The sequence below is a fragment of the Watersipora subatra genome, chromosome 6 (assembly GCF_963576615.1).
Source record: "Watersipora subatra chromosome 6, tzWatSuba1.1, whole genome shotgun sequence".
Lineage (NCBI taxonomy): Eukaryota > Metazoa > Bryozoa > Gymnolaemata > Cheilostomatida > Watersiporidae > Watersipora > Watersipora subatra.
In genome coordinates, this window is record NC_088713.1 from 1550481 (window position 1) to 1694659 (window position 144179).

General features: G+C 37.3%; 5 protein-coding genes and 1 long non-coding RNA gene across 8 annotated transcripts in view; 3 read left to right on the forward strand and 3 right to left on the reverse strand.

Moving 5' to 3' along the window:
- Window positions 1-15190: 15190 nt before the first annotated feature.
- On the reverse strand, window positions 15191-36631 carry LOC137398618 (uncharacterized). 3 transcript variants are annotated; one of them, XR_010978980.1, is made up of 10 exons: window positions 36493-36631; window positions 21797-21937; window positions 20063-20272; window positions 18922-19965; window positions 18720-18821; window positions 18085-18189; window positions 16877-17030; window positions 16474-16589; window positions 15833-15978; window positions 15191-15443 (listed from the first exon to the last, which is right to left on the reverse strand). XR_010978980.1 is itself a non-coding variant. In XM_068084784.1 (4 exons), the coding sequence occupies exons 2-4, from the start codon at window positions 21826-21828 to the stop codon at window positions 19695-19697; spliced, it is 507 nt and encodes a 168-aa protein (XP_067940885.1). In that variant the 5' UTR covers window positions 21829-21937; window positions 36493-36631; the 3' UTR covers window positions 19674-19694. The 3 variants fall into 3 exon arrangements, 2 of the variants coding, with proteins under 2 accessions (XP_067940885.1, XP_067940886.1); XM_068084784.1 differs by lacking the exons at window positions 15191-15443; window positions 15833-15978; window positions 16474-16589; ... (1 more) ...; window positions 18085-18189; window positions 18720-18821 and having other exon boundaries at window positions 19674-19965; window positions 21803-21937; XM_068084785.1 differs by lacking the exons at window positions 15191-15443; window positions 15833-15978; window positions 16474-16589; ... (2 more) ...; window positions 18720-18821; window positions 36493-36631 and adding an exon at window positions 36372-36439 and having other exon boundaries at window positions 19674-19965; window positions 21803-21937.
- Window positions 30533-33785, forward strand: LOC137398556 (uncharacterized). The gene is made up of 4 exons (XR_010978962.1): window positions 30533-30821; window positions 31149-31557; window positions 32204-32286; window positions 33480-33785. It is a non-coding gene; the product is annotated as an uncharacterized lncRNA (long non-coding RNA).
- Window positions 36632-36774: 143 nt separating the features above from the next.
- Window positions 36775-55821, forward strand: LOC137398849 (prostaglandin E synthase 2-like). The gene is made up of 9 exons (XM_068085022.1): window positions 36775-37128; window positions 38237-38356; window positions 41727-41819; window positions 46017-46119; window positions 46466-46562; window positions 49840-49930; window positions 50939-51060; window positions 51254-51371; window positions 54654-55821. Exons 1-9 carry the CDS (start codon window positions 36775-36777, stop codon window positions 54798-54800), a joined length of 1245 nt encoding a protein of 414 aa, XP_067941123.1. The 3' UTR covers window positions 54801-55821.
- Window positions 55822-55943: 122 nt separating this feature from the next.
- Window positions 55944-73431, reverse strand: LOC137398850 (uncharacterized). The gene is made up of 7 exons (XM_068085024.1): window positions 72782-73431; window positions 66087-66220; window positions 64867-64939; window positions 59779-59948; window positions 58785-58862; window positions 57413-57544; window positions 55944-56002 (listed from the first exon to the last, which is right to left on the reverse strand). The coding sequence occupies exons 1-7, from the start codon at window positions 73429-73431 to the stop codon at window positions 55944-55946; spliced, it is 1296 nt and encodes a 431-aa protein (XP_067941125.1).
- A 15527-nt stretch (window positions 73432-88958) lies between these two features.
- Window positions 88959-115591, forward strand: LOC137398471 (pancreatic lipase-related protein 2-like). Its single transcript, XM_068084591.1, has 10 exons — window positions 88959-89029; window positions 96435-96582; window positions 97838-98006; window positions 99609-99840; window positions 104324-104443; window positions 104854-104988; window positions 108902-109141; window positions 112059-112176; window positions 112471-112653; window positions 115486-115591. The coding sequence occupies exons 1-10, from the start codon at window positions 88984-88986 to the stop codon at window positions 115565-115567; spliced, it is 1473 nt and encodes a 490-aa protein (XP_067940692.1). The 5' UTR covers window positions 88959-88983; the 3' UTR covers window positions 115568-115591.
- A 2318-nt stretch (window positions 115592-117909) lies between these two features.
- LOC137397919 (nose resistant to fluoxetine protein 6-like) overlaps window positions 117910-144179 on the reverse strand; it is a 35722-nt gene continuing 9452 nt past the window's right edge. Inside the window, exons 4-14 of the mRNA XM_068083993.1 lie at window positions 140657-140898; window positions 135701-135892; window positions 132520-132721; window positions 132092-132257; window positions 130251-130330; window positions 128842-128961; window positions 128533-128668; window positions 126355-126544; window positions 124445-124587; window positions 119802-119949; window positions 117910-118532 (exon numbers count right to left, since the gene is read on the reverse strand). Coding sequence (XP_067940094.1) covers window positions 119812-119949; window positions 124445-124587; window positions 126355-126544; window positions 128533-128668; window positions 128842-128961; window positions 130251-130330; window positions 132092-132257; window positions 132520-132721; window positions 135701-135892; window positions 140657-140898 — 1609 coding nt within the window. The 3' untranslated portion in view covers window positions 117910-118532; window positions 119802-119811. The remainder of the gene's footprint in view (window positions 118533-119801; window positions 119950-124444; window positions 124588-126354; window positions 126545-128532; window positions 128669-128841; window positions 128962-130250; window positions 130331-132091; window positions 132258-132519; window positions 132722-135700; window positions 135893-140656; window positions 140899-144179) is intronic.

The following is a 144179-nucleotide window of genomic DNA, read 5'->3' on the forward strand; positions in this document are numbered from 1 at the left end:
TAATAGGCCTAATATTGTGGTAGCGCATAAGCTGACATCAAAAAAAGTGATCGTAAATATTGCTATCCCTGGTGATTTCTAAGTAGAAGTGTCGGAGAAAATCGAGAAATATCAAGACCTGGCATTGGTGGTAGCCAGAATGTAGAAAACACGGCAAAAGTCATGCCCATCATAGTAGGAGCTTTTGGTGCTAAACATTGGCTAACAGATTGTACGGGTCTACTAAGATTGATGTAAAAATATACTTGTTGTTACAGTAGACACCCTTGTTAGGATTGGTTAACACTCTTCGAAAGGTCCTATTTATCTTCGACCTAGTGGAACTAGGTGAATGACAGAAAACCATAGATATATATACCTATATATCTATGCAGAAAACAAATTCAGCCTTAGCAGTGAGGAAACCAATAATAATAATAACAACAATAACAATAATATTAATAAAGTAACTTATAAATAAGAGCAATCAAACATGCGCTTTATCTCAAAAGAGCTGCACAGATCTTAGCATTTCCTGTTTTATTTTAAGTACCTTGCTTGACTAGGAAACACTAGGAATAGTAACAAGATGAGGAATGTACTTATTCAAACAAAGCCTCATCTGGAACCTTGGTGATGCATGACTATGCCAAAGTTGAAAGGAAAACATTATGAAAGTTGTGCTGAGCCTCAAAACAAGCCTCCAAGGTACAAAACTTTTACCCGATTGTTCTGTTGTTATTAGCTCAAGTGAGAAACATATATAAACCATAAAAACTTGTTATATGGGCTTGCCGTAGCAGATTCACCCAGACTAAGGAGCACAGTTAGAGAGTCAGCTAATGACCAAACTGTGCCAGCTCTGGCATGTGGAAAAGATGCACACCGATCTTTACTATCCACAACTATCCACAAGCCAATGTAGTAGTAGAACGAAATAGCCGGCAGCTGGGTGACTCACATTAGTCACTACTGTTAAACCAAAGCTAAGAAGAATGGGATACCCTGTTCTCTAAACTAATGAGTGCGTACAGAGGCACGCCACACTTGACAACAAGGTGAGACAGTCAACCTACTGATGCTCGGCTGAGAGCTGTGCCTATCCGACTAGCTAGAATATGATCTTTTACCCACGAAGGCTCAGCCAATCCATGAGTGAATGAGCAGCTGGAAGATGTACATACAGCTCTAAAAAGCAGCTGAGAGCCAGGCAAGGAGAACAAACTCTTCTTCCCCTTTACACTCCTGAAGACTAAATGTGGCTAGGAAACAAATGATGAAAAAGAGAAGCTAATCCCGAGCTACATGCTAAATTAATTGGACATTACCAAATCATCAAACCTTTGCCAAACCACACGCGCCTGTTTGAAAATCAGGGAAAATTTTCTAATTAATATGAGAGTTGCCTAAAACCTCATACTTGCCCAAAGGAGCTTAAACAAGCTCCAGCTACCATCGAACCTTGCAGAGGCCCCAACTTGAAGAAGACCGGGCCAAAATCAAAGAAATGGAAATTGAGTTGGAGGCATAGCTGAAGTTGGCTAATCCAAAACCAGTAGGAAGCAAAAAATTCCACTTCCTAACCAAAGCAATGAAAATCAGCTGAAAGAACTTTGAAGAAAGCTAGAAAACAAATGACTCAGCCTTTCGAGACAGCTAGTCAGGTTCCTGAGTCTAAGGAGAATGGCACCAGAGGTTGTTTGGCATAACCCTCAGCCGGTTCGGGCCATTCTGCAGCTTAGCCAATATGAGGAGTGGGCATAGCTAACAACAATCAAAACCAAACCTTGGTAACCTTCACAGCAAAGAGATACAGAAACCAAAGACAGGCACTGAATGCAAAAGATGAGTAGGGCAAAGACATTCATTCTCGGAAGCTACTACGAGCAAGTACTGCCTACGACATTCAGTGGTATTTATCAACTGAACATTTTAAACGATTACTGCAAACCTGTTGCCAGCATTCAATAGAGTAGGGGTGCTGTTTATTTAAGGATATGCTAAGCTAGGTAGAGCCATTAGATACAGCAGAAAAGGAATGCTTGAGATACCTCTTAGACTCGAATGAAAAGCCTGTGGCTAGTGTCAGAATACACTCAGGCAGACTCACACAAGGCATCGAGGCCTTCCAACAATGCAGTAAAAAGAAAAAATTTTGCACAAGCTGCCCCCATAATTGGCTCTGTTTTTAAAACTGGAGAAAATTATGTAGATTCACGTCTGATTGGCGCTCAGACCTTTGTTGACTGACCGAAGACAGCCAAAATCTTGCGGTACAATGAAATACCAAAAATCACCAGCTAGCCGAGTGAAAGTAAGTCTTTGCCACTTGAGATTTATGAGACTCTCGACTGACTGAAGGACATCAAAAAGGCAGAGCTCACCGAAAGAGCTCGAGTCTTTTGTCTTACTGAGGCTGAGCCAACCAGGAGCCAACATCGACCCGTAGCTCGATAAGAATAAAAACACCAGTAATAGAGCTGAGCAGAGTGTCTGGGCAGCCGACTAAAAGAACTGTCATTACAACAGAGCGCTTTGTTAGCGAAGCAACTTAGACTAAAATTAATAAGGCCATGCAATACAAGCCTGGTACGTGTAGACTGTGCAGCATTGTCACTAGTATCAGGATATCCCGGCAAGATGTACTAAAGTACTTCGTCATTTCTATATGCCCCTGTCAATGGTAAAATGTGTCACACAATTATGTGATGTCACACTGAAGGAGGCATAGAAGTGGTGAGTGCTAAAGTACTGTATACCTCATCGACTAGGCAAAATGGAAAACTTTTCTGAGGGATAGGGAATAGCTGAACAACCTTCCAATGAAGCCATATACCCTATGCTGACTATGACGCGCTAGCCTTGCAAGAAGCCAGAAGTCTAACTTGCCAAGGTAGGCAGGCATGAGCCGAACAACACTTGCCAACTAAAGATACTGATCAAGTCACCAAAACCAAAGTCAACTTTGTGATCTAAAGTTACTTCTTCTCAACCAAGTTGGTTTGAGTGACTCAATGACTAAGCAAGCCAGTGTCTTAGTGATTCAGCGGAATCAGCAAATTAGCGACTCAGCAAGTCAGTCTGAGCAAATCTTTCAAGTGGCCAGATCAGCCCTGTGTACATCTCGGTGCTCAAGCTGCCTTGATGAGACATCACTCTGACAGGGCCAAAGTCAAGCGCCGAGCGGCTGATGCAATTTCTGGTTGTCTACCAACTGACCAACCACTCTGCTGACAATCCAAGGAATAAGTTTGGCATCTGGTAGAAAATAGCCGTTGTGCGCAAAAGTTGGCCTTACGAACTACTTCTTGGTCTGGGTCTAAAAAAGTGAAAGAGTAAGACCACGTCTTTGACAAGTCTGAGGTTTGATGCTTTAAGTACAGGGCCTAGCAGCAGACTTGAGTCGCGGCTGATCGCTCCTCCCAAGAGTGGGTGAGTCACCCAAAAAGCCTTTATTGGGGGGGTGGGGTGGGGGAGAGTGCCGTAAAGAAGAGACATGGGAAGACATCAAAGGCAGGACCAAATTGAGCACCTATTTGACTGACGACACAGCCTTTGTTAGTACTTCCACTGAATCAAAGGTCAGCTACAGATTCGATCATACAACTGAGGGTCGAGGCTTAACATTGAAAAAAAGTTATAAAAGGAGCACAGATGAGCAAAAAAAAGGAAGCAAAGCGCTTGGAAGACTCATATTGTGTAGATCATAATATGTTTTGCATATTTGACTGTAAAGATATGTTTGTATAATATATATTATTTAATTTGTACTCAAGTGGTCCGATTCTTGGGAAGCAAGTAAAAAAATAGATCGAGCCTTTTAAAATATCTCATATGTATGACCAAAATAAAAATAACAATGTTTAACATAAAATAAATACATGAAAAAGAACGAGCTGATGACAGTTGATAGTATCAAACAGAATTAAAATGACAAGACAACTCTAAATAACCAGGAATTGTAGTTCTACTACATTGTTGCACAAAAGTTCTCCCTCCTCTTAAACACCATGAGTAAATAGAACACAGGCTTTGTTGGTTAATTTTTTAATTTATAACAACTGAGGACACAATTAACTGTGTAGAGCTCCTTAGCAATGACTCACTGAAAATACATTTTAAACATTTGAGCTTGATTATAGCCTCCATCAGCAACTGCTAACATAGAAGCAAATGTCTGCAGGCCACAGATGGACTGTCCAGTCATCTTGTCATCAACTACCTCAGAAAAGAATGTCCTTAAAATAAACATGTCAAGCAAATAAGAAAGTTCGCAAAAAACTTAAATTAAAAGATTGCAACTAACTTTATATAAATTTAAAATTTTAAAATGTTCAGAACTTTTAAACAGTTTGTAAATGACAACACCAATTTGAAAAATACTTTACTTTTAAAATCTAATAACAGTTACAAGCTACACAATGAATACAACAGCTGGTTCATATTTAAAACCAAATTAATTAAACTACAAAAAATCTTTATATTAAACTCAGTAATAAAATGATTTATTAGAGTCTGTCAACATTATCTTTCTGTCACATCGTTAGTTTATTAATTTATTAATATTCTGGTATGATAAACAATTAGATAGTATTATGATACTAAAAAAAAACTGGTTTCATTTATTAAACAATTAATAACAATTTCCCTCTATCACAAGTTTAACATACCAAAAACTTCCCTAGATGACTGTTAGCACCACTAAAAAAATCACATTCTGTAAAAACTTAATTTTTAACATTTGTTCCTTAGAGTTCTATTACAAATTACCCACAAGTCTTTATACCTCAGTTATTACCAATACATATCTGCTATCAAAGGCAAGCTTACTGTTGGAAACATTGAATAAACTTTAGAGATTATAAAAATAGTTCGCCCATAGCAGTGTTCCACTAATTGCCACAGGAAGTTACTCAAGCCTAACACATGATTGGTTAAGTTTTGCCATATTATTAAGTTTTATTAGAGAGCAAACGTTTAGTAACTATAAATCACAGATAAGGCAAAATTGAATGCTTTTTTCTGACGCACCAAAATATTTGGCATATTTTCCCTCACGAAGAATAACTGTAAATACACCGAGCTGCTATTGTACCACATGAATATAGTCTAGCCTAAAACTCGCAAAACTACATATATAGTTTACATCAGATGAAATTAATAAATATGTATGAGTATTTATGAGAAAGTTTGAAACTTTATAAGCTCACAGCAATTATTAGAATTTTAGAAATTTAATTTCCCGGTCTCACACATTTTTGTCCAAACTTACACAAATGAAGATAAGATAACTCTTAGATATCTATATATCTAAATCTCAAACTTACACAAATGAAGATAAGATAACTCTAAGATATCTATATATCTAAATCTCAAACTTACACAAATGAAGATAAGATAACTCTTAGATATCTATATATCTAAATCTCAAACTTACACAAATGAAGATAACTCTTAGATATCTATATATCTAAATCTCAAACTTACACAAATGAAGATAAGATAACTCTTAGATATCTATATATCTAAATCTCAAACTTACACAAATGAAGATAAGATAACTCTTAGATATCTATATATCTAAATCTCAAACTTACACAAATGAAGATAAGATAACTCTTAGATATCTATATATCTAAATCTCAAACTTACACAAATGAAGATAAGATAACTCTTAGATATCTATATATCTAAATCTCAAATTTTGTCGGTCAGTGTGTCCAGCTATTGTATTAAACTTTAAAAAAGAAATATTCACTTTGTGCTGAATTTGATCTCAGAAACTCCCGTTTGTTAGGTGATAATTTTACCAATTGAGCTACATGAGATTCAACGGGTTCATTAGGCAATATGAGTCACTATTTTGGTTAAAGTACGCAGAGCACTGTGTAACGCAATGTCATTAAAGCTTGCTCTCACGGCTCTTATTAGTAAGTTTAGTAATACAGATACAGTTTACTCAACGTATTCATTGACAGTGTGCCAGGCTAATGACAAGTGGCAGGCAACTACATTATCTGCCACTGTTTACAAGCTGTCTTTAATGCCAGTGCAACGCCGGCCATTTGGCTAATTACCAATACAACAAAAAATATGTGCCATGCGCTGGTATAACCAACAATGTGCAAGAAAAATAACAAGTGTAAGGAATGTCTCTTTGTGTTATCAACTAAAAAATTGGCCCCATGGCAAGTTGGTTGCTACAAAGTTCTGGTGATATAATAACCAAAGTGCACACAGATTTGCACTGCAATTTTTCCCAAATGCAACAATTACTAGAAGAACAGCAGGGCACCTTAAATGTATATATTAGATGAAAAAAATGTAATCATGAAATATGAAAGACATCTTCAAGTCCTGATCTATTAAAGATTTGCATAGCACTCGTTCAAATTGGATAAACTCTTAACAGTATTAGTAAACTTGTGATCAACTGCAGTCATATTGGTTGAAGCCAATAACAGGTTATATACAAAGTGTTCCTTTTGTCACAGTTAAATCTTGCTAGGAGTAAGGAATATCTACGTACATAATCAATCAGTAAATGGTTGTTAGATTATGATTACTAGTAACTAACTCACCTGTTACAAGACCAGCAACCTGTATCCTCCTACTATCATATCAGCCTACAAGTATATACTTAGAGCCATAACAACAGACTCCACAGTACTCAGTCACCCTCACTGACCACTCAACTCTACTTGTTGTCATGGTAAACCTGGAGACTAGCAGTATCATACTCAGAGATGATTACAGAGCTACCATCAACAGCACACATGAATGTATTGCTTCCACCTAATAGAGTGCATGGAACATGCTTGAGTAGCTTGCCAGAGAGAGAATACAGAAGCCTCTTTTTGGTTTGATCAGCTACCACCAACCCATCTGGTACTATAGTCAGTGCATTCAAATACCCCTTATCACAGGTGACCTCCCACTGAGCTAACTTCATACCCAGCATATCATACATACAGACAGTATTAGGAAATGAGGCAACCGGAGCATAGACTTTATCCTTATATAAAATATTAAAGTATGCTTGTCCAGAGAAGCTATTAAGAAACTCGTTAATATTATACTATCTGTCTATTCTAGCTATGTTGTTGTTATCCATTCCGACAAATAAATATTCCTGTTGATGCAGAGGGAGAGAGAGTATGGAGGCAGCTTCAGTCTCAAGGTTAGTTATCTGATCATGGAGTGGTAGTATCAGGTCATCAGCATGAATTATGACATCATCAGCAGGTACTACCTCCTGTATATACAGACACTCTATACTGACAGACCTATAAGGTAAGGAAGCAACCTGAATAAGTACAACAACTCCTAAAATAATTTTTCAAAAGTTATTTTTTGATAAAAATTAGTGAGTTGAGGTGCAATTCTGTTAGTTACTAGAAGTATGTCCATTTTAATGATTGAAATGGCTTTCAACGATTATATTTGTATAAATTTAATTTGATTTTTAATAATAAAGCTGCATGTTAAAACTCGACTTTATTTTTTTAAAAGTAAGCTAATACAAAACTTAATAATATTTTTTGCAAAATATGGCTATATTTTGTTATAAACTGGCTATACAAACATAGTTTAGTAATTTTGTATTAAGACTTTTGACTAGCCTTTTTTACATACAGAGACCAATCATATCAGAGTAAAGGACTAATTCCAGCATACCAAACTCGTGTCAACCCGTCTGGTTTCACTTTCAATAAACATTTTTAACATTCTTTTATTTGTTGATGAATTTGTAGTATAATTACTAATTATTATCTTGAGTAATTTTGGTAGAATCTATTATGTTATTTCAAGGCTGATGTTTGTCGCTAGCACAACTTTGCAAGCTTTACACATGGCTTAAAGTTTTTCTTTATTTACTAAAAAAGCATGTTTTCAAATGGCTATGATTTAAATTTTTATTTTGATAAAAGTTATTTGGATGTAAATATTGACCAAATCAGCAGTACCGAAAAGATATTTCCCATCAAAAGACCCCGTAGCAAGCATTGAACAGCCAAAAAAGCTGATATGATTCAGAAAAAAAGGCCCTCAGACTGCACCATGCCAAGCAAATAACGCTAAAGAATTTTTATTTAAAAAACTTTGTAAAATAACAAAAGTCTTTGTTTGAAAGTTTTTATTTTGATATCTTCAAGTATTATAACATCGTTTGTTTATTCCAATTGGTTTTTTAATATATATTTTAGCATTTGATTGATTATTGTTATATAGCTTATAATTTTCAGATTTGTAACATACCATTTGATCAAGGCTCATAACCCCTTTTCTAATTCACATAGAAAGCCAATTTTGTCTACCAACTTTAGCAAACATTATTTGGTGCATTGAAAGTTAATACCACACAGTTAAACTTTACTTATTAAACTAGAAATTCCCCTGTCATACAGCCCACAACCAAAGTGATAATGGAAAAAAGGGTACTGCCGGTTGTTGAAAAAGTTGTCAGCAGGAATTGACAGAGTATTGTGTAAATGAGAGTTGTTCGAGATATAAAATAAATTTGAGGGAGCACGACTCCAAAAAGGTGCAACTAACGATTTATTTTGGAAGTAAAGTTTGGTTGAAACCAGGTGTATGAGTAATTGGTTGATTGTTAATATTACAGTTGTATTTGGTAGTGTAAAACAAATAGATATATTAAGGTGAACAAGTTCTATTTTAGAAGTGTAAGTATAGAAAAATGTTAGGAATGTTGTGAATGGAAAGTATATGGGGAATGTAAAGTTGTATATAAAGTAATAGAAATGGAATAATGGTATATGATATAGAATAATGTTGTAAATAGATTTATATATAAGTATATGTAAAGTATTTTGTATACGAAATAATAACAAAGGAAATATATAATAATAGAAATATAGAAAAGGAGACATATAAAGGGTTTAGGAAAAGTTCATATAGAAAATTATAGAAATAGTTTTGTTAGATAAGTGAAAGGTCACGCAGTCCAGTCTCCTCTCTTTTACATTGTAGGATACTTGTAATCTTACCTTCGAAACCTTTGGCAATTGGATAATACCATAAACTAGTGAAATGTGCACGTTTTTTTACTATCTGTCGCACGGCTTTATGGGCGTTTTTTTGGCTGGTCTTAATTTTGATTAAAAAGGCTTGTCACGCTTTAATGGCAACTTTAGGCTAAATGAATCTTTCTAGTTAGGTATTATCCGACCAGAAGGGTAAGTTTTAGGATATTGTCGACAATTTTCAAAGACTTGGTAACATAATTATTTAAATAGGTGTATAGGTGTTTTGTATCATTATTATACTAAAATGACTCCAAAAAAAAGCATTTAAATTTTTTTAATGGGATTTTGGTACAAGGGTTTGGGTATGGCTGTTGGTGAATACTTTTCGGGAGTTGTGTGCACATATCTATTTATCATAAAGCTCCAAAACACACTCGCATCGCTCGTGTCTGGTCGTGGGATAAAACTATGCGCTCAAATATAGAATAGTGAAAAATATAATAGATAGTTCTTTGATATAATAGATAGATATTTGTAGGCTAACAAAAAGCAAAAAATATTAACTTGTAAAGAAAACTTTTAGCTTGTTACTGAATATGCATTTAAAGATCTGCAACAAATTACATGCAAGTGCCACAGCTTTTTTGCATTCTAGTCCAATGTTTAAATTGCGCTACAAATTGGCTTGGTACTCTGGACAATTCTAAGTCATATGCCTGCAGTAGAGAAAATTTTAGGAATCGAAAAAAATTAATTTTCTGGAAATTTTCTCAATTACTGTATAATATATTGTATTCACGCTGATAGTAGTGCATTTTTAAACTAAAAATCCTCAGATACCAGCTTCCTTTTACACCGTACCTTCTTTCGAAAAATTCTTAAAAATTATTTTTGTAGTCTTTAGCCAGCTACAAAAAACTGAAAGTGTCACATTAACACCTTTCAATATAATTGCTTTACAATTTAATAATATAATTTGTTATAACTTGGCTTTGAACTATGCAAGAAATCAAATATAATTAGCAGAGAAAAAAATTTGATGAAGCCAAAACTTTGCAACAATTTATCGATAAAACCGGCGCATAAAACAGCTATTAAATTCTACAAATATAACCTTAGAACAAAAGGCTGGCCTGGCCTAATAGGAAGCCTCACCACCACCCGCGGACTCACCAATGTCCGCTCGCTTCCTGTGTCTACGAGACACATGAAACAATGATCGTTAAAAACAGCCCGAACAACTGGCATACGACTACTGCACATAGCCCTACCAGTTGCCCCAGACAATACCAAACTGTCCGACCGCACGCATGTACCAATGCGTGCTACTCCGTTTCCATCGAAGAGGACGCGCCGCCTCTGTCTGCGCCCTCCTCGTGAAAACCCAATCCACCACTGGCAGACCCGGCAGCTAAGTCATCGCGGGTTCGCTGTTTCGGACAGCTAGCGATGAGGTGCTCAGTGCTGCCACACCTAAAGCAACCTCTGTTGGCAGAAGCCTCTGACTTCTTTCCTGCGGCGCTCTTACGTCCGAGTCTGTTCTGTTGACAGGCTTTTACACGGTGATTTCCACCACACCGAAAACAGCCGGAACTGCTTCCCTGCTGCTTAGAAACAGCAGCGAGACCTCTTTTCGAGTCTCTACGTGAGCGAGCTTCCGCAGCTCTCCGCGAAACCAAGCGATATCGCACACAGGCCAGCAGACCCAAAATCGGCCGAGTATGCGTGTTCATGCGCAATGGCCCACTCGTAAACGGAAGATGGGAGCCCCTCGTAAAACTTGATTCTAAAGCCAAGATCATCTGAGGACATCCCCAGTCTCTTCCCGAATCACTCCAAACAATCCAAATAAACGTCAACTGTATCGCCAGCACCAAACTGGCAGTTGACAAACTGTCGCCATGCTTCCTGTCGAGGCATGGCATACTCGGCTACCAGTGCAGCCTTAACGACTTCCCAGCTGGAGGCCTCTCCCACCATCATACGGCTATATAGCCGGGCAGCCCCGCCTTGCAGCATATATGGGAGGAATTCCATCGGCGCAACTCTTTCCAGAGCACAGAGTCGCTCATAGTCAGCGATCCATGCAGACACCTCCACTGGCCCATCGCCGGTGAACCGGGGCAACTGCCGGCTCAGCCGATCCAAAATCGGCCCCCGAGCTTGATTGAGAATACTGGCCAAAACACCAGCATCTAACCGCATCGAAGCCGGTGCCTGTGCACCTACTCCTGAATGACCAGCATCAGCAGGCGCTGGTTTCCGGCCCTCCTGGCCCTCAGGGGGAGGACCAGTGCCCTCGCTCCCCGACTCCATACCCTCAGGTATGGCCACCAACTAAGTTGGCTACTCGGCTTCAAAAGCCCTGACCAAGGTCGAAATAGCTTGTTAGCAATATAACGAGGATACTTCTGCGCAGCACCAAGCTGCTCCGATGACACACCAACCTCCCCTTTGCCACCAGCCTTCACCACCACGGCGATACACGCCCACAGCAGAACGCTGTCACCGATCTCACGGCAGTACAAATCTGCCAACCCGTAGGCAACCAAATCAGCAGCCTCACTGCCACTCAATGGATCTCAACAGCGCAAATTGCTTGTCAGTAGAAGCACGGCAATACAGATGATCAGCTCACTTGCTCTCCACTGAGCCTTCTGCCAAGCATCTGTTTAACGCCTGCTTATATAGCGAGACCTGTTAGTCTCCCAGCTTTTCCTTGCTTTAAGCTGGTGCTTTTCGTGAAAAGCCAGCTTTTCCATAGCCCTGGCTTCCCAAGATAGCCAGCCCTTGCATTACCGGCTAATCACTGAAAAGCCTCGGATATTTACATAATATCCCACAATTTATGTTTGTAGAGAGGGTGTGAGGGCACCCCGGAAGGAAGCTTAAATGGGAGGTGTAGGGTATCGTGAAAACGGCATTGACCCTAACGGAAGGTCACAAAGTACTGGCGAAGCTGGTCAACAGCTGACGGAGATATCAGAAAGGCCTTCTTGTCTAGGACGGTGAGCTTGCTGGACGTGCTTGAGAAGCTGATACAATACTTCAACTATTAAAGGTATAGCTTAATGTTAAGCATATACTACACCAACCGAGTTCGTCGACGAAACACTTCAGATTAAACAAATTATTAGCGAGCACGATTCTAGCAGCTGTAGCAAGTAGTATAGTCCAAGACATGTATCGCGACACACAATAAAAGTACGAAAGCAATTCAACATAGAACACACGATGTAACTGTTTAAGTTGAGCTATTGTTGGTTAGCGAGCACGACTCTAGCAAATTTTAAGATACATGTAGTCCGAGAACATAATGCGACACGCAAGAAAGGTATTAAGAAAATTCACCATAGTAAATACGATGCGACCGACTTGATTGCGCTAAAAATGGCAACATTTTTTACCACAAAACTTTTGCTGCTAAAAAGGAAATCTAATTAAAAAACAAACAATTTGTAGCTATAGCGTCCAAACAATAAATACATACAGTAACGCAATCTAAGCAGTTGCATCGTGTGTACTATGTTGAATTGCACTTATACTATTATTGCGTGTAATTATACGTCTCTTGGACTATACTAATTGCAAAAGCTGCTGGAATCGTGCTCGCTAGCATGATTCTAGCAGCGCAGAATAATTCTGTGTGTTTCAATCATTTCGTGATTTCAGTTAGAACCAACGAAAAATTTGTTACGTGAATTTGTTACCTTTACTAACTTATTATTTGTCCATAAATCAACACGTTCAACCGAAACTTCACTAGTTTTGCTTCGGAGCATCTGGCCCAGCATTTATAGACTGCCAAATAATTAAAGTAAACAACAATGTAATGCCACGACATTGACAGCAAATCCGTTTCCAAGTCTGTGACTGACAGTGATTATTAAAGCCAATATCGGTCTATTTTCAGTACAAGAAAGGTAACCCTAAAAACCTAAGACGGCTGTCACTCTTCGCGGAGTAATCAGCAACGCTCCCAAACATCACTAATAAGTTTGTGAAGGTCGCTGGTTGAGCCATGCTTTTGGTTAGCAGTAGTTCAAACTGAGCAAGTTTCAGGTTTTTAACGCAACCCAGTGCCACCAGAATGGATATTTGTATTAAAATAACGAATGTGAAGAAAGAGGTTGTTTTGGTTACCAACTTGAAAAAGGTGAGAGTGATTTTAAAAGTGACGACAGTGATTTTAAAAGTGACGACAGTGATTTTAAAAGTGACTATTCTGACGACAACTTTGTGTGGTAGGACCCCCCACTGCAATTACAACGACGGCTATTGTGAATTAAACGATGGATCAATGCTTATGTGGGACCTGAACATAGTCGAAACATGTGAATACACTCAATGGTTCAACGAAGAAGGAGATTTTTTCGACGCACATTTTGTCTCCAATAAACGAGATTTAGCTCTAACATTTTATAACTCGAGACTGAATTCACATAAGGACTGTAACAACTCTAACGTTTCGCTTTCGGACCAAGGCCTTATAGTGAAATTTCTTACACCATTGACGAATGTCACAATTAACGATACGATAAAGGCAAGAGTATCAGCAGTGGGTCAAAGCGCTGCCTTCTTCAATACAATGCTACAGTCACTTGCCTGCCAGCCAACTAAGATGACTCAAGAACTATTTTGGTCAGCTTACTTCTACGCCTGCCACAATCTAGCTGAGACTTTACAGATAGTTACCATGCTATTAGGAGAACATCCATCACTCAGCGCAAGATATTTACTGGACAAGCCAAACGTTATTGCTACAGCAGGTCCGGGTTTCCTCCAAGTTTACCCTTGTACCATACTTAACTACAGTCAATATGAAGTGCTGCCAATAGAAGAGAATAATGGCACAGAATTTATTCCGATGAAGATCAAAATAGCCGGAACAGAAAAAATTGGATATTTTAATCCAAAAGACAATGTGATACACCTATACAGTCAACTGCAAGACAAAAAGAGGCACATTAATGATGCTGGAAGGTAAAATTTCTGAGTACTTTCCGAACGGAGCGATTTCGCCAATAAGGGAAGCCACCAAATTGAGCATTCCGGACATCAACCTCAGCCTCTACAAATACAAGAAACCATATTTAGCAGAGCCCATGTGTTAGGATGGTCAAACACAGACGATTACGGAGGACTGAATGAACTCCTATCTACCTTAGACAGACAGAAAAGAGCACTAAAGGCTATGGGAACCGTCACGAACCGCCATAACACCCTACATTACAACACCGTAGAAAGCAGAGAGAAACTATTTGGCTCATCACTATTCAGCTTTCGATTTGGAGAACACGTAGCCTCAGGTTACAAGCAATGGACGTTCGCTTGTAACATCGTTCTTACATTAATGGTTTTATCAACAGTCATCGGAGGAATCACAAAAGGATGCTTTGTGTACAGAGCAAAGAAGAGTGCAACGGTAAATGCTTTAGATGTGGAGACGGCACTGGAACTAACCGATATGCCAGGACGAGAAGACGAATCTGAAACAGAGTCCGGTGATGACCCATCCGCACCACCGGAGGACTCAGAAATCGAATTATCATCAGAAGACTTAAGCAGTGCACCTCCATCATATAAACCCTACGTACCCGAATCTCACGACCAGGAGCAACTGACAAAGAGCGTGAATGCTTGAGGGCATGGAATGAATACTTTTCGCAGGCATACAATATACAAACTCCCCGAAGACACTCCGAACAGGTTAACGGTGTTACCAACGCCTCAAGAGAAGATTGTAGAAGAGCCACAATAGATGTGAAGATCAACGGATTTATCTGCACGTCACTCTTCGACGCAGGAGCCACGATAAGCCTGATCAATACAAGACTTGCTCGCGAACTGAATCTACACTTACAACCAAGCGACCTGACAGCTACAGGCGTAACCAAAGACACTTTGCATATCATCGGACGATCAACAGTGATTTTGAACATCGGAGGCGAATGGATAGAAAAAATCGGTTTTACATAGCAGATGGTATCTCACATGAAGTAATTTTAGGAACAGATTTAATGAGCAAACTTGGCACAATTTTTGCTTATTTGAAGGAAACACTGACACTCTGAAAAGACTAATGATTGGCAGATCAGCCACCCGAGTTGACCAAGGGAAGATAATAATCCCTATTATCAACCCAATCAGCACACATTTTGAGCTGAAGAAAGTCACCGTGGTTGGAAATATAGAAAGCTTAGATGAAGACTCACGATTGCTCAGTGTGCCGACAACTCCTGCAGAACTGGAGAAGCTCCGCCCCTTTCCAAGTGACCAGCTAGATATCTCAAAGATGAATTTGACGGAAGAACAGTTCAACGAGTTGAGAGCTCGTGGACGAGTTTTCAGACATCGCTGGAGAAGGAATCACCGAGCTTGGACGAACATCAATAGTAGAGCACGTTGTTGAAACATTACCAGGTACCATGCCGATACGGAGCAAGCCATATAACATACCAGTAGGAGTGAGAGCTGAAATCAAACAACAGATCGATCAGATGCAAGAAAAAGATCTCATTTCGCCTAGCTCAGGCAAATGGGCATCCCCAGTCATTTTAGTACGGAAAAAAGATGGCAACTGGAGATTCTGTGTAGACTACCGCAAACTCAACGCTGCCACAGTGAAGCAGTCCATGGCCATTTCTTCAATCAACAGCGCAATAGAGATCATGCATGGGAAGACGTTTTTTAGCTTGATAGATTTGTGTTCAGGATTCTTTCAAGTTTCTCTACACAAAGACTCAAGGGAAAAATCAGGTTTCATAACTCCATTCGGATGCTACGAGTTTAATACCATGCCACAAGGAATGTCAGGCAGCCCAACTACTTTTACAATACTAGCATTGGCTATCATGGCGGACCTGATTAGCGAAGGCAGCAGCTGTGTCTATCTAGATGACTGGCTGATGACATCAAAGACTTTCGAAGAACACATCCAGCTACTGAGAACCGTATTCACCCGTCTTAGCTTTGCCGGAATGAAGTATAGACCATCGAAAAGCCAACTCTGCAAAAGAGAAATTTTGTATCTAGGACACATCGTATCAGAAGAAGGTATAGCAGTCACACCACACAACACGGAGAAGATAAATTCCCCACACCTAAGAATAAGGCAGAAGCTAAAAGATTGCTAGGACTGTTTGGCTACTACAGGACATTTATAAAAGGATTTTCAAAAACTGCTGCACCCATCATACAGCTGACAAGTAAAGACAAAGAGTTCGAATGGAACCCAGAATGCGAAGAAGCAATGCAAATTCTGAAGTCACGTATCACCACCGCCCCTATACTTAGCTTCTCAAACTTTGAAGAACCCTTCATCCTGACTACAGACGCATCGTCTACTAACATAGGAGCAGTACTATCACAAAGACAAGCCGACGGAAAAGAACACCCAATATCTTTCTACTCCAGAACATTGAATGAAGCCGAGAAGAAATGGGACTCATGTGAACAAGAGCTCTTCGCCATAGTAACAGCGGTTAAACACTACAGATCTTACCTGATGAATGTGCCTTTCAAGATCTTCACAGACAATGCGGCATGCACCTACATCCTGAAGGAGCCGGAGTTATCTCCACGCTTAGCCAGATGGGCTATCCAACGCTCAGACTACACCTTTGAAGTAGATCACAGGATAGGCAGTCAAAATAAAGTGGCAGACGCTTTATCAAGAGCGGTCACAGCCATTAACACAGATTCACTGTCATCAGCAATAGATATCGACATGAGAGAAGATCAGAAGAAAGATTTCTTTCTAGGACCTATTTGGAGATATCTCACAAAATCTAAATTTCCTCAAGACGCAGGAAAAGCAAGAAGAGAAATTGTTACAGACAGCGAAAATTTTGTGCTAAAAAAAGTTTTGTACCGAAAACAGGATGAGAAATTACTGCTTGCCATACCTGCAGTGCAGCGACCGTTTCTACTCTACGCTATCCATGACAGCTTAACAGCCATGCACCCAGGAGTGACGAAAACTTTGTTGAAGCTCAAGGAGAAGTATTGATTCCCAGCAATGTCACGAGAAGTGGAAGATTACATTCGACACTATAATTCCTGTCAACAAAGAAAGAGCCCGCATGTACCTACACGAGTACCACTTGGCACCCAGAGGGCTAAAGCACCATTTGAAGTCCTATCTGTCGACTTTCAAGGACCGCTAACAGAGAGCTCATGTGGAATGAAGCACATACTCGCTTTCACAGATCACTTCACAAAATGGACAGAGATAATACCCACTAAAGATCAACTAGCTACAACAGTTGCTAAAGTATACGTAGAACAGATATTGAGCTTCAAAGATTCTATTGAGCGACCGTGCTAAAAACTTCATGAGCGAAATGATCGCAGAAACTAACAGACTTCTAGGAGTGGAACACAGATTCACCAGCCCTTACAGACCACAGACAAACGGAAAGGTTGAGATTTACAACAAATCAATAGCAAACATGCTATCACACTTCGTAAACCCGAGCGACCATAAGGACTGGCCTCGGTACATACCATTTTGCCAACTCGCACACAACTCATCCAAGCACACTATTCTACAAGCCTCACCCAGCTCACTACTAATGTGCAGAGAGATGAGACTACCCTACGATTTAACGAAACCATCACCAGAACCAATCGAAGCGGACGACGGCACATACAAGTCAAAATTACACGAGAGGATGACAGCAGTTTGGGAAAAAGCTAGAGAGCTAATGAAAAGGGGGGAAAGCCAGACAGAAAAGCTACTACGATCAAAAGGCTACACCCAGTTCACTACAAGTAGGAGATTATGTCCTCTACTGTGACAAGAGAGGTTATAAGAAAAAGACATCAAAACTTATCAAGAGATGGAAAAACGCCTACGTTATTAAGAGCAGGACCGAGACTAACGCAACCATTCAGCCATTCGACCGCCCGGACCAACCAGCCATTACAGTACACCTTAACATGCTTAAGCCACACCTTGGACCACTGATTAGAGGAGAACACACAGACATCACTCTCGAATTAAACTCACCAGAAGGAACAGATAGTGAACAAGACGAAACGGAACAGGATGGAACTAAGGTACAAGAGAGCACTCCACAGGAAGATAACGAACAGTTTGATTCACACTTACTAGAAGATACGACGGAAAACGGCGAATCGTCGGCAAATAAAGTACGTTTCCAATTCCCAGGAGAAATAATAGAACCCGATGAAGAGCACCACTACGACAATTCACCTGAAACAGAAAATCAACCATTGACGACAGACATAAATCAAGATGACGTATATGAACCTGAAACATAATTCATGCAATCAACAGAAAATCATAGCCAAACCTTGCCACCTAGCTATGAACAGGAACGAAAGAAAGAGAGAGCTCACGGACTCCGAAGAAGCCCGAAGCCCAAGCGGATAGAAGATTTCGAATATTACGAATAGCTGTAGTTCTTACCTACATGATCGGAACAAGATTTTGGACTAAGACAAATTCTTCCTCAAGAATTAAACCCCAAGGATTATGATTAACAGAACAACAATAACAAAAAGTTCAACATATTTTATTTTTTCCTTCTATAACAACAAACAATAACAATGATAACGATCACCGCCACACCCCCCAAACAGAGAGACACCACGAGCCTGGGATCTAAAAGAAGACAATAACCACTACACGCTCGAGACAACCATTTAAAAAGAAAAATAATTTTTTTTGGAACTCAATTTCATTCACATGAGACCACAATTAAGACAAGTTTAATAACCTACCGACGACCACTGGGAGATCAGGCGTGACAGCTTCTCCCATTACGAAGTGAGAAGGTCACCCCGAGGATTGACGTAAGGTCGGATCAGTTGAAGCGTCAGGCACTACAAGGAACCAATAGTGACAAGAAGCATTAGCACTGGCATAAGGCACGACGGAATAAGAAAACGGACGAAAACAACAAAAGAAAAAATTCCCACTTACAAGTAGTCGGGACAGTGAGACGCGTTATGATGGTGCCCACTCCAGCCATAACCGTACCCCAGGTGTCCTCGCTGGTAACATCTGCCGTGGGTGCACTGGTTGTCAGGCCTATACATGCGCTAACCTTGCCGAAACAAGTGCACCTAGTGAGGTCACATGGCTAAAAAGATTCAATCCAAAAAATGTCCACCGGCACGAACTACCATCATCTAGTAATCACTCATACGCATATGATTAAAGAAATGAACTTACCGCTTCCGTGATGGGATAAGGCCAAACCAACGGCCAAAGTATAACCAAAAGAGACACAACCCTGTACATTTTTCTCCTTCAATTACACAAAGAAGAATGGAGGGAACAGGACTAAGAACTCGCCGAAGGACAGTATACTGATCATATGACACCAAACGGGCTCCGTCATTGGCCAATATCTTCCCACCAGTCAACCAGTAGCTCCACCCACTCTTCAAGACCAACGATTGCGCAAACCATTAAGCGACCTCCAGACAGGAATAGAACAACTACACGCTAACTACACCTAATACATCATCACACAGTCAAGCGTTGATTAACTAGATTCAAGGTCATCATGATTTATCACAAAATATCCCTGCTACGACTGACAAAATCAACGACACAATGATAATGACTAATTGACAACCATTATTTTCCTACACACCCCAACCTGACAGCCACAGCAGCTTCCTCCAGTAAACTACAAAGGACAGCCGATTAAAACACATACAAATAAGTTCAGCTATTTATAAGATTTATTACGCAAGGTATTGAGGTGCACAGTAGAGGAAGGAAGAGCTAAAAATAATAGAGGGACTGATTACACCCCGTTGGCACACTCGCACCAGAGGTCCTGGTGGGTAAAATTGCCAGTCGGTACAAAACCGAGCCCCGCGGACGCACCGCCTATAGCCTCTCCAGACCCAGGCCAGACACTGCGGCCCACACTCTGTCGGGTTTGTCGACCCCACCTCCTCCTCCTCCTCCGAGCTTTCCTCCCCTACCGGAAATGCCCTCGGAGCTGGTGGCCTGTAATGAAGACATGGAACTTCTGCATAACCACTGATTCGGATACAGAGGATGGCAAGAGGATACGGATATACATAAACACGCCATGAAGACCCACCTAGCTTGTTCCTCCAAGTGGCGGAGGAGCCTTTCTCCTCGCCCCGTGACACGCCTCATCATCCAGAATGACACCCCCATCCTAGCCATCGGCACAACCCGCTGCACCGGCCTAGACAGCCCCGATGAGGTGGCCTCGGTCTGTGTGCTGGCATACGAGGTGGAACGCCTTTGGGCACCCGGGAATTCTCTCTCGGTTATCTCACTGAGTCTACCCATATAGAACGCAGATTCATACATAATTGGTAAGTACCTTGACATAATAATAATGTCTGACTTTAATCTAAAGTTGCTCGCTTATGCTCTACCCAACTTACCTTCTCGCAAATGCTAATAACTCAGCTATTACAGCGTCAATAAATGTTCTACTTCCCATGTTTTCTGTAAATGCTGTTGAGAGCCTCCACTCTGTATTTATACCCTGCTGCCGCTATGGACTCTTTGCGAACACCCACGCTTTACCAGTAATTGTTATACACCAATTACCGCATACTAACACCTATATTTCCTTGACAGGTACACCGTGCCGTACGGTTTTATCAATCTCTGATAGTGGCTGATTGATTACCTAATTTGATTAAACACACCACGATTCATTCAACCTTGAGATGGGAGCTAAATTTAGCCCAAAAAGAATATAATAATGGTTGGCGTGTCTCACTCATGTAACGAAAATTGACTTTTGAATTTTTTAGGATAGACTTTATTGTGAAATAGGCACGGCACATACCAGAAAACGAACTCGTTTAAAACTATTAACTTCTATTGTGACTTTCTATTTTTAGGATAAGACAGGTTAGTGATGAAAGCATATGCTTGGACAATTTTTCTTTCTGTAGGTAGCTCAAGCAGTGGAAAGTGAAAATGTCTTACACGCAACTGAGTCATGCATGTTATAACATTTATTTTGTGATTTTAGAATTCTGAGAGGCACGCCAGTTTTTGCTATAATGTTATGTGAAGTTTCTAATTCAAGATTTAGCTTTCTTTCCTGACCATAAGACCAATGACTACCCGCCGCATACAACCACCCACACATACCGACATACGGGAGGACCCGTTTACTTTGCCAAGGGAGACGCAATACAAAAACCAGGACAATAATACGCGACACCGAAAGGACAATTGACACTCGCATATACCACAAGGCAAACTAACAACCATTTACTTTTACTACTAACATATACCTTATTGATCTGGAAAAAAATCCAAAAAAAATTTTTTTTCTTTTGTTCCACTTTTAACATCTTTATGTTTTTGGATTTTATTCATGGTTTTGGTTTTACGAATTATTATATAATTTTTTTTAATTAACGCGGGTACATGGGTTTTAAATATCGTTATTCTAACCACAACTTTATAACTTCATTTCATTTTATATATTCTGTTTATTTTACTACCGTTATGCCAACAGCAACGTTACCACGAAATGCCGACATGAGGACATATCGTTCTTTAACAACGGGAGAAATGTTGTATGGAAATACTTCGAAAACAAGATACCAGCAGGGAATGTAGCCAGACCGCAGTACAAGCATATAATTCGTACAAGCATCAAGACACCTAAAAGACATAAAAAGATTCTCTAATTGGAAATGTCAGAATTAGAAGACATCAATCTTGGAAACTGCTGAGTCAACACCGTCAACACCGCCTGCGGAGACCGCCAAGGAATTTGGGAGTAATTACATCTATCCACCCATCACCAAGCACTACCAAAAATAACTGAACTTACCCTCACCCTGAGCCGGTATTTTTCCATGACATGTCACAGCGCCAACGGAAGCAATATTATGCAATCCCAGTTTCAAGACACAGAGACAGCGCTCTTCAGATGACACGCTCGGAGACAGTGTTCCCTCCAGTAGACTTACTCCTACAACACAAAGATATAATACGAACATTACACGTACCCGTCCTCAGGCTATCCTGAATACATATAAAAGCGAACAATTTTGGTAGCTCATCCTCTTATGACAGTGACACTTGTAGACGTACAAGACGAGCTTAAGAGCCTATACAGCTGTTGGCGTAAGAGATTATTTTACTTAGCTTTTACTACTTGTTATCTATCTTATATTCTAGAATTTTGCTACTTGTGTATTAGGTTTTGGTTCATAAGAATAAAGTATAATTGATTGTCATAGTCCACCTCTAAAGGTGTAAACACACTAGGCGATTTTATCGCGAGCGTCATGAGGAGGGCGGAGATATCGCTAGCGTGCGCATAAACACACTTGAGCGATTCACTAGCAAGTGATATAATGGGCACGCCCACAAACTGCCAATAAAATTCCGTATCATTAGTTTCTTCGGAGTTGTTAATAAATGTAGGTCAGTCAATATGGCGCCGTCTAGGCGACGACGTAAACAACTTACGCATTTGTTATTAAACCTATCTCACTTTCACGGATTGTACACTGCCTACATTACAAGGAGACATAAGAAAAACGATTATTGCATTTTTAACTGTAATATTTTTCACATTTTTATACATATTTTATTTTGTAGAGGTTTTTTATATTTAAGCCTAATGTATTAAATATTTACCGTTCTCAAGATGGTCAACCTGTGCAACGATTGATTCCAAATGTTGGTTTTCAACTTGGATTTTTTGTAATTTTTGTTTGTTATGGTGCACATGACTGGGAGTGCTATTATTAAATTTATGAACAATTCAGTGCTCGTTCTGAAGATGTTTCAATATTAACAAAATAGCAAATTGTCGCTGCTGTACGTTGGTGAACATTGATAAGAAATAATTACCCGCCATAAAATTGCATTCTTGTAAAATCCAACCAATCGAAATGCATCTCGCTAGCGATAAAGTTGTGCAGAGAAAGTCTAGCGTTATCGCTCTGGATGAGCACGCTGGGTGAATTCTAGCGCAGATTAGCGCCACGCAGCGCGATATCGCTCTAAATATCGCCTAGTTTGTTTATACCTTAACATTCAACATAGCTAGTCTCACACTGAAGATCTAGGTCAAGTCCTACAATTGGGACTCCACACTGATATGTGCAAAATTAGTATACCTGATTAGCACATAGAAACAAAGGACTACAAATTATACATAGTAGGCTATAGCTAACGCAGTTACCCTTCCGAAACAAAAGCCACGATTCATGACTGGCATATCCTATGAACTAAGTATTACCATCTAATTATACATACTTCAACGGAACCAATGCTGATGTAAGAATGAATAATTTAACCTTGAAAGACACACAGCATTGTATCCCTTATGGCTCAAATAAGGGTAAAGACAGCCTACCAGTTTCTAGATACTGCCTCTGAGTGGTTGATTTTAGAATAAGAAATCTGCAGCTCCCAATCTCAGTGAGCTCCACAGACTTGAAGTTGGACAACACTCAGAGGTAGACGTACCGACGAGCCCTGCAACAAGTCGCAAGCCTAAGTACTTTGGTGAGTCAATGTGCTCTCTAGTTGTCTTTGATTTATAGCCTGTAAATACTTATCATAACTAATTAACGGGATAACTAGATAGAGCAACACTCTTGGTAAATCATAACAACAAGGCGGCTTGCCTAAACATAATAAACCACATTGGCATAGTTTAGATTGAAGTGGAACTTGTAGTCATTAATCATTGATGTTAGTGTGTTATTCGAGTAAAGCAAATTACTTAAATACACATACAACAATATTTAGAAATAACCTAATGGTTTGAAGTTCCAAAATATTATTATAAAAAAATTCCAAATTTAAATAATAAAAAACCTTCATTCTGAAGGAAGAATATTTCACTCACTAGCTTATAAATTTATCTAATCACCGACAAAATGCAGTCAAACTCGTACACTCAGTAGTGACACTGATCGACTCTCACTCACCCAGTGACTAGTGTAGTATCTGGATCTGGATGATGTTTAGTCCCTAGAGCCTCATGAGAAGCAAGAGAGGGACCCTCCGATCACTAGGTCTTTTTTTTGTTAGTCCGCTACAATCTCCCCAGTGCGGATCTCCCGAGATGTCCTGAGGATGAATCCCTGCAAAAACTGACCAGAGTCACAGGAGAGGGCGTTTAGATTGTTAGAACGTGTGGTCATGTAGTGAGTAGATGCGTTCATTTCGGTCAGTGTGTCATAGATGGATGGAAACGTATCTTCGTTTGATACGATATTAATGTACAAAGACAATCTCTGTTGCTGTCTTCTGTGTTTTAAAGACTTTAAGCCACACATGAATTTTTCTTCTGAGACGGACACCTCTCTGCTTTTAATATTTTTAATGAACCTCACAGCTTTATTTTGTATGCGTTCCAGCATGTCGGAATGCGTGGCTGTATGAGGGTCCCAGACCTCGGCTGCGTATTCAAGAACAGGTCGACACAGCTGCTTATAAGCAATCAATTTCACTGCGACTGGGGCATCACTAATAGTATTTTTTAACAATCCAAGGATGTGTGATGCTTTCATACAAATATATTCAATATGTGTTGTAAAGATTTGCCCAAAAATAGAGGCAATCTTCGTATTATTATGTAGGACCTGGTTCTTGGTGGTTGTCTTCTCTTGAGATGGTTGATAATTAGTTCGCGAAGGGATCAATCAACCAGTTATTTTATAAGGAAACCAAAACAAGGATAATTTATTAATTACACAAGGAAATAAGCACAAGTTTACAAGTTAATTAAAAAGTGAGACAATGGCTGATAAAACATGAAACTAAAACACAGTAGGTAACTACCTGGCTTCGAGAGAGAGCGTGAGTAGTAGAATAATACAAGTGTCCAAAAAGTAGAATAAAATAAGAGTATATGTGTCTCCAGAGGTTAATTCAACAAGCTGTGGATAACAATGAAGGGGCCGTATATATAGAAAGAGTGAGGCCACGCCTTGTTCGGATTAAAATGTTTGAGAAATAAGTAATACTAAAAATATATCCCGATGGTCACTGTGAAATAGCTTTATGGTTGCTTCAAACCATAAACTCGGAAAACGGAGAGCCAAGATGGGTAGAGTTAATCTACTTCGGTTAGATAAATTTTACATAGTCATGCAACCCTAGGCGGAGTATTTCTATGTTCATTTGGATCGTTAATAGATTGTCTTTAAAATGTCAGTTTGTTGGTGTAAGATGTATCTTCTGGTTGAGTAAAGCTGTATAGATGTTAGGATGAATGTCATGTTGAAATCTGTTTCGATCGTGGGAATTCGGATCCGTGGGAATTGGTCTGTGGGAACCTTACACCTCCCCCATCCGCCAGTCGAACGGCACGGGAGACGACTCCATAAAAGGACATGGCAGTTTGTATTGGATATATATATATACGTATATGGACAATCCAACGATCGTTGGTGATATAAAGTTTCTCTGGTACACTCAGGGGTGGCTGGTAAATAAGCGCAGGGCTGCATGACTCCCAATTCGTCCACAATCACGAACTCTACCCGGGTTGGTTATCCGTCCTCCAGAGCAGACTGCCAGGCTAAAATAAAATACACAAACTACAGGAGTAAAAGTTCTCACAAAGTCAAAGCAAAAGCTCTAACCAAATGTACGGAATACCAAAAAGAAAACCATATAAGAAGGAAAACCAAAAAAAAACATAGAAAGCCATAAAAAAAAACACAGAACCAACTTAGACAAACAAAGATTTCATCCATGCACCAATCCAATTCACGTTATTGGCGTACACTTGCCTTGTTAACCAACTGTCCTGGGGGTTGACCTTCATCTAGCCTCCAGTTTAGTGTCAGGCAGGCCAGGTAGATCTAGATAGCTGGGACAATGTAGACGATATAGGCAGTTTGGATAGTGTAGAAGGTTAAGATAGCTCGGATAGTGTAGATAATGTAGACAGCTGACGCAGTAGGCAACTTCCTGGTTCTCTGCGCCTAACAGTAATAAAAAAACAAACAGCAGCACAAGTGTTCCTTTCATATTTTTTTTTTTTTCATCTGGCAGGGTGGGTGACTTTGGCTGCTACCTCTAGCATTCCTCTTGCACGAGATATTGTCTACTCACTCATTTGGAGGGAGGCGGGTCAGAGACAATGGCTCTCATGACTTAGGAGCCTCCCTCAGTGGTAGAACAGGCCTCATAAGGTTATTGTAGGATAGATATATGGTGGCTATTGGCTGTGGTGGGCCGTAGGGCATCGACAATGTCTGCATGCGGTCTCAAAGTCCTATCTCAAGGACCTGTCTCCTCAAGGTCAACCAAGCGGGGAGGGGTAGGAACCTATAACTTAAACCATGTTTATGGCATGCGCATGGCCAAAGCCAGGCCTCTTCTTCCAAAAGGTACCCTGGTTAAATGTGTTTACGATTTGTTTAAAATTTAATCCGTTAAGAAAATTCATTCATAAAATTCATGCAATGCAACTGTGCTCAGCTTAATTCCAGTTTCAACTAAAAACATTATTACTACTCAAACCAACAATTCAAATTAATCTCAGTAAAGTATGCTGGATAGGCGCCACCCCCGTCGGTGGTTCGGCAGCAAGGTTTTGTCGCGTGTCCTCCTTTTGAAACTCGCATTCCCGTACCTGGGCCCTACCGGGGTGCCACATCTTCTTTGTCGTATGTAATACATTCTTTGCGAGAGGCATTCTGTCAGTCGTAAAGGAACCCTCCGACTTCCTGCAACGATACCTATCACCTCCCTACACCCACGCTACTGGGTCCTTACGGATACCCCCATTCACCACCTCATCAGGTTAGTACTGTTCCGAATATCCTACATGGGACAATGGATTACATAGTATAATATGAAGTATGAGGTCATAGAAAGTTGTTGTAGTGGCCCACCAGCTGGGTAAGCTGATGAGCATAACATAAGTGAACCAGATTAAATTAAAACACGGTCAGGCTGTGGCGATAACCTACTTGTACAGGGTACTCCATCGCGCTACAACATTGATTGGGTTAGAATAGTTAGTCAGGTTAATTACTAAGGAGTATTGCCAAAATCAACCAAGCGCGAACGTTCATACGCTCGCCTTATGAACTGAGGCGAGAGTGTAATAATAAATTTCATGTTTGACAGGTGCAGCCACATCAGGAATAATAAACACAGCGGCATCCTAGACAGACAAGGTTGCGCAAACAAAGCGCAAAAATCCATATCAAGGCACCACGAACGGCGGGCACAAAGAGAAACCAAGTATAAAGGGTAAACCAAGAGAGAACAAACAGCGAATAAAATATAAACAATCACAGAGCGGCAGGATTCGACCCCACGTACATAGTTCTACAGATTAAACCATCACCTCTTTTTGTGAAGCATTTTTGTAGCTTCTGATAAGTTTTTACAAGATACAATAAATCAGCATAGCTTTCTTCTATACCCATACTTGTGACTTATTACTCACAATAAAATTTATTTGCATGGGTAGCATTCGAGAATTCAAGGGTTATACATACAACAAGGGCAAGCAGGCGTAAGCCACGGTCACTGAGCGTGACGGCATAGCTACGAAGGGCATGAAATGTTAAATAGAAATTAGCTAACCAATAGGAAGGGACTACGCTATCGTACGCAATCTCAAAGTCAGTAAGTATACGCATAAATGATTATACACAAAAAAAACTAGAAGAAAAGAGAGTGTCACTGCGTATTGGACCGTAGGTTATAAGTATGGTTCCTGGGCTTAGGCTGAAGAGCGCGTGACTGGTTATTCACGTGCCCGTCTGAAAGAGTATTATCTACATGGCCATCTGGTGCAGGGATTAATGTTTTGGACTTGTAGGCAGGTTTAACAAATTGCGCAAGCGGAGAAGCAGCCCTTTTTAGGCGCTCTAAGTGGACAACAAACTCTACTCCGGTAGGATTACCGTCTACATTCATAGCTTTAACACGAGCATTTAATCCTCTCAAGCCAGTCAAGACATAAGGGCCGTGGAACTGAGACGTGAATTTCTTCACTTTCCCAGGTAGGGTGCGAGGGACTAAGACATAGACCGTATCTCCTACCACATATTTGTGTTGCCTAGCATGCATATCATGGTAGAATTTGTACGTGCGCTGAGCACTTTCAATATTGTCACTTGCCAAACGCCATGCTACAGCTAAGAATTCACGAGTGGTTTCGGCAACACTTTTATCCTCATTATAGGTTTCAGGCAAAGAGGCAGGCACACATAGATCAAAAGGAATGTCAATTTCCCTCCCGCACTGGAGGTAAGTGGGAGTAAAACCTGTACTGGCATGCTGGGTATTATTATAACTGTGAATGACAAAGGGGGTCAGCTTATCCCAGTCGTCCTGGCATGAGCTGACCATGGTTGCCATCAGATTACTGTAAGTGGAAAAGAAACGCTCAATGAGGCCATTAGTGGCCGGATGAAATGGGGTAGTCTCTTTCTTCTCAATTCCCAACAGGGAGGTCAGTTCCTTCATAACCCCGTTCACAAACTCGCCACCATTGTCGCTCAGCAGGACGCCTGGCATGCCTAGTGGCAATATCACGTGCTGAACCAAAGCCTCGGCCACTGTGGCCTTGGCCTTGTCAGGCACTGGTACTGCCACCACGTACTTTGTGAAGCAACACTGAAATGCCAGTATGTACCGATTGCCCTGCTGAGTGACAGGTAGTAGCCCAAGCATGTCTGTACTCACCCTAGCGAAGGGGCATTCGCATCCTAGTGGCTGGAGTGGGTACACCGGCTTGGAATGAGTTCTCTTTCTCTGATTGCAGAGTACACAGGCCTCCACGAAGGCAGCAACGGTCTGGTGCATTCCCAGCCAGTAGTATTTCTGGGCTAGCCGTCCGAGGGTGCGCTTCCTCCCAACATGGCAACCAAACAAACCGGAATGGTATGCCTGCAACACGTCAAGCTGCATGGAGTCAGGTACGCAAAGTAACGGGCGAGTGCTGCCGGCAGGATGGAAGTAGAGCACGTGGCCATGGACGGAGTACTTGTCGCGATGTAATTGGAGGTGTCGCTTCTGGGTCACATCCAGCTGATGTGGAATGGTCCCGCTTTGTAGGAGGCCGAGAATCTGTCCCAGGAAGTGGTCTTCTCTCTGTCTCCTACTAAAATCATCAACCTCAGTCGGAGACGCATTCAAATACAAAGCGGTAGCGTCCACGAACCTTTCAGTTGTGTAAATGGCTCTGGACAAGGCGTCGGGAACTACATGTGTCTTACCAGGTTTGTAAACTACCTTTAAGTTGTACTCCTGAAGTTTCAAAGAATACTTAGCCAGTCTAGAGTTCTTATGATTTGCTGTCATGAGCCACTGTAGGGGTGCATGATCCGTTACGACAGTAAGGGGGTAACCCAGCACAAGGTGCCTAAAATGAGTGCAAGCATCCACGATGGCCAAGCCTTCTCGCTCAAACGTGCTGTACCTCTGCTCAGTTTCGTTTAAACTTCTGCTATAGTATGCCACCGGATGCAACTTACCCTTGACATACTGGCACAACTGAGCCCCCAGTGCATAACCCGAGCTGTCAGTGTGTAAGAAAAAGGGGAGGCTGAAATTAGGAAAACGTAACACCAGAAACTCGACCAGTCTCGCCTTTAGGTAAGTAAATGCTTCTTCACACTCTTTAGACCACGTAAATGTTCTATCTTTCTTCAACAAGTCTATTAACGGTTGTGCCTTTTCACTATAGTTACTGATATATGCTCGATAAAAGTTTAACATGCCTAGTGCACGGCGTAAAGAGGGTAAATCATGAGGTGAGGGAAATCTTTGTATCTTTTCCACTAAGCCAGGGGCGGGTTTACTGCCTACTGACGTAAACACGTACCCTAGGTATTGCACTTCAGCTCGTGCCCAAACAGATTTCGCAGGGTTAATTTTCACTCCATACTGGATAAACTTGTCCAAAACATTGCCAATCCGCCTTTTATGCTCAGCATAATTCGGGGGTGAAAAGATTAAAATATCATCCAGAAAACATTGACATTCTACCCACAAAAGATTTCCCAGTATAACTGAGACAGCTCGTTGAAATACACTGGGTGCATTAGTCATGCCAAAGGGTAAACATCGGTACCTCCATACGTTGTTGTAGGTGACGAAGGCTGAGCGGTCTCTATCCTCCTCGCTGTCCAACTCCAATTGCCAATACGCCTTCTGGAGGTCGATGGTTGTGTACAGGCCCTGTCCGGATAGCATCTCCCGCACGGAGTCTTGATGGGGGAGGGGATGACACAGCTTCTTGGTGGCAGCGTTGATCGCCCGATAGTCTGTGCACAGTCGCCAAGCTCCTTCCTTCTTCTTCACTAATAGGACCGGGGATGCCCATGCTGACTGGTTTCCGGGCTCAATTAGACCTGCCTGTAACATTCTCTGAATTTCACGATCCAGCGGTTCTCGCTGCGAGACGGGCAAACGATAGGGAGCTTTCTTGATGGGTAAGGTGTCTCCCGTATCACATACCCTACCCGCTAACCCCGTGATTTTCCCTAAATCATAATCATGTGTGGCGAAAGCTCTTGATTTGGTGTGCAAGAACTTTCGCAAATCATGCTTTTCATTTTCAGTGAGAACCGATTTGGACAGGTCTACCTTAGACACCACATCCTCGAGAGGCGCCCCTGGAGGAGTCAAAATTGCCGGGTCCAATGTGCATTGGTCCAAAACAAACTCGGCAGGAAGGGCCTCCAACACCCCCAAAGGCGTGCCTCTGTACACCACCACATGGTTCTCACTGGTATTAACCACTCGGCACCCAAAGTGGCCCTCGGCTTGATTGACTGACCTTGAGAGGATCAAGTCCTCATGTAGATGTCTCGGTTCAAATAGGACGGTGACTTTCCCGCCAAATTCTGAGCAAGGTACTGTAAATTTTGAATCTGTCATAGGAGGGAAAACTAAGTCTGTGTGTAATGTGGCTAGTTGTTTACCGGTGTCCACCCTGTCGGTTGTTAATACATCAAGGTCACGAAGTGCACGCACCTGGTGAGGATTAAAACTAAGTCTGAGCCTTCCGGAGGTGTATTCAAACCCCACGTGACCAAACTTCTTAAGATTATCTACGCCTATAATAAGGTCGTAGGGACAACTGGCTAGTATCAAGAATAATCCTTTACATCTCACTTCCGGCTCAAACTGTAATGGTGCATACACTTCGCCTATTCCCTTGACTACATTACCTGTTACAGAGCGGATAGCCCTGCAACTGTTCCGTACCCACCTGGAGAGGCCGAGTTTGCTGCAGAGGTCCTGGGTCATGGTACTCACCTGGGCTCCAGTATCGATCAGGGCGTCCATCGGGGTCCCATTCACCTTCAAGCGGGTCAAGGACAGGTGTGAGGAGGAAGAGCCGCAGAGGAGGTCATGTACAGTCGGAGCGAACCTAGCCGACCGCCTGGGGCGGCTCCTCCTGGGTCTCCGAGTCGGACGAGGGAGCGTTCTTGACGGGTCGCCATCATGCAACTCACTGGTCGTTGAAGTATCCTTGCTGGAAGGAGGATAAGGCGGAGCCGTGAGAGCCATCTCAGCGGGGCCCTCCGCCTCAGCTGAGTCCTGGCGGATCTCCCCAGCGCCCTGCTGGTTGACCTGCACCGAGAGGTTAGTACTTGCTCCCGAGCCATTAGTGCCACCACCCCACATATAGTTATTTAGCCTCTGCTTGGGTTCCTTTAAAAGAGACTTACAGCGAGTACAAGTTCTAATTAACAGCCACAAGTTTTTTATCGTTACAATTATGCAACAAACAAAAATCCACAATTGTTTCAGGTCTACCTCTTTTAAATTTGTTAAGAAAGCAAAAGTTCCCTTTTTAACTATGGACCTGGCCATAGTTCCAGCCTGTTGCTGCGGGACGGCATGGACGTGGGAAGAGATGCCTAGATATTCGAGAACTGCTTTTTGCTTTGCATTTTCTCCCTGCAAGTCATTTAAGCTATATTTTTGTCCAAATTCCTTCCAGTCATGCAAGACAAGGTTATGAATGATGGTGCCATTAAGTGGGAAGGCTGTCGATGAGTAATTCAGAGAGACCAGATTTAGTGTGTCAGTTTTACCTATTTCTGTAAGTGTGCCGGTTTGGTGATGATAGAAATAAGCCTTATCGCTCAACACCACAGGTAATTCCACATCTAAGGCACAGTCATCTGAATGAGTGTTTCTGTTGAGTACGTGCGTGTGTGTATCCATGAATAGAGTCATGTTTTCGTCGTTAATTATGACTGTCATAGGGATTCTGTCACTGCAGGTGTCTGAGGCGATGATATGGTAATCGTCTACCGGCTCACATGGATAAGCCGTAATGAGATTTCCAGTCAGTCGCGCAAACAAGTAAGTTTGTTTAGTCAACAGTCTAGTAGCTAAGGTGGGGTTACCTGCTAATGAAGTGGTTAGTAGTTTGGTCGTAGTTTTCATGTATTGGCAAGTGGCAGCAAGGGCAGCTCGGAACATGGTAACTAGGTTATCTCTCATCCTCCACTCCACCGCTTGCAGGCGGGCATTCAGCTCCGAACTGACCACCAGACCCCCTTTAGTTGGCTCTGCCTCCCTTCGTCCTCTGGACTGGGGTCTCCTCACGGCGATCTGCTGGTCAGATATTTCGAGCTGTCCGCCACACTGCGCACTCATGGAGAAGGTGGTGTTTCGGGTGAATGTCAGTGCCAATTCACCATCTTCCGAGAGCCACGTATTAGCTTGCGCTTGTCCGTCCTATTTCCTCTGAAACAGAAAGTCACATGTTTCATTTTCGTCCGGGGTCCACATTAGGAAAGACCCGTCCCTAAGGTTACATGTACCTTGCTCGTAAATACAGTGTGACACTACCCCAACCACGCTCTCCATAACCTCGCCATCCCCATGTCTCTTTAAGACTAGGGTCTCGTAGAGGTAGGCGTTCGAGGCCGTGAAGGAGTAGGTCTGACAGCATTTAAAGCCGGATATGTACCTGATGTCAACCTTATTGTCGGTCTTGTAGACTCCATTTGCTTCAGTCATTGCTCCAAAGTCGCTCGTTTTTTGGTCTCTCATTCTTACACATGCGTCAAAGGTCACAGGCTGTGTTTTGTAGTCAATGGTCTTTTTCCTATTACCGCCTACAAAATTTGCGGAGGAAGTCACCAAGGTCTGTACTACTTTGCACACTATCGCGGTGGTCCGGTATTGGGCATGGTTCTGTCTATATAGCTCAATAGTCATGGGGGTTGGTTCAGGTATCTGGTCAGCAGAAGGTAGAACACAAGTTGGAGTCTCAGGTAGTCTAAACCGAGCAATTGGGTTCGACGTACGACAAATCATAGGGGTAGTGGCCGCACAAGTCGGTAGGCAAAGGAGTATCAGTATGGCATAAGTCCTTAAGAGTCTACCATTTAGTCTGTACATAATCCCTATCAATCCATTGGTCATCGTAATCAACACTGAACGGGAGTTGCTTCCCCTCTTAAGTTTTATGTATGTACGTGTCAGGCATGTCATGATCAGTATAAGTAGAGTCAGCATAAATGAGTATTGATGCTTACTTGTTGTAGGTGCGGAAGGAGGGTGTCCGGGTGCCTGCGTTGCTAGCAAGGCTTCCGTGCTAACCTTTACACCACCGACGCCACCCTCATCATTCGGCTCGGGCCGCAGGTCCACGACCTCAAGAAAACTGACATCAAACACAGCACAGTTGTTAGCGGTCCGAGCCCGCCCTGAACGCTGCCCATGCGGAGGTCGGGAGGGTCTAGCCCCCGGCCCGCGCATAGGAGCGCCCGGCGTGTTCGGGTTGCCAAAAGGAGGCGGGGGCCCAGGAACCATGGCCTCCCGAGGGGGGATAATACGCCGCCCCCTCAAAGTAGGAGTCCGGAGGTCGTACCTGGCGCGGATTCTCCCAATCAGGTTGGTAACCGCGAGGTGGCTCCTACTCCCTAGGAGAGTGATTAGTTAGCATACTGTTGGAAGGGTGTTGTCTCTCACCATGGTTAAGTTTTCGGGAAGGACATGTCTTACGGAAATGTTGCAAGCTACCACACTCAAAGCAACCCTTCTCCCTGCGGAGATTTTGACTCTCTGCTCTTTTAGGGGTGAATCTCCGATTCTGGGGTATATCAGCCATACCCATGCTATCGGACGATTCATACCCTTCACCCCGACCGCGCAGGGTGCCTATAGCCCTCTGCCCAGTCTCTACACTGCAAGCCATCTTGACTATCTTATCGATAGCCTTGTCAGAGACAGTTAATAGGTTTTTGCGAATGTTATCTACCAGGTTAAGCTTGAAATGCAAAGATACAAAGGGGTCTGACAACGGGGTCCCACTAGCAGTAACAACTTTCCTAAATCGTTCGTAATACTCCTTTACAGGCTCGCGGGGAAGTTGTTTGGTCATGGAAATCTCAAGAGCAGCTTGATCTGACCCTCTACTTGCCCCCAGCTTTATCTTCATCTCATTGCACAGCTCTTTGTAAGTAATATTTCTATCTTTCCGAATAATTTCGTCGTAGTATCCTTTTGGTATGCTCAATAGATAAAAACCCAATACTGCCGTTTTGCTTTTGTCTGGCACTCTATTGAAAATACAGCAGGTTTCAAATTTTGACAGGAATTCGGGCCAGGTCAGATCACCCGTCTCCCCCGCAAATCCCTTCAAGGCAAATTTCAACCAATCTCTGGGATTGCCCCCTGTGTCGTCAGACCTCTGGGTAATTTGCCGGGAGTTCCCAACACCAAAATCACCACCACCAACATGCATCAATTCCCCTTCACCAGTAACCCCAACACCACCAGACAAATTAGAACCTACTTCAGATGGCCCTCCTAGCTGCACATCCTCATCCTCCGATCCTTCGAGGCTTGTCAGGTTCTCCCGTCGGCGGGACCTCCCCATCGGTGACTCCTCCTGATCGGTGCGGTGCAGGTTGCGAACCTGCCTTACCCGCTCGCGGATATCCCTTGACGTCTCGGTCACGACCCCTGCCAAGGAGTCCACCAGCTCCTTTGCTCTCTGGCTGGTCCTCTCCTCTGACACCTGCAGGTCGGCCCTCAGCTCTGTCATCTGCTGTTCCTGTTGGGATGCGGCATGTTGCATCGCATCCCTAAGTGCTGTCATCATCTCCTCTCGAAAAGCCTGGATGCTCTCCACTACTGCCTGCTTTACTTGTTCCTCAGCCATTGTGTGTATTTACCGTTACTGGCTTATTAAGATATTCTAGTTAAGTATCTGAATTACTTTTTAAGCAAGTTAATTATCTATTCATTCAACTTATTAACCCAACAATTTATGTTACTACTAACCCAAATTCTATTTAACTCAAAGGAATATTATTATTCTATTTACTTTTGTTATTCCCGGGTTTCGGCACCAATGTAAAGATTTGCCCAAAAATAGAGGCAATCTTCGTATTATTATGTAGGACCTAGTTCTTGGTGGTTGTCTTCTCTTGAGATGGTTGATAATTAGTTCGCGAAGGAATCAATCAACCAGTTATTTTATAAGGAAACCAAAACAAGGATAATTTATTAATTACACAAGGAAATAAGCACAAGTTTACAAGTTAATTAAAAAGTGAGACAATGGCTGATAAAACATGAAACTAAAACACAGTAGGTAACTACCTGGCTTCGAGAGAGAGCGTGAGTAGTAGAATAATACAAGTGTCCAAAAAGTAGAATAAAATAAGAGTATATGTGTCTCCAGAGGTTAATTCAACAAGCTGTGGATAACAATGAAGGGGCCGTATATATAGAAAGAGTGAGGCCACGCCTTGTTCGGATTAAAATGTTTGAGAAATAAGTAATACTAAAAATATATCCCGATGGTCACTGTGAAATAGCTTTATGGTTGCTTCAAACCATAAACTCGGAAAACGGAGAGCCAAGATGGGTAGAGTTAATCTACTTCGGTTAGATAAATTTTACATAGTCATGCAACCCTAGGCGGAGTATTTCTATGTTCATTTGGATCGTTAATAGATTGTCTTTAAAATGTCAGTTTGTTGGTGTAAGATGTATCTTCTGGTTGAGTAAAGCTGTATAGATGTTAGGATGAATGTCATGTTGAAATCTGTTTCGATCGTGGGAATTCGGATCCGTGGGAATTGGTCTGTGGGAACCTTACAGTGTATTCCACTTGTTGTCTTTTGAAAGGTACACACCAAGGTATTTTACAGTGTCACATGTGATTAAAGGGGTGTTCCCGAGATGGTAATTTATGAGGTATTTGTCTGTAAGAGAGGTTTTCCCGAATGAAACAATAGTGCTCTTTTTGGCGTTAAATAACATACCATTGGACTGTCCCCATTGAAATAGGTTATCGAGGTCAGTTAGTTAGTTGCCACTAGTTAGTAGAACTAACTAGTGGCAGTACTAACTAGTAGTAACACAACTAGTAGTGGCCGTAGACTTGAGCAATAGTAATAGAACTAGTAGTACAAGTGACTCACTTGTGAAATGCCATGCCTTTTCCTTTACAAGTCCATTCTTGCGGTTTTTGCAGTTTATAGAATAGCAATAGCACTGTGCACCTACACCCTTTTCTCCCTTACATAAATTATTAGTAGTAACCTCAGTAGTCTGTTCCTTTAATTGAGCGGTGTATTCGTGATCTTCCATAGCTGTTAAATCTGAAATTAGATTTCTTTCTCGCATTGAACACGATGAAATTACTTCTAACGCTACCTGAAAATGGCGTCGGCCAGATTTCCGTACTCGCAAATGACCTCTGCCTTTTCAGGGGTTTTTAGTTCAATGGAGTTATCCGTTTCCGTAGTGCTAGGTTTTCTCAGCGATGTCTCCCGTCCAAGCTACACAATTGTAGACGGAGTGAAATAACATATCATATTAAATATGGCCGCGCCCGGTCTTGCCTGTGTTAGGAGCCTTTATTTAACTCATTGCAATAGCTTACTACGAACATTCACCTTCAGACATGTGCATTCTTCGGCTTTTCGAGACGTTAACAAGTCAAAGAATTTAAATAAATATTTGCTGTCGAATTTAACATTCGGCTCTGTCGGTATTTTCAGCATATATGTAGCAGTCAAGTTGAAACACGCAAGAACAGTTCACGCCTCAGTCGAATCACTCGGTAATGAACAAAACAAACCGTGTGCCAAACTCGATGTGTCTTCTAAGACCAGTAAAAGTTTGTCATCGGCTAAAGCTAATCCTTGGCACTTTGACAATTTGCCAAGCAAACAGGTATCTTAATCGCGTTACTTATTATTGTGGGTTATATCTGTGGGTTATTGTTGGGTTATATACAATCTTAAAGGTAGAGATAGTGTCAGCACCATCCGTTAAAAGCTAGGGTTACAATTGCTTGAATCCAGAAGAAGTCATAGAGTAGCTTTACTGATGAAGATCCTATCACATGAAAATAAGCACAATGTGCTAGCTTCTGCTTATGATGAGATTACTACTCGTTACCTCGTAGAATACATCATACTGGACCACCTAGGGGTGTAAGGGGTATGCCTCATATGATAAATTAGGTTTTGCTTATTTTAATTCAGTTTTCTGAGTAGTTAATATAATATTAATGTTTGTTTGGTGTCAGTACAGGTAGAGTTAACCTGTTATATGTTGGCTCGTCCCTTTGAGCTCCCGCACTGTCCGTGGTAGGAAGCTATTGTGGTATGTATTTTTATTTGTCTGTATGGAAGTGGGTTGTCCTTTGGATCTAGCTCTGGTTATCATGTCCTACTGACAGAAAGGATACTGCCATAATCACACGTGCTGCTGCCCGGGGTGAACCAACATCAATATATGCCGTGACTCGCCTCTTTCATAACAGTTTCTTACCCAAAACCGTTAGAGATTTAAGACTTAAATCTCAGACTGAAACATAACTCAGCCTAATGCTAGAATCCAGGTGAACCAGGGTATTAACCAAATTTTTACTTCTGAGGCACTTTCTCAAGGTCCCTGGGGCTAATTACAAGTGTACTATGACTATCGAGTAAGTATCGAGCAAGTATGTAGGCCTATTCTTGTTTTTCGTTCACCGATGGGGCGAATAAGTTGTGTTAAGGTGTTGCGGATTTTCAAGCAATCTTACCTGAAAAAAAATGATGTTTCAAGCATTTAGTGGAAGTTTATCTATAGTTTGGCTTTGCTCAATAATCCCAACCTAAATTATGAAAACTATGTTGTCAGTTTCAAGTGCTACTTGTCAGACCGCTTCTATGTAATAATATGCAAAGGCAACCAACAAAAAGTGATATTGCTGACCTATGACTATGGCAATTCGCAGAAGCTTCTAAAGGTGTACACTTATACTCTTAGATATGTCATTGGACTGTTGTAGATAAGACACGATAAGGAAAAGCCAGTCAATCTTACACTATATCAGTATGTGACCTGCCCTTTTTGCTGCAAGGTCCGAGCCTATCTAGACTACTACGGCATTAATTACAATATTGTAGAGGTAAGATTACTATTGTAGAGGTACAAATTACAATATTGTAGAGGTAAGATTACTATTGTAGAGGCATAAATTACAATATTGTAGAGGTAAGATTTCTCCACCCTTTGCCTTTTTAAGCAGCCCGTCGGTATCTAGTCGCTCCTTCGCTCAGATGCATTGGCCAATATCTATTTTGGCTCCATAGACTTCTCAAAGCATTTGTGATCAAACCATTTTATGTGAGTAATCAAATGACTCAAGGTTTTAACCCGTTTGGGTACCATTTTGGCATTACTGCACAAACACTCACCTGACCCGAGTGCCATATTCACATTTCTGCACAAACACTCACCTGACCCGAGTGCCATATTCACATTTCTGCACAAACACTCACCTGACCCGAGTGCCATATTCACATTTCTGCACAAACACTCACCTGACCCGAGTGCCATATTCACATTTCTGCACAAACACTCACCTGACCCGAGTACCATATTCACATTTCTGCACAAACACTCACCTGACCCGAGTGCCATATTCACATTTCTGCACAAACACTCACCTGACCCGAGTGCCATATTCACATTTCTGCACAAACACTCACCTGACCCGAGTACCATATTCACATTTCTGTACAAACACTCACCTGACCCTAGTACCATATTCACATTTCTGCACAAACACTCACCTGACCCGAGTGCCATATTCACATTTCTGCACAAACACTCACCTGACCCGAGTGCCATATTCACATTACTGCACAAACACTCACCTGACCCGAGTGCCATATTCACATTTCTGCACAAACACTCACTTGACCCGAGTACCATATTCACATTTCTGCACAAACACTCACCTGACCCGAGTACCATATTCACATTTCTGCAAATCTGCCGTTCAAAATCTATAAAACTCGATGAACTGGTGAATGAACATATTATATTATGTTTACAAAATATCTACAAAGTATCTACAAACCTGGTATATTTACGGTAGAAACATTTTTAGATTGTTTTTAGATAGGAAAGTTTTAAACAAGATGAGTATTTAATTAATAATATTAATTAATATTATTGAAAGAAAGAAATTGATAGAAATCGACAAAATTACATGTATTTCATCGTGATTTTTCAAAAGATATCTAAACATTTTATTTCAATTTTTTTTAATTCATGATAACGCTTTTAACCTAAGTTTCATCACACTATAAACATCTATTCATCTATAAAACATTAAAAGGAAACTATATTTATTTGTATTTGTTCAAATCTAACCAATAAGAAAACTATGTCTTGCAAAAAGTCAATGAACCGAGCGAAACTTTCCGTTTGTATCAATATGACTTACATTTTTTATGGTGTTTTCTGTCTAACATTGTTACGATGTATATTATTTTAAATCCGAAACCTTTCTTTGTTGGAGCACTCATTCAGTCAAACATGGATAACTCGAACTTCAAGGGACCGAGCAAAAGTGTTTGAATTATCAGAGCGTTCAAGTTATCAGAGCACTGTCACAAGTCCATATATTTACTTATTTATTAGTAGATACATGTACATATACAAACTATAATATAAATCAAAAGCACAAATGGCTTGTTTCAAATTAAATGCTTCTAATGTAAAGTTTAAAATGTTTTCATGAAAAAGTATAGAGATTTTTCTATCACTTGAGATTGGTTTGTTGTTTGAGGTTATGTTATTGCCAGGACGTTTTTCAGATTGACATTGGCAAAACTTGATCGTTGTTAAAATGCTCAAAAGAAAAGACATTTTTTTCTTTTGGGGTTTTACCCACGATCAATTTTGCCGTTTTTTCTTGAAGTTTATGCAGATTACCTTACTTTACCTGGCATTCGTTAAGAGCAACACTCCGAGGCAGTTCAATTAGAAGTTTTACGAGGTTTTACGGTACATTCTATATCACTCACGCTTTTTTAATAGATACTTATTGAATGTACACACGTATTCTGTGTTTAGGTCAAACGATGAATAGTTTTTTGTAGCTCAGACAACGTATACGTTTAATTACAAGAATTTTTAAGACGATTTAAACATTCAACATTCCGACGTTGATTCAACACGGAATCAACGTCGGAAAACTATTCATCACGGGCTAGCTGGGTTACGCCACGCACTCAAGGATTTTCGCCACGCACATACAAAACAAAAACAACATGCGATTTTTGTTTTGTATGTGTGTGGCGAAAATCCTTGCACGCGTGACCCGGCTAGCCCGTCATCGTATCGCAGTATAAATCAAATTTCACCAAACTTTTAGAAAAGTCGTTGACAAAAATATTTTGCCAATGGTGGTAATAACGACGCTTATGAATTACGAAAAGATGAAGTTTACCTCTATGGCTTTGAATAAAGTGATTTTCTAAAGCGATAACAACCGTTTCGGTAGCCGTTGGGCAAAAAACAGTTCGAATTAACAGTGTTGAGTTCGAGTTATCTATAGCAATTTATCATTACTTGGGAACGGACCAAAGGAAATGTTCGAATTAACCATGTGTTCGAGCTATCCGTGGACAGTTATCCATGTTTGACTGTATATAGTTTTGAAAAGAAGTGATGGTGGAACACGAGAGAATGAACTGTTTGCTCTTGATTTACTATAACGTTGAAGATAATTGTAATGAGTTGAAAGTTTTCATTTAATTTTACAGTGAAGGAAACAATATTTTATTCAACTAAATGATTTTATCAATTGTCGTTATAAGGATGAGCGTCCAAACACAGGTGCGGAATCTCAGGGTCAATCGATTGCTGTCCTCCGTAAACTAATGCTTATTTTAGGTCATAAACTGTTCTTGATATGCTCATTTTGAAATAAACATTTCATATCACTGATGGTTTCCGCTTCTACCCAAGGATGTTTATAAAATCTGTTTCAACTTGAACTGGTCATACAGCTGTTTTTCATGCTGTGTCCAAGTATTCATGTACATTGTAATCAATTGCAAGCAAACTGATGTTTCAAATATCCTGTAAATTGATGATTGTACATAAAAGGTACTGCTGCAGAATATGTTGTTAGCAACGGAACTTTGCGGATCATTACACAGGTACACTGCTCAACAGTATATATTTTACTATTTAGTTCTTTTTGACAGTGAAATGAATTAAACAGACCCACTATATTCTTGTAAAAATCTGTGCTCTAACATACTACAATTTCGATGTGACATACATTTTTCGTTTTTTTTGTCACACCGTGGTATTCTGACAGTTTTATTACGCTGTTTAAAAAAATATTAAATTTAGAATCTTATGGTACTGATTATTTTCAAGTTTTTAAAACATATGTCAGCAAGTATAGATACTAGTGTGAATATGATTGTAGTTCATGCAATCTTCCTTTAGATTACCTGTTTTATGTTTCGTAGGTTGATTCTATCAAACGCACCCAGACCAAGTGGACTTCCTATAGTAAAGTTCCCATACTGGTTTGTGATGGTGTCGGACCTGATGGCTTCTTGGTAAGGATATTACATAATATTGTAAGGGAAATCTGGAAAACTCATTCATGGCACACCACACAAATCTCAAACCAACTGCACAGTGGTAGTCAAATATATGCGTATGCACTTGTATATATGCAATATACAATGAAGCACGTATACAGAGGTGTAAAGGTTCTTTGTTTCCTGTGGACCTTCTTTCACAGATGACTTATTGGAGCACGCTCCACTTCCTTTTACTGTTTGCCAAGTCATATGGCGCCTTACAGTGCCTCGCGTTGCGCGTTCACAACTCGAGTTGTACAACTCGAGTTGCCGTGTTGCACAACTCGGCCTGGGTTCATGATTAACTCGAGTTGTGTTATACGCAAACACGGGTTTGTAAAAAAAGCAAAGTGAGTAACTGGGGTGTCTCATTTACAGAAATTTAACACGAATAATTTAAATATATATACACATTTAAATTATATAATTATATTGGCGATATTTGCGCATATCTATTTCTATAAATATAATGAGACAAAAAACAATTGTAGAATGTAAAAAGCAAACTAAAAACAATCTATTTGTGCAGTAGGCCACTTCTTTTTCAAATGTAAAGAGTTATCTCTCTAGAACCTGACAAGAAACTGAATGAACACCGAAAATGAACATAGAAATTATTTCAACGGCGTTTAATGATGCACCAAAATGAATTCCATATATAGAAAATATAGCAAGAAAAAATGAAATGATGAGATGTTCTCAAGCCGAGTTGTTGAACTCGAGTTGCTGTTAAAAGAACTCGGCCTGGATTTTTGATGAACTCGAGTTGTACAACTCGAGTTATATTTACAAACTCGAGTTGGTAATTTACAACTCGAGTTGTACAACACGAGTTGCAAACTCGGCGCAGTATAATTCGCTATTAGTTCTAGTTTTACAGTACATACATAGTTTAATTTCTATTAGCTAATGGGTGCCTACTGGCTTACCATTGTTAATATAACCAGATCTACGGTTATGCTACCGTAATACCAATATATTGCACCATACTTTTGAAAAGTCGTGTTGCGCGTTCACAACTCGAGTTGTGCAACTCGAGTTGTACAACTCGAGTTGTGAACGCGCAACGCGAGGCACTGTAAGGCGCCATAGAGTCAGGCTCTTTGCTTTGGTAGCTTGTCCGAGTCGAGAGCTGATTCAGACACGCTCTAGCCACACAGATCTAGGCTCCTACAGCGCACCCCTTCTCATTGGGAGCATCGTTCTGCAAATAAGAAATCATGAGGAATTTCTCACGCAAACTCATTTGTAACATTGTTCTATAGTTAGAACTTAGTGGGAGTGACAGGGGAGCCTCCTTTCCATGTAGAATGTTCTCCTTTAGCAGCCTCTTTGCAGTAGAATTAATGTTGTAAGCAGTGATGTCTTGCATGTCCTGGGCTGCTGTGTCCAATCATCGTTATATAGCGAAGCTGTCAGGTTATCTTTCTCTATCTCTCCCTCAGGTTCTGGCTAGTCAGTCACCACCCTACTTCATTCAGTGTTCTAGATGCCCGCCCGTGTCTGGGGTTAGGTCGAGGTGCCACTCTTTAGGATTGTCCGCCACCTTTGCTGACTGGTTGTTCTGCTCCTTTTGTCATCATTTAGGTTTGGGACACCATCTAGGTTCGGTGATCTCAGCCTCGCTTGGCCAGGAGCCAAAGATTTTGGTCGATATGCCAAATATACAACCCGCTCAGTGTCTGATGTTTCCATTGTTCAGCACTCTGAGGAAAACTGTGACAAAGTGCGACATTACAAGATGCCTTAAACGTCGATTGCTTGTGGTAAACTAGCAAATACCATGCTAATCCTTGCTGTCTTTCCATGTGGCCACTATGCCATCATCCGTCCGAGTAGACAAATACCAGATGGTTCGCACAATCCTTTTAGGCCAGCTCCGGTTAGCCGGTAGAGTGGGAAGTTGGGGCAGGCTCAAACCTCAACGTCTTGGCAAGTAGTGCCTTAAGCCGAAAAAGGAGGCTTTGGCTGCATAGCCATCAGCTCAACCTTTACTACAAAGGGTCACAGGGTAGCCTCTCTGTCCAGCAGTTTGCATCTGCTAACTCCTGGAACTGCCTGATGAAGTACTCAACCTTTTCCAGTTTCAGTGTACTGGAATGTTTTGAACATATGAGTCGGCATCTGAGGCCGAGACAGCATCATCCTTTCCAAGGCTTCGACTAACCGATTCGTTTTTTAAAGTGAGTTCACACTTCTGGTATGTCTGTAGGGTATCCTGCAGGGGTTTCCTCATGGGTCTTCAGAGGTCCTGCATGGATAACTGAGATGCCACTTTTAAGGCAGGAAGCGCTTGCGTCGTACCAACAATTAAGCGTTGCTGTTTTGCAGACAGAACTTACTCGACTACTGGACTGCCAATTTTTAGGCACTCCATGGTCGTATCCCCAAGCTTGTGCTGCTGTTTGTCAGGCATCTGGCCCGGACAATGGGCCGACAGACTCCCAACACTATATTCACAACCATTTCCTGGATTTAATCACAAGTTATTTCAATGATTCTATTCTCATCATTCTGTATTTTTGTACAAGTGAACCTAGGTGCTTGGTCAATCTTGCATGTAGTCTTCATGGACCATCAACTCACCGCCCTAACTACAATTGCATAGATTCTGGTGAAACTCACCATTCATCTTTCTAAGCAATTATTTAGTTTCTGCTCCTTTTCTAATGGCTAGTTTGAATTTTTATCATCCAGATCTGATGTGATTATGGATGGTAGCCATTCAGCTGATTCCTTTAAATAAATGTGATTTGTTCCATGCTTATTTATTTCAACTGGTATTCGAAAGTCATGTAAAGTGCAGAGTGGTATTAGAACATATGACAGGTATTTAAAAGTCAGACTAAGTTGCTGATAAAAAATAACAAGAACCAAAAGGTCAGTCAAATTATTCATATTATGTAAGCTGAGATAATATATAGCAATTATGAAGTAGAAGTATATATACTAGATGAAGGCCTGGCCTTGCAATGGTAATAAAAAAGTTTTTGTACAGAAAAATTACTTTTAATCAAGATATGCAAATTTACCATTCTAACTTTTAAATGAAGGTGCTTGTGTATTTCTGTGTATGTCCGGTCAATGCATAATTCAAAATTGTTATAAAAAATTAATTCTTATGCTACACACCCTTCATGATCCAAAACAGCTTATACGCAGTGGCAGGTAATGTGTTTACCATTGGCTAAGTATCTTTACCCAACGATTTTTTGTAACCTAAACTAGTCTAAATCTTTACTATAGTAAGAGCCGTGCTTAGGCTATAATTGCATTTATAATCGTTACTATGCCTCATGGTCTAGCATGCAATCATGATATTCAAGTGGGCTAGTAGGAACAAATAGTATTTTTAAAATCGCTTTAATTGTGCGTATTTCAACTGGTGTAATAAGTATGTGCACAATTATTCCATAGTATGGCAAATAGGCCATGTGGCGTAGTAGATAGCACGCCTGTCTGCAGAACCGGGGTCTGCGAGTACAATTTCATTACGAAGCAACTTTTCATTTTTAAAACTATCGCTCTAACTGGACTCATGAACAACATATCACAGGCAAACATTTATTTATATACTAGTTGAATGTCCGGCATTGCATGGGTAATAAAAGCTTAAAAGCAGTGGCAGATAATGTAGTTGCCTATCACATTGCCAATAGCTGATTTGGGTAAGCTACTATCCGTATTACTTAACTTACTAATAAGAGCCGTGAGAGCAAGCTTTAATGACATTGCGTAGCCCGTATTTTAACCGAGATAACAACTCAAATCGTCCAATGAATCCATTGCATCTTACGTAGCTCAATAGGTTAGGTTATCGCCTGATGAATGGGCGGTTCCGAGATCAAATCTGCAATATGGATTGGATTATTCATTACTAGATTTCAATCGCTATAGCTGGACAGACACCAAATAACAACAGATGACAAACTTTGAGATTTGTATAGATATAGATGGATAAATGAAGTCTAAATTTATGTATCACAACTGCTGTTCATCACTAATCAATATTTTCTTTCTTGCTGCGACGATCTTCATAATTTTAGCCGGCATCACACTGTACTGATGTCGTACTGTATTTTTTACTGCCACTTTAAACTTGAATGTAACTTCTCATACAGAGTGGACTTGCTGTTACGTTTAAGTCTCTTACTAAAAACCTTTTGGCAGGAAATGAATGACTCATCCATGATTATCAGTCTTCTTCAATCGCAACGACTCGGCAACGCTGACGCTGACCTGAACAAACTCCTCTCTTTCTATCCTGTCATAGGTATGTGCTGTTATTTCCTTTCTTCTATTATTCTGTCTTAGTCAACTTATTAGTTCTGCTCTCCACAAGCAAATTTCTCATCTTCCATTGTCAACAGTAGCCAGTAATATGAGATTAGAAGAGTTATCTGCTCTCCATAAGCAGATAACTCCTCTTCCGTTATCAACAGTAGCTAGTAGTACGAGATTAAGCGCTTATATCACTTTCACAGCTTTACGTTTCTAAGCTAACCAAGATTTCATCTTTTATATACTATTCAACTTACTAGGCTCATAGCGTTCATACCGGAACATTATTTCCTTTGGTAAATGTTACATCTTATTAAACTCCTACAGATTGTTTACAGTGTCTAAGTCAGGGCGAAAGACAGTATATGAGTACCCAAATAAGTACTTTCTGATGTACCAGGACGGAGCGGTTGACAGAGAAATGGCTGAGTTGAGGTGAGTAGATTTGGTTGTGTTAAGGTGAACCTTTGTAAACCTTTGTTTTTTGCCTTTATTTTCACCATTATTGTCCCTCCTTTTTCGGCACGCTTTATTAAAGGAAGCATTTGAATAAAGGGTGGCATTGGATTGTTCAAACACATCGTCAGAGTATTAGAAGATAAATTTATCCTGTCACGGGTGAATCGAATGTTGCCTATATTTTGCACTCTTCCGGATATGCAGAATTACCCTTTTTGAGTACAAGAAATTTTCTAACTTACGTCCAACTAGTCATAGATCTCTAAATAAATATGCATAGGAAAGCTGATACATGTCTCTACCAGTTTATATCTATTGCTTGCAATTAACCTGCAATGATCTTATGGCCTTCGTTGCGATTTGTAGGAGCTTTCAATTCTCAATTCATTCTTTGAAAGTATATGTCTATTTTATACTATACAGTCAAACATGGATAACTCGCCCACGGATAGCTCGAACACATGGTTAATTCGAACGGTTTCTTTTGTCCGTTCCCACGTAATGATAAGTTGCTATAGATGACTCGAACTCAACACTGTTAACTCGAACTGTTTTTTTGCCCAACGGCTACCGAAACGGTTGTTATCGCTTTAGAAAATCACTTTATTCAAAGCCATAGAGGTAAACCTCATCTTTTCGTAATTCATTAGCGTCGTTATTACCACTATCGGCAAAATATTTTTGTCAACCACTTTTCTAAAGGTTTGGTGAAATTTGATTTATACCAAACATCCGCTTAGCGATCGCCCTTCGGAAGCAAGGAAAGTGGTATTCGTTAAGAGCAACACTCCGAGGCAGTTCAATTAGAAGTTTTACGAGGTTTTACGGTACATTGTATATCACTCTATCACTCACGCTTTTTGAATGGATACTTATTGAACGTACAAGTATTCTGTGTTTAGGTCAAACGATGAATAGCATGGGCTAGCCAGGTCACGCACGCAAGGATTTTCGCCACGCACATACAAAACGAAAACAATTGTTGTTTTTGTTTTGTATGTGCGTGGTGAAAATCCTTGAGTGCGTGACCCGGCTAGCCCTTGATGAATAGTTTTCCGACGTTGATTCTGTGTTGAATCAACGTCGGAATGTTGAATGTTTAAAACGTCTTAAAAATTGTTGTAATCAAACGTATACGTTGTCTTAGCTAAAAAAAACTATTCATCGTTTGACCTAAACACAGAATACGTGTGTACATTCAATAAGTTTCCATTCAAAAAGCGTGAATGATATACAATGTACCGTAAAACCTCGTAAAACTTCTAATTGAACTGCCTCAGAGTGTTGCTCTTAACGAATCCCAGGTAAAGTGAGGTAATCTTTGCATAAACGTCAAGAAAAATCGGCAAAATTGATCGTGGGTAAAACGCTCAAAAGAAAAAGATCACTTTTCTTTTGAGCATTTCAACAACGATCAAGTTTTGCCAATGTCAATCTAAAAAATGTCCTGGCAATAACATTACCTCAAACAACAAACCAATCTCAAGTGATAGAAAAATCTCTATAGTTTTTGATAAAAACGTTTTAAACTTTACATTAAAAGCATTTAATTTAAAACAAGCCATTTGTGCTTTTGATTTATATTATAGTTTGTATATGTACATGTATCTACTAATAAATAAGTAAATACATGGACTTGTGACAGTGCTCTGATAACTTGAACGCTCTGATAATTCGAACACTTGCTCGGTCCCGTGAAGCTCGAGTTATCCATGTTTGACTGTATTTAACAAGGTTGCATAAAAGCTCATTGCGCAAGTTATATAATGATCTATCAAATGCTACGCATAGTTATTCAAGAACAAATGACATAAAAATCATATTTACATTCACAAACAAAACTTAACATTTTTTTAAAACAAAATTATTAGCATCGTTTGCTCAACCTGATCGTTTGCATTCTGATTGCTGCTTTTGTTGGGAACCATTTCATCTTCTTCTGGCTGTTGAAGACCGTCCACAGTGTCTTCTGACCTCAACTCCTCTTCTGCACTGCTGAGCTAGTCAAAATTAGCATCCGAACAAATTTATAGCAGAGCAACGCTTTTACTCGACGCATTTTAAAATGTACACTTCTCGTTCAAATAAAGAGAAACCACGTGTAATCAAAATAGCCTCAGAATTTTAGCCTCAAAATATGTTATAGCACAGATTCCATCATAAATGCAACAACTTTTTTCTCATACATCAAAGTATCAAGACTGGGTTAAACAAGGAACTACTATCAGCCTAATACGGTTACTAATTATTTCTCTGGTGTTGCATTCAAAGTTGTAATAAAAAAACCGTAGCGACTTCGAGTTGAAAAACTGACTTCGATTCGAACAGAAGCGACAAACGAATTGTTAATTATGTAATCGAGTCATTATTAGGCTTTGTAGACACTTTTGACTGATCATTCGCTATTTGTAAAGTGGGTTTGTAAAGATCAAGAATGTCAAATAGTGGCGATCAAATAGACATGCTGTTAATTAAAGGGTGACGCTCTATTTTCAACCCTTTTTCCATAGTAGCGCTCCAATAGAGGTGGCATTCAAATAGAGGTTTTACGGTAGTATGTATTTTGGTTTAGCATTATTAAGTTTATCTCTTTGTTTGCGGTCCGTAGGAGCAACTCTACTCAGCTTGGAAACGCTTATTTATTTGTAAACAGCACCCTGTCGAGATTCATGCTTCAATACTTGAAGGGTGACTTGCAGCAAAACTCACATTACAGTTATTTGGTATCACAAGATTCACCATGTCTTACCTTGCTGTGTTGTGAGTGCAAAATATGTGGAAATGTGATTACAAGCTCTTAAAAGCTCAAAAACGAACAGTTAATCGCAGCCATCACGAAAACGTCGTAGATTGAAAAATGGAAACGAAATGGAAAAGTAACATGGTGTAAAAGCTGTGGCGTTGGACTCTGCCGAAAGGAATGCTTCCAAGCAGTCCACGCATAGACTATTGTATTTTGTTTTAGTTTTTTGTAGTAGTACATATGTAAATGGATGTTATGTACATATGTAAAAAAAATTTTAGTCTGAGCTATTTATATTCATTCATAAAGTACCGATTTTCTTAAATTTTCAAAAAATATTACACGAGTGTCGGTTGTTTTTGCGGCGCTCTTACTTGGCCAAATGGTTAATATTGTGAATCTATGGGCTAGTTTGTCTTCGTACCTTATATTTTAGAACTCTTTTATATCTATGTGTAGTCTAGGTTTGTCTACCCTATAAACTATTCTCACTAAAATTGGTGTTTTTAGGGAGGAGAGAGAGTGGAGAAGCTGGGTTGACAACAATCTCGTGCATGTCCTCAGTCCTAATGCTTATCGGACACTTTCCGAGTCATTCGAAGTGAGTCGTTCATTGTTTGCAGCAATCAAATCAACATCTTCAATCTAGCCTTTACGGTACTTTTGGTTGAGATGCAAATGAGTCGATAGGACTATAATCACTTAATACTCACATTTGGGGATAACTTTGGAAGTTCTTGCGTAGGTTCTAGTAAAGAAAAGTATGTAATCACCGAGTTGTTAGCGGATAAGGGAATTTATGGTGATGCATCTTTAGAAGTTGTCACTCGAGTTCTTTGTTACTAGTTCAGAGTTTTTAAGTAACGATCACCAAGTGCTTCCTTTATAACAAACATATTTGGTACATGGTAAAAGTGTTTATCATTAGATTTATTTAGGGTCATTGATGTAGTAACTACCATGTTGGTTATGTTGAAAACAGTAAAATGGTCAATAAATTCTATTTTTAACCTCATGTTTACTTGTGGGTTTTGTGGTTATCTTTTACTCCAATCATTATGTCAAACACACCCTTTAGGGAATCATTGTGTCATACCCTATAAGGAACTATTGTGTCATACATACCCTCTAGGGAATCATTGTGTCATACACTCTAGAGAATCATTGTGTCATACACTCTAGAGAATCATTGTGTCATAAATACCCTCTAGGGAATCCTTGTATCATACATACCCTCTAGGGAATCCTTGTATCATACATACCCTCTAGGGAACTATTGTCATACATACCCTCTAGGGAATCATTGTGTCATACATACACACTAGGGAATCAGTGTGTCATACATACCCTCTAGGAAGTCTGTTGAATTTTCGATCATTGTGAATTAATTTGTTCTTAGTCGACTTCTTTATTTTTTCATGTCGACAGTTCAATTCAGAGTGAGATGTTCACCAAAATCTTTTGTTGATTCCAAATTTCAAATGTGGATTGCATTGATGTCTACATGATTCATGAGATTCGATATTATTCACTCCTGCCTTAGACATATAGCGACTATGAGCATGCATTATTGTATGTTGAATAGCATTGACCTCTTACTCTGTTACAGTCATTTCACTGGTTCTCTGAGGCAGGAGACTGGGAGAAGTCAATGACCAGTTTTTCTAGATACACGTGCATCTATCTTGGAGCTCTCGTCATGTGGGCCATCGGAGGTCGTCTTAAGCGAAGGTCTCTTCTTTACTCATTTTAATTTCTGTATGTTAATGATAATCCTACTCTTCATCGGTCTCTGATCTACTGTTATCAACATATTATCTACTGCCAATCAATGTCTGATCCGCTGTTCTTCAATGTCTGTTTTGTGTTTCATTAATGCATGCAAAACTTACCATGACCTCTTCTCACACATGCATCATTGTAGGTATGGCCTCGAGGATGACGTAAGGCAATCCCTATACAAGTCTGTTAATGAGTGGCTCGAAGGAGTAGGGCCGAGTAGGAAGTTCATGGGTGGAGACAATCCCAACCTCGCTGATTTAGTAAGTTCTGCCTCATTATTATTATAATTGATAGATAGGAGTATTCGACTACCATAATGATAGTTTCAAAAACTCAGTTTGAATTCACTCGACTTGTATGGGTATGTCATGTTACAACTCAATTTTTTCACAATCTCCCTTTTTCCATAGTGGATATTTTCTAAACAGAATCAATTTTCTTTTAATTTCTTGTGTCAGTCTAATTACATAGATCTAATTAGATTGGTGTAATTAGATCTATGCCTAGTGACCTATGTTTTAATAAATCACACAAATACCTGCCTTTTATTCATGTTATGAACAGTTGATCATCGACCAAGCTATTAGAATACTGTATATCTTTGGATATAATCCGACCTTAAAAAACAGCTTGCAAATCAGGGAATTTGCATAAGAGCCAACCTTATAAATCCTAACACGTCGTACATACCTATCAAAGCAAATAGTGGCTAAAATGGATCGAATTTTGGAGGCTTAGTACAAAATGTTTATGATTGTTGAGTAGTTGTATAATTGGCATATACGAGGTCTGATCCAAAAGTTCCCGGAATTGAGTTGTATACTCGTGCATATTCACATGATGGAAAAACCCATTGCAGGGTTGGTTGGGAAACACCTCTGGAGTGTTGTCACAAAATTTCAGGTTGCTATGACAATTCGTTCTCATGTGAGCTAACGATATGTCGAGGTCTGTCCGGTGCTTCGGTATTTTAAAAAAAAATTTTTATCATGTTTAATAAACAGGAACAGCGCATTTGCATTAAATTTTGTGTGAAATGTGGAAAAACAAGGATATTACGACCTTTAAAATAAAGTTTTGATCATTCTTGAAAGCTTCCTTAAAATCGTTGCAAGCGTGCATCCTGAGCTCGTTTTGGCCATCAGTCAGCAAGCTTGGCACGAACTTTGCTGCGACTCGTTTAATCTGTTAAAAATTGTTTAAATTGTCAGTTAAAACTTTTTGAACAGTTCCAAAGATAAGTCCAGTCTCTCAAAATATCTCTAATGGCTAAACGTCGATCTGGCATGACTAGTGACCTCACACTGTCAATTTACGAGCAGGTTCTTGCCGACGCTGGTCTGCCAGACCTCGCGTCATCAGTGCTGTCTCTACCTTCACAAAAACGTTTGTACCACTCAAAAATTTGTGTTCTTTATAGACCAGCATCTTCAAAAGCAATAGTTAACATTTCAACTGTCTGAGTACTTGTTTTCCCTAATTTCGCACAAAATTTAATGCAAATACGCTGTTCCGATTGATTAGGCATGACGATAAATTTGTTAAAAAAAAAGACGGAAGCACCGGACAGACCTTGACATATCGTTAGCTCACATGAGAACGCATTGTCATAGCAACCTGAAATTTCGTGACAACACTCCAGACGTGTTTTCCAGCCAACCCTGCAATGGGTTTTTCCATCGTGTGAATATGCACGAGTATACAACTCCATTCCGGGAACTTTTGGATCAGACCTCGTATGTCTTCGCTTAATCGAAAAGAAGAAATCGTCAGTTAGCGTTGAGCCAATGAAAAACATGTTTGCACTGGCCTTAGTTTTGATTTGTAAAACGCGTTTCTATAGTATTTCATCTTCACGATGATCAGGCACATTACAGCTACGTAGATTTCACAAATTGTGTATCGATGGAATTCTGATGATTATGTATGGGGCAATGGCAGTGCATATTTATCTTCAAAAGTAATAATAATGCCGTAAGCTATAGTAGTAGTGGTAACTTGTTTGACTCGGAACATGATCAAATTGCCAACCGCGGTGGTACAAAGAAAACAAAAAAGTGTCGGAACTTATTCTGCACTGCGCTTGTGACCCTTTTGTGGCATCAGATGATGTAGTTTTACATTAATTAGTTTGCTCAAATATTACAAAAAATTACATGCGTCAAAGTCAACTATTTAATATTAATATGTAATATCAAATATTTGGTTTACTGAATATTTAATTGTCTCGGTAAAAAGGTTTATTTGGTAGTGAAAGAGTTAATGATGGTGGTAACCATTATTAATGTTTTATTTTTAATAATAACGGAGAAGAATGTCTCAAAGTCTTTAAAAATCTTTTAAATTTATGTTAGCGTAACGTCATTTCGTTTGCTTTCAATCAGAGTTACACATGTTTAAGTCAGACCCCTTTTGCATTTTTTTGTGTTCTATTATCAGCTTATATGCGGGGATATATGGTGAGCCTCTTCAGCTGAGTTCTCAGGTCTATAAGATTCAGGTTAGAAATAGGGTGAAGAGAGCAATTGACTCGTTTCTCTGACCGTTTGAAGCCCAGCAACTTCTGTTTCTACCAGTGTGATTTTTTCTTAAAAGCTGAAAAATGTAGTTTCTCTTAAAAGAATACTATTATTGTAGTATCAGTGGGTCATAATCCTCATTGAAAGCGTGTAGGGGTGGCCTCTATAGCCTTAGATCCCATTCAATATTTCATGTTTGTAGGCTACAAAAACTTGTAGCAAATTCGGGTATTTTTTTTATCTAAACATGTGCCTCCAGCCAGAACTTTTTTCTTCATGTAAAAAATATAATCCTAGGTTATCGATACGGTTAGCAGCAGCTGAAGTCTTGTAAGAGTGAGTGAGGAAATTTGAAAGAACTGTTAGCTGGTCTATGAACTGATTCTATTGTCTATAAAGAACTGTTAGCGAGTCTATTAACTGACTCTATTGTCTATAAAGAACTGTTAGCGAGTTTATTAACTGACTCTATTGTCTATAAAGAACTGTTAGCGGGTCTATTAACTGACTCTATTGTCTATAAAGAACTGTTAGCGGGTCTATTAACTGACTCTATTGTCTATAAAGAACTGTTAGCGGGTCTACTAACTGACTCTATTGTCTATAAAGAACTGTTAGTGAGTCTATTAACTGACTCTATTGTCTATAAAGAACTGTTAGCGGGTCTATTAATTGACTCTATTGTCTATAAAGATCTGTTAGCGGGTCTACTAACTGACTCTATTGTCTATAAAGAACTGTTAGTGAGTCTATTAACTGACTCTATTGTCTATAAAGAACTGTTAGCGGGTCTATTAACTGACTCTATTGTCTATAAAGATCTGTTAGCGGGTCTACTAACTGACTCTATTGTCTATAAAGAACTGTTAGCGGGTCTATTAACTGACTCTATTGCCTATAAAGAACTGTTAGCGTGTACTAACTGACTCTATTGTCTATAAAGAACTGTTAGTGAGTCTATTAACTGACTCTATTGTCTATAAAAAAATATGTGTAAGTGGCAGCGCAAACTCCTATTTGCAGGCTGTCTATGGTGTGATGAGTGCAATAGAGGGCTGCCAAGCATTCAAGGATCTCTCCGATAATACTAACTTCATGGAATGGTACACTCCTATGAAGAAAGCTGTGCAAGGCAGTGAGGGGTTATCTCATGTCGCCCCTAGCAGATAGTGTGATACTCTGTGAAACTAGCTGGGATTTGTTGGGTTGTTGTAACTCTATTCGGTTGGCTTGGTTTATCATTTGTGATCTATCACCAGAACTGAAGCGGGAGCAACATTCGCTTCAGCTCCCTCCTATTGGTTGCTCTGTTTCAGGACTCTGTACCAAACATTTTTATTCGCTAGCCCACAATTTCTAATTTAGTACGAGGGCCATTCAATAAATTAGGTGAAATGCTTTATGAAAAGAGTTCTATTATAAGTAGAAGATTGCAAATTTTTGCTATGGCACACACTTTGCCATCGAAATACCAGCTTTTGATACCAACCTTCAGCATAGCAACCTTTATATTGACTTTAAAAAGGTTTCTGGTGACAATCCTAATCTCGGCATCACTATTGAAATTGGTTTTCAGAAACTCTTTAACAGACCTAAATAGGTAGAAGTCAGATCGTGCAGGTGCAGAACTCTAGGTGGGATGTGGTAGCGATTCGCAAAAAACTTGTTGATTGTTTTAATGTTGTTGACTGCTGTTTTTGGGGTCTAGCGTGGTCTCGGTGGATAATGACCTCAGCTCACTTTAAACCTAGATGTTCATTCTTTGCACCCTTCATAACCTGCTTATAAAGCTACAGTAGGTAGGTGGTACTGTTGACAGTGGTGTCTCTTTCAAGATAGGATTTAGTGATAGACATTTTCCGTGTCCCAAAATTTGTAAGGAAGACGTTGTGGCGCCACGGTTGTGACTCGGACATTTAAACCCTTCAGCTGCCAAAAATATGATAAATGATTTCTGTTCAATTATGGCACTTGTATCCTTGTCAGCCATTTTTAAAGCCTCAAAAATGAATCATGTGACTGCATAATAACCAAGAAAAATTATGCCAGTCATGAGAGATTATATAAACTTTCAAAACTTATAATAGAACTATTTTTATAAATAAATTTGCTTTATTTACGGACTGGCCCTCATTTATATTTTTTGATTGCCTTGTTGTTTGCGTGAAAATCAATAAACATTTGTCCTACATTTGTCTCTAGTTTTTCAGTCCTTCAGGAGATCATAATAAGTAGAATCACCATGTTTATAATTATTTATTTTACAATATTTGTCAATGGCTGGCTTTGTTGATACAATCAGGAAGTTGTGATCTATCTGTCGGAGATTGCTGGCCCCTTTCCATAGATGGCGTAGTTCATCACAAACATCCCTGCAGACAATAATATTTATGAGCCTCTGACCAGTACTTTTGGGTAACATACAAGCATTTAAAAACACAAAAAACTTTCATCATCGTGAGAACACTTTTATTTGCTCATACAATACATGCTCCTATAACATAAACCTCATTTAACGTAAGTTTTGCTTAATATAAAGTATTTGTTTAAGTTTTTGTTCTGTATTATGTAAGAAATTTCATATAATGGAAAGCGTCAAGTTGTTACAAGTTCTCAAATTCGATATGGATAATGAGGGCATCATGATAGTTGGCCTTGAAAATATCGTTTTCTTTCTTTCCACACTTGGGAGCAAAAACAGCATATAGGGGTATTTCTATTACATATACTAGTCCCTCGCTGTCTAAGCGTGCTGTGAGAGATCATCATGAGTGCTGATAAAGCAAATAATAAGCAGCGGCACAATTATTTAAAGGGGTTGATTGATGAAGGTGTTAAGGTAAGGCCACACTTATCGTGTAATTTCAACTAATCTGGGAAATTCCATTCGTACAAAATTTCTGACCTGCCACACGGAGTTTCCCCACCACGGATTTGTACGAAACTAACTTTCAACTAGCCAATCAGAACGCGGTGATAAATTGAAGCCGATTCCGTTTCAATCATTTGCTTCAGTACAAACATGCGCAAAAGAAAACGACCTTCAACATTCAACTAACCTTTTCAACCGACCAATCCAACAACGATTCGTAGGAATTTCTGACATTTCGTCCAATTCAGGATTCGTTCATCGTGCGCAACCAACGATGGACAAATTCGTCCAAATGACAATTCGTACAAATCGTTTCGTCCAAATTTCACCGATTTCGTTAAGTGTTTCGAAGTGTTAAGAGTGTTGGTCTACCAATCTGAAAGTCATGGCTTAGAGTCTCGTTTAAATTGATTTTTTATATTAACCCTAAACTCTGTCTTCGGAAAAACGGACGAACAGATAGACACCGCTCTCACAATAGTAAATTTATGTAGATTTTTGTTTAAATGTATATTTTATCGTAATTTTTTTCGTTGCGGTGTAGACCCAGCTGTTTGGAAACAAGCCAAAAGTCTATTTAAATTGGCATTGAAGACATGTGTACCCTTTAATGTTATCATGGACCATACGCCAAGTAAAAATAATACAAAAAAGAGAATTTCTCTTCACAAACCAATAATTCCACAGTTGCTATACTGTAATTAAATTGAAAAGTTATGTATAGTTTTTTTCTTATTTTCAGGGTCAAAGGGGTAAGTTGGGGATGATCTTGGAAAGAGTTATGCTATTTACATGTATTTTACTGTTCGTATGATGTAAAATCCGTATAGCGTGAACATTCTCGGAACGGATTATTTGCGTTGTGGGAGCATTTACTGTATTAATATTTTAGCAAGAGCAGGCAACTCACAGAGAACAAAAAGAGCACCAAGTATGGGGATGTAGAACCTTAGGTCTCCTGTATGCCTCAGCACCCATCTCGTCGTTCTGTTTACATACAGGTCGTCTTCTTCATCCTCCGAATCTGTGTCGTAGTCGTCACCTGTGTTTGTTAATAGATTGCTAGGCTACACTGTTGAAACATCTATGATGGTAGCTCTATGAAAAACGTCTTGCTAGTTAGTATTTTTCATCTAATAGTGTTGAACTCTCAGTTGTACATACAGTATTTAACTCTATGTGTTGAACTTACAGTATTTAACTCTATGATTTGTACTTACAGTATTTAACTCTATGATTTGTACTTATTGTATTTAACTCTATGATTTGTACTTACTGTGTTTAATTCTATGATTTGTGCTTACAGTGTTTAAAATCTATGATTTGTACTTACAGTATTTAACTCCATGATTTGTACTTGCTGAATTTAACTCTATGATTTGTACTTACAGTATTTAACTCTATGATTTGTACTTACAGTATTTAAAATCTATGATTTGTACTTACAGTATTTAACTCTATGATTTATACTTACTGTATTTGACTTTATGATTTGTACTTACGGTATTTAAAATCTATGATTTGTACTTACAGTATTTACCTTAATGATTTGTACTTACAGTATTTACCTTTACAATTTGTACTTACAGTATTTAAAATCTATGATTTGTACTTACAGTATTTAACTCTATGATTTCTACTTACAGTATTTAACTCCATGATTTGTACTTACAGTATTTAACTCTATGATTTGTATTACAGTATTTAACTCTATGATTTGTACTTACAGTGTTTAAAATCTATGATTTGTACTTACAGTATTTAACTCTATTATTTCTACTTACAGTATTTAACTCCATGATTTGTACTTATATTATTTAACTCTATGATTTGTACTTACAGTATTTAACTCCATGATTTGTACTTGCTGTATTTAACTCTATGATTTGTACTTACAGTATTTAAAATTTATGATTTGTACTTACAGTATTTACCTCTACAAGTTGTACTTACAGTATTTAACTCTATGATTTGTACTTACAGTATTTAACTTTATGATTTGTACTTACAGTATTTAAAATCTATGATTTGTACTTACAGTATTTACCTCTACAAGTTGTACTTATAGTATTTAACTCTATGATTTGTACTTACAGTATTTACCTTAACGATTTGTACTTACAGTATTTACCTTTACGATTTGTACTTACAGTATTTAAGTCTATGATTTGTATATACAGTAGTTAACTACATGATTTGTATTTACAATGTTTAATTCTATCAGTTTTACCGATAATTTCTTGAATGAGTGACTTAATGTTTCCATGGTAATAGGTTCTCACCGTGGCAACACAAGGTGTCATCTTCCCTTCGGTTAGAGTGCCTCTTTGTTTTCGTCATCTCTGCCACATAGTGTGGATCTGTAGAGATTACCAACTCATGAATGTGAAAGTAAAGACTCCAGTTCAATTACTATAACAACTCTTTCATCCAACCATAAACATAAGTAGTACTAGCACGCTGAAATCATTTGATTTTTCATTTATAAAAAATATACACACTATCAGGCTCAGTCCACACCTACAATTGTTGCTTTAGTCACTTCTAAAACATCACATGAAGGAGTGAAAAAACTATATTTAATGTTTGTTTTTTATTGAACTCTACAAGTTGGTACTTCTAAGTAGTATACCGGTCAAAAGAAATTGTGCTATCTTAAGTACGTTCACAGCCGGTTGAAAGTTGTTAATACTGTCTAGATCAGGGGGCATTTATGCTGGTTTATGCAGGTTAAACAAGTGTTATTGTCAGATGCCACCTGTAGTGCCCTGTCATTATAGTGTGCTTGGAAGATGAAACTAGGAAACCAAAGTGAACAGCTGACAGCAGTATTGGCACTATGATAGGCTGCGTCACAGCAGTAGCTTGTGGGAATAAAATAGGAGACTATAAAATTAACCATCTAACCTGAATCTAACCTGTTAGATTTAGGTAATTCCAAGAATTATCTAAAAAAACTGGATTATCTAAAGTAAGGGATAATCTAAAAGGAGGCAGTATCTAAAACAATAAAATAATAATGGGTTATCTTGATTTTTTTTCACTTCACTTCCCAGAGCTGGGTTGTACATGTATGTGTATTTCTTTTTACTGTAATTGCTGCAAGCTCCATTGCAAGATTTTTGTATTTTCGTTTTATATTAAAATTCAAACCGCTCTGACCTAAACCATTCCTCCAGGCACTACATAATATCGCAAATTTATGCTACACTAATTTAGGCTGTCATACTTGCAAAATGAATATTTTCATCAATATATTTTGATATAGTTACATACCAGCCAAGCCCATGTTTTCAGGAAACCGGTCCTGTACGTGTCTAGGGTTGCACTGCCTCACCACACATGGGTTGCCAAACCAGTCTGGAAGATTTCTGGCTTTATGCTTCTCATGGTTAGAAGGCCCACTCGTACAGACAAGAGTCTTACCTTGGCATCTCAATTTTTCCCTGTAAAAGAACACATGATTGTGTTGTGGCTATAAAAGCTATAATTTCTCAGAATACAAGTTGTTCAAAGGATTAGGAAGAAATTCTTTTAACGATATGTACTGTTAAGTCTTTCTATTTGTAAAAGATACCATCTGATCTCTATAGATTCTTTGTTTAGGACAAAATGCATGAGGTGAGAAGCTATGGTTCAACCCTCTGCTCCTGCTAATCTTTTTTCTATATGTAGTATAACGTTTTGTTGACAGTGGTAAACATCAAAAAATGAGGTTTTTCATTGTATGCCAAGAGAAAGAAAACAAAATGAAAAGATTTTTTTCATTTTGTTATTTTTTTATTGAGCAAACTGAACAGACTTGTTTGAAAAGTTGTAATTTAATAATATTGTTTGAAAAGTTGTAATTTGATAATATTTCAGAGGAGTAGAGATAGTAAATTGTATCTTGTAATATCAGAAAGTTGGATGTAGTTTGCTAGTATTAGGAAATACAAAACGATGTTTATCATATATGTTTGAAGAATAAACACAAAAAGTTTTGGGCATAGTTAACGCAGTGTTGTGAAACGTGTCACACAAATGTAAAAGCAAGCAAGCTTGGGATAAGGAAATACGTTCAAAGATTTTGTGATGGGATGGGTCAAAGTCTGCTCAGTTATACATATAACAGCTAGCAATAGATCAATCACTTAGAGGTCTTTATGACACTAGGGGCTGGGGTTCAATCCTCTGCTACTGCTGATCCTTTTGTGTGCTGGCATCACGACTCACAATTGACAGCCCAAAAAGGTGATCATCATGTGACATCCGCAGCCGGTTGATGGAGTCGATGTCGGCTCGGAGCACCAACCCTAACCTAATAGTTGAAATTTTTACATGAAAGACTCACTAGTCTATCACTATTAGATATAGTCGTTGCATATGTAATACCTTTAGACATAACCCTTGCCTCCCTACTAGATATTAGAAATAATTGACCTTAAAATTAGAAATAACACGACGATCACACCTCTAATTGCTAGTAGATATGACCGTCGCATCCCTACTAGCTATTGGTATGACCATCGCATCTCTACTAGCTATTGGTATTACCGTCACATCCTTACTAGCTATTGGTATGACCATCACATCCCTCCTAGTTAATAGACATGTTGCCAATTACCTACTAGCTATTCGATATGCTCCTTGCAGCTCTACAGTGATTTTTCACCATTATTGAATCTATATCCTGAAGTTACTGGCTATCAGTAAGCACCAACCTTTTATCGAAAAACTTCCTATACTGCTCAGTTCTTGCATTTTTGTTCCCTCGTCTTACTGTACCGCCAGCCATTGCTTGAGCACATGTATAAAAGGACAGGTTGTCTACCCTTGTGTAGGCGTGTTTTAACGATATTCTATATAGCGCTGAGCCAGCCAGCTATTGCATTTGGCTCTAAAATATTACATAAATTACAACACGCTCAACAATAAGTAAGCCATATTCAAGCATTCAACAATGTGTGTATGTTTTTAACGCTTGCCTAATCATTTGCAAGGTACGACAAGAAGTGAGTGTTTATGACTGACACATTTTTAAACAAAGGCTCTTAATCTGCAATTGCTGGTAGTGCAGCAGTTTTTACTAACTAGTGAAGTGATTTATAGTACATGAATAGCTATTATTAGATAATACAGGGCAAGGCTCAGTTTGAAGCCATGATTGGAGGTTTGGAAAAAAGATTGCATTATACGGGATTAGAACTCGTAGCATTCATCTTCGCAGACCAACATTAGCACCTGTGCTAATCAACCTCTATTTGGAATAGTTGTGCACACACTTATTCTGTTTACTTTGTTGGCACACCTGACAATTTCTTATGACACACGAGAGTGTAGGGTACTAGTGCTGTTTGTAGGCAGTGTACAGTACGGTGCAGTGTATGGTACAGTGTACGGTGCAGTGAATGGCAGTTTGTAGGTTACAAGGCAGTGTATTACAAGTAGGAGAAATTGGACCCTGTGCAAGTGGCCAAAGAAACAAAGACAATATGCCATAGGCAGAGGGGACCAAAAGTGAGGAAGACATAAGAGGGAAGAGTATCTATTATATGTCGCTTGTGCTGATTGACACCAACACTTAGATTTCGATAGTGGAACTTACATTAACTGATGATTTTCACTGTTACCACTATTTCATTTGGTCAGGTATATTATCACAGATACTGTATTGTACTTCATGAAGTTATTTGAACTTTGGGGTATGTCTATAATAATAGAGTTCAAGGTTTATTATTGTCAATGCTGCTCCCGCCCTTTCATTGAGATGTATACCAAATACCCTACAGGATGAAATTATTCGATGGACTTAATAATTTGTGAATTCGCGTACAGTCTATTCCGCGAATTATTAAAATCCGTGAATAATTAATTTTACTTTTTAATACAAGGGAGAATAACTACTACCTCAAATTAAAAACTAGCCGCTATGCAAAGTTAGCAAACGTAGCTGAGTTCCAAACTCTTTTAAAATCATCGCCGAGGCCTCGAGTTAAGCCCATTGCCAACACATCACATGCCTTTACAAAGTTTTTCAAGGTTGTCACAAGTTTTTCGGCATGGCGTCGAAAAGATCTTTCCTGCAATTTTTACGTTAAAAAAACTCATAACTTACCACAAGTTGTTGGCTCACTAAAGGTCTTCAAATCGATGAACATTTGTAAAAAGCCTCTGGATGCAGCCAAAAATTTATAGCTTAGCATGAACGACATAAATTTCTCAGCTAAATAGAAACTTTAACAATGAATTAATTAAACGATTAATTTATTCGCAAGTGCGTTCATCCGTGAATAATATAGTCCGTGGATATGCATGAAAAAGCAATTTTCGCGAAATTTAACTCCGCAAATAATTTTATCCTGTAGGATAATCGTCAGATACCCACAACTCCTAGACATAGTTCCCTTCTACTATCTCCCACTCACAAGGACGATGCGCTATGATTAACCTGAAATAAAAAATTAACAAAAAACCACATGTTATGATTCCACAAACACATTGAAGCTTGGCAATCTTTATCTTCGCTGTAATAAAAGTCTCGTCTGTCTGTCTGTCCACAAACAGGGTTAGAGTTTCAGATAAAGGATTCCAATAGAAGGGATAAAAATTCTTGAATTTTAACTTCATTGACAGACACTCTAGCACCTGTATTTAATATTAACTACACTGCAAATATGCTATAGGTTCCTCCCTTTCGTCCTTCCGTAGCCACAGAGAAAAGTTGAGATAAAAGAATGCTATAAGCAGGGTTCGAACTCTCACCATTCAGCTTTGTGGACCAACACTGTAACGCGTATGACAATCTGGTATTCTATAATTAATGTGTGCTTTATCAGCACACCTGATTATCTCTTACATCAGACTAGACTACTAGGGTCCACGATTATAATTTATTCCAAGATAATATATTATAATATAGCATGTCATGATACAATATCATAGTTGAGGCACACCAAGGGAAAAGGGCCCATTTGATACTATTGAAGAAATTAGGGTTTGTTACCATCTGATAGAGAATTTTCTGCTGATTCCAATAATATATAACATTTTATTATTCTGACCGTTATGAGTGAGTTTATTGCAGGAAAACGGTCACAAGACTAGCTATTTTGGTAAAACAATGATTTGAGAAATCGAAGTTTTTACTTTTGAGCAATTCTTTATGCAGAAATTTGAAGAGAACATGTCAAAGAACCTTATTGTGTAAGAATACAAAAACAGTGTGTGAAATGGTTTTCCAACTTTGGAAGCCTCTAGACAAATCAACAAAAGTATCAAATGGGTTTTCCCCATGGGTTTTCCCCATGGGTGTGCCTCAAATTATGTGACGTAAAACATTATAGTATAATCAAATAAAACACTCTAAGACATAATACGATACAATAGACTATATTATAACATAAGATACATCTATTACAACATAATTTAATGCAGTTTAGTATAACCAAATATAATAAATACTCTATAATATAATATGGAAATATATTAATTTATATAATATACAAAATGTAATAATATAATAGTTTTAACCAGTATGCAAGAATTTTATTATCTTCAATTTCACATATTCTACATTTCAAACATTTTAAAGCCACTGCGGTACCAGCCGTTCGTTTTATTAGCATCGTAAGTGGAGTGGTTACCTACTCAAAATAGCTCTTCCAGAGACCAGCCTACCTTTTTTGGTTGTCTACCCCAAAAGACATAAAGATGAACTTGAATAAAAAAATTTCTAGTTTTCATCAATAGTACCGGTATTATTCTATCATTTGCGATCGTTTTCCAAGGTTGAAGTGATCTGACTGCCAGGATGTTTCAAGATTAAATCAACAAAACTTGATTGGAGTTAAAACAGTCAGAAGAAAAAAAACCGCTCAGAAGAAAGGTACGCGGGAAAGGACACGACTAGTTGCTATTGTTGATTCGAGTTGCAACATTATGCGTCTTTGTTCTGGTGGTTTCTTTGCAACTATAAATGTCATAATCTCATTTTCGCTTGAATTGATCGTTTAAACCCAGTTCAAGTTTGGTCAATTTTTTCTTGAAACACCCTGGCAGTCAGATCACCTCAAACATTAAAAACAGTCACAAATGATAGAAAAATAACGATAATTTCTGATAAAATCTGCTGGAATAGTATTGAATTTCATTCTTAAACTTAACAAAAGTCTAGTAAACTTGTCAACAAGATTGCTATAGGTACTTCATATTACTGACATTAGAAGTTTGTAGCTGAATTGCATTTAACATACAAACGTGTAAGTACATTTAACATACGTAAGTTGCTCAGACTCACTTGTGGTTTCTGGATAGAAAAAATATTTGAAACGAGTTCATTTCGCGCCTCACACAAGAGAGACTAGGCTGACAAGACAAGGTTACATGAGGATGCAGGCGTTTTCACACTCTCCAGAGTTGCATTCTCCTGAACACTTTTGTTTTGGAGGACATTCTCCTGCAAATGAAACAGTTTACAAGATTGAAGTAGCCTGTTGATGGTGATGTCATCATCAGCTTGTTGTCTAATCTAAGGTATCGAGACCATCTTTAGAGCCTCTCAGTTTTCAAATTTGTTTGTTGAAGCTTTAAAAGGTTTAAAATAAACAACGCAAATAATAGAATGTATTAAAGTACACGGGTTGCAAATATACAGACAATCAAAACTGGGTCTTAGTTCATCTAATACTATGACTAAAGTCTAGCTAGTATTAATATTATATATAGCTATTATATACTATATATATTATATATAGCTAGTATTACTATTTATTATTGCTAAAGTCTATACTAATATTATTGACTATTGTAAGTCCTCATGCTCAAGCCGCATGGCTTGTGCTCAAAAACAGATGACTCACGAAAGAAAAAATAATCCTCCAACAAGCCGCGTATGCTCACGGACCGCGGCTAATGACTGAGGTTTTGTCATCCTTGACCCCCCTTCAAGAGCGAAAGTGTTAAGACAGGTTTCGCTAAACCCTCGTCCTCTTGAATAAGAAACCAGGCTACATCAGTACACGTGAAAAGAATTTTCTTTTACTTCCAAGTTCGAACTAAAATTCCTAAACCCTTGCATCAATAACTTATTTGCCATGTCTCAGCTAGATTTTTATTGCACTGTTAGAGAGCTTCACGTTTATAGAAAGATGCCGGTCAAGAATGAAAAGGTGTTAATTACCTATGACTGTGGTGAGTTAAACATGAGCGATAAATTCTTCTTTATTCTAAAGTATTCCATAAACATGACCTTGAAACTAAACGAGTAGGTCGCCAAAACCCCATACATAAAAGTGTATCATGACTGCGATTCTATGGTTATAGCGTGGAACTGAGCAGAGACCGCATTTATCGAGAAGCCGCCCTGAGCCCCACGTACATTTTAAAAACTTGACTTTAGCCGCGGCCTATGACCTTGAACCAGAAGCCACACCCAACGTCAGGCCGCGCGGCTTGAGCATAAGGACTTACGGTAAAGCACTCTAAATGCTGCCAATAAATACAGATCTGCCGTCAATAGATAATAAATTATTAGCAAGACCACGAATTAAGCGTTGTTTGACAAAAAAAACTATTAGTTATCTCCACCTGTCGTCTTAACTCACCAATCAAAACCGTACACGCATCTTCACAGACTTCGGCATCATCGCAAAAATCTTTTTCTTCATCATCTTCGTTGTTAATCCTTAAATTCTTTCTTTCACACGGCTGGCAGTAGTCGGGGTCGTCTTGCACCGTTCTAAAAGTTGTGAAACATACAGCTGTCTGTTTTGTTTTGATGTAGCTAAGCTATACAATATAATCTAGAGGAAAGTTATGCTAGCAATTAAATAAAATAAAGGCAGTAAATAAAAATAAATAAATAAAAATATTAGGTAAATAAAAATGCTTATATACTAATGAATGTAGAATATAGATGATAGAAGTGTTTATATACCAATAAATGTAGAATATAGATGATAGAAGTGTTTATATACCAATGAATGTAAAATATAGATGATAGAAGTGTTTATACACCAATAAATGTAAAATGTAAATGGTAGAAGTGTTTATATACCAATGAATGTAAAATATAGATGGTAGAAGTGTTTAAATACCAATAAATTTAAAAGGTTAGGAACACATTCTATTATTCTATTATTGTATTTTAGCTGTATCACCATTTTTTATCCAACTCTGACATAATGAATGTTTAAAGCGGTTTTTCAAAAATAATTTCATTGTTTTATTTATTTATTTGTTGGTAGACTATTTTGTCGTAAATAATAATATAGTGCAATATAATACATTTATATGTATTATATTGCACTATATTATCGTTTCATGTTGCAATATAGAGACTGCATATACTTAAGTTCTTAAGTAAGCTAGTAACTCTTAATTCCTAGTTTAATTGATTTGTAATTCTTAGCTTTTAATATAGTAATAAAAGGTATAACATAGGTTTACTAGTAAATAAATCCAGTATTATGATTCACTTTAAATGGTAGGCTTGCTAGTAATTGTAGGTTGTATATATATGTATATATTTCTCAGAGTATGTAGATCTGTGGATCTGTGTGTCATTCTGGTTATAGATCTTAAACTCTTGATATTAAAATTCTGCGCTCTGATGGATTTGAACTTGTGACGAATACAGCAAACGCATCAACAAGTTTATTATCCAGACGCTTGACCACTGAGCTAGAATGGCATAGCGATCTAGACGTTTTCATATATCGTATACATCATGCGCTTGCAAATTATTTTAGCCTTGCGTCCACGAGCTACGATGCCTCTGCTCAGAAATATTAGGAAATTTTAAATGTGCAGTGGCTTGAAAACTTTTAGAGTTGTTTTATTTATTTTTAATTTAGTTGTCCTGCACAAAACATTTTCTTCGTCGCATGAAGTTTGAAAGTTACAGTTGTTTAACAAAGTTTGAAAACCTTTACAGTTGTTTTTATTTTCTCTTTTAATTTATTTCAGCCATGCAAACTTTTCTCAGGATATGTAGTTTGAAAGTTAAAATGGCAAATTTGGTTATATTTTAAATACAAATCAATTTTCTTTCCAAAGACTTTTTTATTCTCCGAGCGACGTCGGGTAGCGCAGCTAGTTGTACTATATAGACGTTATAAGCCTATAGTCTGCTAGTTTCTTGTGCTAGTGGACAATGCTTGTTTATCGCCTAAAATTAGATTGCATTTATAGGAGATAACTAATCTTCAAAGAACATAGTGTATGATATCACATGATGTTATATTGTATTGCATGCTTACATATTGTATTACATTGTAATTATATTATACTTATATTATATTGTTGTATTATATATATATAATGAAATATATATCATTACATATATATATATTAGATATATTATGTAGATATATATATATTACATATTTTTATTATTATTATATTACTTGTATTATATCTTATATTATTGTATTATATTATATTCAACTATAGTACAATAAGTTATATTATAGCTTTGTGGCTCATTTTTGAGAGCATACAGACGTTAATAATAGCTTTATAATAATATGGCATATAACACTTATCTACTAACAACTGTTATAGGTATCATGGCATAATCTCAATCATATATATTTTCTAGTTTTTATAAGCTAGGTTTAATATAGACAGTATATTTCTTCATGTTCTGCTGAATATGAAAGATAGACATACAGTGGAGCACATCTGGTACATTGTCCTTCAATCATCATATGGAACTTTTTCTGACAAGTTCTATTACAGACACAGGCTGGCTTTGGGTTGCATGGATCTTCATGACCGTCTCCTAAGCACGGCTTTTCACAGTTTTTGGAACAAGTAGAATTGATTGTTTGCTCTTTGATCAAATTAGATAACAATGGGGGAGGTGGTAGACATGGCCCGTCTTTCTGCTTAACACTGCAATTTCAGAACTCAAAAGATGCACTATTTTATCATCATTAGAAGTCGTTCACTTCTACGACACTAATAAGCTGCATACTTCGTATACCAGATTTTTCAATAACATTATTTTCGCTATATTTAATTTTTTTTATAATTGAACTCTAAAGTTATGTTTCAGAAAAGTATTTTTAGATTTTTTACTAAAATTAAAAACTTTACCTTTAAAAAACCTAATTTAAATTTTTTATTAAAAAAGATTTACTTTTTTTGCTAAAAGAAATTTGGGCTTTATGCTATTTTACTTCAGGCTTCAAAAATTTTACTCCTTGTTTCTCTCATATGAAACTTTTGGGATGTGTATACATACTAATAAAACTTGGATTGTATAATCTTGTTTGAAACTGCCGCACTGTTAAAACAATACAGGGGATTGAGGTGCTTCATAAAAGATTGCCTGCTACAGGTCTTGAACTCATACCATACAGCTTACTAGAACAACACTATTAATTAACTAAATTACTATAAGTAATACTAAACACTACACCACTTCACTAATTGAATGCCTTATACATCTTTACTATAATAAGAGTGGTGTTCCATGACACTAAAAGCTTCACACGTGAAGATAGAGTTATAGGAGCAGACTGCCAAAGCTCCATGAGTTACCTACAGCTTATTTAATGTGCAAAAGCCGGTGCATGCCAAGCATTGATGGACTTCATTGGCAATTTTATAACTTGTGTTTTTCATAAAAATGCATCATGATTTACCAGATCAGAAACTCAAGAATTTAGTTTTGCAAAAACGAGTTTGAAATAAAACTATTTGAAATGAGATTATTGCCAATAAATTAATTGGCAATTCTTTTCATCGGAGGACAGGGTGATGTGAGAAAAAAACATCATTAAAACTGACAGCTGAAATCTAAGTAAATATTTACAAACTAAACTTTTTATAAATAAATTTGTTTCCGTATTTGGTTTACCTAAGTGAGGTAGTAATGTCTACTTAAAGTCGGGTCTCCTACTAGAGACCTGGGATTCACACTTTGTCGCCGTTTGTCAGCGTTTCCCTTTCGGCGTTCATTGTCGATTATGTGAATCGTGAATTGATGGCATCGATGAAGCATCGCGGACATGTTGGGAAATTTAGCAGCTGTCAAACTTTCCCAATGCTGTGCCGAGCATTGACGACTGCCTTTCAAATGTGAACCATTTCGACGATGATAATTCATGGTCATGGATAACGTGATTTATTCATATCCGCTTATAATAGTCGCTGCGGGACTAGTTTTTGATTCCCACCTGCAAAAACGAAGAGGTTTCTTCGCGAAAATTTAAAAAGATAAATGTCATCGAGTATTTCCTGATGCAAACGCGGATGGGTTTTGTGATAATGTGAACATTGTTATCACCGATGATCCATATAGTATTGTGGCATCAACCCTGAAATACGGCAATATAGTGTGAACCAGCTTTTAGCCGCTCCCAATAACTCACTTTTCTGCAACTGACTTGTGTTGACCGTTGCTGCTATTTGAACACGCCACATGCAAGGTGCAGGTGCTATTACACCCAATGCTTGATTGACTACCGGAACTACAGTTTTTGTATGTGTAAAGCTTGCCTAGATTCCAGCCAGTCTGTGACCTGGTTCTAATCTATTTGCTTAACTTACTGCTTCAACTCAATGTGTGTTTGAAATTACAAGTGGTCATAGCATTAATGTGTGATATATTCATAGCATTCATATAATCATAGCACATCGTACAAGTGTACATCACAGTGTACAACAGGGTACAACACAGTGTACTACACAGTGTACAATAGTGAACAACAGTGTACGACAGTGTATGACACAGCCGTAGCTACCCTAGATTTCATAGACAAGCATCGCCTTATATGCGTGTATTCCGCAGCTGGCTGACACCAGTTGGCTGGCGGTATGCTCGAAGGGCGTGTATTCTACTTGGCTTCCTGGCATCAGTAGTGGCTTGGCTGTGCCTACCATGTATGTCAACACTTTTCTATCTCATCTCCAGAGGGGAGATATTTTTCCACTTTTTTGTTTTTTTTTCCAGTAAAAATGGTATATATACTGTATTTAATAGTTCACTGAGCACATTAGAATATGTGCCGCTGCCAGGTAAGTGAAAAAAGAACATTTATTATTTAACTAAGCTCCACCAGTTTATAAGCCACTGATATACACCGCTGCCGTGATGCAGTTAATCAGCAAGTTTGGAAGCATTTCGGCGATGGCAATTCGCCGAAATCAATAGCGTGATTTCTTCATATCCATTTATGATAGTCGCTGTGGGAATATTTTTTTATTCCAGCATTCAAAAACAAGGAGGTTTCGTTAAAAAGTTATACAAAAAAATGAGAGCATTACACTATTCAGTTTTTGCTGATGCAAACGCCGGATGGGCTTGTGGTAGTGTGAGCATTGTTATCATCATGAATGCCACGACATGGTGATATAGTGTGGACCAGTTTTGATGCCTTGATGTTTTCTTTTATTCTCCATCAAATAGCCAGAAGGTAAGTGTTTAAAAGGCTTGTTCTCACAACACAAAATTTTGAAACCAAATAATAATGAAAAGCTGTCAGGAGGCAAGGAGTACATTGCCTTTTAAGTTTAGATGAAGTCAACTGAATAATGTGCAAGTGTATAGAACTCTCTCCGTGGCAACCGCAACAAAGAAAACATTAACTGCTGACCCCGGTTTAGCATCTGACCCAGGATATTCCGGGAAGCAGTAATTCTCTCTTTACCCTGATCAACCGAGGTTCCAAGTGGGTGCAGTTTAGACATAGTTTACAGTGTCTTGTAATTTCGTAAGAAAATAGTAGTTTTATTTAATGCTTGGACATTTTAGGAACAGATTACCTCAGGTTCTATGTGTCTGTTGGGCACTATGCCATTTTTATTCACATATTAAAAAGGGCTAGGCTACGAGCAGTTGGCGGCCATTTTGTTTGCTATCAGTAATTATGAAAAGCCGTTTTTAAATGCCTCTCGCATTGCTATTAGCTCTGGTGATAAAACTAATTAGATGACGATAGATATAAAGATCAAGACATCTTCGATGGTCATCTATAAGAGCAAGGTAAGTACACGTCTTAGTAACTAGGGGAAATAAGAAAATAATGTAGCTGACCAAAATATTTTTGTATTATCGTTTCCATAGCAAGGCAACAACTGTCAATCAAGCAAAATGAATTGTAACATTTACAGTATGGCCAGTTCCAGTTCGGCTGATGATTTACTCAATGTATAGGATAATTTTGCCTAGAATTATTCCAGAATTTTGTATGAGGTAGAAATAACAATCCTGCTTATAGAACTAGGAGTAGTAGTTGCAGTGGTATTAGTAGAATCAGTTGCATGCATGAAACATTAAATATAATGATTCCTTACATTTATCATTGCAGTAAGAGAGCATGTAGCTAGTTCAGGACTAACCGACCATAGACCAACAGCCTCAACACTACAGGAAAATCATGATAGCGATCGAGACATGGGTGTGGACATAGCACAGCCATAGTACCCTGGCATACTGAGCATGATTTGCAATGAATGTGTTTGCTTAAATCTATTAATTGTAACTCTAAGAACAATTCAATAAGTAAAATTACTAATTTTAATATTTTAACATTATGCTGTCAATTATGTCTGAAAGATGTGATAACTCTGCTAATTGTCCATTTGAAGTTTTTGTACTAATTTCTTTGTATCTTTTGATTTAAAATATATTTTGATGTGATTTTTTGTGAGCTTATTTGAAACATATTCAAGCAGTATCTCACAAAGTTTCATTGTGATATTGCATTTTGAAAAAGCATATCACACTTGCCAAACTTGGCATACATGAAGCTCTGTACGAAGTCTTATGTTATATCCAGGATGCTATACAGAGTTCAGAAAAAATATAGCTAAACATGCATTATGGTCTGGTAGAAAAATATGTCAGCTTCCTAATGCAAAAAACTAAAACAAAATCGGACAATCCTAAACCATGCAATCACGGTTTTAATGCAAACTTGTCTTGATACCGACATTGCATGAAAGATTAACTAGTCATAGCAGGACACTTGAAGCATTCATAATTAGACTGGAAAGGGTTAACTTAGCTGAGTCATTATTATTACCTTTGTGTGGAAAAAACTTTTTTACTCGCTTTCTATTACAGGCTCGTAAAGATCAGCTATAATGAATGCCAAAAGGCTGTATCGTGGAGGTGACAGTCAAATAAAAGGTGGCACTGTTATTTTTTAACCCTTTTTGTTCAAATAGAGTTGGTACTCTAATAAAAGTTGTACGATAACTTAAAAATAAATGCAGATTCATTTTATTGAAAATATTTAGACTTATCCTAAATTTTAATGGAAAGGTCTTATGAGTAAACACTTACTGGCACTCTTCGTCACTGAAGTTTTCTTCGTCAGAAGCCTCATCAGCAGCCTCATCAGCAGCTTCGTCAGCAGCCTCATTTTGCTGCCAGTACTTTCTCTCATTTTCTTCTTCTTCACTGTTCAATTCACCCTCTAAGTCATCGACGTATTTTTCTTTATCCATCAACTCTACCGCTTCGTCAGATTCTCCATTCTCTGGTGGGAGTGTCTCCATGCTAGCACTTTTTTCTGGAGGACTTTTTAGCGCTGGTTCCTTGTTCTTTTTTCTTCTTGATACACTGCTGTCAGACTTAGCTTTAGAACGGGATTTGCCAGAAACCTTTTTTGAATGTCTTGCGGAGCGAACTCGCCTCACCCGTTTAAGTTGTCTGCTCCTTCTCTGTTTTTTTGTACGAGTACTTGGCTTTTTATTTCTGCTGATCGATCTGGTCTTAGATGGCGATCGTCGGCTGGGCTTTGGCTTTCTTTGCTTAGTCACCGATTTCTTTTGGGAAACTTTATTAGCCAGCTCTGAAGTATCCATCACCGTTACCTTGCATTCACAGTCATACTCTTTGGTCTTCTCTGAGTTGTTTTGGTTAACCATGTGGTCTCCAGCACTACATGGCACACAACTATCGTCCACTAATGGAGATTCGTCTGTTTCCATTTCTTCTTCCTTAATACAAATTTTACTTAAAATTGAACCTTGTCTTCTTATTTGTTTCAGCCCTGCGCTAAATTGTCAAATATTAGATTTTCAACTAGATTTGTTTAGAAAGTAAGTTCAATTGATAACCTCCAACCATGTTTTAAGAACCCAAGGTCAAAATTAAAATGTATAGCATTTTGATTCAAGTATTTAAAAGTCTTCACATATTCCAAGTTGTAGCATAATTGTGTTTAAACTATTGTTACAGCAATGAATCACTGTTGCCATTAGTTTTTCAACATGTTCTATTATATTGATAAATTCTTTATGAATTTGTCAATAAAATAAAAATATAATACATTAACTCTTCAATTTTTCTGTCGATGCAAACTCAAAACAGATTTAGTTATGGTATCGATCACTTGAAATGTCAATTGCTAGTACCTACCGACTCTCCGTCTACACTCATGTCTTCTTCGCTGTCTGACCAGTTCATCTCTCCTGTATCTTCATCAAAGACACAGGAATCCGTTGGCAGACAATCACATGGTATTCGCTTCCTACAACATCTTGGGCAGCGTTTTGGACACTTGTCACATGTGCACCTATGGCAGAGATATTAAATACACCTGCTGACACCTGTTAATAGTCATTAGTTGTAGAGAAAGTTAAGTTCAAACACTCATAAGCTTTAAAGCATGACTAAAATTAAACAATTTTGACCTACTTTTACATGTTTTCAGTGAGGTGAGCCTTGTTGGAGTCGAGACTAATTTGGGTCATTAAAGAGAAGGATTTGAAGGCAGATGCTCTACCAGCAATTTTTTATGGAAATTGAACTCTGACCTGCTGTATAAGTCAAGCTACCAACAGCCCCTAACCACAGGTATTTTAACCGTTACTAGAAATGTGGTATTGTAACCTAGGAAACATTTAATTTTAGCTGCAGCCTTTGGTTTCAGGTAGTTAAAGTGTCAGTAAGGACTCGTTTATCTCTACAAAACTACCATAAGTAAAAAAATAATGGCATGCTTCTGTCATGTAGTGACAATGGTTGGTAGTGTTCTCTGGTAGAGAAACACACCACCAGGACTAGTTTTTTTATAAGCTACCGTGGGTGGTCCTAACACTTATCAAGGGCTTCTTCTGGAACTGTCAGATTAACCTGAATGGATACATTTTTGCAACACGTCCAGTCTGACAGAGCCAGGTAGCCATTTTACTTGTCCAATGTGCGAAGGACAGAGGTGGATCTTTAACGTGCCCACATTTTCAGTGTGTTACATGGGGCCTACAAGTTAAAGTCTAGATCCAAAAGACCCAGCAATTTAGGGTTGAAAGCTTGCTGAGAGCTTTTTGTCAGATTGGCATAAAGCAGGACTTGAACCACCAACCCCATGGTTGACAGTCAAAGATGATATTACTAAGCCACCCTGACACCCTGACTACCATAAGTATCCTACTTTAAAAGCACCGTTCTTCATGTACTGCCTTTAATTCTGAACTCTAACCTAGTGTGTTTAACCTAAGTTTAACCAAAGGTGCAAACACACTGAACAATTTTATTGCGTGCGTCATGAGGAGTGCGGAGATATCGCTGGCGTGAGCCTAAACACACTCGAGCGATTTACCAGCAAATGATAAGGTGGGCACGCTCACAAACTGCCAATAAAATTCTGTATCATTAGTTTTTTCGAATTTGTTAATAAATTTAAGTCAATATAGCGCTTTCTAGGCAACGACGTTAACAATTTCCGCTTTTGTTATTAGGCCTATCTCACTTTCACCGATTCTACACTACAATAAGACATAACAAAAAAACGGTTCTTGTATTTTAACAATAATATTTTACGATTTTTATATATATTTTATTTTGTAGCCGCTTTTCATATTATTATATATAGTTTACTTTATAGTAGTTTGTTATTTTTAATATAATAACTATTTACTATTCTCAAGATGGTCATCCTGCACAATGATTAACTACCAAATGTTGCTTTTCAACTAGGTTTCTTTGCAATTTTTGTTTGTTGTGTCGTGCAGGACTGGGTGTGCTCTTATTAACTCTATGAACAATTCAATGTCCGTTTTGATGATGTTTCAGTCGTAACAAAATAGCAAAATGTCGTTGCTGTATGTTGGTGAACATCGATACCAAAAAATTACCACCCATAGAATTGCATTTTGGGAAAAAACCAACCAATCAAAATGCGCCTTTCGTACGATAAAGTTGTAGAGAAATTTTAGCGTTATTGCTCTGCATGAGCTCGCTGAGCGATTTCATCTAGTATATCACCTTGTGTGTTTGCACCTTTAACCACACAGAATTTTTAACACGGCTGTTCTCTACGGCAAAATTTTACAAGATAACCTTAAAAATAACGCTGAGTCCAGAATATAAAAAGTCATCAGGCATCCACATAAGCTCTTTTAATCCTGATATAACCACTATTCTGATAAAAAAAGTTTTCAATGACATTTGAGAGACCCTAAACTAAAGTAGGCTCATTTAAACACGTATTTCATAGCATAGACTTATACGTGCTCTTTGGAATAATGGGAAATAAAAATTAACTCACAAATGTTTCTGTTATCAACAAAGATAAAATTTACTATAATAAGACTCGTGTCAATTCGATTGTCTGAAGACGCTGTTGGATTTTAGAAAAAAGATAGCAATGTACCGGAATTAAACCGGAATGCAATGGATTCATTGGGCAAATATTCATTACATTGGTTAAGATGCTCGCTTTTCAAGCGCTTACTTGAGTTTACTAACTAGCACAGTTGATCGTTACACGTAATGGCTGTTAAGCTGGCCAAAAATGTCCATATTGTTTGAGTAAATATCTTAGTAAAGATTTAGCTTTGCAAGTAAGTTGCTCAAATTCATTAAGAAATTTTCTGTTACTCGTGCAACGCTGGGTATTCATCTGGTTATATAACGAATGTTGTATTTGTCAACATCGGTAAAGGTAGATAGATATAAACTTTAATACCACCGGTCAATGTCGCTCATTGAAAGTTTGACAATGAGATAAAAATAATGTTACTAAAGTAATTATGTTTTTTCATCGATTGTTTTGTATTATTTGGCGTAAAACGTCGATGCTCTAACGACAGCATCAATCAACTTCCTACTGGCTTCTGTACGCAGTCACCAGTCCTGACAATCTCTCGCGGCAAACTGTCAGAGTATTATTCTTTGCTATAATAACTGCTGTATCTACATGTATCTATCCGAAAATATAATTGTGTGTTAGGAAAAATTGCTTTGTATCTTATTAGAACCAAAAACTTTCACCATGATGGACTGGCGCCTTAACAACTGCGTTAATCAAGCTCCCACAACCATTCCATAATAATTGTAGCTGTAGTTATTACATCTGACAATCTTTTATGCCAGGTACTAGACTATAATAAGAGTCGTGTCCCTCCGTCTGTCTGAAGACATGGTTAGAGTTTGAGATAAAAAATCACTTAAACAATATTGGTATCTTGGTAGACCAACTCGCCAACGTCTGTTCCAATCAAATCGCTTTTGAAATTGCAGAATGTGTGTGCAGGTACATGTAGTTATTCTCTGTAGTTTATCAGCACGCATGACAGTCTCTCACATCAAACTAGACAGTCAGAGTCACTAGTTGCTGGTAAAAGAAGATTCTGTAACTAGTCTACTAGTAGGTCTACATGAAGGTGTTATGAAGTATAGTATGGTAAGCTTACTTAGGGAATGACATCCTGGAGTGGCTCAAAAAGGTCCTACAACAGAGAAGTGAAAATGGAGTTTTACTAGCTAAAGTTACAAGTAAGCAGTTGGAGGTTTGAAGTACATGTAGATCATATGCAAGTTAGTAGCCCAAGAGCTAGTAAACAGACCCTGAATTTTAGATGTCTAAGCCAGCAAGAAAAACTAAAGAGATCAATTTTGAAAAAACAAACTTGGTGAATCAGACATATGAGCAGCAAAGTACAGGGTTGAGATACAGAATTGATGGTGGTGTTGAGGAGAATAGGGTAATGAGGAAATGAGTTATAATTAGTTTACTGACTTGTTTGACATTGGCCCAACTGCCTTAAAAAGGTAATCGAAAATGAGTTTTTGGATTCAACTTTTTTTTCTTTTTAATAACCTCTTGTGAGGTTATTGCTTGTTAAAGTTAACTCAATGCCATAAGATCAAAAAAACAACGCTCATTCTGAACCATGTACTTGTTCTAATCGGTTTTAGGGCAGTTTCAGATTCTCTGCGCATATCTCTCTGCAGGTAGCCAAATTCACAAGCTTCATAAGGTTAAGTTATCACAAATAGCCAAAGGCTAGAGATCCATGAGGGTGCTTGTAAAACACTTAACTATTGATTTGTAGCCAATCACTTAAATAAACCAAGGTATATGGTTAGCTTTAAAGGTCAAAACTGGTTGCTAAAAGAAAAGACAACTCCTTATCTATATATTTATATGTAAATCACAGTGTTTGTCCTTTGATCATTTTGTTAAACAATGTGTCCGGCAATTAGCAAATAGCAAATAGCAATTGAAATCTAGCAATGAAAAATCTGCAGAGCACTAGATTAGATTTTGAGACCTCCAGATCTAGAGGCGGCAAACTTAACTATTAAGGTACACAAAATACAATAGATTCATTGGGCAAATAGTCATTACATTGGTTAAGATACTCACACTACAAGCACTTGCTTGAGGTTGATAACTAGCACTGTTGATCATTACAGGTAATCATTGTAAAGCTAGCCCAAAACATTCATATTGTTTTAGTAAAGATTTTAGTAAAGATCTAGCTTTCCAGGGAAGGTACTCAAATTAATTAAGTAATTATTCTGTTACTCATGCAACACTGGCATTTGCCTAGTTATATAACAAAATGCTGTTATTGTCATCCATAAAGGTATATAGATATGAACTTTATTATCACTGATCAAGGACGTTCATTGAAAATTAGATAATGAGACAAAATATAATGTTACTAAAGTAATAATAGTTTTTCATCTGTCATATTTGTTGTATTTTGTGCTCATAATGCTCTTTGACTCGCATAACAAAACCAAATGCTTTAAGCCTTAGAAGTTTTGTGTGCATAAAGAGTAGTAAAGTGCTTTTATGTTAGTTGATTGCCATGCTTTACAAACCATGAAAATATTTATTTTTATAACCACAGTTGAAATATAATTGGTTATTTTTGAATCAAAGGGAAGCTGGAGTTGACATCAAAATAATTTATTTCTAAAATGTTCAAGAAAAATTAATTACAACTTCATTGCCTCCCAGAATAGTTCTATGTAATAAATGATGATAATGATCAAAATAATAAAATAATTAATAATAATAAATAATAAAAAAAATTAAATCTAAATTGAAGTTAATGTTTATGATTAAATTATTACAAGCAAAGTAAAGGTGCTTTTTCACAAGCAGGGCTATAACAAGATACTCCTATGACTACTAGTATTTATATCATTTATGGTTAAAAGTATACCTAATTAGCTGAACGCATGGGTAATAACAGGTCTTTGCACAGAAATTTTATTTTTTTCAACATACGACAGCAGTTACCATTCTAACTTTCAAACTTCATATCACGGGACAAGTGTTTTGTGCAGTTGAAATGAATTAAGAGAAAAAATAAAACAGATGTAAAGGTGTTTAAATGTAAACCTGAAATAACTAGCACTAATGGCTAAATGAAGACTGTTTTATGATTACAATGAAAAATGGTTTGTTGGAAAATTATATGATTTTAATTTGTTCTGTATTGGCATCATAAGGCAAAAAAGCTGTGTAGAGTAGTATAGATACCAGTAGTAATTATCTAATGCAAAAGTCCCCTAAAAAACTCATCAAAATTTTATATACTTACTGTACATATTAAGATTTAGTAACAAAATAATAGTATATTAACCTTAGTAACTATAGTTACCTACAGCAACTTTGGTGTATTTAGTGCTTATGATATGCAATAAAATGTAACATTACCCCGTACTATGTGCAGTACGTACCGTAGGGAGTTTTTACTTTTGAGACAGGTGTATAAGAGACAGGTGTAGACAGGTGAGACAGGTGTAGACAGGTGAGACAGGTGAGACAGGTGTAGACAGGTGTAGACAGGTGTAGACAGGTGAGACAGGTGTATAACAGACAGGTGTAGACAGGTGTAGACAGGTGAGACAGGTGTATAAGATAAACATTGAATTTAACTTAAATTAGTTTAGTTTAACAAGCACATGTTTAGAGCCAAGTTTTAGTATGTATTTTACTAAACTAAACTTCCACTTTATCATTGGCTAAAATTTTATCACCTATTTGTTTTTGTATTCATTTTAGCTATACATAACTTATAGCTTATAACTTTAGCTATACATAACTTATAACTTTAGCTATACATAACTTATAACTTTAGCTATACATAACTTATAGCTTATAACTTTAGCTATACATAACTTATAACTTTAGCTATACATAACTTATAACTTTAGCTATACATAACTTATAGCTTATAACTTTAGCTATACATAACTTATAGCTTATAACTTTAGCTATACATAACTTATAACTTTAACTATACATAACTTATAACTTTAGGTATACATAACTTATAACTTATTACTTTAGCTATAGGTATACATAACTTATAACTTTAGCTATACATAACTTATAACTTTAGCTATACATAACTTATAACTTTAGCTATACATAACTTATAACTTTAGCTATACATAACTTATAACTTTAGCTATACATAACTTATAACTTTAGCTATACATAACTTATAACTTTAGGTATACATAACTTATAACTTTAGCTATACATAACTTATAACTTTAGCTATACATAACTTATAACTTTAGCTATACATAACTTATAACGAATAATGCAGAAGTGATATAGAAAGCAATCGAGCATCGTATATCTTTAAGGGATTGTAGGAGGGTTTTCGGCAAATAGCATTTTCATTATTTCATTGTATTCAGTACACCGACTGCCAAATTTTTATTTCGAGATAAATTTTTGTTTATATCATGTGACAAAAAAAGTAGAAAAAAAATTGTCTTCATACACGGAGAACGAAAAATTATAGTGTTCAATAGTGTTTCATGAAGCAAAAAAATCTTATCACAGATGATAATTTTTAAAATCGCGAAAAAGATATAAAGTATATTATAAGAGTGACTGGTGTGGCTCTGTTGTTACTGGTGTTGTTTGGCAGACTTACAAGTTCAAATCCAATACGACAGTGATTTTTCGTTGCCAAAACTTAATTGCTAAAACCGGACAGAAAAATGACAGAAGACAGACAAACATTGAGATTCATATATACACGTATATAGATGCACAAATTTCAAGGTTTTGCAAATTAGAGTTGGTTCTTTAAATCTAATATGCTTACTGTTGAGGGGCGGGCTCACACCCACATTTGGGACAACCGGTTCCACTGCAAGATTCACACACAAGGCCTGGATCTGGATATGTCACGGGGCATACACAAGGGCCATGGCATGAGTTGGCTTCACATGTAGAACAATAATCTAAAACACAAAATATTTCTAAAAATGAAGTATGACCAAAAGCATTTGTTTCTTTCAAAATCTCTATAAAGCTATTTTTATTTTATAAATCTATGTACTGTTCAAGGCTGCCCACAACTTGCAAAACAATATGAAGCTTGTTTTATCAACGCATGAGGCTTTAGTTTACAATTATTTTATCTGCCATTACTTGTCATATACTCATGAGCTCTAACTGATCACCTGCTAATGCTTGTCATATACTCATTAGCTCTAACTGATCACCTGCTAATGCTTGTCATTTTGTGTTTTAAACTGAACGCGCTGACTGCACGAATGTAAAAAATGAATACGCTTGTCATGCCATTTAAATATTTTATAGAGATTATGTAGGAAAGGGAATTAATCTTTATTTATGCATGCTAACAAAGGCGCTTTGAAAAAATCTCTTATTAAAATTATATTAATGTTATTATTGTTTTTGGGAATAGTATTCCTTATTCTTATTATATATTATTATTCGTAGCAAAAATTATATAATAGCAGCAAGCTCAGCGTTGCCTGGAATTTTTTTTGTTTTTACTCAGATAGCCTGCAGCACATGTGTAAATCTTCTATGCACAATGCTATACTGCTTCATAACAACAAGCCATGAACACGTTCAGTGTAGGTAATTGTCTTTAATGCATGCACAGGCACATTCTTCAGTTTCTAATCAGATAGATCACACACGGCAAATTTATATGAAAAACAAAAGTTCAGAAGTTGTCAATTAAGCCTGGCATTGCCTGGAGTTGTCTTGCTTTTACACATTAAATAAACTGTAGTCCGCCTGCGCTTATAGCTCTTTTCTCATGCCAGAACTTTTTATTGTCATGAAATGTCACTCTTATTATAGTAAAGACTTAGTGCAGTTAGTAGATTGGCAGTCTACCAAGCCAGATGTCACGAGATCAACAACTGTACAAAGCGTCATTTCACCTCTATTTCACATGTATTTGATCAAAAAAGAAATCGCATCCTACAGGTTTTGAGCTCATAATTTTTTTAGATGAGTGGCCCAACACTATAAAACCTGCCCCAATTGACCACATGCATCTTTTTGCCATATTTGTAGAGATAGTTATTTGCAGTTCTGTCGTTAGCACATTTAAGTATTTCTCAAAGCACACTAGACTGCCAAACTACAAGTTAACGGATAGTTTTTCACAGAAGCTGTGAGTGTGATCGCCATGACAACAGTTAACTCGTATCAGCTTTTCCCTTATCTGTATCTTGGCTAAATCTTTCTAGCAATTATTTCTATCTTTACAAGATTATTATAATAGTTGACATTGATTATTTTCTTGTACTTTCTTCCTACCAACATCAACAGCTTGTTTACTGTGTGCTGTTAACGTCAAGGCTCGTCTGCTGTATATAACTGTTGCCTTATCAGCCAAGCAGTCTCAATATATATGACTTACCGACAGTATATTCGACTGTATGCTGTAATTACTTTCACAGTATCAATGTTTATGAATTACCTACCTTCACATTATCAATGTCATTGGCTTACCTACTTTTACAGTATCGACGTCTATGACTTACCTACATTCACAGTATCAATATCAATGGCTTACTTGCTTTCCCAGTATTGATGTCTATGGCTTACTTACCTTCGCAGTACCAATGTGAATGACTTACCTACCTTCACAGTATCGATGTCAATGGGTGATAGCCTACCTGGGTGATAGCCACAACTTAGCTCATCATACTTGAATGCCATTCTGTCAGCTCATTGGTTCTTTGGTGTGTCTAAAACACGGAGTATTTTTCTTTTTTCTACAAAAATGTTTTGTTCATAGCAATCAGTTTTACTACAAATAAACGACGTTGGCTTACTGTGATGCTAAAGTGCATTGAGTCACAGCGAGTAGAAGTTTGATTGTACAGTGAGTAAAGGTTTGACTGTACAGTGAGTAGATGTTTGACTGTACAGCGAGTAGAAGCTTGATTGTACAGTAAGTAGAGGTTTGAGTGTACAGTAAGTAGAGGTTTGGCTGTACAGTGAGTAGAGGGTTGATTGTACAGTGAGTAGAGGTTTGACTGTACAGTGAGTAAAGGTTTGACTGTACAGTGAGTAGAGGTTTGACTGTACAGTGAGTAGAGGTTTGATTGTACAGTGAGTAGAGGTTTGACTGTACAGTGAGTAGAGGTTTGACTGTACAGTGAGTAGAGGTTTGACTGTACAGTGAGTAGAAGTTTGATTGTACAGTGAGTAGAGGTTTGACTGTAGAGTGAGTAGAGGTTTGACTGTACAGTGAGTAGAGGTTTGACTGTACAGTGAGTAGAGGTTTGACTGTACAGTGAGTAGAGGTTTGGCTGTACAGTGAGTAGAGGTTTGACTGCACAGTGAGTAGAGGTTTGACTGGACAGTGAGTAGAGGTTTGACTGTACAGTGAGTAGAGGTTTGACTGTACAGTGAGTAGAGGTTTGACTGTACAGTGAGTAGAAGTTTGACTGTACAGTGAGTAGAGGTTTGACTGTACAGTGAGTAGAAGTTCGACTGTACAGTGAGTAGAGGTTTGACTGTACAGTGAGTAGAAGTTTGACTGTACAGTGAGTAGAGGTTTGACTGTAGACTGAGTAGAAGTTTGACTGTAGAGTGAGTAGAAGTTCGACTGTACAGTGAGTAGAGGTTTGACTGTACAGTGAGTAGAAGTTTGACTGTACAGTGAGTAGAGGTTTGACTGTAGACTGAGTAGAAGTTTGACTGTAGAGTGAGTAGAAGTTCGACTGTACAGTGAGTAGAGGTTTGACTGTACAGTGAGTAGAAGTTTGACTGTACAGTGAGTAGAGGTTTGACTGTAGACTGAGTAGAAGTTTGACTGTAGAGTGAGTAGAAGTTTGACTGTACAGTGAGTAGAGGCTTGACTGTAGAGTGAGTAGAGGGTTGACTGTACAGTGAGTACAGGTATGACTATACAGTGAGTAGAGGTTTGACTGTACAGTAATAGAGGTTTGACTGTACAGTGAGTAGAAGTTTGACTGTACAGTGAGTAGAGGTTTGACTGTACAGTGAGTAGAGGTTTGGCTGTACAGTGAGTAGAGGTTTCACTGTACAGTGAGTAGGGGTTTGGCTGTACAGTGAGTAGAGGTTTGACTGTACAGTGAGTAGAGGTTTGACTGTACAGTGAGTAGAAGTTTGGCTGTACAGTGAGTAGAGGGTTGACTGTACAGTGAGTAATGGTTTGACTGTACAGTGAGTAGAGGTTTGACTGTACAGTGAGTCGAGGTTTGACTGTACAGTGAGTAGAAGTTTGGCTGTACAGTGAGTAGAGGGTTGACTGTACAGTGAGTAGAGGTTTGATTGTACAGTGAGTAGAGGTTTGACTGTACAGTGAGTAGAGGTTTGACTGTACAGTGAGTAGAAGTTTGGCTGTACAGTGAGTAGAGGGTTGACTGTACAGTGAGTAAAGGTTTGACTGTACAGTGAGTAGAGGTTTGAATGTACAGTGAGTAGAGGTTTGACTGTACAGTGAGTAGAGGTTTGACTGTAGAGTGAATACAGGTTTGACTATACAGTGAGTAGAGGTTTGACTGTAGAGTAAGTAGAAGTTTGACTGTACAGTGAGTAGAGGTTTGACTGTACAGTGAGTAGAGGTTTGACTGTACAGTGAGTAGAGGTTTAATAGTAGAGTGAGTACTGGTTTGACTATTATTTATCTTCGAAAAAACTTTATAATTACAGCTGTCAAGAATTTGATAGTTACTCTGTTAGTCAATAGCTCTTTACTTGGTCAACGCTTTCGACAGCAGGTGTGAGCAAAAACTCATGATCTCAAACAAATATATAAGTGAATATGCGATCTTGCCAACGCTGCAGCTTAAACCCTATTGGCTGGTCGACGCTACAGCATAAACCCTATTGGCTGTTCGACGCTACGGCATTAACCCTGTCGGCTTGTTGCCACTACAGTTTAAATTTGATTGGTTGTTCTCTGAAACTTACTTGCTCTCCAGGCAAACTAGTTTTGCGTAGCTTTACTATTCAGACCAGCTGATAAAGTAGCTTTGCCTTTCTCCAACTTTAGGAATTCTATCTATCCAACAATCCTCAGCCTAAATTACAAAGTAAGGAAATTATCTCATATCGACCAAAGGCCAACCATTTCCTGTTCTGAACAGTGACCACTCGCTACATGCCTCGCAAAAGATTGCAATTAAAAATAAACAAACCGTCTTGTAATAAGACATTCAAAGCAGTAGTTTTAGTAAAAGTAAAAACATATTATTCATCCTTATTTAAAAATGTTCTATTATCACTATAATCGTTTTATTTTAATAAAAACAAATTTGACTCGTTAGTAACACAAAGAGTTTCACAACTTATAAAGTTTTGATGTGACAAAGGTTAGACGCTCTATTATAAAAAGCTTTTTATGCTATTTCCCGCAGACTTACTCATGTATCTGTCAATAATTTTTGCGGCAAGTCAAGAAGTAGTCACGCTTTGTTCAACAACCAAACATTCATATTTCATGTTTTTCCTGATCTGCTTATAAATAATAGATCTGCCAATAAAACCTACTTTTTACCTAATTTTATTACAATCTTTATTAGTGAGTCAGTGAGTATAGTAAGATATTGTTGTGAAACCAATAACTAGGGTGTTACAGTCTAGGCCATGATCAAGGAGCCAAACAGAATCCAGTTTGGTGAAGATTGAGCTCCTGGGAATTTTTAAGCAAGAACATAATAACTAAAGAATCAGTTTCACTCACTTCTCTTTCAGTTTAGTGCAAAGTCTAGGCCAAGTTGAAGAAAGTCATATTTCATAAAATTGAAAGCAAATTATTGGTTTTTTTTTAAATTAATGAAAATGCATTTGATAACTGGAAAGTTACGAAGTAATATGCTGATATGTAATATATCCACTATATCCAACTATATTCACTATATATCCAACTTGGTTATTGTAATGTTCAAACCGTCACATCGAAGAAATTATTTCAGCGATAATTAGCGCGCTCTATGAAAAAATGCTACGCATGGGTGTCAAACACCAATCATTCCGATAGGCAACCACACTACGAACTACACTAATCAGTCACTGAATATTCTGGTGGAATAATCTTTGGTATGATAAGAGCTTTATTATAATAAATATAATAATAAATATAATAAGTTCCGTGACATAAAAAATATCCTTCATAAAAAGGATATAAATTCCCTCATATAAATGATATAGGTAGTAACTAAAATGCGTTATAAAGGGTTGCTTCATCCGCGTTCTGAACTAGTGATATTCTGTTAGCATGCGGATACTACTAATAACCCTAACCAGCAACCGGTTGCCTGCCTACACGGTAGATACCTGTACTATAATGATAGCTGGTTTCGTGATGTTTGCAAATTGGAAGAGTTATTAGAGCAGACACTCTATGGCTTATTCAATGTGTAAAAGCAGACAACTCCAAGCAATGGCTGGTTTAATTGATAGTCCTAGAACTCTTGTTTTCTTTTTCTTATAAACTGCCATGATCTCAAAAATTTCCCTTTGTAGCATTAAAGACAGTTGTCCTCAGTAAACACATTCATTGATTTTTGTCGTGAAACAGTTCCTGTTGAAATAAAAGAAATCCCGAGCATTAGACCTCAGGCTCTCTATTTTGATAGCTTAAAGCTAATAAGTAATAGACCTCAGGCTATCCATCTTGATGTCTTAAAACTAGTAAGTATTATACCTCTGGCTATCCATCTTTATATCTTAAAGCTAGTAAGTAATAGACCTCAGGCTATCCATCTTTATATCTTAAAGCTAGTAACTAATAGATCTCAAGCTATCCATTTTGATATCTTAAAGCTAGTAAGTAATAGACCTCAGGCTATCCATCTTAATATCTTAAAGCTAGTAAGTAATAGACCTCAGGCTATCCATTTTGATATCTTAAAGCTAGTAAGTAGCAGACCTCAGGCTATCCATCTTGGTATCTTAAAGCTAATAAGTAATAGATCTCAAGCTATCCATTTTGATATCTTAAAGCTAGTATGTAATAGACCTCAGGCTATCCATCTTAATATCTTAAAGCTAGTAACTAATAGATCTCAAGCTATATATTTTGATATTTTAAAGCTAGTAAGTAGCAGACCTCAGGCTATCCACTTTGATATCTTAAAGCTAGTAAGTAATAGATCTCAAGCTATATATTTTGGTATCCTAAAGCTAGTAAGTAGCAGACCTCAGGCTATCCATCTTTATATCTTAAATCTAGTAATAGACCTCAGTCTATTCAACAAGATATCTTAAATTTAGTAATAGATCTCAGGCTATCCATCTTGATATCTTGAAGCTAGTGTCATATATCAGTAGAGTTGTCTTACGAGGGCAGGATATTATCCACCTTTTCATACGCAGCTTGTTGCTGGTTTTTACATTTGTCAGGTGGAAATACACAGACGATAGAAAGACTAGAAAGTGTTTTGCTAGAGTGATGACGACTCATAAGAAAAACTATGACTAATTATTGGAGGCCCTTGGGTATGATGAGCTCTCTCGTGTCATTAGCAATTTTAATTAATTAATTTTCAAACTTTTTTGAGTTGTTTTTGCACTTTTTTAACATTTAACAATACTGGGTTGTTCGACCCACCAAATTGACACAGAATGACACTCTAACGCAGTGACACATATAGTTAATCAGTTTTAATACATTTATACACTTACAAACCTGGGCCTGTTTCATGAGCACATCATGGATATTCACACGAGATGTGTAAAAACACACACAAAGCTCTTGGCCACCTTCCAAAGCCTCAGAATTATTGTGCCGTTCCAAAAAAGATTGCTTCCTGTGAGAGTCAAACTCAAGACATTCTGCTTATAAAACTGGATATGACCAGCTGCGCTAATCAGTCACCTTTCTTGCCTCTAGAATAATTGTGCAAACACCTATTCTCTGCATGACCTCGAAAAGCAAACAAAAATTGAAGAACACTCAATAATAATATATATGAAGATAATTTTATTGATAGTTTCTCACGGCACACTGTTTTGCCGTAGTAAACTGGTTGTAAATCACTCACTATTCTAAAATACTCAGGCTATTCTGCTTAACCAATCACACAGTTCCTACCTGCATCCCACATACAAAACTACTGAACTACCAGACAGACAACTTGACTGTCCAATATTTAGAACTCTCTTATATCATAAGAATTAAACTGAAACAATTAAATTATGTTTGTTTCACATGGCTAGATTTGCTACTGCCAGCATCGGCTATCAAATTTCGGTAAAATAAAGCTAATACCGGTAGAAATAACAAAATATGTTTTTAGCAGATATAGATTGTCTCTATAATTCTAACAATGGTAAGTATTAAAATGGTCAAAATTTTTGTTGTGTCAGGAGTGTTTTCAGTTCTTTAAAAGCCTGCCAGTTTATTAAAAGTTTTTTATTGAGGTCTGTTTATTTATCGCAAATATTTTGTAGTTATATTAAGAGATTTTTCCAAGATATCACTGTTTAAATGCATAAATAAAGATTAATTACTCCTTCCTATATAATCTCTATAAAATAATAAAATCGCGTAATAATTTTATTCGTTTTTTTGCAATCATGCAGCCAGCTCTTTTAGTTTCTCATATTTTATGACAAGCATCAGCAGGTTCTCAGTTACAGCTCACAAGTATATGACAAGCGTTGGCAGGTGATCAGCTACAGCTCATGAGTGTATCATAAAATTAAACTTAGGAGCTTAAGAGCTCTTAGGAGCTCAGGCAATAGAAAAATGGATTTTATTCCAATGCAAACCTAGTTTCTCATTTGCAGATGCAATTCTAAACCTGATCTTTTTATAGATCATGGCTTAACCTGTTGACACCTGCCAGCATCCGCTCATTCCCCAAAATGACACTATGGTGAGTAACTTGAGCAGTAAAAGCATTCTGAGAAAAGTCACCTGTTAGATAGCAGAACAATTGGCTATAAGATAATTTGCGTAGGAAGTGAGGTGGCAGCTCATCTTACCAGCTACACTGTCAAGACTTTCTCGACCGAAAGCAAGATGAGAGGAACGCTCGTGTTTTTAGCTTTAGTTGGTTGTAGTCTGGGTAAGCATACCTTCTGCTAAACCTTTGTCATGTGATTCTTTGGTAGCCAACAGAAAGTTTGCACAGGGTCATCTTGCAGGTTATTTTTGTATGGAATTAAAATGTTACTTGTTATGGCCTAGTGGATATCACCAAATTTCTATTAGAAATCTTTGACATATCAGATGTCTTCTGCAAATGATTAACAAAAAATGCCGAAATACATTAAATTATTATTTAATTGCTGTATGTTGAGGTAAGCATTTTGTGCTGTAAATTTTGTTTGATGAGCAATTTTTTAAAGGAAGGTGTTACAGATTCAATGAAGTTGCTCATGAAGCAGACAATTTTGTGATTATTCTGTTTGTTTTTATAAGGGAGCTTTTGCCAAACTTGGCATTTTACCAATTTTACCATCTGAAAAGCTCATCGAATGTCGTTAATTTTCGAAATTTCAAATTTTCCTAATACTTCTTGAAGCGCGGGTCTTTCTCACCAAAACGAAATTTCATAATTTTGTTTCGCTATGGGTGCTTTTGGATTCCAAAGCATAGAGTCTATTAGACTGAGGTACATAGTGGCCGTTCAAAGTCCAATTGAATACTCGGAGCAATATCATTATATATAAGTAAGTCGTCGACTTACACCCTACGCTACATACGTCCACCCGAACTTACGATCACGTCCGCGGGAAGGTCAGGCGGCTCGGTGCGAGGCGTAGCAAAAGCCGTTCTTCGTTATTTTCCTTAAGCTTTTTCATTAGGGCGAATTTTCTCTGCCACGCGATATCAATAAGTTCTCTCATAATTAAAATTTGACAATTTGTGTACTGATTATATACGTCATTACGAGAATTTAAGTTCAGTGTTATCCGTTATGGGGAAAACGGTTTCACAAACAGATAAATTATAAAATCTGAGTTAAAAGTTTGAAGTGCACTAAAATACATACTAAAACATTCTTCAATTATGTGTTTAATAAACTAAATTCATTTAAGTTATATCAGAATATATAGAGTATACAGAATTGAATTACATGTACGTTCAAATCATCTTACTACCAGCCGGAGTCAACGCGGTCGTAAGTCAACGACTTGCTGCACTATTATGCTGGTAGCCCTATGTGCCTTGAGAGATCATCATGGGTAATTTACTTCAAGACTATTATCCACTTTAGCAAGATGGCTAAGTGGTGCAGTTAATAGCATACCTGCCACAAAGTGAACTGTCCGAGTTCAATTCTTGAGTAAAACGGTGGTTTTTCTTAATGCATTTAGCATGGCTTCAGACTAACATGGCTCTTATCATAGCAATGATTATCCTAGTTATTTTCATGATTTGAGTACATCAATCAGTTTAATCGAATATAAATCTTAGCTATTTATTAATAATTGCAAAATTTTTACCAAAATGTCTTATACTAAAGATGTTAGGAAACAAAACAGTTTAGAATTTATAATTTATAATCTTTGAATACAGCAACTCACCAGTAATGTAATGCACTAGCCAAAACAGTGACATGACAAGGTGATCACAGGTGATTGTTAGCAATTTTATTTTGTTGACACTAGAATTAGGCAGATCATCATGTGTAACCACCGTGTACACTACTATCTTTTGTACTGCAAGGTGGTCTAATGGTGCAGTCAATAGTGTGCTTGGCTGCATATATAAATATCTGGGTTCAATTCCTGTGCAGTGCATTTTTATAACCTTTTGTATGGCTTCAGACAGACGGAGATGGCTATTGTTGCAGTAAATATTAGAAGCAGGCAGATCTGCACCACGACATTGTCTGGTTGAAAAATACAACTTGACTTTCTAATTTTATTCTTTTTATTTTAGGGATTTTCAAACGAATAAACAAACAAATAAACAAAAGAATATAAAAAAGATGAACAAATCAAACAAATTTTTCTAATCCATTAAAATCTAAGAGAATAAACCAAGTCAAAAATTATAAATGCTTTGTTATTGAATATTAATAACAAATTTATTATCAAATATTTAGGTTAGAACTTCCTGTGTGGAAACAAAAAGACAAGTATGTGAATACTGTATAACCCAGCATTTAAGTGTGATTAATTTCTGTCAAATTAAGTTCTTGTTCAATGAATTTATGTATCCTTATATTTTCTGTCTACTCTCAGTAGCCTGTATTAGTAGAAACTGTATTTTGTATAATTTTTGCTCGTAAAAACATCATTTGCATCCTTAATGCCCAAATTATTTTGTGTCTAAAACTTGGGTGATTGTAAAAAGCCACAAGCAAATTTTCATTCAGTTTGTTTAATTAGCTGCCAGTTTCTATAAAGGACATACCCACAAACAAATGTGTGTTTGCATGTGCGAGCGCCCGCATGCACACTGACAGCGTGTGTGAGTGTGTAGACCAATTTCATCTGACCTTCACGTGTTTATAATGCATGCCTTCGCCAGTTAGACAAAAATATTTAGTCTCAAAATTCTACTTGGTTCCCCATGAACCAGCCCCTTGAAAACCCACCTGCAGGCTATCTGATTGGAAATTTAAAATATCCCAGGCAGCGCTGGGCTTACTGATGGTATATATCTAAATGTGACTTAGTCTCCTCACTTTGTAGATTGTTAAAAATTCTTTAAAAACTTGTAGCCAATGCGATTAATAATAGTCAACGAAGCAGTTGGATTCTCCTATTTCTTATCAGTTACAAGTTTTTAATTTTGCTGAATTTTGTCAAGATTTTTGAGAATATTAGAAAAAAATTCATCTCATTGAGCATAAACCTAGCGTCTTTTTGTATTTGACATATGGGGAAAGTTCTTTGTATTTGACATATAGTGAAAGTTCTTTGTATTTGACATATGGGGAAAGTTCTTTGTATTTGACATATAGTGAAAGTTCTTTGTATTTGACATATAGTGAAATTTCTTTGTATTTGACATATAGTGAAAGTTCCTTGTATTTGACATATAGTGAAAGTTCTTTGTATTTGACATATAGTGAAAGTTCTTTGTATTTGACATATAGTGAAATTTCTTTGTATTTGACATATGGGGAAAGTTCTTTGTATTTGACATATGAGGAAAGTTCTTTGTATTTGACATATGAGGAAAATTCTTTGTATTTGTATATGGGGAAAGTTCTTTGTATTTGACATAAGGGGAAAGTTTTTTGTATTTGACATATGAGGAAAGTTCTTTGTACAGTGCACCCTCGAGATACGATGTTAATTCGTTCCAGAGTTGGCATCGTATGGTGAAAAATTCGTATATCGGGGTATAGAGACCATTGTAATTAAACAATGCAAACACCCCCTGGTAAAAATCGTCAATTGTTTTTTATAAAAATGTGTACATATTGACAATTAGCAACAAAATAGTATGTTAACTTTAGTAATTATAGTTACCTGCAGTAACTGTATTGTATTCAGTGTATTTTAATGGTTATGATCTGCAATAAAACGCAAAATTATAATGTGTGTACCAAATGCAGTACGTACGGTAAGGAGTTCTTGCCTTCAAAAGGTACTGTCAGGGTTTGAAGCAATAGATGACCAAAAGTCAAAAGAAATAATAAATTGTGGGATCACCTAATACCACAACTGCTGCAAAACATTGCAGCAAGCACTGTGATGCATCAATAAGCAGACATGAAATATATGGCAATTGCTATGCTGCTGGAAATATCAAGCATGGGAGTTGTCCAACTATCACAGCTGGTGCAATGTGAATATATGGGACATCATTTCGATTGGGAGTTGTCTGATCATTATAATAAAAAGCTTAATGAATGAAAAACAGCATAAAATTGTTACTAAATCACGATTATTATTGATCAACACCACTTAATATGAAAGAGACTAACTAGTTACAACAATTATTAATGGATATTCAGCGAAGCAAACGACTCTACAGAGTATCAGGCAAAAATGGAGGTATATCGCCAATATTACAGGAGCCAGCCACATTAATGACTTGTTGGAGCGAAGAAGCAGCCGGCGTGCACCAGATCAGCAACCAGCCATCAGTGAAAGAATCATTTACAACACTTTATTTAGTATATTTAGTTATAGCTTATAACATCATTATAGTCTAGAAAATGTTGTATTGTAGAGCAGTAGAAAAATATAGCATAATTATTCATTAACTCAGATATTGTATTTTATGAGAAAATATTGACGAAATGGTTGTAAAAAGAATGGCATAATATGATAATAGTTTCTCTTGCTTCATATAAATTAGCTAGCTAGTAGCGTCTTAGAATGAGGATTACTGTAAAATTAATTTTATAATGCTGCCATTGTTAGTTTTTGAGTTATGGCCAGTTTTGTACAATTTGTTACCGGACTTAGAATATTTTTCACTTCTCATTCGCTTGTCGTCATGGAATCCCAACCACAATAAGGAATTTTAGCTCACCGCAAGGAATCTGAACTAGAAATTACACAAAAGCTTACGCAAAGACCGCAAGTAAAACACAACCAACCAATGACATTCGACAATGGCTCAAGGACAAGTATAAAAGAGGGGCAAAATCAAGGGAAGAGCAGGAGAAGCTGGCAGCGAGCCAGACGGCAAAGGGGAGCCGCAGAGGAGAAGCTGGCAGCGAGCCAGACGGCAAAGGGGAGCCGCAAAGAAGAGCCAAGATAGGAGGATTAACATAAGCCCAAGATAGCCAAGGAGCCAGCAGCAATCAGCTCGCCGAGGATAGACTCAACCAACACGATTCACCCAGAAAGAGGTGGCAAGCCAGGAAGCCATAAAGCCCTGAGAGAAGAGAGCTAACTCAGCCGCCCCTGTTTACAGTAAGAGCTACTGCTACACGACTAACAGATACGTACTCGTTTAACCTAGTAAGGCCATAACAAATAGGGCTAAGCATATTGTTATTTTTGCTTGAGCTAGTAAGCCTTGACAGAATAATTGTTATTTTGACCTTTGGAGGAAAATAGAGTTTACAGACACTTAGAAACAAACTACTGGCGTGTTATTGTCAATTATAAGATAATTACCTGCAGAGAGTTGCCTACAAGAGATAGTAGGCCTCATAATCTCAATAATGCTTGATACTTGGGCTCATCGATACAGCAACGCCTTACTGTCAAAACAAATTGCAAGGATATTAGTAGTGCCCATCTCCATTGATTGAGTTGCTATTTCAATTTTTGCTTTATAGCAACGGTCTGATTTTTGTGGGGCAGAAGTGCCACTTTGTCTGCGGTCAAAATTTGTCTTGGGAGAAATTGAACTCAAGGACCAGAGGCTAACCATTACACATAGAACCATAGAACCATTGTAGTATTTCACTCAAAGGAAACTCACAAAAAACAGTACATTTCATATTATTGTATAAATATCAAATTATTATTATTAGCCTACTTTTTATATTCATTATTATAATAAATTTAAAATAAATATAATAAATTAAATTATTTAAAATTTCTCCCTTGACAGTACGCATAACATAAACTTTGAATTCACTTTAGTTTCAATTCACAAAGTTTAGCTTGCTAAACCTACACTTAAAACTAAGTTTTAGTATGTATCAACTTTTTATCACGAAATTTTATCCTTCAGCAGTTCCTATCTTCACTTTCACTATAAACTTTAGCCTATCTGTTTGAAACCTTTTTCACCCTAAATCAATAAGGCCGAGCGATGCTGTTATAGAAAGCGGCCCCTCGCACACTTGACCATTTAATGGCTACCGAAAAGAAAAATAAAATTTTATTTTCTACACAGGACGTACATACCTTTGGAGTAACGTGGCTTTAGCTGGTACATGCAGCGAGTAAAGCAGAGATGAGGCAAAAGCGTATCAATGCTAATTATGGTGCTGTACACTTGAAAATAAATTTAAAACGTAATGAATTGGAATTTTTAGCAGGCTAAAAGAAGTTGTCCATTCCTGTCCAATTCTACCTTTTCTACGAAAAAATTGATGGTGCAATGCAGAAAATTGCTAGCTAGCGCTTGTAAAAGGATCCAGAGAATGTGGTACAGTAGTTTGTCTTGTATGAAATGTGCACAAGAATCAATGTAACCATACATACAAAGTTTGTACGTATTTATACCCTAGGGGGACAGGGTTTTAGCAAGTTCCAGAAAGTAATGTGAATGCGTCAACTATTCTGAGTAGCTAGTTATATGAGTTACATACATACATACGATGAATTGTATTCACGTAGAAGATAACAAGCCCATATGCAAAGACATGGTTAAACAAGAGAATAAAACATAAAATCAAAAGGAAACAAATAAAATATGAAAAACATGCCACACAAGAGATAAATAATATATATTATACATGCATTGTTTTAATGTACCAGTCCACATCAGTAAATTAAACACTTAAAATGTTTCCGCGAATGTGGGGTTTTCTGTATTTTCTACATCCTCGCCTTTACTAAATGGTTGCTCATTTTGAATGCTGATCGCGTGCATGACCTAGCTCATTCAAATCTTCAGTCGGAAGCTCTTTCTTGTGCTTGCTTTAATGGAGTTCTTGTTTTAATAATAATTGCAAATGCTGATTGGTTGCGATCACATTCCTTGACAATGTTGATAATACAGGTCCCTTCTTCTTATTTACGACATCCAACTTTGTTGACATAGAAATCAATTTTCCTTCGTTTTGTAACGTTTGTATCGGTCTCAGATTCCATAGATGACGAATTAAATGTAGATACTTGTAGTTATATACGTATGCTGACTTAAAAGTTTATAGTAAAAGCTATAATAACGCTACAAATGAATATTTGCTCTCGCTCGAGCATTTTACACGAAATTTTCCACGCGGATATGAGAGAAGTCGATCATCGTGTCTCTTCTAAACGTTCTAAGAATGTTTTCGGCAAACTATATTTCAGTGTCCTTTTTATTTCGACGTGTGTTATGAGCACACCGACGGCCAAATTTTAACTTGGGCGAAACTTTTCTCAAATTCGTATGATGAAATAAAATTCGTATAGCGAGGTGAAGATATCACAATGTTTGACTTCGTAAGGTGAAAAAATCGTATATCAGGATAATCGTATCTCGAGGGTGCACTGCATTTGACATATGGGGAAAGTTCTTTGTATTTGTATAAGGAGAAAGTTTTTTGCATTTGACATAAGGGGAAAGTTTTTTGTATTTGACATATGAGGAAAGTTCTTTGTATTTGACATATGGGGAAAGTTCTTTGTATTTGACATAATTATGAGGAAAGTTCTTTGTATTTGACATATGGGGAAAGTTCTTTGTATTTGACATATGGAGAAAGTTCTTTGTATTTGACATATGGAGAAAGTTCTTTGTATTTGACATATGGAAAAAGTTCTTTAAGATTGTTAATATGAGCGCTGTTATTAGCCTGTTTTAAGTCTAGTCAGTGTCTATCAGCAAATTGTTTTAGACGTATATATTAAAGTTTTCAAGTCATTTAATAAGACAGAATTTTGCAGGTTTTCTTGAATCAGTTTTTGACCGAGAGGTTTGTTACCCTCCTCTTGGCTGCTTCAATACTCAGACAGTTCGATCACTGTCACGAGCCATTGTCCTTCTTCCTGATGAACCTGCAAAGATCGGCACTCGCTTTTTTCTCTACACAAGGTGAGTTTCGGAGCTGTTTGCTAGATCATCACTCACTAATCCGTTAGTACTAGCTACCTGTCAGCACTTGCCACCTGTCAGCACTTGCCTACCAAGTACCTTCTAAAAGCTAGTTTATACACTAGATTTTATTTTACGCTGAAACCGGACTGAAAATTACAAAAATGTTCAAGGTAAAAATGTTGCTTTTTGACAAACCCTCATACAAAGATATAAGTATAATTGCAGGGTGATACATAATCAATGAGCTCAGTCTAGGCATGTCTAAATTGTGACAGCTTCTTCAGAAATATTCAGATTGCCCTCAGATTGATATTCAGAAACTGGTGTTTTGCTGTCTGCTTGTACTAACGCTGTCTGAGCTGTCAACAAATACCACTCACGCTTTTACAAGTATTACTAACTCAGCTGCTGGCAATACTTCAATTTTTGCTTTGTAGAAAAAATAAATCTTATTTAACCTAAAAGATGATGGTAACGATGCACAGTTGTATTATTCGGATCGTAAAAATTGCTTGTATAAAAATATTAGCTATTTGAACAAAATTTTTCTAGCAGTTTTGAGAAGGTAACTTTAATACAAACAAAACATTACATTATAAAAAAGAAATTTTCAAAAGCACTCAGGGTGGATGTTTGTGTTGATGAGAATATGGCATTGCAGTAAACAGCCTAGTAAACGGCAGCATAGTAAGTTACTATTCTGTGGTAGAGAAGGCAACTCCACTGTATAATATCTGGATAATGAAGTTTCCATTATCTGGATAATGAAAAATTGATTTGAAACTTTCATGTTTTTAGATTTGTTGCTCAATTTTTCTTTCAATTTGAGTGCAGAAAGTTGCCTCCATTCTCGTCAAAAAAGTTTTTTTAACTTCCACTAGTTTAGAGAATTTAAATTCTTAAGCTTTTTGACAGCTTTTTTGAAAATAGAATGTTTAACATAAAACATTGAAACAAAATATTGATGTTGATGTCTGTTTGAAAGTTTAAAAAATTAGTAGTGGGAGTTTTAAAATCTTCCAGATAGCCTGCCATAAATGATCTTTATTAGCCAATCACAGTTGAAACTGAATTCATTATTACATTACTAAAATGTGCTTTAGGTTGGTTGAACCTAAAACAATTCAGGTCACTGAGATTAATGGTTTGTATTGCTTCAACTTGCTTTCACTCTGCTCTAATTAAGGAGGAATCTAAATTGTAGAAAGTAATGTGGGTTCATGCTGATAGACACCTGCTTTTTCATGTCTAGACTGACACCTGACATCAGTCAAGAGGAAGAGGTAAGTTGGCAAGATTCCAGCCTGCTGCAAAAGTCCCAGTTCAATGCATCACGGCCAACTAAGTTCATAATCCACGGCTTCACCCACGACGCTCACCAACCATGGGTTCAGACTATGAAAGATGAGCTACTTAAGAATGTGAGTAGAAGAGTCTGGCGTCAAATGAAGTTCCGACCAATATAAATTGGTGAAAATTTTGCCGTTAATTGACAATTTCAAACAATCAAGCACTTGCTGTCTGTTGTCAGTGGTAAGAAATTGCAGTTAATAGCCTAAAGCATGTAAAAGAGAGCACCTGCTTCTAGATCTTTTTTCCAGGTTTTTATTACTGAATTGTGTGAGTCACTGAACCATGCAGACAGGCTTTCAACATAGTTCAAAAGCCATCAGTAAAACTAGAAAGCTTTTAATCACAGTCTCAGAAACTGAAATCTCTCTGGCCTAGTTTATTTTGTCATTCAGGATTTCAACATACTATTTGAAAAATTTTCTGAAGCTGTTTTCAGTCGTCTTAAATATAAATAATATACAATTAACCCTTTCGATGCTGTAGATGCATAAATGCGTTTTCTCTGGTCAAGTGCCGTAGAAGCATAATTGCGACTTTCCCTGCAATTGCATAGTAACTTCATTTTATTATTTGTTGACAACATAACCCACGGTCTTTAGGACTTTTATGATTTTGAAAACGTTGTCCAAAAATATCTATGTCAAATTAGCCTAAAATTACGAAGCAATTTTAAATTTGTGTTTGAGAACTACTAACTTAAAAATGAACAATTTTTGTGTAAGCTTTGCTAAGTACCGCGCCAGTCAGAAAACAGATAATTACTTATGTCGATGACGTTATAGCCAATTCAGATTTAGATTTTTGTGATTATACAGATAATTAAAGTAGCAGCAGTGACTCTGATAGCGGTAAAAGTAATAGTTTTGTAAGAGTAAGGAACATTGTGGAGGATCGTCTTAGCTTCGTAGCGATCGCTTCACATAGCTTTATCATCACACAAAGTATAGATACATTGAAGTTTTTGCATAGCAGTGTTGGGTAAAATTTTGACAAAATAAAATATGTTACAAAAAAATGATCTAGATAAAGTTTGAAATTGAAAAAATATTGTATACATATCATGAAGCAATATGGGCAATTTTTGTCCGTGGATGGCACTGAAAGGGTTAAGCATTGTCTCAAAATCTAATTTGTACATGGATGGCACTGAAAGGGTTAAGCATTGTCTCAAAATTAAATATTACCCTTATTTTCATATACATAATAATTATATATACCTTGGCAAAAGGAACAAATTATGTCATTACTGGTAGGTATTTTACATATGCTATAACATGATACTCTACCGATAATTACTAGTATGTATATCATTTAAGTTATAACATGATACTCTACCGATGATTACTAGTATGCATACCATATAAGCTATAACATGATACTCTACCTAGGATTACTAGAATGTATACCATATAAGCTATAACATGATACTCTACCTATGATTACTAGTGTGTATATCATCAAAGCTATAGCGTGATACTCTACCTATTATTACTGGTATGTATATCATTTAAGTTATAACATGATACTCTACCTATAACTATTAGAGTATCTCTCATCAAACTCTGATTTTTCACTCTTTATGATCTATTTCCTATCGTTCCGTGGTTTCTGCATTTTCTTTCTGTGCTCTCTCTTTCCTTACAATCTGTTTACAATTTCTCATCTAACAGGCAGACATGAATGTAATTGGTGTTGACTGGAGAAATGGAGCACGTTTCCCTTACACTCAAGCAACGGCTAATATCAGAGTTGTCGCAGCAGAGCTCGCTGTTCTAATTGAGCAGATGATAAAGGTTTACCCCGTTATGCAACCAGAAGATGTCCACATAATAGGTCACTCGCTAGGAGCTCACTGCGCCAGTGAAGTCGGAACAAGAGTGAAAAGAATTGGTCGTATCTCAGGTAAGACTTAAGCGGCATCTTTTAATAAAATTCTGGACAAGATTCAATTTGCATTACTATTTGGTTGAATGTGTGTTAGTGTTTAGTTACAAAAACCTCTCAGTAAGTCCAGTGATATTAAACTAACTCGCCACATCTGTAGAGCAAAACACAGCAATATCAAACCAGCTGCAAACATCTGTAAAGTAAAACATGATTATATCAAACTAGCTGCCTACATGTCAAAATCTACAAGGCAGACTCATGATGGCTGTCCTCAGTACAGTAAGCATTCCTACAACGTAAATAGTCCGTTCCAGGAACGTTTATGTTATAGGGATTTTACGTTATAGGAACAGTAAAACACAAGTAAATTGCCTAATCTGTTGCGAGATCTTTCCAAACTCACCCCTTTGGGCATAAAAAAACGAAAAACTTGACTTAACTGTTTTAATTTTTAGGCTGTTTCGTAACTGCAGTATTATTAGTTTGTTATGGTCAACCTCACTGGTTTCATAAACGAATATTGCACAAATTTTACAACAAGTTGATGGGGGGCGCACATCTTCGACATTAAATAACAGCGATTCGCTTACGTTTTTTACACTTTTTTACACTTTTTTACGTTGTTTTTTTTTACACGTTTTTTTTAATGTCGAGTGTTTTACTTTTCTAAACAGCAAGTGTAATCTGCAAAGTAGAACTAATAACTATCTTATTTGCCTACAAGAAAGCAAAATAACAAAATATTTTACAAAAAAGTGGTACTACCTATTCGTCGTTTACCTGTATCCAGGTGTCAAGGTATAGGATAAAAGGGAACTCTCTACAATATTTTAACTCGTGACATACAGATTGGTGGATCGACGTTGTAACACCTGCCCCCATCGATGGACTTTGTATTTATCAACAATTGTGTAGCTAAACCTTATTCTCGGTTTTGTTGACACATTTGACGATCTATCATGACGAACTAGATTGTTGCGAATGCGGTTTTTATAGTAGGTATAACGCTATACACGCGTCAGTTTTTTGCAAGTGCAGCAAGATAAATTAAGGTTCAAATAAAATTTGAACATTTGGCTGACTTGGCATTATGCGCTATATAGAATTTTTTACCTAGTAGAAAGCAAAAACTTCCCATAAATTCTCTACATTATCAAGAATTTACGTTATAGGATTATGATATAGGATTATAGGATTATAGGATTATTATATAGGAGCATTTGTAAACGTACGCAATAAAAGGATCTAGCATCAGATAAAAGTTTCATATAGTAATGGTTTACTTTATGAAAATATTTTAGTGGCTGTCAAAATGGAAGTTCATAGCAGATCTTAAGGACAGGTTTTTTAGGTAGTGCATAACAATTGACTTCCTTCTATTTCATTAAGAATTGTCTTCTCTAAGCAAGATAAATCATATATATGTAGCTTACATAGGTAACAGGAGTAGCTTTTCAAAATTGTGTTGTTTTAGCAAGCCATCTTGAGCCCTTTATTAATTTTTAAATAAAAACTAATATCACCATATTTAATTCTTGTTACCTTCCTTTAACACTTTTTTGACAGCTCGTAGCTGGCATCAGGGCTTCTCTGTCTAATTTTATCTACTCTAGGTTTATGTCAAGCTAATTAGGAATTTACAAATTTGTGGAAAATTAAAAAGACGTGAATAAAATCAGCATTACGAAACATTCTGTTTGTGAGTGATCTGTTCATCAGCATTTATGGTGCTTGTTTTTATTGTTTATTTCCATTTAAATTTTTGAAGTCATCCAAGGTAATATTTTTATAACCATTAATAGTTTTAATGATATTGATAACCTTAATCTCACATTTATTGTTACATAATTTGATGACATATAATTTGATTCTGTAATTTTTCATTATATTTAATTTGATGATATATAATTTGCTTCTATCTAACTTCATTATATATAGTTGGATTTTAGTATATAATATTATTATATTGACAAATTATTGACAATATTATATTATCTTTATTATATTATAATAATTATATAATATAATATAAGTTTAGTATATAAAATTTAAGTATATATAATTTAGTTGTTTGACAAACTAACCCATGAAATTAAATTTTGAAAAAGATTTTGATTAGCTTGTTCTGGTTTGTATAGAACTGATAATTGCTAGTTTCATATATGTTCTGGTTTTTTGATAAATACAGAAAAAATTGCTGTACTTCAAATTCTTCCAAGAAGGTTGAACTTTTACCATAACTTTTTATGACAAAGTTCAAGAAAAATAACAAATAGCCCGGTTATGTTATTATGTTGTATATGTTATTACAGACAATATGTTATAGGAAGGTTGTTCTAAGAAAAGTCTCATGTTATCACACAACAGCGGAATATAAAAACCACTCACTTCATGATCTTTTGATTTTTTTGTGACTTTACTGTTATCTTTTTGTTCTTTGGAGGTGAGTAAATGTGTCACTTTCAGGATTGATGACGTTATGATACTTATTTCTGATGTTAAGAAGAGATGAAAATCCAGATTCAGTTGACTGAGTTACATTAAGTCAAACAAGTTTTAATTGGTTGAGCTAAATTTATTTGCAATTTTAAAGAGTCATCGATGTTTCATCATGATTTCCTCATTGACAATTTTTGGCTTTTTAATTATCGGTAGCTGGTCGGCTGCCGATAATCGGAAGTTGATAAAAAGTGTATCCAACGTATTTCAAAACGAAAGCTGATACTACTTTAATATTTCTGATCATTTGTTGTCAAAAAGTGCAGTACCAGTATGTACAAAACATCATGATCTTTCGTAGTTTGGACTCACTGATAGAGTGTGACTAGTTCTAGAAAAAATCTTCATTAACTGTAAAACCTCTAATTGAAAGCCACCTTTGAACCCATCACTCTGACATTTTTTGGTCTTTGTAAACCCATAATAGCAAGTGAAAAAGTGAAAGAGAAAAAGTGAAAAAGTGTTAATGAAAATAAACATTAATAACAATTAATTTTTTTGTTGTTTCAGTACTGGTTGCCATGGTTTTAGCGATGGTGTACCTGAGTGTTAGATCGTCACAATCCTCAGAACTACACTTTGATTTGGAGCCATTAAGGTCTTACTACAATCTATTGTTTTCAAAGTCGTCCATAATGTGCTTTATAATCTGACCTAAAGACTAAAGAGTGTTTTGATGATCGGTAAGAATAGGCCTACTTTTCAAGAACGCCATATGATGCAATAGCAGCCATTGTTGTTACGGCCTTTTGAAATTGTTTTTTTAATTCCGAAAGCTTTACGGTCTTTTTCTGTAAGTTTTAAAAGCAACACCACCAGAATAATTAATAACTATATATATATATAATAGTAATGTATTTTACTGTTCTTATAACGTAAACGTTCTTGGAGCGGATTATTTACATTATAGGAGTTTCTATTATAGTTCCTTGTTTAATTCTGTCTAATACTTCGGCGTAAATGGAAAACGGTTTAACAAGAATGCTGCGGTCAATGGCAGTAATGTCGCTCTACCTGAAAGAGAGGGCAAAATACAGGTGGCATTAACATCGCTTTACCTAAAATAGAGTTAAATTTATCTTCTCAAAATTCTGCCAAGTTGCGCAAAAAATAAAGGGCTACCCTTTATTTGAATTTCATTTCTAATACAATGTTGTTACCCTAAGATACTTCTGTATTTGCCTCATCTAACTTTGGCGTTTTTGCGGAGTCATCCTCTCACGAAAATGTCATGAGCGAAATTAAACTATTATAATGAACGAGCAAAAACGCGGAATTAAATAGCTTTGTTCATTGATAGTCCAAGAAACAAATAGCAGCAAGCGATCAAATTGCATTATCGATCTCATCCACACAATTCTACATGCGGTTTACAATTACAAATTAGTTCCAAATTGAAAAAAATTTTCTTACCGGTGAACCGAACCTGAGGAATCTAATTATTTTTGTTCCACTGCATTTATTTTCACATCACTATATTTTCGCACTCATCAGAGATGCGAAATTAAGTTGCAGCAAAATTTTACTCTGTATGCTACTCACGAAACTAAATACTAGCGAAATATAAGTGTCCTAGGGTATAGGAGAAGGGTTAAAAATACAGAGCCATTGTGTTCAAATAGAGGTTTTACGGTAATCTTATTTGAGACAAAAAATACACTTTCTTAATTTTAAAGATTGATTCTTTTACCTCTGCAAACAGCAGCCTGCATCCATTACGGGTGCGGGCGCCCCTAACGAAGAGAACAGATGTAAGGAGACACCCGTAAAAATAATGAGTGATGATGTTAGATGATTGGTTGATGTTATCAATTGACTACTTCGTGAGACTAACTTAGCAATAAAATTCAGATTACCTTCTGTAACATCACACTTCAGGCTCAAATAAATACTGTCAAAGCTGAAAAATCATGTCAATAACCTTAAAAGCAAGTCAGTTATAACTAAACAAGTCAATCAATGTTGCACATTGGTCACTCTATACCTCAATTATTTTTAGGCCTTGACCCAGCTGAATTGTACTTTGAGGGAGGAAAAGAAGTGACACGGCTTGAGCCAAGAGATGCAGAGTTTGTAGACGTTATCCACTCTGATGGTAGTGCTTTCCTCAGCTCTCTAGGTAAGTAGTAGACAACTCTCACATAACTTTTTTCAGCTTTTTAGGTCAGTGGTAGACAACTCTCACATAGCTTTCCTCAGCTCTTTAGGTCAGTGGTAGACAACTCTTATGCATCTTTCCTCAGCTCTAGCTGATTGGTAGACAACTTTCATGATTTTTTTCAGTTCCATTGTGAGTTTCATTCAACTCTCTCCCACAGCAATCTAGGTAACTACATGCAGTAAACTATGCCCAGATGTCATTGAACATATAATATATAATCTATTTATTTTGATAAATGATTTTATTCAAAAGAATAAAGTTAGTCTGTGAGTAACTAGAGACAAACCTTGAATAACTACCTAATAATAGAGAAAACTGGTTTATTCTATGACTCTGATCAGCCTTCAGAATATAAGTTTTCTCTGTAGGTCTGGGATATCGAGCCTCCACTGGTCATGTGGACTTCTTTCCAAATGGAGGTGGAGACCAGCCAGGCTGTGCTGCTTCGGCTGTTTCTAAAATTACATCATCAGCGGTGAATGCCGTCACCAAAGGAGGAAACGGTAAGTTGGCAACAGTGAGGTCAAAATGTTAAACCTTGACTAATAAGTATAATAGAAAATGCTGACATCAGAAGGCAGGTGATTATTCTTTTGTTATTAGAATAAGTAGATAGGCTGACAGACTCTGATTGCTCTAGCCAGATGAAGCAGATGAGCTAGATGAGGCCTAAGCTACCTTAGTGTCACCTTGGTAGTGTAGGCCGCCGATGGTACCTTAGTTGGCTGGTTATTTCTTTCAAGTTGTCTTTCCTTTTTTCACTAGTTTGGAGACTAAAGAAGCTGAGAGGTCAAACTGTACATACATGTATATGTACCCGTGTTTACTGTTCCAACTCAGTTAATAGCCCTAAAATCTATTCATAGCTACGATCCATTCATAGAGTTAAAGTTACCTCTATTCAACATAGTTTCAACAAACCAAATTAGTAAAAGAATGGGAAATAAAACGTTTGCCAATAAGTTTTGAGTTAATACAAGAAGTGTGATGTATACACGGTATAGGGATTTCACATTGTAAGAACTGCAAAATACATGTAATTCCATTCCAAGATCGCCTCAAGGTCACCCCTTTAGCCATTCAAACATGAAAAATCTAAACATAACTTTTTAATTTAATGACTGTACAATAACTGTGGTATTATTGGTTTGTATAGAGAACTTTTCTCTTTATCTGATCACTTTTACTTGGTATAGGATTCATGAATACAGTAATGCTACGTTAAGGGGCGCGCGTACCTTTAATGTTAATTTAAATCGACTTTTTTCACTCTTTTGCTAGACATGCGTGTGTTCGATTAAAACAATTCTGCGAGTTATCCTGTAAGCTAGTCTTTATTGCAAAGCATACAATTGATGATGACATACAAAGATCACAGAAACACACATGACTAACTAGCTAGGTGCTGTATTGGCATCTGACATTAACTAATGCTTTAAGGAGTGAACCCGGTAGGTGATTTTATGGTGTGTGTCATGATGAGCAAGGGGATATCGCTGGCGAGTGCCTAAACGCACTTTGACGATTCACTAGCGAGCGATAACGGCGGGCACGCTCCTAAACAGCCAATAAAATGCTGTATCATCAATTACTTTGGTGTACAGCGGTGATAATAATAATTGGACCGCCTGGTAATTACATAATAATCTTTTTCATTTATGGTATAAACTCCTTTTCCCTGTAATCTCAGACCATACATATTATACATATTTGAAAAGCAAATTTTCTAAACATTCTCTCTACCACCAAAGGTGCTCTCTAGTAATAAAATATGTTTAATGGGCACCCATTATATCTTATCAGGTCAGTCTAGGCTTATGGTGTCATACCAAATACTAGGATGCTAGAAATCCCCCAAAATTAACTTTAAAACACTACCAATTAACTTCAATAGAGCTATGTCCTAAAATTATGTCACACTTGGTTGTGTTTTCCACAAATTATAATAAATTTGTTTTGGATTTTTGTACCGCTTTGTGCTAAAAATGGCATATTGTACAAAAATCAAACTAATAAATCAAATATCAGTTAGTTTTACATGATATTCTCATCCAGTACATTCTGAGCTTTCCATTGATGTACATATTGTCATAATTCACATAATACCAACGAAACAATATATGAATTAATAACAAAAAATGTGTTTATTTTAAGTGGTCCCATAATTTCAATCACAACTGTAGTTAATAAATTTAAGTAAATATGGCGCCTTCTAGACAATGACGTAAATAACTTCTGTTTTTGTTAGATCTATCTCACTTTCACGAATCGCACTTTACAACATGACATAAGAAAAAATGATTATTCTACTTTTAGTGATGAGATTTAACAATTTTTATACATAGTTTAGTTTATAGCAGTTTTTAATTGTAATATAATAAACATTTACAATTTTCAAGTGGTCAACCATTGCAACGATTGACTCCCAAATGTCGGTTTTCAGCTGAGGATTTTTGTAATTCTTGTGAGTTGTGTCTTGCAGGACTTGGTGTGCTCTTATTAAATATCTGAACAACTCAGTGTTCATTTTGACGATGTTCCAATTGTAACAAAATAGCAAAGTTGCTGCCGTATGTTAGTAAACATTAACACATAAAAATTAGCAGCATAGCATTGCATTCTGAAAAAAAACCACCAATCAAAATGCACCTCGCATGTGATAAAGTTCGGGTTGAGCAAGTCTAGCATTATCGTTTAGCATCAACTCGCTGAGCGAGTTCCAGCGCAGATAGACACCACACGGTGTGATACCGCGCTACATATTGCCTAGGTGTTTGCGCCTAAAGGTACAATCATGTGTCAAAAGGTCGCAGTCTTCACCAGTAGGGTATTGAACCTACTAGTGAAAAGTGACAATACAATAAAATGGCAACACTAAAGTCATGAGTAGAAACAGTGATACAATGTAAATACATGTACATGTCAGGAGGCCTCCTTCATATGGTAGAAACTTTGGCGATATTCTTCGGGTGGAAAATTATTTACTTGAAAATCATAAAGACAATACCTACAATCAAAATATTAATTATTTTAGGCCGCATTTCCAGTTCTTTGCTACATAATAATGAGAAAGCTTATGAGTTATGAAGGAAATTAGTGACATCGATTCATATGTATATAATATATATAATATACATATATATTATATAATATACGATATGATATATATTATATATATTACTATATAATATGTTTTATTATATATATTATAATATATGGTATAATATAAAAAATATATAGTGTTATATATATTATAATATATAATATGATATAATATGTATTATTATATGTAATATATTATAATAGATAATATAATATATATTATTATATATAATAGACATATTTATTATATAATATATAATAATATATATCATAATATATGATATATAGTATTATATAATATATAATATAATATTATATATAATATTATATATTATAATATATAATATAATATTATATATAATATATAATATTATATATAATGCAAATACTGTCTATTAGAACTTTATTAATACTAATAATGCAACTACTAACAATTCTATGACTTAGCATTGTCTAGGTTATACGTAGGAGTACTATTGTTGGGCACATCCTCTAAAAAATACAGAGAAACCCTTTCATAAATCGTCTCCAGAGTCTCTCAGCTTGGCTTCATAGTAGTTAGTGTTTCAACTCTGTACTACTGTTATGGAGATAATACCAGAGCAGATATTTATTGCTTCTTTTGTTGTTTTCCGAAAATGTAATCTAATTTGTACTTTGCCCAGGCTTTTATGCATCAACCACAGTACTTGCTATATTGTTACAAAAAATTGTTGATATCACAGGGATCTCTAAAATGTTGATAGTGTATTATTTCGGTTTGTTGAAGACAAATGCTGTTACCGTAAAACCTCTAATTGAACGCCATGGCGTTCAATCAGAGGCATTACATTTTTTAACTCTTCTTCTATAGTGGCAGTGGCCAGTATTTCTATGGTTTTGGTTTCAGAATATTAACGAAAAAAAACGAAAGCTTCAGAGTTGGACAACGATAGAATTAATTGTTATTGTCATAAATGATTCATTATTAATACGATTTTATGGAAACTTTTCTACTGATCACTTGCTATTATAGATTCGTAAGGATCAAAGAATGTCATAGTAATGGTCAAATAAGGTGGCATTCAATTAAAAAGTGGCGCTCTATTTTTCATCTCTTCTCCCATAGTAGCAGTCAATTAGAGGAGGCATTCAATTAGAGGTGGCATTCAAGTAGAGGTTTTACAGTAAATTCAAATAGCTTTATTGTTTAGTAAAGTTTATATTGCTCAATGATTATTGCTGCCATTTGTAGATAACTCTATGACTTTTTGTGTGTTAATTGGGCAACTCCTATAAATAAATTAGTAAGTTTTCTATTTTGGTGATTTGCAGCTTTGACAGAAACATTCGCATGCAGTCATACTAGAGCTGTCACCTATTTTACTGAGTCTATCAACTCAAAGTGCCCATTCGTCGCCTATCCTTGCACGTCTTATGATGACTTCAAGGCTGCCAAATGTCTCGACTGCTCTGTTGACAAGTGCTCCACTATGGGATACCATGCTGACGAATCACCTTCCAGAGGGAACTTTTATCTCATGACCAATCAGAAGGGACTCTCTCCTCAGTGCAGTGAGTATAGCCAATCCTGGGGCAGTAGACATATACAATTGTGTAGCCTGTCATGGCTTAGTACGCAAATCTATTGTCAATTATGGTGTAGCATACAATCATGTAACCAATTATGGCGTAGTATATAAATTTGCATCCAATTTTAGGGTAGTATACAATCATGTAACCAATTATGGTTTAATATACAAGTTCTCTCTGTTTATAGCAATGAGTAGAGCCAATCACAGCATAGAATACAATCAGGTAGCCAATTACAGTGTAGCATTCAAACTCATCGCTATTTATGGTGTAGTAGACTAGCTCCTTTTTTACAGTACGGAGAGTGTAGCCAAATATTGTATAGTATACAATCGTGTAACCAATTACGGTGTAGTGTACAACCAAGTAGCTGTATATATACTTCTGATTTCTTGGCCCAGCGACGATAGCCAATCATGGTGTAGTATATAATCATATCGTCAATCACGGTGTAGTATATAATCATATAGCCAATCATGGTGTAGTATATAATCATATAGCCAATCATGGTGGAGTATGTAATCATATAGCCAATCATGGGGCAGTATATTATCTTATAAGCAATCATGGGGCAGTATACAATTATTTAGCCAATCACGGTGTAGTATATAATTATATAGCCAATCATAATGTACTAGTAAATGTGCTCTCTTCTCAGCGCAGTGGGAGAAGATTGTCGTGCAAAAAACTTTTTTTCAATATGCTTTCAGTAACCAGGACAATCCCTTTAAACATGACATATCTTGCGTACCTGTTTACCTTCTCTCCAAGTCTCTCTTCCACCGCTCCCCCTCTTTCGTACAGCGAGTTTAAACCATTATAGGATTGTAAACTTGTTTACTTCACAATGGTAAAAATCTGTGAAAAACGTTTAAGAAAATTAAGGAATATTTATTCTGCTGGTAATAGAATTGAAGTTTATTGCACCAATTCACTTAGCTTTTATCTTGAAAAGCGATTGGTTGTTCACTACATGGGTTAACCAGAGGCACAAACAAAAACTGAAGTTTCGGTAGAGAACAGGGATGTGCATACAATTAATAATTGATACGCTTCTGGAAGCATTTGAACGTCATTATCAGGGAGAGGTTTAGGCTGCACTCTGCTCCTGGATGCACGCTGGCTGGTATAGGAATTGGCAACTCTGGATGAGGGATAAATTTATAAATAGAAAGGTTAAAGGTTATTGCTATCATCATCAGCAATCTCAAGCTCAAAACAGTCTCAAATGAAGACTAGCTATTATCTGGAACTAAAACAGGCCACAAATTTTCCACTCTGATACAGTTGAACCTCAACTTACATGTGTGGCTACATCTAAATAAAAATATGTCAACATGTGAGATAAATTTTATTAAGAGTCATTACAACATTATATTTATTTCTGTTGATGGCAGTATTAGTTAATCTGGTGTATAGGGCTCCATCATGTCAATGGTAGTAGATCACAAAATCCTAAACTTAAAACTGACTGCAAGCTTGGTACAGAATAAACAACTCGCCTGCGTTAACCTAATATTTCAGTAGGCTTTACAGATCAGTAAGCTCCACCCATAAATTCGTAAGCTCCACTCACTGATGCGTAAGCTCTACCCACAAACTTGTAAGCTCCACTCACTGATCAGTAAGCTCTACCCACAAACTTGCAAGCTCCACCCACTGATCAGTAAACCCGACCCATAAATAGGAGAGCTCCACCCACAGATCAGTAAACTCCCCTCGCTGATCCGTAAGCTCTGCGCACCAATCAGTAAACTCCATCCACAGATCAGTAGGCTCCACTCACTGACCAGTAAGCTCTGCGCACTAATCAGTAAGCTCCGCCCACAGATTAGCTCCACCCATGCATTTTCAAGCTCCACCCATGCATTTTCAAGCTCCGCTTACCGGGTACTAAGCCCTACCTAACTGTAATAATACATCAACAAGCTCCTGTCGTACATCTCTAAGCTCCACCCACACATAAGAAAGCTCTTGAAACTTATCATTATCTCTCTTTATTCTTTAAAGGCTTCTAACACCTGTGGGGCGTGTCAAATATACAAAATTCTCAATTTACTATGAGCATACAAAGTTTGAATATATTGGCAACAAAATGAGAGCCATCTTGTTCCAAAAACATAAAAGCCGCTCCAGAAGATAGATTGCGTTGGGACCGTAAAAAAAATAGTGGAGAGATGGCCAAGCATTGAATTTAGAATGACCATGAACTTGCATTGGTACTCTATGGCAGATTTCGGATCATTGGGCATACCCTACAAGAAAATTCAAGATAAAATATCAAAAAATATCTACCGTGGAACTGGTTTAGACAAAAGGCATCACTTTGATCAAAATGGCACAAAACAAAAGCAACCTCGATCTTCTATTTGTAAACAGTTGTTTAATGTTGTGTATAAAAGAATTGGAGTTATCCCTGCATGCCAATTCAGGGATATATTACCATAGTTATTACTCTATCCGTGCGCAATAATGACTCAAAGCATTTGTAGCATATGCAAAATATGTTTGTTATAAAGCAGTCTTTCAGTTAGTCTGAAACTCCCAAAATATAAAGATTTCAGGCTACGGCTTTTAACAAAGAATCACCACCCATGCGCTCCTCCGCCATCAACAGACCCTCCAACCCAGTTATTGTGTAACATTGTGCCTGATGTCAAGGCAAAAATCATAAATATTTTCCAAAAAGTGACAGATGTGAGGTTGGAATCCCAACTTCTCACACATACATAATTTGTTTCCAACTACTCATAGGGAACCCAAAAGCTCCCAAGTAGTCTACTCGTCTGGAGACTGCTGCATATTAATGCCAGTCTATTGATGTGCCAAAGTCTATGAACAAAGATTATGTTTAACTCTGCTAAGAAATAAAATAGCAACTGAACTTTGTGTTACACAGGTTACCACTACAGAGTGACGGTGAAGGCCGGTCTTATGAAGGACCAGGGCTATGGCAAGGTCAATGTCACGCTTCTCGACAAGGAAAACCAGAGTTTTGGTCCAATCAGCATGACAGAGTAAGTTGGTGCAGCAGGAATAGTCAAACACGCCTCACTACAGCTTGTGTAGTACAAACACGGCTCACCACAACTTACTTAGTACAAACACAACTCACCACAACTTGTGTAGTCAAACACGACTCACCACAACCTGTTTAGTCAAACGCAACTCACCACAACTTGTGTAGTACAAACACGACTCGCCATAACTTGGGTAGTACAAACACAATCACCACAACTTGTGTAGGACATAGCTTATATGTGAGCATATACAAGGTAGTACATAGCTGATATGTGAGTGTATACTTATAGTGATGATGGCTACTTGAGTGCAAACACAGAGCTAACTCGACTGATTGTTGCCCCGTCAACCTTTGGAGAGATCGAGTCAGTCAAAGTGACGTACGAGAAGAGCTCATGTCTGACCTGTTTCCTCTACACAGACTTTTTCCAACTACAGAGTGTTCGTCTGACTGAAGGAGAATCACAGAAACAGTAAGCAGCTACTATTAACAAACTAGCCTTAAACAAATAAATCCTACACAGGGCGGTGTCGGGCGTGCGGATAATACGAAATAGGAAGATTTCAAGTTGTCCTAGCTACAGTCAAACCAAAGTTTCTGTGAAACTTACCATGTAAATTCTTTTACATAGATGTATGTAGAAACTTGAGCAATGTTCGTTTCTACCTGTGAAGTAATTCTCAGCATGCACAACTAAAACATTTTCAAACAGTGTGTTGTAAACAAAAAAGCTGAATGCAGTCTTTACTATAAGAAAAATGTGTCTGTCTAAAGTGAAAGTTGGAGGAAAAAAGGTTTGCCTCGCACAGGATTTGAACTCATGCCATCTGGCTTGCCAGCCCAACCGTCTTACACATGGACTAATCGAGTGCCTTTCAGTGTAGCAAAATGGTTGTGCGCAATCTTACATTCTTGATCACTTACGGCCCACCAGATTTCAGGGCACTACTGTAGTTTAAAAAAATCTAAAAACAAGTTTCAACGTATCAGAATGAAAATTCAAAAAATTCTAAAGCTGAGGAATTTCAGGTTCTCATGAATGGTTCCTGCTTTTGGATTCTCATAACAAAGTTATAAAGCTTTTTTCTGAGTTAAAACTTTAAAATTAAAAAATTTGTATATGTTTGTAATATTATATCATTTTCTGGCTGTACGGGCGCCTTCAAAAAATTATATGGCTAACTAATGGCTTTGCAGATTAGAATTGTAAGGAGCAGTAAATTCCAAATTAAGTTACTGCCTTATGAGGTTTGATATACAAGCTGTTTGTTGAAGCGCTGTAGATACATGACATACATACTAATATAGAGGTCAACTACCTGTATAAATATCAGCCGCCATTTACTTAAATTTGAAACTTCAAATAATATAAATAGTCTATTTTTCATCGTCGTAATAGTAGATTAACGTACCACACTGACAAATATAATAAGCTGCAAGTTATATCACTTAGATGTGAATATCTAAAGAGCTCTGATACTGGTAAATTACTTTATCTTTTACTTGAGCACTCTACCTCATATAGTTGGCGAGCAATTTATACGTATATGATTTTGATAGCAAATTTCAATTGGAATGGTAATATTCGTTATGACAATCTACATATATATACATATATATATATATTTCTCCAAGTTTATGTGTGTGTTTTTTGTGTAGGCCTATGTCCAGCTATAGTATTAAATCTTAGAATGAAGAATCCGTAACGAGGAAGATTAGATCTCAGACCTTCGTGCTGGCTAGTCCAATCCATTACCAATTAAGCAACACGAGCTTGATGGATCCATTAGTCAATGTATGTCGTTATATTGGCAAATATACTACCGTTTTCTGTAATGGAGCAACATCAGGGAGAGCGGCAGCGGAATTTTATGCGTGCTCAATCCTGAGAGCAAGTAGTTAGCTCTTATTAGTAAGCTTATTCAAATTAGCCATTGGCAATGTGCCAGGCTAATGGCAATAGGCAGGCAACTACATTCCCTGTCATTGTTTATATGCTGATTTTTCATACCCGTGCAACGCCGGGCATTCCGCTAGGCTTCAGTAACATAAGATACGGTCCGTCTGTCTGGCTGAAGCCACTCTAGGCCATGGTTGAATGCTGGAAAAAAATTGCATCTCATGGGATCCAACCTTGCAAATTTGGCTGGGTAGTTCGGCCTGCTATTACCATCACCAATCATTCTTTTTCAAATGTTTATGAGTTCTTGACATTTACGTACTCTCTGTGGTTTATTGACACATCTGATGATTTCTCACGGCACTCGAGACAGCCAGGGTACTAGTTTGTCTGAAGGCAAGCTTAAATGCTAAAAAAATACTGCAACTTACAGGGTTCAAACACGCAACATTTTTCTTATTAGACCGACACTGCCAACCACCTCCCCAATCAACCGACATTCACACTCTCCGACATATACCTTAAAACCCCTATTTGAGGGCCACATTTATCCAAACGCTACCTCTAATAGAATGCCACTATAACGGAAGGGTTAGAATGTACAGAGTCATAGCACTCAAATATCGGTTTTACGGTAGTTATTACGCCTTACGATCGCTCATGGCTTTCCGCACTGCCAGGGTACAAATTATTACAACAAATAACTGGTTAGACATGCAGTCTTTCTATTTACCAGTGTTATATTATGAAATAAAATTTCTGTATTTAAATTTTTTCCAGGTATTAATAAGCAGTAGGTGCATTTAGGCCTATTTTTTGTAATAACATGATTTATCAAGTGGCACACAAGATTTGTTGAGCTCTAATACTTTGGTTAGAGGCAGCACATCAAGCTCCTAATTTCAAATCTTCGTTATAGTATAACAGAGTGCAAAAGCAGCCATAAGAGTAACATTATTACCACTAATGTGTTACAAGAAATCTACATAACGCTTATTTTTCAGGGTTTAAAATTATGTGATCAACCAGACGACACAAAATATGTAGATCGGCATCTTGCTCAGTTCTCACTTTTCGATTCAAGTCATTGTTACAATCGAAAGTTTAAAAGTCCTGCGAAAACTGTACAGAATACTAGACACCATCTATAAAGATAACAAAATTATCACTAGTACAATTAAATAAATATATTTTAAGAACATCTACATGTATTTTTAATCGATATCTGATAAAAACGTTTCTAACATTCACCAAAAGTTCTGTGCGTGTCCAAGGACAGGCAACTTCTGAAGCCCTCATTCCTTTTTACAGCAATACTGGTTTATCACTAGTGCAGCCAAGTTTTAGAGGCTTTAAATAGTCTTTAGAAATGAAGTCATGACATGACAACTATTTTTTTTGCAGGTCTGTGTTCTGTGGAAAGAACCAAAGTATAGCAAAAGACCAATTCAGGGTCATTCCTAAAGACACTCTGCAAGGCTGTTAAAGAATTCCATTGCTGTAAACCTGCTCAACCTTGACATTTTAGTTTGTTTCTAAATGCAGTCAGGTTCTTTCTCACTCGGCACACATTCAATATCTTCATTAATTTGAATTTTGAATAAATGAGAAGATAACCCTCAATTGTCTTTTGAGTAGGTATTCACACCACATATAACAACAACCTGGGCAAATAGTTTAGGCCTCCCTCTATGACAGTTTTACAACATAAATAATGCATCATCGCTGTATCAATAAGTGATATTTTATCTCGCATAGGGGTACGCCTTGGGAACCCAAAAGCATTCTTATAATACCATGGCAAGTTCATGGTCAACGGATATTCATTGTTTGCATGCCTCTCCACTATCTTTCCACGGTTTGAACACAATCCATCTTTCGCACGATTATCATGTTTTAGTAACAGCATGGCTCTCACCTTATTGCCAGTATGTTTGTACCTTGCCCATAGTAAATAGTGCATTTTATATATTTCACATGTTCCACAGGTGTTAGAGGCCTTCAAGGGAAATCCACTGAGCTAAGCGGAAATTTCTACTGTCGTTATCTGTGAAAAAAAGATCTTAAAGCAATCCAGCAATTTCCAAAATTTTAACTTTTGTGAATGATCTGAGGTTTGCATTCAAAAATATGCCTAGTAACCTTTGCTACACCATTATTCACTTTTCAAGTATAAACAATAAAAAAATCACAAATTTCAATTTAATGTTTGTAAACTTGATACTAAAAAGTGCAGAAAATCAAAGAGTTGTTGAAATAACCTTGGAATTAAAATGTATTTTTTATTTAAAATCCAAATCTAAAATACATCAACAAATCTGTAAAATGAGATCGACAGTTTATTCGCCTTGAGATGGTACATCGCCACAACTATCAACTAAAATTTATAAAGTTCGTCTTCTTTGCGGTTGGTTTTGACAGAACCATATCATTTTTTTCAAAGGAGGGATGACTTATAAAAAGTATCGCCCATACATAGAAATTTATTCACGACAATCCCACAGAGCATTGAGTAATCTTTATTGCAATAAGTACAGTGACCTTCTCGCATGTTACTGAATCCAAAGGCGCAGTTGGAGGTTGGAAAAAAGAGTGCATGATACAGGATTCGAACTCATGACATTCAGCTTGGCAGGCCGACACTCTTACATTGTAGCTAATTGTCTTCCTTTTAGGATATCAAAATAGTTCTTCGCATTCTTACTCTCTGTACTGTATCGACACACCTGACGATCATTTTTGGTACTCGAGACTGCCAGGATACTAGTGTATAGACGATAATGCAACCACGATAACTTAAGAAACAACATGACTATGGGCTTCTACATCACAAAGAAAAGCTTTGAAATTCTGCCACAGGTACATGCTTATATAACACCAAAAAACTTACTTGGAATAGAGAGGTATAGATTGAGCCAACTTGTTAAAGATTAGCAGGGTTTCTTATTTAATGCGTTAACTAAACTTTGAATATAACTAGTCAGCACCCGCACAAGAACTTTTTCTGTCAGTTGCTGAATTTTACTGGGCACAAATATGAACATTTTTATAAATTTGGGTGTGTTATTAATTATCGGCATTTATTAATTAGGCAATCTATTATAATATATATGATATATAATAAATATATCAAGCCATGTCCGTCCGTCGCCGTACTAAAAATGTTAAAAAAAAGGTCGCACTGCACAGGAATCAAACCCGGATATTTGAAATCAATGAGCGCACTACTAATGCACCACCCACCCATCTTTCTACATCTATGAGAACAAATGTGTGCATTTGTTCTCATCTTCTAGCTATATATAAATCTTAAAGTTTGTGTGTGTGATTCTGTGTGTCCAGCTATAGCTATTAAAATCTTGAAGTAAAGAATCAGCATCGCAGAAGATTTGATTCCAGAACCTTCTGTTTTGGAAGCGATATGCTCCTGCAGGCGATACGCTCTGCAGGCGATGGTTGCATTGGGCAATATGAGTCGATATCTGGGTGAAAATACCATAGTTTGAAAATACCAAGCTTGCTCTCACGGCTCTTATTAGTAAGTTCAGCAATACTAGCTTACCCAAATTAGCCATTGGCAATGTGCCAGGCTAATTGCAAGGGGCAGGCAACTACATTACCTGCCCCTGTTTATAAGCTGTTTTTAACACACGCGTAACACTGGACAATCGGATAATATATATATACTCGTATATATATACATACACATATATCTATATTACATATATATGTGATATATATCTATATATCAATATTATATTACCACGGTACATACTGCAAGTTAAAAACATGCATGTGACCTTCTGGTACTTTCAAGGACAAATGCTCCAGTAAACAGGTCTACCTGTGAACAATGTTTATTTATCAGATATGAATAAAGAAATGTGAATAAAAATCAACCACAGCAGTTATTAGCGAATAAAGTATACAAAGCAACTGGATCGATTGGAGAACTCTTTGCAATAGCCCTAGATACTATATGTAGGCAGTTCAGGGGCGTATCAATTAACCCACCAACCAATGTAGCAAATGACACCTGATGATCATTGTGTAGCTCATGCGAACAATAAATCTTATTTTACAGAAAAGCTTATGGCACTTTTTAAAACTGACACTTTGGCAAAGAAACCAAACAGCATCCGTTACAAAATATTATTTTACAACCAAACTGAATGTATAAAATAAATTATTTTTTGGAATTCAAAATATAAACTAGTTAATCACAACACTTTTTGTTAAGAATCAGTAAACCAACCATGACATAGCCTCAGCTCTACCGCAGTCTAGCTATCAGCCTCAGCAAAAACTCAGCCTGCAGTAATTAGACATGTGTATCCATAATAGCAGCGTAAAGAGTGAAAAAATGTGATAAATTTTAAGTAGTGTAAAATGGAATAGCTAAAGTTGTTGTGTGCCTCAGATCTGATAGGACGACTCCAAATCATCAGTCAGCTACAAAAACAAAAATGTGCGTATGAGTAAATCCATTAATAAAAAAAACTGGAGCGAGGAAAGCTATGGCCAGACAGGAAACATACAATTATCCACATAATGGTGCAGCTCAACGACGCATAGGAATGACCAATAAGAAGTGAGCAGAGAGGCCTAATAGCCACGACATCAATGAATGGTGTCGCTAAAAATATGCCTAGTAACTAAATCTTTTAACAGGTAGGTCGAAAGGTTTTATTATTAAGTACTTTTCATTTTGTAAATTGCAAAGTAATTTATTAAATTTTGTATTTATTGTCCTCTAGATGTCGCTGTCCGTGGTCAACGGTGTAATTAATCTGTCACTTTCAAAGATCTTCAAACGAATACCATAAAGGATTTTAGCCTATACCGAATGCGGTACCAGGAAAACTATCACCAATAAAATTACCCCCTTCTTAAACAACAAATTTATTTTTTATGTTAATAGCGCAATAAAAAGTTGTAATAAAAAGAGAAAACATAAGGCCTCTGTTTGCCAATCTATATATATATAAAGCTTATGGTTTGTCTTTTTGTTAAACCTTGTGACCTTATGACCTTATGACCTTGTGTCCAGTTATAGCAATTAAAGAATAGCAATGAAAAATCTGTTCTTCTTTTGGATCTAATAGGGATTCTTTTGGATCTTTGGGATCTCAAGATCTAGAGGCGGCAAATTTAGCTATTCACCTACACGGAATACAATGAATACGTCGGGCAAATAGTCATTACATTGGTTAAGAAACTCAAGCTTAAAGCGCTTACTTGTGGTTAGTAACTAGCACTGTTGACCATTACGCGTAAGCATTGTTAAGCTGGCCCAAAACACAGGTATTGTTAATATTGTTGGTATTTTTAATAAAAATTGTGAAACAACTGGAAATGGCTCCTACACCTCTAGTACATTATAAAAATTTGGCGATCAAATGTCCGGGGGCAAATTTTAGCAGGGGCGATTGTCTTAGACCCACAAAATGTGCTGGCTGTCAGATAAGTGCTTGGTTGTTGGCACCTACATACATTAGAATATTTAGAAAGATCTCAGGCTACAGATTTGCCGATGCATTACCATGCATGCCTTCCTCTATTGTCAATAGACTCAGTTTTTGCAATATTCCAATCAATTACAACAACCACAACAATTTCTCTTCAAGTTGTGAGGTGAACATGATTAGCATTCGACTGCCAGACAAATGAGAAACAAAATAACAATCACTTGGGCCAATAAAAGTTGAGGTAAGACTTACGGGCGCTAGGTTAGACATCTTTCTTTTTAGCCTTGACAGCACCAGTTATCAAATGTTTGTCGATGTTGAGGAATGGAGCTTCGAAAAGCAGAGAGAAGACGAATGCCACACCAAATGAGAAACAGACATGAGCTACGAAGGTCTGTGCCTACAAGAGAGCCCCAACATAGTATTCAGTGTGCATGAGCAGACAACTAACAAGAGTGCCAAAACATGCAGTATCTAATCTCAATGAGCAGATAACTCACAAGAGTGCCACAACATACTGGTTTCAGTGTCTATAAGCAGACAACCGACACAAGTGCCACAACATACAGTATTCAGCGTCCATGAGCAGTCAACTAACAAGAACGTTGCTGCATACAGTGAAGTACTCTCTCCTACTTTGGCTTCAACTATCTTGATTTTGCTGCGTCACAGGTTTTGCAGCCACTAGTTTCTTCAGTTTTATTTGATTAATAACGACAACTTATATTATTTACAATGTGCTTTCATGTTTTAAAATGAATGCATTAACCCTTTCACTGCCATCCATGTACAAATTTAGCTATCGGCCTAGGGCCAGCCATTTACCAAAAATTGCCGATATTGCTTCATAATATGTATACAAAGTTTTTTTCAATTCAAAACTCTATCTAGATCATTTTTTGTAACATATTTCATTTTGCCAACATTTTAACCAACAATGCTATGCAAAAAATTCAATGTATCTATACTTTGTGCGATGATGAAGCTATGTGAAGCGATCGCTACGAAGCTAAGACGATCCTTCAACAATGTTCCTTACTCTTAAAAAACTATTACTTTCACCCCTATCAGAGCCACTGCTGATACTTTAATTATCTGTATAATCACGGAAACATAAATCTAAATTGGTTATAACATCATGAACATAAGTAATTACCTGTTTTCTGACTCGCGCGCAGTACTTAGTGAACTCACACAAAAATTGTTCGTTTTTAAATTAGTAGTTCTCAAACAAGTTTAAAATTGCTTCGTTATTTTAGGCTAATTTTATAGAGATATCTTCGGACAACATAGTCAATACAATGAAAGTCCTAAAGACCGGAGCTATGTTGTCAACGAATAATAAAATGAAGTTACTACGCAATTGCTGGGAAAGTCGCAATTATGCGTCTACGGCACTTGACCATAGAAAACGCATTTATGCGTTTATGGCAATGATAGGGTTAAAGAGTCTGTACAGTGTACAACTACACAGTATACTTTTACACTATGTGACTCTGGCAGTTTCTCCGCTGGCAGTGGCCTAATTTTTTTAAATATTTATAGATATACGCTATCAGTGTCACTAAAGCATGAATGTGGAGCTCAGTCTGTTGATATGACCCTTAGCCATCCTAGCCCTAGGCCTCTAGCCATCCTAGCCCTAGGCCCCCTAGCCATCCTAGCCCCCCTTAGCCATCCTAGCCCCCTTAACCATCCTAGCCCCCCCTTAGCCATCCTAGCCCTAGGCCCCCTAGCCATCCTAGCCACAAGCTGATTTATGGCAGCGATAAAAATATAATCTCTACCAGTTTTTAGCTATTGAATAAAGTTTGACCATCCCTCCATCATCTACAGAGAATCGCAAGTAAGCACTTTCCATCTTATTTGCTGTCTTCACTCTGATTGGCACAGTAATAATTAGCATTGACATTACCTATCAAATACTCGTTTCAGTCATACCTCTGAGTTCCGTTCTCATTGATCTCCTATTGATTTCAGTATTGTATATACAATGTAGTATACCAGTAGGTAGCATGTACAGGGACCTGTACATGTATAGTAATTGTGAAAGCTTAAAAAACAGTTCAACTCTTCTGAACAGCTAAAATGATGGAAGACGACTCTCAAAAGATCTAGTGTGTTTCTAGTGTCACTCTCTATAAACATACTTATCTAGTGTAAGTATATAGAGCGTGACCTATATACTATACTTACTCAAATCGATGATTCCAAAGAAATACAAACTATTGTTAATGACGCAAATAATTAACTACTCAACAAGCATGTTATAAAATGTAGACAATACATAGTATAATATGTTTTATTATAATATATATAGCCCATTCATAGATCTGATGTTCCATAGAACTAGTAAACTAGATATGCAATGAAATGTAGACATATTAAATAGTATAACTTCTCATAACCTTCACTACTCCATAGAACTACCCATTCATAGATTTGCTAATCCATAGAACTAACATGTTGATATGAAAATATAGGCATATTGAATAATACACCGAGTAGGCAAATTTCTATATACAGTTTCTCAACACATCCCGCGATAGGAGAGAATAAACATATATGACTCCACACTAACATGACGTACAAAGTGTCTTGAAGCATATCAGCGTCATATGTGAGAGTAATAAGAATGAAGGCTGGAATTAATAGGAAAATGTAGAAACAGTAAATCAATATCTAAGGTAAATTAGCTCACACATGGTTTAATGTACCGTACTTTTCAGACTACTAGCCGCTACTTTTTTCTGATGTTTTGAGCCATGCGGCTTATATATGGGTGCGGCTATTCTGTGGTTTTTCTTTCACCGCTAGGGCGCATCAACCAAAATTTCACGCTAGTTAAAACGGAACAGGTCCTAACGGCACTGTTCCGTTTTAACTAGCAAAGTTGCAGTGGTGTTAAAAATCACCGTCCTGAGTTCTGCGGCCTTTACAAAGGTGCGGCTTATGTATTGTTTTATTAACATTCTTTTGAAAAAAAAGCAGATGCAGCTTATACAAGGGTGCGGTTAATAGTCTGAAAAGTATGGTAAATTATAGTAAGTTATGTGTACAACTACCATTCACTATTCCACCTCAAAGGTTTACTTGCAACAAAATTCACATAACAGTTATTTGGTATCAAAATATTCACCATGTCTTACTCTGCTGTGTTGTAGGCGCAAAATATGTGGGAATGTGATTACAAGCTCTAAAAGCTAAAAAATGAACAGTTAATCGCAGCCATCACAAAAACGCCGTAGTTTGGAATCCCTTTATTTCCACGACGTAATCAACTCCGCCTGATTATTTTTGTGACACGTGATGTTATCACGTGAAATGAAAGACCAATCAAAGGCTCAATATAAAATGTCTCGTAGCGCTAGTTTATGACAAACACTTCTGGTTTTACCAGAAAGCCCTTATCAAATACAGATGCTCGCTACTTCAGTTTCTCTTCACTTTGGTCTAATCATCTAGTCGTAATCTGATCATGTGACCAATACTTCCTACCAAATAGCGCGAACAAATTCTGCAGCATTTTTCGACTATCACAGGTGATCAATAGGCTCTTCATGTTTATCAGAGGATGATATGCATTCCTTCAAGCTAAAGTTGAAAAATTAAACGAATTTCTAGGTAGGTTTTGAGATATCAGTGCTTAAAGTGACAGCATTACAATGATGATGAGACAGACGCGTAAGGACAATAGACATGGTTTTATTGAATGCGTGAAGTATATTTGTGAAAATATTTCGACGAATGAGGTTGCATGAAAGTGTAAACTGAAGCCATCGTGTTCAGCTATGTCCCATTTGAGCCGTTTTGCAAAGAGATTCCAATCTACAGCGTTTTTGTGATGGCGGCGATTAACTGTTCGTTTTTGAGTTTTTAAGAGCTTGTAATCACATTTCCACATATTTGGCTCTTACAACACAGTAGAGTAAAACATGGTGAATCTTTTGATACCAAATAACTGTAATGTGAATTTTGTTGCAAGTCAACCTTTAAGGTTCACCTAACTTACACACGGGCAACCTTACATTTCCATAGAGGTAGCAATAAAACCTATTTAGACTTTTATTATCACTTCTACATGTGTTTATTAACATGTCTCCAAACCAGAATATACCATAGCTTTGTTTTATTGCTGCATATAGAGTAGCTATCAGCAACATTTATGTGGTTGTTGAGGCAAGTTTGTAGGCTGTGCAACGGATTAAACGAGTCACAGTGTATTCTTATGGGAATATTTGACTGAACATTCCAACATTCGATGGTTTCTACATATCAATCTTGTTCATGAAATAAATTTATATGTAGACATCTGACTGTATTCAAATACCTAACACTCTATAGATTCACCTAACCATATCCCGGTATCTCATTCCACAATTGATTCCAGTTGATTCCACAATATTTCGGTGATTGTCAAGAACGATGTTCACACCACCACGAATCCATCCGTGTTCGCATCAGTGACGTAGTGTTCTCTTAATTTCTTTTAAATTTTCGCGCAGAAATCTCTTTGTTTTCGCATGACTGAAATTGCTAGTCTCGCAGCAATGGTCATAAACGGAAATCAATAAATCACGTTATCGGCGATCGTGAATTACCATCGCCGAAATGGTTCACATTTGAAAGCTGCAAACTTTTCCGGCGTGTCCGCATTGCTTCGTCGATGCTATCAGTTTACGGTTCACATAATCGACGATGGACGCCAAAATGAAAACGCGGACCTACTTTGATATAGTGTGAACCAGGCTTTAACATATCAAGTCATATTGGGAGACCAAACAAGTTGTCTTATCAAATCGGAGCCACCAAACAAAACTACTAAATTCGTAGACACAGGAAGCCATAGACATACATGGCTACACGCAAGCAGAGGTACGTCTTTGTAAACTTACATAGAAGAGCTTTGTGTATCTGACCGTACTCTGCATCGAGTAGGAAAGGTAAGTCATGACGACTGGATGCACAAGGTAGGCACAGTATGTCATCCTGCTAAGGGGGACAAATCCTCTCCACGCGAGGAGGTCATTCACCCAACCTACAGACCAGAGCCAGTAGCACTTGATAGTCCTTGACAGCAAAGGCAGGTGGGTTCAAGGATTTGACAGTATAACCAGGTGGGTTGAAGGGTCTGCCCGTATTTGACAGAACAGGCAGGTTGAGTTAAGGGCTTGCTAATAGTTGACAATTCAAGCAGGAAGATTCAAAAATTCCCCAGAACTTGATGATACAGGCATAGAATCCACAAGTAGGTACACAGGCAAACTGATCATATATGATAGCTAATAGCTTACCTTTACTCACCCATAGCCTGTTTTCATGAAAAACTATATTCAGCTTATCAGTGAAGAGATTGAAAAGATACCCTAATATATTAGGCTAATAAAAGTGAAACTTACAATTGTACTTTTAACAAGCAACTGTTTGTCTCCTCTCAATCAACTGAGAACAAATGTCCATATAAAATAATTTTGCGAATACAAAAAAAAGTCGAGTTTACCAAGAAGGAAACACAAGCTATTGTTTCTCAAACAAATGTATTAAGAGTACCATGAAAAAAACCCCACAAATTTGGCACTTACTTTTAATTTTAATGATACAAATTATATGCAATGTTTGTGGTAAATGCGAATTAATTTAGCAGAAGATGCAGTTTGTTGAGTCTATAAGGGTCCCTATGCATTTCTGTGTTTAATCAAAATGACTGTCTGTTTACGAAAAGTATAAAATAAGAAGATCTCACTGATGACTACTAAAAGTGCAGTCAGTGAGTCACAAGTGAACTAGATTGGCTGGTTTGGTAAACAATCCTTCGCAGTCACAATTAAAACATTTGTTGCATGGTGTATAGCAAGTTATGTAATTAGCAAGTTATGTAAATAGCAAGTTATGTAAATAGCAAGTTATGTAAATAGCAAGTCATGTAGCGCAAGTCGTGTAGCGCAAGTCATGTAGCGCAAGTCATGTATAGCAAGTCATGTATAGCAAGGTATGCATAGCAAGTCATGTATAGAAAATCATGTATAGCAAGTCACCTATAGCAAGGTATGTATAGCAAGGTATGTATAGCAAGTCATGTATAGCAAGTCATGTATAGCAAGTCATGTATAGCAAGTCATGTATAGCAAGTCATGTATAGCAAGTCATGTATAGCAAGTCATGTATAGCAAGTCATGTATAGCAAGTCATGTATAGCAAGTCATGTATAGCAAGTCATGTATAGCAAATCATGTATAGCAAGTCATGTATAGCAAGTCATGTATAGCAAGTCATGTATAGCAAGTCATGTATAACAAGGTATGTATAACAAGGTATGTATAACAAGGTATGTATAACAAGGTATGTAAAACAAGGTATGTATAACAAGGTATGTATACAAGGTATGTATAACAAGGTATGTATAACAAGGTATGTATAACAAGGTATGTATAACAAGGTATGTATAACAAGGTATGTATAACAAGGCATGTATAACAAGGTATGTAAAACAAGGTATGTATAACAAGGTATGTATAACAAGGTATGTATAACAAGGCATGTATAACAAGGTATGTATAACAAGGTATGTATAACAAGGTATGTAAAACAAGGTATGTATAACAAGGTATGTATAACAAGGTATGTATAACAAGGTATGTATAACAAGGTATGTATAACAAGGTATGTACAGCAAAGTATATATAAGAGAGTAAACCCACATCCTTATGAACAAACAGTATAATAGAATCCGACCATTCAACATAGTACAACATCGTAAAAGTTATTCTAGAATGTTCCTCTGACAGGAGAAACAACATCCGCTCACCTCCCCGGCCACAGTGACAAGCGAGGATGACATAGGCAACACCGATACTCCAGGATGTACGAGCAAAGGCATTGTAAAGTGCAGACTCAGCAGTGGAGAACGTGTAGGTAGAGTTGTCTCCCTTGTAGAGGCCATAAAGCGAGAGGATGCATAAGGCAGCGCTGATTAGCCAAAGTAGCAAGTTGAAAACCTGAGATAACGAAATGAAAATGCTAGTAGAAACTGTAAAACTCAGTCTAAGTATGCATAACACTCGCAGCTTCGCGATACCACAGTGTTTGATTTAGCCTTAGAACTCATGGCTAAGGCTCCGTAAAGACTGGTCAAACTCCAGCCAAACTGATACTTTGGAACAAAAATGCCTTAGTATGGGAAGCAACTGGAGTGAAACCTGGATACTTGCAACCAGATGATCACGTATTTAATTTGGTTCAACTAGGCATATGAGAGCTCAAGTTTGGTTGGATAACTAATATTAGTGAATCCAATTTTAGCTTTATTTTTTCATTAGTAAATGATTCAACCATGATTTAGGGAGCTGCAATACGGACTCATGAAGCAATATGACAAAATACAACTGGGTCATTTAGTTCGGACCCATGTGACACACTTTGGCTGAAAGATGAACACTCTGATAGTTCATTTTTAAAATCATTGAAACTTTTAGCAACAGTTTATAGCACTGAACCTAAGGAAACAAATCTAAATTTCTATAGAGTCAGCGAAACAGTCATATTAACCCGTAAATGGAAAAACTCAGGAAATATCTGCATATACTCAAATTATCTATGCTCGATGCTATGTAAGCCAATAGAAATGTACCATCGCATAAATGCCCAATATTTTGGTAATAAATTGACCATTGGTGATCTGACTTATTTGGTAACGAGGGTGATGAAACTCAACCCATATGAATACCAAGCCCACAATCTCTACTATGGCAAGAAATGTGTCTGCCCGTTTGTCATTGTTAGAAGTTGGAAACTAATTTGCAATCAACGGGATTCAAAATCTCAGCATTAAGGTTGGTAGACAAGACTGCAACAACTGTGCCAATTGACCCCTTTTCAATACCTAGTAATAATTGTGCAAATACATACAGTGGGGCCTCCGTTCTCTAACGCTTCGGTTCTCGACCAAAGAATTTGAGATTTGTTCGTCTCGGATCTCGAACATAAATTCAGTTCTCGACCAAACCGGAGCATGCGCATTAGAATTAAACATCCGGAACAGCTCCGGAAACATTCGTTAACAAGGAGAGAAGCAAGTTAAGCTTCTTAAATTCTTTACAAAAATGAAGGAACCTTCTGGGACGACGACCCTCTACCAAAGAAATTTGCTATAGAGACAACTCCTCCAGTCGAGTCACCCTAAATCGTTTTGGAGGAAGATTCTCCTTCAAATGTGTGGAGTAAACGCACCATTGCTGTTTATATTTTCTTTTTCCAACGATTTTTGATGTAACTGATCTGTTGCATTTTTTGCTGTTTCATTATCAATTTCTGCAATTTTTGGTATTGTATCTTAACCTAGAATGTTTTCGATGTTTTAAGAGCAAAACATACGAAATGTTAACTTTCTGTTTTCTTATTTCATCATCATAGATGAAAATAAAATCTTTTATTAAAATATCTTTTTAAAATTGTTTATTAAAATTAAACACGATCTATATCTACCGGTTGTTATTTATAGTATGTAGTGTACAGTTTAGGGTGTAAAATGTTTAAAAAATACTTTACCGAAGTTATTTTCTCGCCTTGAAACGGATTAAAATTTACATACATTTATTCTAATGGGAATAATTGTTTCGGATCTTGGACAACTCGGTTTTCGAACAACCTTCTGGAACGGATTATGTTCGAAAACCAAGGTTTCACTGTAGTTGCTTTGCGCTTTATCGATGCAACTGATGATCTCTTAAGTCACACTAGACCGTAAGGGTGCATATAGAAGTCAGAATACGAATGCCTAAAAATACTTAGCAAGTGGGAACAAAGGTGGAAACCCGTTTCATCCCATGGCAACTGTTTCAAGAAAGAATCTTTGTTCACACTAATGGGATGAGATGAAGACTTGGGACCAAAGAGACGCCATCATATAAAGGCTAGCCTGTTAGGTGGTCTACCAACTTTGGGTCAAAAGCTATTGAGAAACAACAAATGAAAATAGTGGACTCACCCAGTGAATACTGAGCTTGCCTTTCGTCTTCCAAATGATGTACCCGAAAAGGACCCCAACTCCGTACGCCTGGTACCTTGTCCATGGTGTCACATAGTAGTAAATGAACCATGTGCTAGAAAGCATTGCCTGTGGTCTGTAGAGGTCAACAAGAGGTCGGCATATTATCATTGAAAGTTGTTATATATCTCATAATTTATAATTCATAGTTATGTTTATATGTCACTAACGTTACAGAAGATATGACCCACGTTGGGAGAAATAATACCACAATGATCTGAAGGATGAGTTGGAAGTAAAATAACTTACGATTGCTCAGCAGCTCCTACAAGAGAAAGGCCAAGGTCACGCTGAACTGTTACAATCACTGACACAATGCAGCTGAGTAGAATCGTTGCTATGCTGACCAGTACACCAACTGTTTCCTTCCTGTTTAAGGAGACAAAAACACTCATGAGAACCACGTAACACAAGCCTGTTACAACAAGACGGCTAGGAACCAGAGCCGGTAGCAACAAAAATGCGAGGAAAAAACATGTCATAAGAGGCAAAATGTTTAACGTAAAAGGTAACGCAAAGCAAATGATATGCCTAAGGGATAGCATTTCCTGTATGGCAGGTAAGGAAAGAGATGTAAGAGTGGACTGAATAAGGAAGGTGCAATGTACAACATGACTGGTTGAGACTGAAGCTAGTAAGTAGATAATGATAATGAGAGAGAAGGAGGGAGTAGGAGCTGTACGAGAGACAGATTTAGGGTCGAAAAGGTGTGTATGTACCCAGCACAATTAAGTGAACCTATAACAGATATAGGAACATAAAGAAGGTGTGTATGTACTTAGTATGATCAAATGAACCTATAACAGATATAGAAATATAAAGGTGTGTATGTACCCAGTACAATTAAGTGAACCTATAACAGATATAGGAACAAAAAGCTGTGTATGTACCCAGAACAATTAAGTGAACCTATAACAGATATAGGAACATAAAGAAGGTGTGTATGTACCCAGTACAATTAAGTGAACCTATAACAGATATAGGGTCGAAAAGGTGTGTATGTACCCAGCACAATTAAGTGAACCTATAACAGATATAGGAACATTTAGGTGTGTATGTACCCAGTACAATGAAGTGAACCTATAACAGATATAAGAACATAAAGGTGTGTATGTACTTAGTACGATCAAATGAACCTATAACAAACATAGAAACATAAATATGTGTATGTACCCGGTACAATTAAGTGAACCTATAACAGATATAGAAACAAAAAGGTGTGTATGTACTTAGTACGATCAAATGAACCTATAACAGATATAGAAATATAAAGGTGTGTATGTACCCAGTACAATTAAGTGAACCTATAACATATATAGGAACATAAAGGTGTGTATGTACCCAGCACAATTAAGTGAACCTATAACAGATATAGGAGCATAAAGGTGTGTATGTACCCAGTACAATTCAGTGAACCTATAACAGATACAGGAACATAAAGTTGTGCATGCCCTTAGTACGATTAAGTGAACCTTAATAATTTAGCATGCGATTTAGGAACCCAAATTTGGGCTTCACAAACAAATGCATAGAACTAATTGTACGTGTTGTCAAATGATAAATAAACAACTAGCACACATGGCATTGTTTCCAAGCTCTAGAGATAATAGAAATATATGACTCACCAATAAAATTAGAAAGGTAAAAAGGTGACTCACCAGTAAATAAGTCCAACAATAAATGGGCAGACAAGGAAGAACTGGAAGTCATTAGCAAGATACCAACTCCAAGCAGCACACTATAACCATAAACCACCATAGACAATATCCATAGATGCATGGCCATAGACATTTAATCATAAATGCATGACCATCAAAATGTAACCATTGATGAATGACCATGAAAATGTAACCATAGATCAGGGGTAGGGAACCTATGACTTTCAAGCCATATGTGGCTCGTTTGATGATTACATCTGGCTCTTTGATAAATCATTAGAAAAACATCATCCATAGTTTTGCAGGTAATTTAATTAGCATAATACAGTAGACGCTCCTATAATGTATACCTTCCATAACGTAAAAGCACTTATGTGAAGTTTTTGCTTCCCACTACGTAAAAAATTCCATATAACGTGAAGCGTCAAGTCGGGCAAATTCTCCATTTTGATTTATTTCGCCACACTTTTGAAAATATCTTTATATATTGTTATATCTATTAAACATACAACTTTCATGACATTTAGTTCGTCGTGATAGATCGCCAGATGTGTCGACAAAACAGAGAATAGGTAGCTGCGCAATTGTTAATCAATACTTCAAGGCGATCGATTGGTGAAGTTGTTACAGCATCGGTCAACCAATCCAAACGTCACGAGTTGGGAGTATCATCGAAAGTTCTGTTCGACGAACAGGTAGTACCGCCTTTTTGCAAAATATTTTGTTGTTTTGTTTTCTTGTAGATGTATAAAAATTTGCTAATAGTATTACTTTGCAGAGTAGATTTTGCTGTTTAGAAAAAATAAGCAAACCGTTGTAAATAAAACTCAAATTTATTTTGTTCGAATGGTTTGTTAGTTAATACAAAATAAATGAGCAAAATCCATTTTTCTCTTACTCTAAAATTGCTCAAGCTAAATTTGTTGGTCTCCCTTTTCCATTTTATGTTTTCGAGATTTAAAATATACATGTGGCTCTGCTAGAATTAAATTTTGAAACATTTGGGTCTTTGGCTCTCTCAGTCGAAAAGGCTCCTGACTCCTGCTTTAGATGCACGACCATCGATATGTAATCATGGATGCACGACCATCGATATGTAACAATGGATGCACGACCATCGATATGTAACCATGGATGCATGACCATCGATATGTAACCATGGATGCACGACCATCGATATGTAACCATGGATGCGCGACCATCGATATGTAACCATGGATGCATGACCATCAATATGTAACCATGGATGCACGACCATTGATATGTAACCATGGATGCACGACCATCGATATGTAACCAAAAATGCATGACCATCGATATGTAACCAGAGATCTCATCAAATATAATAACCAAATATAATCATATTTAAACCAAATATAATCATAGATGCGTAACAATAGATGCAAATTTATAGATGTATGACCAAACACAGACAAAATATGATACAGCCCCAAACAATTTACCATAACAGGAAGTCATCCAAGTAATTATAACTTGACAACCACAAAAAAGCTTATTCATAGACAAAGACATGGAGCTCATAGACAAAAAGATTTCAAGGTAAATATTTTTTAAGATAATCATGAGCAGAGATATACCATGTTGACAGATGAGACAGTCTCCACAGTGCCAACAGTTCTGAATAATCAACAATTGCTATGCCGTAAAAAAGGTTGCAAGTTTTTATCTAACATATAAAAACTATAGACTATATATTATAGACTATATATTATAAACTGTATATTATAGATTATACAACAGACAGAACATGGCATATAGCACTCTGACTATATATACATGGTTTCACCACTACGGAAACTCTAGCTACCAGGTGCTCCCACCTCACTTCCAGACTGGTAGATGTTGTTGACGTAGAGGAGTGTAGCCCAGGAGTTATTTTTACAGTTGAGATCAACAGCGGGAGTGATAGGCCACAACGGTCCTTCCGACAGGTGCCACAGGCCGTATGTCCAGAAGAGTATCATGAATGCTAATGCTGGAGTAAGCCTACAAAGGAATAGAGAGTTACTTGTGGGTGTTCATAGCAAGTTGCAAGTTTCTCTTTGTTCTAAACTATTATCACATTTTTAATAGAAAAATAAAATATACTTTTACAATTTATCATTTAAGAGAGGGACAGTTGTCTTACTAAGGCAATCGCTGCAGAAATTTTCACCAGGGGCAGCTATCCAAATGCCACTACGGATATAGAAAAAATGACTGAATCTCAGGCTACGAAGATAAAGTCATAAATACAGCGTAACCTTACCTGAGGTATCTATGCAGATAAAGAACGGGAACGGTCTTAAGGAAGTCGAGTCCTCCGATTTGCCTACGATGAAAGTCTTTGAGCATAAGGTAAGCGGTGAGTAAACCACTGATCATGAAGAATGTGTCGACAGAGACGGTAGCATTGGTTATGGCTTGGAAGAGGAACTCAGAGACCCAGTTGATCACCACAAGAGGGGCAGCTACGGACAAAAAAGAATGACATTCTAATATATAAAGAAGATATGTGGTTTGTCAATCTATATAAATATTTCTCAAAGTTTGTGTGTATTCGTCCGTCGTTGTGATTGTCCAGCTATAGCTATTATTTTAGCATTGCGCCCACGCGTAACGACGCCCCTGTTGAAAGTATTTTGGGCCCTATGTATATGCAACACGATGCTTTTTCGTCTTTTTTTGCTAATTTGTTCCGCCCCACGATATTGACAATAATTTATCTCGAACTTGAATTTGGCGATTTGTGTACTGATTATATACGTTATTAAGGGATATACGTTGCTCGCCATGGCGAGTTCAGCGTTATCCGTTATAGTAAAAACCGATAAAATGGATAAATGATACAATTTTGGTCAGACTTTTGAAGTTTATTTAAATACATACTCAAATTTCCTGAATGTATATGTTTAGTAAGCTAAACTCATTCAAGTTAGATTCAGCGTTTATGTTACTCGTCTGTCTCAAAGGTAAGAGCTCTCCACGTAGTACATTGTAATGTTATATTATCTTGCAGATCATAACCACGAAATACACTAAAATCATTGTAGGTACCTATGGTTACTAAGGTTAACATATTGTTTTGTTACTATTTTTAATGATAATGATTTTGATGGTTTTTACCAGGACGTGACTGCATTAAATAATTACTACGGTCTCTATACCACTCTATGTACGTCTATAGCCTACGATATTTTCGCATGCAGTGTTGGCATGCCAATTTTTGCATGCCAACACTGAAACAAACTAAAATCATATAATTGTATACCAAATAATTTTTCAATGTAATCGTAGCAAAACAGACTATATGTAGCCATTACTTGCTAAAGATATAACATTTACATTTAAACACCTTTATATTTTTATTTTTTATCCCAACTGATTTCAACGAAACACTTCTTTCAGGTTATTAAGTTTGAAAGTTACAGTTGTTTGACAAAGTTTGAAAACCTTTACTGTTGTTTTTATTTTCTCTCCCAATTTATGTCCATCACACAAAACACTTTTCTCATGATATGTAGTTTGAGAGTTAGAATGGCAAATTTTGTTGTTTGTTTAACAAAAATCAATTTTATGTCCAATGAATTTTTTATTACCCAGGCAACGCCAGGTAGTACAGCTAGTCTATATATAAATCTCAACTCAAAGTTTGTCTGCGTGTTCATGTGTAGTTCAGTATGTCCAGTTATAGCTATTAAAACATGGGAATGAAAAATCCTTATCACAGAAGATTTGATCTCGGAACCTCCCGTTCACCAGGCAAATGCTTTAGCAATTTAGTTTTTACCGAGATTGACGGATTCATTAGGGGATATATGGCGCGATGTGGGTGAACATACGCTACCGCTCTCCGTTATGGCACAAGGTAATTGCACAAGGTCATTCTACATATTAGTAAGAGCCGGAGATAACTAGCTTACTTAAATTAACCATCGGCATTGTGCCAGAATAATGGCAAGTGACATTGTTCGTTCGCTGAGTTTCTAAGTGTGGCATTGTTATCACTGTTTATAAGCCGATCTTTAATACCCGTGCAATGCGGGGCATTCTGCTAGTCTATATATAAATCTCAATGTTTGTCCATCTGTTTGTCCGCTTTTCCCTAAATAAAGATGATGTTTTAGGAATGACCATCAGCCACCAGTTCTGCAGACAGGCATTTGTCACATGCACTACACTGTCCAACTGGCTATACAATGAAATAAATTGGGTATATACTTATTACAAATGCCAATCTTTTATGGCTTCCCATTTAACACTATAGTTGGCATTATGCGTGAAACCATAACAAACGACAAGTGCATGAAAAGTGCCCATATGGGAAAAAGTGCATAAACATACATGTCAACAAGACTATTGTAATCAGTAAAGATCTGTAGTTGGTGGTGCAGCTGGAACAGTATTAATTACACAGAAATAAACACAGTACACAGAAATAAACACGGTATATATAAATAAACACGGTATAGATAAATAAACACGGTATAGATAAATAAACACGGTATATATAAATAAACATAGTATATATAAATAAACACGGTATAGATAAATAAACACGGTATAGATAAATAAACACGGTATATATAAATAAACATGGTATATATAAATAAACACGGTATAGATAAATAAACACGGTATATATAAATAAACATGGTATATATAAATAAACACGGTACACAGAAATAAACACGGTATATATAAATAAACACGGTATAGATAAATAAACATGGTATATATAAATAAACACGGTATAGATAAATAAACACAGTACACAGAAATAAACCAAACACCTTCATTTAAAACTTTTATTAGGCGTGCAACGCCTAATTTTATTGGATTCTCTTTCCAAAACAGCTCAAATGTGACGTAGTTGTGGGAGATGGTTTCTGTTTACACTTTCATGCAACCTTATTCGTCGAAATATTTTCACAAATATACTTCACGCATTCAATAAAGTGTATTGCGAAGTATTGGGTCACATGATCAGATTACGACTTGCCGACTAGACCAGGCCAAAACTGTGAAGTAGCGAGCATCTATATTTGATACGGGGTCTTCGGTAAAACCTGAAGTGTTTGTCATAAACTAGTGCTACGATAAGTTTTATATTGAGCTTTTTATTGGCCTTTCAATTCACGTGAGAACATCACGTGATAAGACAATAACCAAACTGTAATGACAACGTGAGAGAAATAAACAGATTCCAATTTACAGCGGCTTTTCGTTTTTGAGCTTTTAAGAGCTTGTAATCACATTCCCACATATTTTGCACCTACAACACAGCAGAGTAAGACATGGTGAATCTTTTGATACCAAATAACTGTAATGTGAATTTTGTTGCAAGCCAACCTTTAACTCGGTCGTTCACCTAGTATACGGTCATGCTATCTTAGCCTTAGTTCCACAAAATCAGATAACAAATAGAGAGAATTTAATCAGATGCTTACAGACACTTGGGAGTGAGAAAAGGAGACTGTGGCCCAACATCACCCATGTGATGCTGATGAATCTGACGCCATGAATCGACTCAATAGTACCGGGGGCGTGCTTAGCGACTAGCAGCTTGTACCCGTTTGTATAGCAAGAGAACATAAGAAAGAATCGTTTGACCGCCAGTGTGCCTCGCTCCACCTTGGAATCTGCAAAAAAGGAATGTTATAGAGACAAGAGTACACAAGATATGACACTGGCATGGCGAAAGATTATCTCTAAACGAGAGAATCTAGATTCAATGATTTGCTCTACTGAGCTGTCGGGCTATTGGTGTTGTCACATGGTCTCTAGTTGTTGTAGCATGAAAAGCTCTACCCGTATAATAACTTCAAAAGTACAGAATCATAAGGTGTAAAACTGGTTGCTCTATACTTCGCGATTAGCTAAATACAGGAATGTAAAATCTTACTATTTACGTTTCACTTAAACGTGTTTCGAGAAAAACGCTGTGGTTTTTCGAACAAAAAAAACGAAAAACGAACAAAGTTTTGAGTTTTGCGTTCATATGAAATGTTTACTACCAAACTATTATTAACCCATTCAGGACTAATTAGTTATTGGTTGACTGCTCCCCCAGCCTAATTAATTTTTCACTAGCCTTACAATTAAAATAGAGCTACACAAAATTGAGTATAACTAGAGTTCTTTTCAAAATAATCTTGATTTGTTTTTTGCAGCTTAACAAAGACATTCCAGGCTACAATTTGATATAAATTTTTGTGCATCTTTACAAATTCTACTAACCACAATTTCTAATAATTCTGTGAACTTTTTTTGATCAAAATTGTTTTTTATGTTTCATAGCAGCTCACAAGCAGTTTTTTGGTACTGACATTGTTGGACCTATGTTAGATTGATAGCAAACTTTATCAGCAGCAAATAAAAAAAAATATTTCTCAATTCCAAGCAATAGAACAGGTGTTACTAGCTTCTAACCAACACTACGTCACTGAGAGTTTCATCAATTATATAATCAAACAATTTGTTAATTTATATTGAAATGCATTGCAGAGGTTATTATGAATATATTATGCATAAAAAAGATACTCAAGTTACCAGCTAACAGACAATCAATCACCAGCAAAAAAATAGGTGTAAAAATACAGTAAAATATATTGTAAAAAATACAGTAAAAATGAATATGCATGAAAACGAAACAATATATACATGTATAATATGGGTGTGTTCATAAAAAAATGATGACACAGTGAGAGTTATTTGATGCCAACTACACATGCATATTTGCTCCTATTATAAGTTAGTTGATGCAGTATTCATCAGATATTGGTGTTGAAGCCCTAGGCTCATCATCAACGGCATCATCACTCACAAGCCCTTGACTGTCTTCACCTTCATGTAGCAAATATGATCGGTAGTAAGCAACCTATTTGCTTTCAAACTTCTCGTACAGCCTAGAAAAAAATTGTGCTTTAGTAGCTTTTCAGGGTAAATACCTGATAACAAATTGAAAATAAGTAGTCTACTGCAGCTAACAATTGGTAATACAAATTGCAAATATTTTTTGATACTGTAGATATAAACACAGAAAGTCATGAAGATGATTACTGTGGTAAGTGTCCCCTATCAACCAATATTAGAGCCTAGTGGTTGGGGCTAGTTTATAGTAGATGTTGAGGTTGAGAACTATATGCTTGACTAATTGTGGGTTGAACAATTGGATATAAATGAAATAAGAAATTGTTATTATCTTGTAGTTCTACAAGGAAATCATAAAACTATTATTTATTATGGGGTAATAGAGTGATGAGTTCATGCTGCAAAAAGATCTAAACTTTATTGGATTGAAAATGTTATAATCATGTGTATCATGAAAAAATCCATATCTTACACTGTTAGAATAAAGTTTGTTAGAAATTCACAAGAAAAATTTCGGCTTTTTATCGTTTTTTTTTCGGTAAAATTCTATAAATAGCCACATAAAACTTACCTTCTTCCATCAGAAAATTCTCATTTTCTTCTTGAACATTACTTTTGTTGCTATTTTCTTCCCCTGAGCTGATTACCACATCTAATTCACTTAAAAATTTTGCCATCGTTCGGATAAACCTTTTCCAAAATGGCGATCAACAAATTTTCAAAACAGTTGATATCTATCACATAATTTGTTAGTTAAAGCTTTCTTGTCCAATCACATATTTGGTATCAAAATGATGCTCAGACTCTTAAACTTCGTTTGGTGAATGAATAAAACCGATGCACCTAAACAGCTAAGCAATAGAGCAAATCAAAGTTTAACCCGAAGACTTCGGGAACGGGCCCTGGAGAGCACAACTCTTCCCGAAGTGATCGGGAACAGTCCTGAATGGGTTAATTAATCAGCGATATAATTAACTACTCAAAAAGCATGTTATAAAATGAAGACAATACATATTATAAGTACTATGTTTTATTATAACGTATATCAGCCCATAAAACTACCATTCGTAGATCTGATGATCCATAGAACTATTCAGCGAGACATGCGGTGAAATGTAGACCCATCAAGTAATATAATTTCTCAAAATCTTTACAACTCCATAAAACTACCCATTCATAGATCTGTTAATTCATAAAACTAATGTATGGTTAGTTGACTTATTGAACAGAGCACGACTACAGCAATCCTGTTAAAGAGATTAGATATATATTTTATGTTAGTGATGTTTAGTAACCATAGCAACAGCAGTTTTAACCAAGTTCTAGGAAGAAATAGATATAACTACAATGTTTGACTATTAGAGCGTGCAGTCGAAAGAATTATAAAAAATCATTCTACAAGTGATGACATCTAAATAAAACAGTTGATTACCCCAGAGCCATTCCTTCAATCACCCTTGTGTAAGGACCGAAAGAGTGAACACTTTTGATTTTAGTATTGCAATAGATTTCATGAACAAATACTGTTCACTGAATTACTATTTTCAGGGAACACACTAAAATTAGTAAAGATTTACTAATATTAAAGATATATATTAGTATATCCCATTTTGTCAACATGTATGTCTGTCTGTTAGTCCATGTGAACGCTATCGATTTCTGCGTTTATTTGCCGATTTCATCCAAACTTCACACTTATAGGCTCCGTGACTTTTGCTGAATAGCAAAAAAATATTTGGTTGTAGAACTCTGTCTTAGTTCCTAATCAGCCTCTTATTCGATTCAAAATATACAATAACCTGAGCATCATTGGGTTTACCACCATTTCTATATCGCTGTTTGAAGTGACGTGATTATTAAGGAGTGTATACATTGCTATAGCCATCGTTTTTTTTACGTCATCAAGTCGTTTGTACATGCGCTCGTTCACGAAAAAGCCGCCATATTTGTAGAAAACTATCATTTTTCTTTCATTTAATAGTACTTTTTGGCGTTGTTTGGATACCATAATAAAAAAATTGCAAACAAAAGCATCGTTTTCAACAATTTATTGCAAAAGCTTCGTGTTTTTAACGATAAAATTGTCTATAAAGATGGCCGACATCGAAAAACCGACGTCACGAAAAAAACGAAGGCTTGTCGTGTGATGAAACAGTATGAACAATTAAATAGAGCTAAAAGAAGTTTGCAAATAAAAAAAAAACCTAGTTACTAGGTAGTAGCTCTCAAAGCTGAAGGACACTGGAGGCAAAATATAAGGGAAACTATAGTACTAGCATCAGCCTTGCATTGAGAGCGTAAGACAAATGTATGTTTTGTCCTTGACATCTATAGAAACTAGTTTTCATTACAACGCTTCAAAGAAAAAGTATATATATTTTAATTGTTAGTAATAGTTTTATTTTAACAGCTTTTATGGTATTATGTCATTTTGGATCATTCAAGTTTTAGGTAAAAGTTGAACTTCTTTCTGTTGGTGATATTTTAAAATATTCTTCAAAGGAACAGCTATTCATACGTGACAAATCAACAAACGAAAACTCCAAACTTAAATTTTTCAGCGCAAGACATACAGTAAGCGTCCCCAAATTTGACAATAGATTTTCCCATAGTTGCTTCACTCAAATGCTTCAAGTTTCCCTTCAGGTGAACTCTACACAGTATTAATCAGGCTACAGGTCTCCTCGACTCATGCCAGTACATAATCCGTGTGCACTGTGTTGTTTAACTCAATATTTACGGTGTATAAACCTTTGTTTCTTATCTCCTGCTAAACAAGCTACTGCCCTATGCGACCAGTTCACATACACCACTGTACTAAATCAGCACCCATATACTGACCTACTATAAGAAAAGATAACAAAATGGAAGTGTTTACATACTTGCAATAGCATCAAGTCGAAAGGACCTTAAGTGTAACGGACATGAGATGAGCCCTTGAGATGGGATATACATGTAACTACTGGAGCTTTGGTGCGTGTGCACTAAACACTGACATAGATATGTTGATGCTTGCCCTCATTAATCAGAGCAGAGCCAGTTGTTATTGTTCAGATAAATGATAAAATTGGCACGCAGAAGCGAGTGCTTAAGGACTCGGAGAGAATTGGGCCCATCAATCTTAGCCCTGTCACATTTCTAGTGTGAAGGATTCCTAATTTTTACAATATGGTAGACACTACATCATGCTGCTATATGTAGGGTCACCTATATTCTGTACTGTCTACTCTCCGCACCGTCTACTCTCCGCACCGTCTACTCTTCGCACCGTCTACTCTTCGCACCGTCCACTCCCGCACCGTCCACTCCCCGCACCGTCCACTCCCCGCACCGTCCACTCCCCGCACCGTCTACTCCCCGCACCGTCTACTCCCCGCACCATCCACTCCCCGCACCGTCTACTCCCCGCACCGTCTACTCCCCGCACCGTCTACTCTCCGCACCATCTACTCCCCAATCATCCCCTCCCTGCACTGTCCACTCCCCAATCTATTTTCTTCCCGTAGTATCCACTTCCCATACCATTCACTTACGAGGCTGATAATGTTGAGGCGGCCTGAGATCATGCTCGTCACTGGTCTCAGCCTGAATGAGGCAGCCATCTTCATCTGAAGCCAGTCTGTCAGCGCTGACGGAGAGATGCTCACCACTGCTGTTATAGACAGAAGCCGGGATAGGAAGCTGGTGCACCATGTAGTACATGGCTGTCCCGTGTATGAGGTAGTCATAGAGACCAGCAGACACACAGAGGAGGATCATAATACCATAGACAGCGCTGAAAGAAAAACACTCGTGATTAGACGTTGCTGGAACATGGAGTGAAAACAGAACAGTCAAGAATTGTTTTCCAATTATGATAAATCTAAAAATGCTCCTGTTTGGGAATAGATGAGAGATAATTTATGATTAAATTAGTTTCTTGTATATGAGCCTTTTACCCTCATCAGGGTTACAACCCAGATTAGCGCGATCAACCAGCTGTAAGACAACCTGTGATAACTACCTTGGTATATTCTCAACGCGCACAGGAAAGGAAACAGATGCGAACAGATGCCCGCCATAAGCTGCCTCCACAGCCTGGTCAATGTTCATCTGCACCACATTTTTTATTAAAAATTTATTGCAAGTCCAATAAACATGCTTTTTGTCATAGCTAAAGTGGCACAAGACTTACACTGCTTTCAATTTTCTTTAAAAATTTATAATTGTGACACGCATGTATGCCCAGGGCTTAGTTGGTCAGACCCATTAGTAGTCATTCGGTGGTGCTACTACTTAGAAGATTTAACAACTGAGACACACTGACCAAATATTAGGCACGAGCTGAATGCTTGAAAATTTGCATGTGTTATGAATGCTTGATATGTACACCTCTCACTTTGTCATGACTGGCTAGCTGATCATTGGAGATTTTGTTTTAAGATGAAACACAAGGAACACTGAAGAACAATAGTTGGTCTTCAAATGAAAATGGGTAGCTCGAAAACAATATTATGCCATTTTGAATAAAAACTATTCTGGAGAATGATGAATATTTAAAAATAGATGTTTTATCATGCAAGCCTTATAATGAGAATTGATTTGCTTGAGATGGTACACACTGTATTGCAGTATATCGGCAGTAATCTCACAATGCATCAGTGATCATTTGTGATAAAATTGTTCATTCACACCATCAAAAATCCATCTGCTTTTACATTAGCAAGTAGTTCATGATATAGTGAAACATCGCTGAAACATCGCTGAACGTCTGTGATAACATTTCTACATTATCACAAACCCATCTGCGTTTACATCAGAGAATAATATTCTGTGACAGCGTTTTCATTGTAAAATGCGTTCGTAAAAACGGTAAATACTAGTCCCGTGGCATGAAGGAAAATATAGATCACACACTCTGCGACAGCCAATCACTGTCGCCGAATGGCGTAAATTGCACAAGACTGTCGTGAATGCACCATAAAATTTCCAGAAAGTGTAACAGATGCGAGGTCTTCCGACATCAGTCTGCAGTGGGCATGAGATCGTCAGGTGTATTAATAAAGCACATAGAATCAGTATCGTCACAAATATTCCAAATTTCTGGCAGACAGTCGATTGGTGCCACTATGTCAAAAATCACGAGGTGGAATCATGTACTGGCATAGTACAGGGATTCCATGAACAGCGCGAAGCCATCTTTTTCTCTCAACCATGGCTTTGGACAGATGAATGAAGACAGCTCTTACTATATTGAATATCGCAGTTCAATATGTCATCAGCCTATTTATCAATTATTTCCTCTGGCCACTTAGACCACGCATAGCGTCATGTATCACAGTCAATGAACTAAAAGCACTTCAAAAACACTTTGTTTCCATATCAAGTCGACAGCGAGTGGTTCACCCAATCTGCATGTACCAGATGTCTAGAAATGTTTCAAACAATATTTCTTTTGAAACCGCAGACGTCAGCGAGGTTTAGACAAACGCACTCAGCGAAATCCTTACACAACCTTTTGATCTTACACAACCACTTCCGTATACACACAGCTGGTGTGAGCCTGTACCTTTAAGCACTCTAAAACACAGGTAATTAGGCAAGACTTCCATAAAGAAACACCATACTAAGAGTTATCTACCCATGCAATAAACGGAAAACTTAATGCCAGGCACCCAAGGAGGTTTCGCAGAAGGAAGGCAAATCATTAATGGCATGGCGGAAGAACTTTTGCTAATCTCTCATCAAGTAATTGGGCAAGTCACAAAACACACTCATCTTCCCATCCTAAGATGATTTGAGGGAGTAACTTGGAAAGATTAAACAAAAATGCTTTGTCAGCATTTCTTTAGGTATCAACATGAAAATGATTAATTCAAATCAACCAATCACAAGCTGTAATGGTTCATCTCACCCGTTCTTTTCATTCAAACAAACAGCTGAAACAAACAAGAGACCTATCTCTGATTGACAATAAAAAGCATAGAGATATTGACCCTGCTCTGACTGCTAGTGTGTACAGTTTGTTTGACCCATTAACAAAGAGCATGCATGATGTAACTGGGCAACTCAACTTGTCACTACTTCAGTGCCTGGCAAGAACATTAGTAGCAGGAGAAATGAAATCATACAGAGACAATTTTTGGCACCTGCTATGACCGGTCATGAAAATATGTAAACGAATAGCTACAACTATGACACCAGTTGTGAGGAAGTCCATAACGATCAGCCCATAATAAATGACCGCTACTGACAGTTGGGCTCACTATAAGTTATCATAGTTATACTAGTTAGTATCTTTATCACCAGTCCTACCTGTACACAGTCCATCCCCTGTATCACCTTGATTCGCAATGCAAGGGCCCCGACATTCGCAAAATATTTGTCCTTGACATTTATAGAAACTAATCTTCATTACGACACTTCAAACACATATTGCATACATTTTTTACGTTGTTTAATGATTTTATTTTGAAGACAAGTTTAATTCACAATGGTGCTATATTATTATATTATTATTATTGTTGGTGTTATATTATTTTGGAGCATCTGAGTTTTAGTTGCAAGTTAAACTAGACTAGTCGCTTACATAACAAACTCCACTGCAAGTGGGTAGTCTTTATGTAGTGTTTACTTAACGTTCCATAAAAAGTTCCACATAACATAAAGCGTCAAGTCGATGCAAGTTCTCCAATTCGATTCGCATAACGACGAGAGTCCTATACTTAGCTTTAAAAATATCGCTTTCTCTCTTGGGAGAGAAAACAGCGTGGAGGGTTATCTTTATTATATGTACTGAAACCCTGGAAGTCTAGTGTACCATGAGAAATCATCAGGCGTGCAGATAAAGCAAAGAGGAAAAAGTAACTGCACAATTATTCAGAAATCCCGAAACGTAGTCGTATGGTGCAGATGTTGGACTGTCGGTCTACTAATCTACTAATCTACTAGTAATCTAGGTCTACTAGTCGGTCTACTAATCTAAATGTCATGAGCTAAGGAGCTAATTTATCCCTTCATCCTCTAATCTTGGCTTCGGACAGACACCGGTCTTATTATAGTAAATATGTATTTCGC

Coding starts and splice junctions, on each gene's coding strand:
- LOC137398849 (XM_068085022.1), top strand. CDS start 36,775: ATGGCCGCGCCCGGTCTTGCCTGTGTTAGGAGCCTTTATTTAACTCAT. Junction 37,129..38,236: donor ACAATTTGCCAAGCAAACAG/GTATCTTAATCG, acceptor GGACTGTTGTAG/ATAAGACACGATAAGGAAAA. Junction 38,357..41,726: donor TTAATTACAATATTGTAGAG/GTAAGATTACTA, acceptor TATGTTTCGTAG/GTTGATTCTATCAAACGCAC.
- LOC137398618 (XM_068084784.1), bottom strand. CDS start 21,828: ATGTCATGGAAAAATACCGGCTCAGG. Junction 20,273..21,802: donor TGGAAAAATACCGGCTCAGG/GTGAGGGTAAGT, acceptor CTATATGGGTAG/ACTCAGTGAGATAACCGAGA. Junction 19,966..20,062: donor CACTTGGAGGAACAAGCTAG/GTGGGTCTTCAT, acceptor TCTTCATTACAG/GCCACCAGCTCCGAGGGCAT.
- LOC137398471 (XM_068084591.1), top strand. CDS start 88,984: ATGAGAGGAACGCTCGTGTTTTTAGCTTTAGTTGGTTGTAGTCTGG. Junction 96,583..97,837: donor CGCTTTTTTCTCTACACAAG/GTGAGTTTCGGA, acceptor TTTCATGTCTAG/ACTGACACCTGACATCAGTC. Junction 98,007..99,608: donor AAGATGAGCTACTTAAGAAT/GTGAGTAGAAGA, acceptor CTCATCTAACAG/GCAGACATGAATGTAATTGG.
- LOC137398850 (XM_068085024.1), bottom strand. CDS start 73,431: ATGGAAACAGACGAATCTCCATTAGTGGACGATAGTTGTGTGCCATGT. Junction 64,940..66,086: donor TGCGTGTACGGTTTTGATTG/GTGAGTTAAGAC, acceptor TTTCATTTGCAG/GAGAATGTCCTCCAAAACAA. Junction 56,003..57,412: donor TGGTGCTCTTTTTGTTCTCT/GTGAGTTGCCTG, acceptor TATTGTCTGCAG/GGATGTTTGTGATGAACTAC.